This window comes from Lissotriton helveticus, chromosome 12 (assembly GCF_964261635.1).
Source record: "Lissotriton helveticus chromosome 12, aLisHel1.1, whole genome shotgun sequence".
In the NCBI taxonomy this organism is placed as follows: domain Eukaryota; kingdom Metazoa; phylum Chordata; class Amphibia; order Caudata; family Salamandridae; genus Lissotriton; species Lissotriton helveticus.
Window position 1 is genome coordinate 440,917,594 of NC_136073.1, and position 144,179 is coordinate 441,061,772.

Sequence of the window (144,179 nt, forward strand, 5' to 3'; positions counted from 1 at the left end):
TCTCTATGCCTTGCCATCCGAAAAACATGATTGCCAGGCATTCAGTAAGGGAAACAAGATCCCGAAAGCTCGAAGGGTCCAAATAAAAGTCCTCAAAAAATAGGTAAACAGTACTTTAGGATCCCTGAGAAGACAGCCAGGGGTCTCCAGTCTGCCTCCTCCTGCAACAACAAAAAAGCGCACTTAAAAAACTGAAATGGGCACTTAACAAAGAGCAAGTAGAATGATCTTGGGCAACACTCCTGCACGATATTAATCACAATGACAGTGCCCGCTTTTGGAAAATGGTGAACACCATAATTCACCCTCAACACGACGGCATCTCATCACACATTTCAGAAGTAAATGTGGGTAATATTTTTAACCAAGCATTTTAAGTATCAAATTGGGGGTGACCAAACAACTAATCTAAACAGCCTGTTATCAAGGGATCATCAAGGTGCAGCCCTAAAGGAGGCACCCAGGTTACCCACGCCTGCTACCAATCAGACACCTGAGCACGGGGCCTGTGCCTTGATGACACTCTGAATAAAGAAGCAGATTGCCAAAGGGAGAAGCGAAGAGGCACCGGGCCCGAACTGCGTTCCATCGACACTGTTCAAACAGAAGGCAGCTGATTGGGAAAGTCTCTTGCAACCCCTCTTCTCTGAAGTCACAATATTAAACAGAGTACAAGAGTCTTGGAAGGCCTCGATGATTGTACTGATCCATAAGAGTGGTGACAAGTCCTTGCCGGGCAATTACTGCCTAGGGGCACTGATCAACAATGAGGCAAAATACTTTGTGGGACCATACTATAGCACTCGACAGCCTGGGCAGACGCAAACAAGATAATGCCCTTAAATCAGACTGGTTTCTGCAAAACATCAAGCACAACAATGAATATCCTCGCAATTTCATTACTAATCGACGGAGCCAAACCTGCCGACTATCCATTACATTTATGCCTCAACAACTCCAGTGCCACCTTTGATAATGTTGAGAGGGGAAGATTGTGTGTGAAGCTGGCAAGCTGGGGAATCCCACAAAATGTCCTAAACATCTTGGCACTCCTCCACACAGACACCTGGGTCCAGGTGAAACTGGGCATGGGATCTCACCTCTCTAGAAGAGTGCTCACAACCAAAGGCCTGAAGCAGGGTTGCGTGCTCGTACCCACCCATTTCAACTTATTCATGCCGATCTCCCGCAAGCACTTAACACATGCAACTCACATGCAGCAAGGCTCTGAGGCAATACACTGACCAACCTTTTGTATGCCGATGACGTAGTCCTGCTCAGTCACACCTAGGTAGGTCTGCAACACCTTCTAGACAAACTGCAGAAGTATGCCATAGAGAACAATCTAAAAATGTACTTCAGGAAAACAAGGACCATGACAATCAGCAACAAAAGGAATCGGCAGAGGCAATGGCACCTGGGCAGAACACAAATAGAACCAATTGCCGACTATAAGTACCAAGGAGTCATCATTGACAAGGAAGGGCCGTTTGCACCCCAGAAAGAAGAAATCAGAAGGAAATGGGTGGTTATAGCAATAACAATGAAATATATTGCTTCAAAAGTGATGGGGCACACACTAAGCCTCCTCCTAAAAGTAGCACATTCCAAACTATTGCCCACGATAACCTATGGCAGTGAAGAATGCGGGCCGTGATGCCAAACTACTGGACAACACCCTAGTCAAAGCGTATGGAACTATGTTTGACCTCCCAAAATACACCTCACCAGCTTAAATAAGGCAGGAGTTGGGCTTATTAAAACAATCTCTGTCCAGACATGGTGCTTACATCACCTGCTAGAACAAGATCAGATCTTCAACTTCAAATACTTTAATTCAACTTTTATGGCTTGAACTCCAGTAGAGGGAGATCTCCCCTGCAAGAAGGTACTTGCATGAATCTCTGGAAACCGTTGTGCTCCCGACCTTTGGAATACACAGCTCCCTCACTCAACTTTAAAAAAACTGGTTTGGAAGTCCATAAAACAACTCTCACTGAGAGAGGACAAGGCCCACTTTTTCAGCCAGATCACATGCCTGGATGACCCTTAACACTTACAATAAGCTTGAACCTCAAAAATACTTTAACCAGGGCTTCCCAAAAACAATAAAAAATGAAATTCCTTAGGCATTGATTGGACCTCCTTCCATTCACTCAGAACCTGCCTTCTTGGCTGAGGGCGCCGACCCAAACTGCTTGCAGTCTGTGCAACACGGGAACAGGAGACATTCTGCACTGAATCTGTACCTGCAAGGAGCTACTGCAAGAAAAGGAGGCAGCTGTTAAAGGCACCCTTCAAGCAGAGAGGAATTCCCTCAAGGAGGCAAGCGGCACAGGCATGTTTCTATCCGGGGACACACAATTGAACTGCTGAGTGGCAAAATATCTCATGCTGTTCGAATAAAAAATGCCACAAACTCGTGACTATAGAAACGGTAAGGCTATCAGCTGAAGATGCTCGTGGAAGCTCACCACATTGTACGCACAAGCAAAGAACTTGGTACAAGGACCTCTTGCCTAGACCCTTACTTTTAAACAATACTGTCACATCTGCAACAGCATCAAAACAAGAACTGGCCTGATTGTCCCTACAGAACATCATGTCAGGGACGCAAACCTGGGAGACCTTCTACCTTTCTTCCCCCCTTTTTTGCTCTTCTTTCTCTGCTCCTACTCTCCTGAAGTGTGAGCACGTGGCAAATGTGCTGTTATCAGGCGGAAGACTCTGTTCCAGATTTAGATGTACATGTCCTTTCAAAACCACCTTGTTGTAATAATAAAATGCGCTACGATGTGCTATATCCCAGCAGCCCTATGCCTGCCAGGGTTTACTGTCAAAATATGAATTAACTGCCTTGCACCATACCGCAGGATTTAAGCTGACCGCAAAGAAACTATCTTATCATCTGACAAAGCTGCCATTTCTTCTTATTCCTGCAGCTCAAGGATGCACAAACTTTTACTTACTTGCCACCTGTTAGACCCTTTTACCAGATATGTATGTGTGGCACCGCACCACATGGTGTGTATTAATGGTTTTTAATGATTTGTACCAATGGTTTTACTGACTGTTTTAACTTATTGCAATGGTTTTTAGTACCTATGCAAAAAAAAAAGAAACTTGAACTCTTGGACCTTCAAATCCAACTCAAGTTGAGCCTGTGTGCAGCTTCTGCCTGCCACTAATGATGTAACATACTGTGCAAAGAATGAAAGACAAATTATTAATCTGCGAAGTAAAATTGCAATACAAGATAGCTATTTGGTGGCTGGCTTGCAGGGCTGGCTTTAGGGAGGTGTGACTGGTGTCAACACACCGGCACCTAGTTTGTGAGGTGCTGTGTCAAAAAATATCTTATAGGTCTAAAAGCACGTGCTGCAGGGTTACTGCACTGATATTGCCCATCTAAGCATCCTCAATCCCATCTTGTTGGAACAAGGTTTAGACATTTTTCGAGCTTCTGAGACATTTGGGATTGTTATCACAATATGGGTGTCAGCAGCTGTTCTTTGGGTAAGTATAATTAATGTGCTGCTTTGACAAGATTTGTTCCCCTCCTGACAAGTCAATACTGCACAGTTTCATCCTCTGATGTGTACATTTCACAGCAAAATTCTGGGTGTCAGGCACAGTGCTCAATTAATGTTTCTCCCGCACTTGAATCATGCTGAAGCACAAGTTACTACTTGTTTAACGATATATCTGTAAGAGACATTAGTTAGTGATAGATTCCTTACCTTAGAATATCCCCAGGCGATCCGGAAAGTTTTTCGTCATCAGTACACCTGCGCGTTGGTAGCTGACGTCGTGCGGCTCAGCGTCCGTCGCTGGTGTCGTAAGCGTCGAGATGACGGCACGGAGACTACTTAGGCGACACCCATCCGCACTGACGTCAGTTCTGTATACAACTTTCTGTGCCAGGAACCCAGAGCCATGCAAGAAACTGACCACTGGTGCCATGAAACTAGGGCCCTGAAAGGGATGACCTTAACCCTAGAAATCAGTTTGCAGAACAGGGAGGATGGGTGGGGCAGTAAGGAATCTATCACTAACTAATGTCTCTAACAGATATATCGTTACACAAATAGTAACTTGTGCATCTGAAAGAGGAAAATTAGTGATAGATTCCTAACCTTAGAATAGCGAAGCCCACGTAGCAGCCTGACAAATGTCCTGCAAGGGAACTCCGCGTCCTAAGGCAGTAGTGGCTGCCGTTGCCCTGGTAGAATGGGCACGCAGCCCCACAGGAGGCTCCTTCTTGGCCAACGTTTGTGCACGGCCCAACCTTCTTTGGCGCCCACGTAGCCAACCAAGAGTTGGTCATCCACCGGGAACTGTTGTGTGCGCTTCAGATAGAACAAGAGCTCCCGTTTTGGTTCCAGATGGTGGAGCATCTCTTCCTCTTTTGAAGGATGCGGAGGAGGAAAGAAGGTGGGCAAAGTGATGTTCTGCCCGATGTGGAAGGGCGTGACAACCTTGGGCAAGAAAGAAGGATGAGTCCTCAAAACCACCTTGTCCAGATGAACAGAAAGGAAAGGAGGTTTGAAAGAAAGAGCCTGGAGCTCACTCACTCTTCTGGCAGAGGTGATTGCTACCAGGAAAGCCATCTTGAGAGTGAGAAGACGCAAAGGACAGTTATGAAGGGGCTCGAAGGGAGCGCACATCAGATATGTCAAGGCAAGGTTGAAGTCCCATTGAGGCATTATGAACCACACGGGAGGAAATGTGTGCGTAATGCCTTTCAGGAAACGGTTAACAACCAGGGACTTAAAAAGAGAAGGCTGATCTGGAAGCCGTAGAAGGCGGAGATGGACGAAAGATAACCTTTGATAGTGCCCAGAGCAGAGCCCTGCTGGGCCAAGGATAGAAGGAAGAGAAGGACCTCAAAAAGAGGGGCAGAGAGGGGATCCACAGCCTTTGCTGTGCACCATGCCACAAATTTGTTCCACCTGCAGGCGTATACCGTCTCAGTGGAGGGACGCCTGGCTGCCAGAATGACATCACAGACTTCAGGAGGAAGATCGAAAGCTGTCAACTGTTGCCGCTCAATCTCCATGCATGGAGGTGGAGACTGGACAGGTTTGAGTGGAGGATCATCCCCTGCTGCTGCAACAGAAGATCCTCCCAAAGAGGCAGTCGGATCGGGGGATCAATCGCCATGCTGAGTAGCTCAGGATGCCAGTATCTTTGGACCCAATCCGGAGCTACAAGGATGACTTGGGCCCGGTCACACCGAATCTTCTTCAGCACTCTGCGCTGAAGTGGTATAGGAGGAAAGGCATACATTAGACTGCAACTCCACTCGCGATGAAAAGCATCGCTGAGCGAGTGCCGCCTTGGAAATTCCAATTCGCAGAACTGATGACATTGCACGTTCTCTTCAGTGGCAGATAGATCTAAACAAGGCTGTCCCCACTGCAGAAAGATACCTTGCGCCATGTCCGAGTTCAGACGCTATTTGTGATCCATCAAGCACCAGTGGCTGAGTTTGTCCACCCTGAGTTTCAGAGAACCTGCCATGTGTTGAATTTCCAAGGTAAAGCCTTGGTGTTCCAGCCATGTCCAGAGGTGCAGAGCCTCCCGACATAGGGTCCAGGACCCCACCCCGCCCTGTTTGTTGCAATCCCACATGGTGGTGGTGTTGTCTGTGAACACATGCACTACACTTCCCCGGACAGATGGAAGTAATGCCTTCAGTGCAAGTCAGATTGGCCGAAGCTCCAAAAGGTTGATATGGAGCCGGGACTCTGCCGGAGACCAGAGGCCTCTGATCTCTACCTCTCCCAAGAGGCCTCCCCATCCCAGGAGGGACGCATTCATCACCACTGTGTGCTCCAGATGGGGGTAGGGATCTGCCATTGACCCAATCGCTATTCGTGAGCCACCACTGCAATTGTCGTGCAGTGGCCTCCGAGATCTGGACATGATTGAACAGGTTGCCCTGATGCTGTGCCCACTGGAACGTCAGGTCCCACTGCAGAGCCCGCATATACCATCTGGCATGTTGCACTAACAGGATGCAGGAGGCCATCAGGCCCAGGAGCCAGAGGGTCCTACTGACTGAAACCAAGGATAGAGGCCGAAAGATCGGAATCGTAGCCTGAATATCCCGGATTCGCTTCTCGGGAGGATAAACCCGAAACTGCATCGAATCCAGAACCACTGCGATGAAGGGGAGCTTCTGAGAGGGACTCAGGTGCGACTTTGGCACGTTGATGGAGAACTCCAGCAAATGCAGGAGGTCGGCCGTAGTCTGAAGGTGGGTGACGATTGTCTGGGACGAGCCCGCAATCAACAGCCAGTCGTCAAGGTGGGGAAGACTGACACCCTTGACCTGCGCAGATGATCTGGGACCAATACCATCCCTGTGGTGAACACCCGAGGGGCACTGGTAAGGCCAAAGGGGAGAACAGCAAACTTAAAATGCTCTTGCCTACTGTGAACCGCAGGTAACGCGGGTGGGCCGGCATGATGGGGATGTAAAAATATGTGTCCTGCAAGTCCAATGCTACCATCCAGTCTCCAGGGTCGAGGGCAGCAAGACCAGAGCCAAAGTCAGCATCTTGAACTTCTCCTTCCAGAGGAATCGATTGAGGTTCCGCAGGCCCCCTTTGTCCTTCTTGGGGACCAGAAAGTAGTGGGAATAACAACCACGTCCTATTCTTGCCCAGTAACGCACTTGATGGCCCCCTTGGCCAGGAGGGCTGTGACTTCCTGCTGGAGAAGAGCAAATTGATCCCCTGACATGCGGTAAAACTTAGGTGGCATGGCAGGGGGAGCAGACTCGAAGGGGAGGGAGTAATCCCTTCGGACAATCTACAGCACCGATCTGTCTGAAGTGACAGAACGCCAGTGGGGGAGGTGATGTTGAATCCTGCCACCCACAGGCATGGGGTGCACCCCAAAGCTCAGACTAGGAAGGCTTTGAGGTGGATGCTGGGGAGGTGGAGGTGGACTGACCTGTCCGTTGGCCCCCTGTGCCACCACGGCGGCCTCCACACCCGTGGATGTGATGATTCTGCGCCGACTTCTGGCTGAACAAATGTGCAGGGGCACCCCTTCCGTTGCCACGAAAGGAAGAAAAGGTAAATGTTGATTGGCGTGTGGTGGAGAGGCCTAAGGACTTGGCTGTAGCCCGAGAGTCCTTGAAACGCTCCAGCGCATGGCCTGCCTTATCGCCAAACAGGTGAGTACCATCAAAAGGCATATCCATGAGGGAACTCTGGACATCCCCTGAAAACCCAGTGGACTAGAGCCAGGCATGGCGATGCAGGGCCACTGTTGTTGAGAGCGCTCTCCCTAAAGAGTCTGCGGTGTCCAAGCCACACCGAATGGCCAACTTTGCGGGATCCTTTCCCTCCACAACAGCCTAGGAAAGTACAGTCTGAACACAGCATGAGAGTAGCGGCCCACAAAGCATGCAGTGTTGACTGACCGCAGCCCCAAGTTGGCAGAGGAAAATAACCTCTTGCCAAACTGCTCCAGCTTTTTCGATTCCTTATCCGGCAGGCGGTAGGTAACGCACTTTGAGAAGTGGAAGCCTGAATGACCAGGCTCTCCGGAGTCGGATGATTTGTCAGAAAGGCAGGGTCACCCGGTGCCGGGCGATGACACCTGGCCACGTTCTTATCCACAGTAACCCCTGTGGCTGGCCTAGACCAGGTACCCATCAAAACATCCGTCAAGGCCTCATTAAACGGGAGCAGAGGTTCCATAGAACTTGCCGCCGGCTGAAGCACCTCAGTAAGGAGATTGGTCTTGGGAGCGACAGTAGGCAGATCAAGGTCAAGAGCCTCAGCTGCTTCACGGAGCACCATAGGCCACCTGCGTCTTACGAGTCCTCCACCCACTCATTTTCAGACTCGCACTGCCATGCAAGAGGGTCTTCCGACCTCTCCCAGTCATCCCCCTCCTCCACAGCCTGTGGTACAGGCCGGTAGAAGCGGCGGGGGAGGCACAGGGGAAAACTAATGCTGGTGCCAATCTGGCTCCATGTCCCAATTAGGGTCCCAAGCCGGACCAAGATTGCCCAGAAATTCGGAGGAACAAACAGAACCCATGGAGGTGCCGGGAACAGAGCCGCAGGGGGCGCTGGAGCCGCCGGCGGAGGACCCGGAGGCACCGGGGCTGGAGTCTCTGGCACAGGACCTTGCAATGCCAGAGCTGATGGCAGCACGCCCTCAAAAGGGACCGCGGGGCTCGAAGGCACGCCGCTAGAAGCCCTAGGCCTGAAAAGACGGTCCATGGTGGCAAGAAACTCTTGCACCTGGGCCGGAGTCGCTGATGGCCCCGGATAAGGTGGGTAGGCAGCGGGACACCTATGCTCCTAAGGAGCCGTGGGGGATATCCACCTGGTCCCCTCGTCTGCGTCCGGAGACCAATGGGAGGATGTCAGAGAGCGAAAACGCTTCTTCGACTTTTTCTTGTGACGCCGCTTACCCGAGGGTGAAGACTTCGACCCCGAGGAGCGATGGTGATGGCTCCGCGGTCGGTCCTTCGAGCGACCCCTGGACCTTCAAAGGCACGGAGACGACTGCCTGGCTTCCAGCAACTTTCGGGACTGCTCCCTCAAAGCCTTCGGAGCCATGGCCAGACAGTCGAAACATGACCAGGAGTAATGGTCGGGCTCCTGACAGTAGAGACATGGGGGTCGGCCACCGACATCGTATGGCGACAGGCCCGCAGGATTTAAACCCAGGCATCCTTAAGTGGCACCAGGAGTCAAAGACTCAAAGGAAATAAAGACAAAAGTCTCAAAAAAGTTAAACTGGGGTACGTGCTCTAACCGGATCTGCACTTGCTGGCGTGAAAAAAAAGAAAGAACTGACGTCAGCGCGCATGGGTGACAACTAAGTAGTCTCCGTGACTTTATCTTGGCGCTCACGATGCCAGCGACGGGCACGGGGCTGCACAATGCCACCTATCGACACGCAGGGGCACTGCTGATGAAAAACTTTGCAGAACCAGTCTGACGCCTGGGGATATTCTACGGTAAGGAATCTATCACTAAGGTGTCTCTTTCAGATAGTTGAGATTACCCGGAGCAGTATTAATCAGACAAAACAAATCGTACATTTTGGGCTTTTTCTTTTTTTCTTTTTTAAATAGAACATCTTAGGACTAAAGTAAATATATTGTAGGAAAGACTCAAAAATGACTTACCTGTTCCAATTTATTATTGCATGTGCTAAGAAGTAAATACTGAGTAAAGTCTTGAGCTTCTCCTGCACCCCTCAAATGTAATACATTTGAAACAGTCACAGCACCGAATTTGGCGCTCAGTTCTCAAAGTGAGCAAAGCAATGCATGCACCAGATGTCATCCCAAAATAAATAAGCTACACAAGTGTCAGATCTAACATGAGTCCAAGGGAAAGAAAAGTTAATTTTGTGAAGTGCCTTTTCATCCACCCCCGCCTCCCAAGGCACATAGACCAGTATTTGGTAACAGCTAAAAGGGAGACTGAACAGCAGGAAGACATTCAGCTGTGCTTGGCCAGTGACAGGTATTTCTAAATCGAAAAAGTAAAAGAAAATGTTTAGGCAAAGTTTGACCAAAGAGGTAGCACGCCTCCGGATTATAGACAAGTGGGATCCGATTTCTATCTGAGCCCATGTGACTCTCAACAAAATAAACATGTGCAAAGCAATGCCAAAGTCACACATGCACCGGGGTGTGCCTAGGGGGAGTCTTAAAGGCCTTCTTGGGTGTGTGCAGCAAATCATGAGCCTCAACTCCAAAGGGGTTGTGTGTTACAGGGTATGGTAGTATAGATGAGGCACAGCAAGCTTGCTTCCCCTCCCATTGTTACATTTCTTCAGACTTAAACTCGCATGAGCTACTAGCAGCCAACCCCGGTAACTAGCAACTCAACCACAGGCCTTAATGGTCCCCCAAACCCATGAATGGAAGGATATTAGAAACTGAGCTCTAACTGGAGTGCAGTGGGCCTCAGTGCCACTACACCTGCTGCACAATTGCCACCTGTGCCCCTGATTCTCATCATCATAATTACCTGGGCATCAAAGTAAAATTAAACCAGGGAGAGGTAGTAAACAGCTCACTGTCTGGGCGTACAGTCTAAATAAATCTACACTTGCAGCATTCAGTGAGTTAAACGTCACTCCTCAAAGCTGATGTTTCTCCCAGCAGGATTTGTTTGTTCATCCAAGAGACACTAAGAGCATTTATGAGGTGGGTACATGAAACCATGCAATGTGTGATGCATCCCAAACTAGAAACCAAGGACCCTACTAGGCAATTATAATATCCACATACAATACAACAGGGAATTACATTAAAAAGATGTTATTAAAAAAGAGCTAAAATAAAAGGCTAAATAATAATACAAGTGATAATGATCAATGAGAGACGGGTGTAAATAGTATAATTGACAGGCTTGAAAGGGTGCATATGTGGTGGGTGTTTATTACAGTGAGATGGTATGTATGTACCGGCCGTACATTCACCCCTGTGTATACGCCCTAATGTATTCACCTCCAAGCCTGTCATGACTCCTTTTTTAACAAAAAGAGGGAAAAAAACTGGTTTTGGTAAAAAAGATGGGTTTAAAGAAGTCTGGATATACTCTGATATACTTGAGTATTAGTCAGAATGATGTAGAATGGATAGTGTCCTTATGAAGCCACACACCCAAGGTGACTAAGCAAAAATAGAAATGTATCCCCAATTGAATAAATTTAATATATAAAAAGGTGTGAGTATCGTTAAAATTAAAGTAGGGCCCAATAATACTAATTGTGAATACAGTAATGAACAGTTAGTATTCTTTTATAACTTTAGTAGTATTTGTCAGAACGACAGTTCATGGTGGGGTCCAAAATGGATGCTGGAGAGGTTGGTGCCCTTTTATCTAATCTTAAAATATATGGCCTGAATCGGCCGACTGTTGCCACTTTATGGCACCCTCTAGGAAACCGGAAGTATTGACGTATTTACATCGATCGTACGTTAAGGGTCTACGCGTACGTAAACACAGGTGTTTCCAGTTCAGCACCATATTTAAAACAAGGGACGTGTGCGGTCTCCGGTTACATGAAAAATGATCGCATTCCGGAGGGACTGCACATGCGAGCAGAAATCAACAAGGTAAGCCCAGATGCGGTGGATAACGTATCAGATCGTTGTTCATGAAGGGGAGTATGGGTCTTATCTTGATGTTTGCTAGTAGTAACAATTCTAATAGAATTGGGTGAGCGAGTATAGTATTGGTTTACTCTACCCTGAAATGCAGTAGAAGCAGCTGAGTGAGGAGAGAAATGGGAGGTAGGCCCTAAATAAGTCGGGTTTACATTAGTGAAGGTGGTTATCTCCATAGCTCGAATATAGGACTCTTTCATTTTTATCCCGTTAAGCGATGTAAGGAGTGATATAAAGAGAAAATGGGAGACACATTTAAAAGATTTTGGGCTTCGCATTAGGAAAGATTATTATACTTACAGACAGTTATAAGAAGGACAGGGTCCGTTAGTGTACTTAAAATCCTGCGAAAACATCACGGTAGTGGTTAATCGATTGATCTGGTGGGATTTACCTTAGATTTCTATTAGGTCTAACTTGGGTAAAACATATAGATGGTCATATTGTTTATATCCACAGGTCCAGTAATAAGTGGAGAAAGATTGGGTCTCATATATCTGAAAAAATTAGTTTGTGGCCCTAATTCAACGCTGAAGTGCATCGAACTTAAAATTAACTCTGGTGAGTGCCCATGTTGAACAGAAAAATCTAAGAATTTTGAGAGTGGGGATATCAACTAACTACCCCTTATCTGTACAATAATTCCCATAGGATACTTGAAACAGATCAATTATAGGAGGGGTGACCGATTGGACCTCTATGATTTAAACACCTGAGGTGCAGGATTTTGCCCACCCGCTAGGTAGGTTGCCCTATGACCGAAGGGAAGCAACTACGGGAAAAGCGCTTATATCCTTTGAACAATTGGGTCCCATTTTGAAATTTGTCTTTTAACCAAAGAGATTGTATATATTTGCACTTGGACCCTTAAGGAGCCCCGCTTATAGAAACTGAAGAATATTAATTTCTGATTCATCCCTGGAATTTAAGAGGTGGGTGAGATGCCAATATTGGCACCATAAACGGGGTGAAAGAATGCTGGGGTTGTCATGAGTAGATATGTGTGGAAGAATGCGTATGGCTGTTTTAATTTGGACCCTATGGACAATTATATAGAGTAACAGTGTTTAGACACTTGTGTCAGTAATAGGACTACCAATAGTAAAATGTACTGCATTGAACTTGGCTAAACTTTTTAAGTTTCAATGTCGATATGTATTTTAAAGTGTTTTGAATAGTCTGATTGCAATGTACTGCATTTATGTTTGGATAACTCTCTAATCTGAATGTGGATATAGGTTGAGGCAACGTATTTGAATGCAGAGGGATTAGTTTGATAAGAATGATGATATGTATATTTATGTTTTTATGAGGTTTTCGTGATTTAACACAGGAGAGACTATTATGTTTTTGTCTTGAAGAAGGTGGTTAGCATCAAGAGAAACACCACTGGAACGTGTCAACGCCTTTGTGATTTTATATGTGGTTGCATTCAATGAACTTTTTTATGTCCAATAGAGGATAAGGTTTATGGACATTTGAACAGATAATAGAATGAATTCCATGTGGAGCAACCGAAACAAGATGTGATCAACAGTTTGCACTTTTATTTGTTTGTGTCTCTCATTATTATGTTTAAAACATTGTGTTTTTATGTATTGTGAAGTAGTGGATTATTCCATGATCTCTATGATATTTTAGCTCTTTTTAAATAAAATCTTTTTAATGTAATTCCCTGTAGTATTGTATGTGGCTATTATAATTGCCTAGTAGGGTCTTTGGTTTCTAATTGAGTGCGTATGGATTGTGTGTTGTGTTGAAAACAAGGGATTAGATTACATCAATAGGAGTTGTGAATTTTCCGGTTTTCCCAAGAGAATTCCGCATTTTTTGTTTACCAGTGGTACCCCCCTTCTCTTGTGCAGTGGGGCCGATCCCTTTTCTTCAAGCTATCAATCATTTGCGACTGGACCTATGGAAGGTGGCTGACCGAGTTACTACTACAGAGGGGGACCTGGACTCCTTACGGAATGAAGTCCAGCAATTACAGGTGACAGTGTCCACACTCAAGGATCACACCTCATGTTTTGAAGATAGGGCAGAAGATGCAGAGGGATGGTTGAGGAGGAACAACCTCTGTTTTGTGGGCTTCCCGGAAAAGGCGGAGGGTCAGGCGGTGGACCTATTTCTGGAGGAATGGATTGGCTCAGCCATTTCCTGCCTCAGGCTCTCTAAGATGTTCGCGGTGGAGAGGGCCCACCGCTCCCTCGGTCCTCCCCCGAAACCGGGGTTGCCACCTAGAGCTCTAATTGCTTGTCTGTTTAATTTTAGGGACCGGGACATGATCCTACAGTTTATTCGCACAAACGGTCCCCCTAGGTTTGAGAAACGAGATATCCACATTTAATGGAAGCGTAGGATGTTCGACTCATGCCAGGCGACAAACAGAATTATAAACTTATAACGTGGAATGTTAGGGGGCTCAATACCATGGTCATACGGATCCGGGTAGGAACGTATCTTAGAAGATACAAGATAAGCATTGCCCTTCTACAACAGATGCACCTCTGGGGAGACTGTCTGAAATATATCCAACATCTGTGGAGGGCCCAGTTTTTTGCGACTTCCTTTTCGGGGTACGCTAGAGGGGTGCTTATATGGGTGGCGCCAGGAGCCCCCTTTAAAGCTGTCAAATGTACTCCTGACCCAGACTGAAGATATGTGGTAGTGGAGGGGACACTTGAAGGGCGCCACATGTGGTTGGTCAACGTATATGCTCCGAACAATGATGATGGGGAATTTTTAGGTACGGTCCTGGGGCAGTTAGACCTGGCACCAGATGTAGAACGGATTATTGCAGGAGATTTCAATTGCGCCCTTGACAGAGAGCTTGATAGACACCCCTCGAAAGCGGAAGCTAGCCCAAAACACGAGAAGCTCTGCACCAGATGCTCCGCAACTATCATTTGCTGGATATATGGCGGCACCGCAATTCTGGTTGTCGAGTGTACTCGTGTCACACACCAGCAGCTAACACAAATAGCAGACTGAACAATTTCATTATACAGAAGGAGGCAGCCAATCGGATAGTAGAGACACAATACATGGCCCACTATCTGTCTGACCACTCACCCCTGCTGGTAGCATACACTCTAGGCCGACCAAGATCCAAGATACCGCTATGGAGACTTAAGTAAGTAAATTGGAATATGGCCAGCTCGAGGGCGCTTGAATGGGATGCGATGAAAGTGGTGTTGCGGGGGGGGTGTATGTCCACTAGGGTGGGGCTGAGAAGAGTGCTGGGGCGGGATTTACAATGCCAGGAGGAACGCTTAGCGGTCATAGAAACAGAGCTTCCCACAGACACAGAGGGGCCGCCAAATGGGCAGAACAGTGGGGACATATGGGATTCACTGGGCAAATACAATAGAACCATGAGTAGATGCTGATGGTACACGAGGGAGACAAGGCTGGACACCTAATGGTGCGCTTGTTTAGGATGGAGACACAGCCTCACCCGATACCGTCACTTAAAACCGAACAAGGACGAATGGTCCATACACAACACAAGATTAATAGGGCAATTACTGCACACTTACAAAAGATATATTCCAAGCCCCAGCTCCGTACTGCTCCCCAGGTTATGGAGGCCTACCTTGCCAAGGTGGACCTACCTTGCCTCGACCTGGAGAGTTAGGAGTCCCTGGGGACTCCTTTCAGAGGGGAGGAGGGGAGGGCGGCGATCTCTCACCTGAAAACAGCTAAATCCCCCGGGATGGATGGCCTGGCATCAGATCTATACAAACAATATGGGGGAGTCTTCACCCCTAAGCTCCTGGAAATCACTTTGGAGGTCAGGTAGGCTCGGCATATTGCCAAGCTCCATGCGAGAAGCATTGATTGTGATGATCCCCAAGCCGGGGAAGAGCCCCCTGCTCCCCAACTCATACAGGCCAATTTCTATGCTAAAAGTAGATCTTAAAATCATTAGTCAGATACTGGCAAGTAGGTTACTCCCATATCTCAGGCAGCTGGTGCATGATGACCAGTCAGGTTTTATATCAGGGAGGAATGTATTACGAAACATCCGCCGTCTTTCACACGTTATGCAATCACTGGGGGGCAGGGCCCAACAGAGTACCCTGCTATTCTTGGATATCGAACAAGCTTTCAACTGGATTAGATAGGAATATTTATGGCTGGTACTTCTAACAATGGGAATAGGTGAAGGGTTTGTGAATTGGGTGAGACTACTCTATACTCAGCCGGTGGCGAGGGTCGGTACGGGTCGATATGTTATGTTATGTTATGTTATACTGGGATTTTATATAGCGCACGGCTACTCAAAGAGTGTCCCGGCGCTTTGTTTTGCAAGCTATCTACAACACAACAAATAAAAACAGAAAGGAAACCGTCAGAGCTCAGAGAGAAAAACTAAGAGGTGAAAAGCCACGTTTTGAGCCCCTTCCTAAAGGCCAACAAGTTTGGAATACTGCGCAGGGCCATTGGCAGCTTATTCCACAATTGGGGCGCCAGTAGTCTAAAAGAACGGCCACCAATGCGTGCCCTCTTCACACGAGGCACTACCACAAGAAACAGAGATTCAGACCTCAGTGACCTGACTGGATGGTAGAAGGACAATCTTTTTTGAAGATATTTCGCACCGGAGGCGTGCAGGGCTTTGTGCGCCAGAGTCAGAATCTTAAAAATTATCCGTTTCTGGACAGGCAGCCAGTGCAGTGCCTCCAAGAGACCCGAGGCTCTAGCACGGCGAGATAGTCCAAAAATGGCCCGGGCTGCAGAATTCTGGACCACCTGTAACCGTTGAAGCAGATATTCCGGCAGGCCGAGATAGAGAGCGTTAGCATAATCAATTCTCGAGCCGACTATCGCCTGCACGGTGATCTTCCTGTGTTCCTGAGATAACAGAGGGAGGAACTTACGCAACATCCGGAGCAAACCAAAGCAGGTGCCCGTGAGACCGATTACCTGTGAGCGCAGAGTGAGGCCGTTATCAATCTTGATCCCAAGGTTTTTCGCCACCAGGGAAGAACTTGCTGGAGGGAACATGTTCTCAGGCCACCACACTTTCCAGTCCGGATCCGAGCTGCACCCAAAAAAGAGGACCTCAGATTTATCCGAGTTGCACTTGAGGCTATGATGTTGAAACCACTGAAAAACAGCCTCAAGGCAACCCTGGATCCTACCTCCATCGAAATCCGCACCTCTCTCACAGGTGAAGAGGAGCTGGGTGTCATCAGCGTAGGAAACGATCTGAGCCCCGAAAGACTCCGCCAGAGCCGCCAGAGGGGTCATGAAGATGTTAAATAGGGTAGGGCTCAGTACTGAGCCCTGGGGAACCCCGACACCCAGTGGCGACATCTCGGCGGAGCAGGCGGAGGCCCAGACCGTTTGTCGACGGCCTGCCAGGAATGATCGAAACCACTGGAGCACCGTCCCCCCGAGACCAATCTCAGAGAGTCTTGCAAGGAGGCCCTCATGGGGGACGGTGTCAAAGGCCGCCGACAGATCTAACAACACCAGCATCGCCCTGCCACCCGAGTCCAGCACCTCCTTGATTGCCTCCGACACTTCCAGGAGGGCAGTCTCGGTGCTAAGATTGGTGCGGAAACCCGATTGAGTGGGGTGCAGTAGACCATGGGACTCCAGATAGTCGGCCAACACCTTGTGCACATGCTTTTCAATGATCTTCGCGAAAGCAGGCAAGAGCGAAATAGGCCTGTAGTTTGCCAACACCTCCACATCCAGACCAGGTTTTTTGAGCAGCGGGATGATCATTGCCTGCTTCCAGGACTGGGGAACCACACCCTGTACAAGAGAACAATTCAACAGAGGGTTCACATATGGATTAATGATAGCTGCCATTTTTGCCAAAAACTTGGCAGGACAGGCGTCCCGGGGAGAACCTGATTTGAGACAAGCCATCAAATCAAGTGAAGCGGTCATAGAGAGAGGGGGAAAAGTTGACAGGGCCACACCAGCCCTAGGCAGGGTGGCAGCAGCATTCTCTACCCAGCAGGCCGCCTCAGGTCCCAGCACAGGGAAAGAGTCTTGGATCGATTGGATTTTAGAGGTGAAAAAATCCGCGATCGCTCTGACCCAAGGGGCAGGAAGGGGAGTCTGCGCCGAAGCACTGCGTGAGGTCGTAAACTCTCGCACAATAGCAAAAAGCTCCTTACAAGAATTGGAGGCAGCTTCGATTTTACTCGCGAAATAAACCTTCTTCGCAGAAAGGATATCACGCTGGTACAGTTTCACCAAGGACCTGTAAGCAAGCTTCGCTGACGGGTCGTATTTCGCGCGCCATGCTCTTTCCGCGACTTTACATTGTCGACGAGAAGCCGCCAGCGCTTCCGTAAACCATGGGGCGGATGCACCTTTATCAAGTTGGCGCGAAGGCCTCAGAGGGGCAAAATCATTTAACCTTTCTGCGAGCCAGGTCTGAAAGCGCCCCACATCCTCATCAAAATTCCCCATCGGGGCATAGGGATGGTCCGCGCATGACTGTGCCAATAGTTCCGGAGTGACCCGGTGAAAACCCCTAAATCCCTGGTAGGCTTGTCGAGGGGCACCGGGGGGCTTCTTGACTTCCCGAAGAAAGAATTTAACCAGCCTGTGGTCAGACCAAAGCACCTGAATGGGAGCAAGCATCTCTATAGGGGTCGTTGAGAATGTCAGGTCCAGGGTGTGTCCTTTCTCATGAGTCGGCCCAACGTAATAAGGCACCAGGCCCAGAGGGGCTGTCACATCCAGCATTTTAATAGCGTCGGCATCTGTTTCCACATCCATGTGGACGTTAAAGTCCCCGGCGACTATACAGTGCTCTGACGTAAGTAGCAACGATGAGGCTACCGACTGGAGCTCTTCAAAAAAGGAGCCCGTGGGCCCAGGGGGTCGATAAACCAAAAGTCCTTTCACGGATTGGTGTGGTCAAAGGACGATGGAAAAGGTGAGGGATTCACAATCCTTAATCGCATCAGAGGGAATGACGGTGCAAGTGGCACTTTTGTTTACTATCAATGCCACCCCACCTCCGCGCCCCTTCAGTCTATCCTGCCTGAAGATATTGTAATCAGGCGGGATAGCTGTGGCAATATCTGGGTTGGATGACTCGCCGAGCCATGTCTCGGTGAGCATCAGAAACAATGGTTTCTCAGACTCCAGCAGGTCAAAAATATCAAGTGCATGCCGACCGAGAGATCGCGTATTGAGCAGTAGGCAAGTATGATTAACACTAACTGCCTCCTTCTGCAGAGCGCCGACCAGATGTTTCTGAGGGCGCCAGCCACACTCCGGGCAGCACCTCTTGCCCCTGTGACGTGCGGGAAATACCGTACAACATGAGCCTGAGGTCTGTTGCCAGGAGCGAAGCTCCAGGCCCGAATAATGGAGCATAATGCACCGCTATACAAACACAGTGCACTCAGTAGGCCAGTCCTACCCGTCGCCTCGGAAGCCTCCAGAACGCTGACGGGCGCAGACGGGCAGGACTCTGGCACGACTCAGGCGCCGATCAGGCGCTACCGCTACGCGTCACCGCTGCGCGGTTCACGCGAGCATTAAGTAGGGCACAGCTGTAAATGAGACAAGCGCTAGAGCGCTCAATCCAATGGCACACTCGCCACCAGCCACCCCAAGATGGCCGCCGCGCGCCGAAAACGCTAGCCAGAAGCACACAGATCCGCTCAAAACGCGGTGGGGGGCACTATTATTGTGCAAGTGTGTGGGCGGTGTATCCAGATTTAAAACCAGGGCGAAATACAAAGAAAATGGAAAACAGAAAAAAAACGGTAAGTTTTAAAATTTAACAGCGCTGCAGCTTACATTACAGCAGCAGAGCGCGCATGCTGTTTCCTTGTCCAAGGACGAGCTACAAGAGGTGCTCTCCTTAAGTAGGGCACAGCTGTAAATGAGACAAGCGCTAGAGCGCTCAATCCAATGGCACACTCGCCACCAGCCACCCCAAGATGGCCGCCGCGCGCCGAAAACGCTAGCCAGAAGCACACAGATCCGCTCAAAACGCGGTGGGGGGCACTATTATTGTGCAAGTGTGTGGGCGGTGTATCCAGATTTAAAACCAGGGCGAAATACAAAGAAAATGGAAAACAGAAAAAAAACGGTAATATGTCTCAGATGCAATGCCAAGAGAAAGAGGGACGCAACAGGGGTGTCGGCTCTCCTCCTTGTTGTATGCCCTGGCAATGGAGCCCTTAGTGTGTCATCTCCATGGGGTTCTCCAGGGGTAGGGCATCCGAGTTGGGCCAGAGAACATATTGTATTGTTGTATGCTGATGATGCATTGGTGTACTTGGAGGAGCCGGCCCACCCGCTTCCGATATTGCTGGCGGCTTTAGATCAGTTTGCCAAGGCCTCCAGACTCTACATTAACAACACAAAAATACAATTATATATGGTTGGATCAGAGACTGAGAGGGGTGGAGTCCACCTCCCGGAAATGGGGCTCCCGTGGGTGCCAGATACGCTGCGCTATCTCTGGATCTGGATAAGCAGAGATAAGGACATCTTTTATCACCATAATATGGGGGAGGATACTCGGGGGTCTACAAGGCAGTATTGCCTTCTGGAACACACTTAAGCTCTCACTGATGGGGAAGATAGCCTTAATAAAAATGGTGGTTCTGCCTCAATGTCTCTTTACAATGCAGGGTTCCTTCTTTGAACTCCCGCATCAGGTATTCGACGCAATGCTTATACAATTGCTATGGAATGGGAAACACTGTTGATTGAATCAGCCTAAAAGTTATGAAACACACATGGGGTAAGGGGGGTTTGGAAATCCCCGACCTAGAGATGTATTATTTTGCATCACAATTACAGCACGCCATAGCCTGGTTAGATATCGACCCTTCCTGGGAAAGATCCCTGCTAGCAGACACATATGGAGATCAACAGTTGGGTGCGCTCCTCTGGCAAATGAGAGGGCGGCAGGAACAATGTCCCTCACTCTGTAGATTACTCGCTGCAATCTGGAACAGGGTGGTCAGGAGACTTATTCTGGAATGGCCGTTTGCTCCTGAGGCAGACTTCTGGCTTATGCCACCCTTCCAACTCATCGAGCGGGTCATGTCCACTGACAAAAGGAAGGCGGGGGCTGTCTCATGTTGTCGGACCTCTACCCGGAACAGAGTTTATTACATATCAGGAAGCAGTAGATACCTTTGAGTTGGGATTGGGGCAATTCTTGCAATATGCCAAAATAGCAGCAACAGCACGGCAACTATGGCCTAGGTTTCTGGATGACCCAAGACTATGATTGCCATGGCAGGAGGGAGGAAACTTGTCACCCACCTATACAGGGCACTAAGGAAGATAAAAATGTGGGCCTTTAAAAGTAGACGAGGAGTGGCAGGTGGTGAGTCCACAGGAGATTATGCCGCGAGATTGGGGAAAAATTCATGAATGTGTACGCAAGGTTACGGTGTACAATAGGTTTAAGAAGATATAATATAATCCAAGGTGCCCCAGATGTCAATATGCTCAGGCGGAATTTCGGCATATGGTATGGGCATGTACAACGATTCAGTCATACTGGATGGCGGTCCTAGCGGACCTAAGTAGAAAACCAGGGTGGACGATTGCCTTGGAGGTGCGTACATGTCTCCTTGGTTTGATTCCCCGAGACCCTAAACTCAATACAAGCAGGTGGTTCTTGGTTTTGGGGCTTGTAACAGCTGGGTGGCGCATAGCGATCCTCTGGCTATCTCAACTAGGGCCGCTGATAGAGAACTGGATAACATACATGAGGGAGTGGGCACTGGCTGAGGAGGGGCACATGCGTAGCACTAGGAGAGATGCTAAACTTCTGGAAGTATTGCTGGTGTGGGGGTTAATGATCCAGAAGGTAGAGGGATGTGCCCCAAATTCCACACAGGCATTGTAGGATGAGGATCATCACACGGGGTATGATCCCCACACACAGGAGGGGAGGCAAGAGGATAACCTCGGCTGATCTTATGATAGAAGGACCTCTAGGCGGTTGGGCCCGGTCGGGGGGCAGATTCGATCAAGACTTCTCCTTGAGTAGAAATTGAACTGGTCACTGTCAATGGTCGTTTATGGGATATAACTGTATATACACATGTATTGTACCTTTGAAGCCACAATAAAGAAATGTATTAAAACAAACTCTGCCTACCACTACAGGATCCCTCTTCTATTCACCCTTCTTACCCTAAAGTGTTTTTCCCCATTTCTGAGGGTATTTTTTCAGACCGATCCAGGAAACTATGGACCTCATGTATAACCTGTTTTATGGTCTGAAGCACTCATATTCAGGAAATCTGAGGATTTGTAACTGGTAAAACACTTTTTGGAATTATTCTAAACCCAATTAATGATTTGGAAAGATTTTTTGAATCATTAAATGAGTTTATGAAACTATAAATGTTATTTTTAGAAGGGTGTGTTTAAGGCACCCTTTACAAATACAGATTCTTTATGGCATGTATTAATGTTTGGTGACTGAAATCACGTTGCCACACTTTAATATTTTACCACCAACTCAATGGAGGTGGTAAGCCATTCACACATGGGTAGGGGTCCCCCAATATTGGGAATGTTGACAAAGACATCTTTTTAAGAGAAGGCAGTGATCCAATGGACTACTGCCTACTCCTAAAAAAGGTTTTTATAACTCTTCTTTTTGTTATAAACTATATCACGTCTTCCTTTAAGGAAAATGGGCTATATTTAAAAAAATGATTGCTTAATTCAAAAACATCATAGACATAGTGGTCTGCTTATTTTAATAAATTAATATGCTTGGGGCCTACTAGCTCAATGCTCATACCCTTGCCAGGTAGGTCTCTCCCCTACTGCACAGCTCTGCCTGTGTTCCTGCCCACCACTGCTGCTGGAAAGCTCACCCTCCACCTGCTCTCTCTGTGACCCGCTCTGCCTCTGTGCCCCGTTTTGCCTTCTGTGCCCCGTTCTGTCTCTGTGCCCAGCTTTTGCCTTCTGTGCCCTGATCAGTCATTCCCAAGTGTTGCCTTTGCATTGTGTACCCCCCGTGTGCCCCTGAATCTGTGACCTTGCTTTTGCCTTCTGTGCACTGATTCTTGCCAGGTCGCCCCCGGCAACCACGCCACTCCCAATTCCCGCAGCTGCTTCCCCTCCGGCCCCGCCCCCTCACTGACCAGTCGCTGCTGCCCCTGCCTCCCGCCCCCAGCTGCTCCTCCCTCCCACCTCCCCATATATGGCGGCAGCAGCGCTGCTGTGCAGTGGGCGCACCGCTGGCACGCCCAAGGCGTGCCTAAGCCATACCCATCTGTGCCTGAACCGCGCCCAGTGCCAGAACTCCTGGTCCTCACGCCCCCCACGCCCACCACGACAACCACCACCGCTACAATGCAAACACACTCCACGCACTCCACCCCGGACAGACGACCCACACCTGCTTCAAGGCTGCCCCGAAATGCACCCATGATGCTTTCACCTGCCGGAACCGCAACTACACCAGCCTTCGAGCCATCAAAGCACCCGCCAAGAAGGACCTCAACCACCTCAGATGCATCCTACTGAACACCCGCTCCGCACGCAAACAGGCTGTTGCGCTCTGGGGGACCTGCTCGACACACCATCACCGGACGTCGCCTTCCTGACAGAGACCTGGATGAACGACTCCTCTGCACCCGACATCGCCATAACCATCCCAGACGGCTATAAGATCACCCGCAGAGACCGCACCAATGGAGTAGGAGAAGGAATCGCCATTGTCCACAAGAACACCATCAGGGTCTCGACCATCACCGACGACACTCTCTGTACCGTCTAACACTTGCACATCCAGATCCACATGGACCCCTACACCACCCTTAGAGCCACCCTAGTCTACAGACCCCCCAGACCCTGACCCCAGTTCAGCGACTCCATCGCCAACTTTATCAGCATGCACGCCCTGACCTCCACCAACTACATCCTTCTCGAAGACCTGAATTTTCACCTGGAGAACAACAACGACAGCAACTCCACCACCCTAATCGACAACCTCGCCAACATCGGACTAAGACAGCTCGCCACAACGCCGACCCATTCCGCCGGCCACACGCTAGATCCCGTCTTCTCCTCAAGCTCCCACGTCTCCTTCAGCCACACCACCGAACTCCTCTGGACCGACCACCGCTGCATCTACTTCACCTTTCAGAAACCCACCACACACCACCACACCCAACAGATCCCACGCCACTGTTGGAATAAAGCCACCGAAGACCAACTGCAGGCAAACCTCACTCTCAGCGGGAGACAGCCATGACAACGCGGGCTTTACACCACGCTGCCATTACGACGCTGCCATTACAACGCAAGTCGTTACAACGACTTGCGCTGGATGGCGCTAGAGACTAAGGAATAGTAGGTTTACTATTCCAACACCTTCTCTACTGTTGCGTAGGCTGGAGTTGGAATAGTAAATCATACTATTCCAAAATCCAGTGCCTACAGCGCAAGTCGTTGTAACAACCGACCCCTCCAACACCGATGACGCTGCCTAGAACCTCGGACGATGGATAGACAACTGTGCCAACACCCTTGCCCCGCTGAAAAAACCCACCTACGGAGACACCAGCAAGAGAGCCAGCTGGTTCACCCCGGAACTCCTAGCTTCCAAGCGTACCTGCCAGAAAACAGAGAAAAAATGGCACAGCGAAAAGACACCGGACAGCCACGCAGCACACAAAGACGCCATCAGCAACCACCATCACCTCATCAGGTCCGCCAAGAGGATCTCCTTCAAAGACCGCCTTGACAACAACGCACACAACAGCAAGGAGCTCTTCAACATTGTGTAAGAACTCTCCAACCCCAGCTCCAACACCAATGACATCCCGCCATTGCAAGCCCTGTGCGACTCCCTCACCACCTTCTTCCACCGCAAGATCGCCAACATCCATAACAGCTTCAACACCGAAACAGTCCCAACAGACACCGACGCACCAGACTTGCCACCCACCATTGACCACGACCCCCTGACAGCATGGACAAAAGTGAACATCTATGACACCATCAAGACCATGAGCACAATCCACTTCGGCCCTTTGTCAGACCCTTTCCCGCACCACATCTTCAACAAAGCCAGCAGCTCCATCGCACCCCACCTGCACAACATCATCAATCTTTCCTTCGAGAATGCTACCTTCCCAGAAAACTGGAAGCATGCCAAAATCAATGCCCTACTCAAAAAACCCCAGGCAGACCAGAGGGACCTCAAGAACTTCAAGCCCATCTCCCTGCTCCCGTTCCCAGTCAAGGTCATCGAGAAGATCGTCGACAGACAGCTAACCTGATACCTCGAAGAAAATAGGTTCCTGAACCCATCCCAGTCTGGGTTCCGCAGCAACCACAGCACAGAGACTGCCCTCATCCCGGCCCCCGGCGACATCAGGACCCTGCAGGACAACGGCAAGAACGCAGCCATCATCCTGCTGGACCTCTCCGCCGTCTTCGACACGGTCTGCCACCGTACTCTACACGCACACCTCCATGATGCAGGGATCCAAGACAAGGCCCTGGAATGGACCACCTCCTCCCTCTCCGGCAGAACCCAGAGAGCCTGCCTCCCTATTCAGATCCAAAGCCTCCGAGATCATCCACGGCGTACCCCAGGGTTCTTCCCTCAGCCCGACAGTGTTCAAAATGTACGTGGCCCCGCTCACACGCATCGCCCAACAGCACAATCTCAACATAATCTCCTACACCGATGACACTCAACTGATCCTCTCCCTCACCTAGGACCCCCTCACTGCCAAACCAACCTCCATGAAGGAATGAATACCGTCGCTGACTGGATGAAGAGCAGCCGACTAAAGCTGAAAACGGACAAGATGGAGGTCCTCATCCTCGGCTCCAACCCATCAGCCTGGGACGACTCCTGGTGTTCAATGGCACTAGGGGCAGCCCCAACACCCACCGAACACGCACACAATCTGGGAGTCATCCTCGATTCAACGCTCTCCATGACCAAGCAAGTCAATGCCGTCACCTCCTCCCGCTTCAACACCCTCCGCATGCTCCGAAGAACAGTCACCCAGGCCCTCGTCAGCAGCAGACTCGACTATGGAAACGCCCTCTACGCGGGAGCCCCAGCCAAGCTCATCAAACAACTGCAACGCATTCAAAACGCCTCTGCATGCTTTATCCTCGAAGTACCACGCCACAGCCACATCACCCCCCACCTAAGAAGCCTGCACTGGCTCCCCATTGACAGGAGAATCTCCTTCAAACTCCTCATCCACGCACACAAGGCAAACCACAAGACTGGCTCAGCCTACCTCAACAGACGACTCCTCTTCTACGTCCCTAACCGCCAGCTCCGCTCTGCCAATGTCTCCCTTGCCATCGTCCCGCTCATCCGAAGAACAACCACCGGGGGGCAGATCCTTCTCCCACCTCGTCGCCAAGACCTGGAACACCCTCCCACTCAGCCTACGACAGACCCAAGACCTGCTGTCCTTCAAGAGGCTACTAAAGACCTGGCTGTTCGACCAGTAGCGGCACCCCCCCCTTTTTCTCCCAGCGCCTTGAGACCCTCATGGGTAATTAGTGCGCTCTACAAATTCTATGATTGTTTGATTGATTGATACTAAATGTTCTGTATGAACAGTGTTTTATATTATTATATACTTTTTTTTGCATTTTTCACCTGCACCACTCCTTGCCTCCCAAATCCCAATGGGTTTCTTATGGTAGTCCACTAGTACATCAGGAATTATATTTGTTTCATTTTAATTTTTTTGATAATTTTTTTTAAACATTTTCATTTAGTAATTCTTTACATTTTCTTGTTAAAGTTTTTTTACAAATGTTTTTAATTTTATCATTTTTTTACAAAAGTTGTAAAAAACCTTTTGCATTTTTTAAAATTTTCTTTTTCACATTTTCTTAACATCCATCAACTCCATGTCTGCCTTAGGTGCACAACAGCATTCATTTTATAAGACTTATTTCATTGTCACCTGCACCTCCCTGAGTGCCACATCCCAACATGAAGTGCATAAAGCAAACAGTAACATCTGTATGTTGATGCTCTTTCTTATCCGTCCTGAGTGTACATGAAAGTTTATGTTGGTGTGGTTTTATGAATGGATACACTGTATTGTTGTTAATTATTTATAACTTAAGTAACCACACTAAATGATATTGTTTGTACTACTAATTCAACTGCAATAATGCTGCGTTTTACTGATGTTCTTCTTGCTTGTTTTTAAGTGCACAAGATTAGAGACATTACCAACAGTACTGCCAGACAGATGTGTGATTACACAACACAGATGTCTCTTTAGGTTTTAAAGCTAAGTGCCACTGCCAACTGACAGCTTCAAGATGACCCCAAAGAAAGGTGCTACAATGAAAGTGGGCAGTGATATGAAGGAGCTTACCACCACTGGTTTGTCGCCCCAGACCTTTCTTGAGCAAAAACAAGTGCCTGCCACACCGGCCTCCTGGTATCAAGCTGGGAGCAGCACTCCTGCATCAGGAGCCCAATCCCATCCTAGGCCCAAGCCCATGTCTGGCACAGAAGCAGCCACTCTAATCACGGCAACACAAACGAGCAGTGAAGTTGAATTGGTGTTCTCTCTTTCGCAAAGTAATGCCCAATTGTTGCTGAAAACTCAGCTAAGTGGACAATAGCCAGCAATAGTAGTTCCCCCTGAGGGATATTGAGCTTCATGCTGAGGAAGTAGAAGCCCCTATTTCAGAACATCCATTGTCTTACAGATCTCCAGCAAGAAAAAGGAGTGGTACTCCACTGTCTTCTTCTCCAAGCCTCCCTTCTGATGATCAAGACTCCACTTGGATGCCGCCTCAGCCTGAGATACGCCAGGAGAGGCTAATGAAAAGAAAGGTCCCTGAAAAGCCTTAAAATTATGGATGGAAAAAAAGAGAATGACGATGACCCAATCATCATGGATGTTAGCTCAGCCTCAGTGGAGAATGACGGTACCCCTTCTCAATCTGCTCGGTGGAACGTGACACAGATACCATCACCAGCTTCCATATTTGCAAGGACCCAGCTGTGACCTACATCCACAGTCAATTCAGTATAAGAAGGCACTGCAGATAGGCAAACATCAAAACCCCCTTCTGCTGCCACTTCTTCCGACATTGGCAGTGGCACTAGTGTCAGAAAGTTGACCTCCCCAGTTTAGGACTTCTTTATGGTTAGCAATGAGGAGCCGAACATTGCCATGTGTTCTATTTGCAAAGCAAGTGTCAGTCGGGATAAGCTAGGTACAAACTATGGTACCGGAGTCCAAACAGCCCATTTGTGAAAACACCATGCAATGTGCTGGGAGGCACACCTTAGCCCAAAAACTGCAAGTGGTGTTGGTGAAGGTGGTGAGAGCAGGGAATCTGATCTGATCACAGTGGAAGGTGAACAAAAGGGTGACATTTTTGTTATGCAAATCAGTCCTGTCCCCAGCAGTGCAGGAGTATCGCCCACATCAGCAGCATCGCAATGACAAAAAAACTCAGAGTCAGGTTGAGACACCAAGGCAAGAGCATACAGTGACTGCCCCGCTGAGACGCCCATTAAACTTACCCCCTTATGTTCTCAAGAAGTGGTCTGCATCAGTGGCACTGGAAAAGAAGAAAATCCAGGCTACTATTTCTGGCAGGAAGGGCAGTACGAACACAACAATGTGACTACTTTATTAATATGTTCAGTGGTTTAGCGCTGTGGAATAAAACCATGTTGATTTAAAGGTACCAAAGAGGAGATAACTGAGGAGAGTCGATTGGCCAAGATTTTAGAATAGATTTTATTATCGCAATTTAATAAAAAAATTGGGCGATAGGATCCGACCAATTCCTGAGGTTTACTCTTTTTATAAAAGACCGCAAATGTAGCTTCTGACTAAGATTTAGGTGGTCAACCAGAATGTGCTGCCTGAAAAACCTTCAACATCTCGTCTTTAATTAAAGGAAAAAACAAACTATACACCTCCACGGGTATCCTATCCGGTCCCGCCGCCTTTCCTAAAGCTAAACTTTTTACGACCATTTCTAATTCTTTCATAGAAATCGGGGAGTCAAGTTGCTCTGCCAAAAGGGGATCTAATTGTGCCACTTCTTCACACACAAGTGCATTTGCACCCCATTCGAAACTCCCTGATGAGTATAAAGGGTAGAATAAAACTGCTGAAAAATAGAAAGTATCTGTTGAGGGTCAGAGTGTAGCACCCCATCCTGATCTTTAATTGCTTGAATAGTTCTAGCAGATCCCTTCATTCGGAGTTGCAAAGCCAAAGCTCTGCCAATAGTCTCACCAAATTCATGAAGTTGTTGTTTCGAGGTAAGATATTTCCTGGCATTTTCTTCACTCCAAAAACCCAAGACCCTTGCATGACATTTAGCCACTACATTCAGTAGCGCCGAGATATCCTGCTTACCTACCATGATCCCTGTAGTTAGAGCGCTTTCCGCCACTCTCAAAGCCTCATAATATCCAGCCAACTCCAGCTTTTCTTTTTTCTGCGGGTATAAAGTAAAAATAAGCACTTACCCCCGAAAACAGGCCTTAAAAGAGTCCCAAATAATATTGATGGGTGCTGACAAGCTATTATTGAAAAACAAATCCTTGATCCAATAACCCATGTGTTCCTTTAATTCATTATTTAAACAAAGTTTCCTATCAAATGAGAAAGAGTTACAGGGCCTCCTAGCCCTAGGTGCCATTCATTCTAAAACTACAGGGGCATGGGCAGAAGAGATCCTTGGAAATACATGAATAAATGCACCACTTAATAAAGAAGAAGATGCCAAAAAATAGTCCGGCCTTACTAATTTTTTATGTGGGTGTGAATAAAAAGTAAACCCCAAGTCATGTCCTTTTATTTTACCCCAAACATCCACTAAACCATGATCCCAGGTTAAATCATAAAGTGCTTTAAAAACGTTGGGTGTCCGTCCAACATATTTCTGAGGACCCTCCAGTAAGGCCTGATTTGTCAAATTGATATTGATATCCCCACATATTATCAAGGGGGATGGCCATATGGCTAGTTCTGTATTTAAATCATACAAAATCCCAGGATCATCCAAATTAGACCCATAAACAGTGCAAAGCGTAAAACAATAACCCTCAACCCCACACAATAGCCCACCGGCCAAACTTACCTGCCAACCTCCGCCCACAATTCACAGAACTACTAGTAGCTAAAATAGCTACCCCCCGAGTCGTACCCAGCTGACCCGAAGCAGATAATAATGAAAATCCCAAATCATTTAATAACCCTCGATTCGGCCAGGATATATGTGTCTCCTGTATGCAAAGTAAATCAGGCCGAATTTGTCGAATTTCCGCTGCCACTTTTTGTCGCTTTGCGTAATTATTAAGACCTGATACATTTAACATACACATTTTTATTCCTTTATGCAGCATTATTAATGTCATATGTTGATCCTCTCCCCACAAACACTACTAACATGAAAAAAAAAAAAAAACAAGGGAAAAAAAAAAAAACCTGCCATCTGACACCTGCTTTTTATAGCTACTTGGATATGAATCTTACAAACTGTACCCTTTCTTGCCGCTGTGAATTAACTTCCCTTTTTTACACCCCACCTAAGTGCAGCCCACACTCATTAGCCCCCTCACCCCTCCACCCTTTAACCTCCTCCCTCCACCCAGTTTCCACCCCCCCTTTAACAGGGCTTTAGGACTTATGGTCCTGTAGATGCGAGCTCACCCAAAACCCCCTGCCTTTGCTTGTGGGTCTCATACTACAGCCCTTACTTCAAATAGGCAAAGAAGAAAGAACTGGCGGCAGAGAAGCCCCTAACCCCAAAATCTCCAAACACAAAGTTCAGTATTAACTCAATAAATTTACTAAATAGAGCCCAGAAATTATTTCGCTGACCCAATATTAGTAAAAAAGCGTGTACGTTCTTTATATATCACTTTCATCTTAGCTGGAAACATTAGAAATGCCTGGGCCCCCTTAGATTGAAATTCCGGAATCATCTGCCGATACTGCCAATGTAACTCTACTGATTGTTTACATAAATCCGGGCGTACAAAAAAATCAAAATCACATCCACTTCTTTTCTTATCCGGCCGAGCCTTCAAGAATACCTCCTCACGGGCAAGAAAACTGTTGAAAGACACTAAGATAGCCCTAGGTTTTTGGTCTCGCTGATCAGGTCTCGGAGACCTAATAGTAAATGGGAAACGTAGCACCCGCCCAACCTCCCTGTCCCAGTCCCACTTCGTCACCTCAGGCAAGGCTTTTTTAAACAAATCAATAATAAACCTTCGAGGATCTGACCCCTCCTTCCCTTCCGGTTTCTGTAAAACCCTCAGGTTGTTTCTACGAGACCGATTTTTGATGTCCGCTATTTTCCAATTAATGTCTTCCTTAGTCGCCATATGCATATCAATGGCATTCTTATGTTGAGCTAGTTCATCCTCTAAACTGGAAATACGAGCCTCCGCTTCATTAAATCTTGATAAGAATTCAGCATGCAATTTTACCAAACGTCTAACCGAGTTCTGTAGCTTCCGACAAGAGTTCTGAGCTCTTTGACTCTCTTCTCGAGTCTCCTCCCGATGTTGCATAATCGATTGATAAATCAGAGCCAACAAGATTTCTTCCACCTCTGTCCCTGGATCAGCCGATCGATCCCCCTGCCCCAGAAAATTTTCAGAATTTCCAGAGGCCCCTCCTTCCCATTCAGATGGAGTTTCCTCATCGTTTGGGCGTTGCTTTCTCCTTGATCTTCCAGGTCCAGACTACTGTGCATACTTCCATCCCCCATACTCATATGAGTCGAGTATTGAAACGCAAGGTCCTCACAAGAGGACAACGACTATTCAGACAGGGAATAGAAATCCGCGGAGTCAGTTTCTGGGGCCAGTATCTGCTGTTCCTGGCCACCTCGATTATCCACCCCTGAGTTGGCATCAGAACTCAGCACCTCACCAGTTATGTTTACTTCAGGGAGTCCAGAGGCTGCATGAGCTACAACTAACGCCTTACCGCCTAAAGCACCGGCATCACTTGTCATTTCCTCCATCATTACTAATGTCTGAGAGTTTGCCATAGGATTAGCCAACGCATTTACAAGAACCCCCTCAGCTTCATCGCCAGGCTCACTTGCCACATCAGCCAAGGCGCCGGGAGTCATCACTGGATCCACAGTTTTACTCCCCCGTCGCAATCTTTCATTTTCTTTGTTTTTGGCTACCAAAAACAACTCCGGAAATTTTTTCCCCGTGATTAGTGCCGCTTTAGCTCTGGTTGCAGTTGCAACGGAACAAGAGTCCGCTAAACAGGCTGTATTTTCAACTTGTAATGTTCCTTGTAATGTTCCTCTCACCTGAGCGGGCCCTATTACACGATCCGCGGCGTCTGGAGCTTCCGCGGCTTCCACTGGCTCTCCTTCCTGTCCTCGATTCCTTCTGCGGTTTCCTTTCGGCGGCATCTCCTTTCGCTTTTTTTGCTGCATGCGGCCCGCTGCGGAGTCAGGAAACACTGAGCAGGTGAGCCGGTCCTCCAGTACCGCCCACCAAACTCGACTCCTCGGTAGCGACCACAATCTCGATGCTGAAAACAGCCGCAGCATCAGACTTGACTTCCAACAATATGCCCGGTATTGCAGGACCCACCGCACGCTGAACTACAACAAGGTTACCAGTAAGTTTAACACTAAAAAGCCGGAGCCCGTCGCTTTCTCCTTTGCTCCTTTACTCCATCACTCCAATATGCCCAGCAGGGTCCAGCAGGAGTGGCTTGCTCATGCGTCCATCGCGGACGCCATCTTGCCTCAGTGTGAGATTCATTTTCTTTAAAGTGTTAGCCTGTGGCCTTCACTAGTCCCACTAGGATCTTGAGATACCAAGAATGTATTGCAATGTCTCTTCTGGCCCATTGTGTGCCCAAACTGTATTGTCCCCATTGAGGGGAGTGATCAGAGATTCCCCTCACCTGATGTTGTACATCCCTGAAATTATGAAGATGAGAGGCCAATGATAGACTAAAATCAATATGCGAGAGGCTTCCATGGGCCCCTGAGAGAAATGTGTACTGTTGTGTGGTGGGGTTAAGGGCTCTCCAAACATCAACCAAACCAAAGGCAGGGTGGAAGTCCACCAACTGGGAGTGGGAGGTTGCCAATCATCGTTGGGGGAAGGCGGTCTCTGCTGTCACATAATGCCATATTAAAATCTCCTCCCGTCAGAAGCTTCCCAACAGGAGGTTCAAGCAGAAGGCCCCACCAAGTCAGAAAAGGTGACACCATGCATAGCTGGTGGGACATATACAGAGAGAATATTGACCGTCTCTCCTCCCATGTTCCTGAGAGGGCTGCATGTCTGCCAAATTTATCAGCCTAGAGTTTGTTGATGGCGAGGGGAAAATGTTTTTTAAAGGTGTATTCCTGTGCCCCTCGAACTACAAGTGAACCCAGTATGGACCACCATTTTGTATCCCCAAAATCCTGAGCCCTACAGGCATTACTCATGAGGTGTGTTTCCTGTAGCAGAATTGCATCGGGGGAGTGTCGCTTGATATTTTGGAGCACCACCCACATTTGATTTTGTCCCCCAAACCATTCATGTTCTAGGACAATAGCTGATTCTCAGGCACTGTCATTACAGTCATTATATCCTTCTACCACAGCGCAATGCTCCCCATTTTTCACATTGTTGGGTGCATCAAAAGTTCTGGGTCAGCTTTTACCACCCCTATTTAAAATTACCAGTTCCATCATGGTGGTGTGTAAAACCTGATGCCTACTAATCAGGCCAGATAAGATAAAGAAAAAAGATACTAAACTTCACACAGCCCAATCTCACCCACCCCCTTTGTATACCATTGTGAACCATATAAAAACTTCCATTAAGAAACCCTCCCTCCCACATCAAGCACCTAGAACTGCCCACTCCCCCAACTCTGCAGAATGCTTTCCACCCCAAACCTACATAGTGAACTCAGAAGACTGTGGCCCACCACACTTACCAACCCCATAAAGAGAAGAATACTGTTACCAATAGTCCATTGAGGATAGTAAGGCGGTCCAACAAGCCAGACAACTCCCAGCCAGACTCGTCTTTAATTTCAGAATAAAGGGAAACCTGCAACATCTCTAAGAGTGCACGGTCCCCTGTCCCAACACAAGGGCACCCAGAGGCACTACATGTGGATTATTTTATTGTATCTCTGGTGTTCATTGTATGCAACAGGGAGAATGCCCCCTCCTTACATCTTCGGGACCAGTACGAATGATCAAGTCTCTTGGCACCATGATGAGACCTTCTCTGCTTGGGCATCACACTCTGTCAGTCGTCTGCCAAACGCGTCTGATTGCCTTCTCTTTCCCCTCTGTCATGCTCTGAGACCAGAGCCCCCTCACAGTTCGCCAACCATTGAGACACTCCCAGGACCCCTAAGAAGTTGACAAGAACCATGCCTTACCCTCAGATTCAACTTGTAGCCTTGCTGAAAAGAGCATTGAGTACTTCACTCCGCTATCTCTCAAGGTTTCTTGACTGCAAGGAAACTATGTCTTTGCCTCTGAACCTTTAGTGTGTTATCAGGAAAGAAAGATACGGTTGCATTATCTAAAGTTACTGAAGGGACTATGTGGGATGTCTGGAGCACCACATCGCAGTCACGAAATTTAAAGATGTGGGCCAGGATGGATCGTGGCAGAGCACCCAGTCGAGGCCGTCCAGCTGAACTTGGTGGGCCTTTTCTACTAAAAAATATTTGGACAGACTGCGGGGCTGAAAATGTTTGAGGATACGATCTTCTACAAATAAGTCTGCCACCGGGCCCTCTGCCTATTCAGGGCCTCACAGAATGTGTTCATTATTTTGCCTGGACCGGCCTTTGAAATCTTCAAGCCTAGCTTATAGGATTTTATTTGTGGCATGCAGTTCACCAACCTGTACCTTAAGGACCTCTGTACCTTGGCAAAGAGTCACTGCTGAATCCTCCACCTCCTTCACTCTTGCCCCAGTGTTCCATAGGTCTGCTCGAATCAGTGAGACCACCGTCATAACTGAGTCTATGCACATCTCCAACCCATGTATGGCTGTCATTATGTCGTGGAGAGACAGGGTGGCACTCTTAGAGGTCAGCTGGGCAGGCAGAGGCTAAATGTTCCTGCAAGCCACCCTGAGCATCTGTCCCACTTGGGAGTATAAATTGACCCAGTTTAATTTGATGGGATCCACGCATATTCTTTCCACCTGTCATTTTGTAGGATGGGCTGCAATGGAGACAGGTGGGGGCAGAGTGGACACCCGGATACACGCTGCCGCTTGCCTGTTGGCGCTAACAGGCATCCCACGCAGCCTATTGGGTTTCTCACCATGTGCACCCCAACCCTTGTGCCTCCAAAGACACACACAGAGCCCCAACCAGTTGGCGTCGACCACATTTAGGAAGCAGAGTTCAGGTGATACAAGGCCCGATGTGACAGCGAGGGCCAACCCCCTCACTGCCTCTAAATCAGTATAGTGCTGCGGGGAACCACCCCGTCGCATAGGCCAGGTCTAGGACTCAGGCTGCAGTCAATAATTGTTCAACAAACTGTTCGATGTACCTCTGATGGCAGCACCCACAGATTATTTCAGGGCAGTTTTGTAGATATGGTGAAGGGCTTCTCACTCCTCCGATGCTCTGACGCAGTCTCATAGGGCACAGATCCACTCTGCACCAGTCGGAGATGTATGGGCCCACTGCCACATGTGCTGGAAATGCAGTGCCAGGCTGCCACCACACAGCCACCATCACTGTGCCTCCAGCGGCAGCAGGGGAGATCCCCGCATCAGGTCTCCCACCCACGCTACACTCAGCTGTGCTCAGATGCCCTCCCTTTTCCCAAGCTGGCTGACACTCACGGCTGCCACCCCTTGGGCGCTGCCATAAATGTTTCAATTGAGCCACCATTGAAGAGTGGATGGGGGAAAGGAGACCCTCCGTTCTCCAGGTGTAGGCAGTGCATGCCCAGGTCCAGTGACAACACCGATAGGCAGCGGGGGCCAGTGTCACTCATGCTCCTGACTGGCTAGTGCCCCCACGGTCTTCCTCGATCCAAAATTGAGGCCGGGGCTCTACCTTGCCACACAGGCCTCAGAGCCGTTTCATCACCATCTGGGGTCAGGGGTCAATATTAGGCTGTGTATTGGCATCCCTGATAGCCTGCAATCTCTGGCACAGCCTGATTGCGTCCAAGAGACAGATAATGTACCAGATATATGGGGATGAGGTGGCTGGGTCCCGGAGCTGCTCTAGGAATGATCCATCTTTCTCAATGGTCGGGCACGCCCCATGTGCCACAATTCTTGATCCACAGTACAAACAATCATTGTCCACTTTCATTCTATTTTCACACAGGGATGTTCCAAACTACAAGACATGGATTGCTGAGCAAGCCAGGGACTTAGAAAAAGAACAGCTGGGAATTAGAAACCCACTCCCAGGAAGAAGTTCCGGGGCACAGCATTTAACTTCCATAGAGCCTGAGGGCAGTGCTGTTGGCTCTCAGCAGACAAAACCAGCATCAAGAACGCCCCCAACAGGAGCATCTGCCCCAAAAATCTACATTTGATTGATTCTAAAGGTAAGGTTATAGTCCTGTGTAGAAGTGAAAGCAAAGAGATCAAGCAAGGTGGACCACCAATGACTATTGAGAGGCAGGGCCAGCCTATGTGGATGACCCAATAGAGGTCTATCTGGATCAAAATCCATTGGTGTATTGGTATTGGAATAGGTGCCAGTGCTCAGCAGGCTGGCAATAAAGTATATGGCTTGCACGGTATCCAGTGTGTCTGCTAAGCATGTGTTCAGTGCAGCTGGGGCAGTTGTCAATGAGAAGGAACACTTTCATGCCCCAAAAAGTGGAGAGATTAACCATGTTCATCATGAATCAGCAGTTTACAACAGATGGGTACATTGATTGCTCTACTCAGGTCTAAAGACAGGTGTCTGCCATGTATGAAGATATAGTACTCCTGGTCAGGCAAGTAAACAAATCAGGGGCTATCATTTCTTATCTTAGTTCGTTATGGCCATTACAACATAAAAGTAAAACCTTACGCATTCCTTACTGGGTTCAGTACAATAATCAGACATTTATGGAATGGTAAAGGCAGCAGATATATTTTAATATAATATGCTGTTCCTCACTACGGCAGTATCTCTGGCAAATCCTCTTGAGAGTCAGAGGAATGTGCGAGAAGATAGCTTTGCAGGGGACTCCATATATACGTAGGCCTTGAGACACGAGGCAGTGTTTCAGCATACAGGGTCAATTGATCTTGGCAGTATATTGAATCTGTCACGGTTTGCAAATTTGCGCCTACGGACTACATCTCCCAGAAGGCCCTGTAGAAGGGAGGAGCCTATGGCTTAAAGGCTTCTGCAGTGCAGGCGCGCGTTGTACGTGATTTGTTACACTGGAACTGTGTTTGCTCCTGTGTTTGGTGTTCCTGAGCTTTCCTGGTTAGCGTTCTCCGCTGAGACGCTGAATCTTTCCACTCGGAGTAGGCGGCTGCCTTTCTCTGAACCAGTACTGTACTTGATCGTGACCGTCTGCGGCTGCGGCGGTCATATTCTGATATTCCTGTCTGCGTTCTCGGCTGAGACGCGGAGACTGTGGAGGAGGCGGCTGCCTTCCTGGGTGCATTCCTGAAATTGCCAAGTTACCGTTCGCGGCTGCGGCGGTCGAGTCTGGAAACACTTGGCAGCGTTCTCGGCTGAGACGCGGAAACTTCCACTGGAGGGGGCGGCTGCCTCACTCGGTAAGGTGCTCGCTTCTACACCATCTGCGGCTGCGGCGGTTACAGTTACCGTTCTTCTGAGGCGGAGATTATTCCTGTCAAAGCTAGAGCCATCCGTTGCTGCGGCTGCAGCACTGTCCGAACTTTTGGCGTTTCATGCTACATGGATTCAACGCTAACCTAAGGATTGTACTACCGATCCAAGGAGGTTATAATGAATTGAGTCGCTGGTTCGGTAGCCAGATAAGTGACTTGGTTTTTCTTTGTGTTTTGTTCCTTGCTGGTAAATTCTGTGCAAACCTATAAACGCTGTTGCTGAACTTTTATGTTTAACGGTGAACCATTATTGACTTTCCGTTTGGAGTTCATTGGACCTTATCTGTTTTGGCCGGTTCTTTCTTTCCTTGGTTTGCATTTTTCCTTGAGGACTTTGGTGATTCCTCCTTTATTCTTCAACATTGCCGGTTGCTGGAGAGAGATATTTATATTTGTTTTTCTGGGGAAAAAGGACTGGTATGTATGTGGTATTACAGGGGATACATGAGTCTCTATAACGGTGTTCAAGGAATATAATTGTGTTTCATTCTTTCAGATTGATAGGTGTATGGTTAGAGACGTATCTACATACAATCCAGAGAAGGGTTGACATCCAGAAAGTTGACTGGGGTAGGTGTTCTACTAGTGAGAAATTAATGAGAGTAGTCAGAGATAATTGCTATAACCTTGTGCCTTGTTTTTTCTCGTTTCAGTGGTCCCTTCCGTTCCAGTCCCTTCCCTTACCTTTCCCTCGCTTGATTACCTAGAGGCTCTGTGTATGTTTATTCAGTCAGAGTTTCGGGAAATCAGGAGGTGGACCCCTTTGAGCATCGCCCTGATCCTGTGGAGGCCGATCGTGACAGAATCTGTCAGCCATTCCTTGAATTTGGGTGCCCTCACCCTACCCTACCTGCACGCAACCCTACGTTTAGCTAATAACAATGCTATTGCTAGATATTTGCGACATGACCTGGACATGAATTTAGTGTATCCTAACAACGCTATTAACGGTGTACGTTCTACAGTAATGGGCACCATCTGATCTAGTGCATCAAAAGCTTGAGCCCAATATTCACTCACTCGTGGGCACTCCCATGTCAATAGTAAGAAATCGGCACCCGGTCTCCCACATCTCTCACAGCAATCCGTATTTATCAATTTAAAGCAGAACAATTTGACAGGAGTATAATATAGACTTTGTAGGAATTTATAATGCGTGACCTTCAATCTACCACTAGCAGAGATTTGCTCTGTTTCCAGGCAACAGTACGTCCACTGATCATCCTATATTTCCTGCCCTAATTCCAAGCTCCACTTCGCACGGGAGGAGCTGGGAGGGGCCAGCCGTTGAGTGTGAATTGTATGGTAAAAGAGTGTGGCAACCAGATGCCCCGGCGATGCATTACAAAGCATTGTATGTAGGGGAGTGAGTGTAGGAGGCTCTTGGGGGAAATCTGTGATAATTGATTGTATGCCCTGGTGGTGTCAGATGTAAAGGAATATGTCCAATGAGGAGGGTTGCATTTCCCGGAAAAGGGACTCGGACGATCAAAATTCCCCATTTTGATAAAGGTCGCCATGTGGTAATGTGAGTGCGTTCACAGAGTCTGTGGAACCCTGTTTCTTGTAGCAATGTCATGCGAGGATGATATGTGAGCGGGAGTAACGGCGAGTATAGCAATGGGCATTGAAGAAGCTGTAGTATACGGTGCCAGGCATCTACTCTAAATGTGATTGTAGTAGGTGCATTGTCTCGTGTTTGGGGGGATGTGTGTAACATATCATTCAGTGGGATGGGATCCGCATGCCAATGTTTCGCTGCAAACTGTGGCATATACCTAGGAGGATGAATCCAGTAAAGAGCATAATGGGCCTGTGCGCACATATAATACAATTCAAAATATGGGATATCAAAGCCCCCCTGTGCATATGACTGTGTGAGTATTTGCCATTGTAAGCGTGGCTGCTTGCCTCCCCATATCAACCTTATCATTTCACATCGGAGTGTTTGAAAAAAGTGGCAACTAGGATAGTATGGTATATTTAAAAAAAGGTATAGTATTTAAGAAAGAACCACCATCTTGATCAGTGAAGCTCGTCCTGCCAGAGAAAGCAACAGCGATATCCATCTTGTGACACGGTCTGTAATGCAATCTATGGCTGTGCCATAATTAAGGCGCATTAGCTCCTCCCTATCCTTGGTTACCACAATCCCAAGGTATCTGGGATCAGAATCACACCATTCTAAGGGAAAGTCTAGGGGAAAGAGGGAAGTTGCTGTGTCAGGGGAAAAATGTGGGACTTTCCCCAATTGATTTGGATCCCAGAGAGTATTCCGAATATTATAAATTTGCGCAAGAGCGGAATTAAGTTATTCGCAGGGTCTCTCACATAGAGAGTAATATCATCCGCATATATTGATATGAGGATCTGCCGCAAATAGCATCTCATCGCCTTATCTTGGTGATGCTGCCTCAATTTAGATGCCAATAGTTCAATTGCAAGCGCAAAAAGTAAGGGTGAGAGTGGGCATCCCTGCCGCATACCCCTAGTTATGGGAAAGCATCAGATAGATATCCATTAATTAAGACTTTGGCCGTAGGCAACTGATGTAATAATTTTATCCAAGACAGAAATACAGGAGGAAATACAATACGTTGCAGCACCCCCAGCAAATAATCCCATTCGACTGAATCAAATGCCTTAGTGGCATCCAGAAACACTGCCGCCAGCGGTAGTTCAGGAGCGACGTTCTGTAGAATGGGAAACAGGGTACGTAGATTGTGTGTAGTTGCTCTGCCTGGAACAAATCCTGCCTGATCAGGGAGCACCAACTTCTCCATAAGGCGAGCCAAGCGATTCGCAAGTATTTTTGCAAGTATTTTTTTATCATAGTTAATGAGGGAGAGTGGCCTATGGGAATCGCAATGAATAGATGATTTGCCAGGCTTAAGGAGGGAAGTAATAAGAGCCTCTCTTATGGAAGGTGGTAGTAAACCAGTATCGAGTGACTCTTCATATACCTCCTTTAAAATCGGGGTCATCAGATCTACATAGGGTTTATAAAATTCAGCAGGTCCATCCAGGCCAGGTGCCTTCCCAGATTGCAGCTGCATGATCGCTTCTCGTATTTCATCAAGTTCAAATGGGGCACTGAGAAATTCCCTCTGTGTGTCGCCAAGCCATCCTATTGCCACATCCACAAGAAAGCTGTCTAATTCGAAAGAGTCTTTTCTCTGCGAAGTGTATTGTGCCGAATAGTGGGCGGTGATGATAGTAAGTATGTCGGTGGTGTAGTGCTGTGGTATCTCCCCTGGACCCAAAATTTCCAACACAGAGTTGGAGAAGCGAGGACGCCTTATGGTGTCAGCTAGGGCCTTACCTGGTCTCTCCCCTTCACCCTAATGTCGGGCTATCCAATATTTCCCTCTAAATTTCGTTTCACGATCGGCGGTTGAAGTATATTCCGATATCTTTTCCCTGATTGCATGCTGAATATCGCTACAGCCCCCCCCCTGGTTAGTTGTGCCTCTAGATTCTTAAGTTCTGCATCCAGGTTGTGGAGTATTCCTTGTATGTCTCGCAATACCCCATAGCTTTTAGAGATACAAAATCCCCAAATCTTAACCTTGAAGACTTCCCATATAATTTCTACAGTGTCAACAGAACCTCTGTTTCTCTGGAAAAAACTTATATTTCGTCCCTTAATTCACTGTGTTATACCGTGTCAAGGAGCGATAAGGGTTGTAGCCTCCAATTACTGCGTGGTTTGTCATGTCACGGTGGAGTGAGTGTGAGTTTCAACCGGGGAGGGAATAGAATAGATTCTGGGCAAATGTGTGACATTTTTGATTGAGGGACCCAGTCCTTGAGAAAGCAGCTAATAGTCAAGGTGTGCCCAGGAGTTGGAATGTGTCGTATCAATCAATCAATCATATCATTTGTAAAGCGCACTACTCACCCGTGCGGGTCTCAAGATGCTCGGGTGGGATATGTTGCCACTGCTCGAAAAGCCAGGTCTTGAGAAGTTTTCTGAAGGTCAGCAGGTCTTGGGTCTGCCGTAGGTGGATGGGGAGGGTGTTCCAGGTCTTAGTGGCGAGGTGGGAGAACGATCTGCTGTTGGAGGTCGCTCTTTGGAAGTGGAGGACTGTGGTTAGGGCAAGGTCGGCGGAGCGGAGCTGGCGGGTGGGGATGTAGAAGCTGAGTCGTCTGTTGAAGTACGTTGGTCCGGTGTTGTGGAGTGCCTTGTATGCGTGTGTGAGTAGCTTGAAGGTTATCCTCTTGTTGACCGGGAGCCAGTGCAGGTCTCTCAGGTGGGGTGTGATTTGGCTGCGGCGAGCGATGTCGAGGATCAGGCGTGTAGAGTTGTTCTGGATGCGTTGGAGCCATCTCAGGAGTTTGGCCGAGACTCCTGCTTAGAGGGCATTTCCATAGTCCAACCTGCTGCTGACAAGGGCCTGGGTGACCGTTCTTCTCGTTTCAGTGGGGATCCACTTGTAGATCCTGTGGAGCATGCGGAGGGTGTTGAAGCAGGAGGAGGAGACGGCATTGACCTGTTTATTCATGGAGAGGGTGTAGTCGAGGATGACCCCTAGGTTGCGTGTGTGGTCGGTGGGTGTTGGAGCAGTTCCCAGTGTGGTTGGCCACCAGGAGTCGTCCCAGGCCGAAGGGCTGGATCCGAGGATGAGGACCTCTGTCTTGTCCAAGTTCAGCTTCAATCGGCTGTTTCTCATCCATTCAGCGACGGCCTTCATTCCCTTGTGAAGGTTGGTTTTAGTGGTATGGGGGTCATTGGCGAGGGAAAGGATCAGCTGGGTGTCATCGGCGTAGGAGATGATGTTGAGGTTGTGCCGACGAGCGACGTGGGCGAGCGGTGCCATGTAGATGTTAAACAGAGTTGGGATGAGCCCTGGAATACGCTGCCGATGATATCGGTGGCTTCGGAGCAGAAGGGGGAAAGTGGACGCTCTGTGTTCTGCCAGAGAGGAAGGAGGTGGTCCAGTCCAGGGCCTTCTCTTGGATCCCGGCGCTGTGGAGGCGTGTTCGTAGTGTGTGGTGGCAGACCATGTCGAAGGCGGCTGACAGGTCCAGGAGGATGAGTGCCGCCGTTTCTCTGTTGTCCAGCAGGGACTTGATGTCATCGGTGGCGGCGATGAGGGCAGTCTCGGTGCTGTGGTTGCTGCGGAACCCGGACTGGGAAGGGTCCAAGATGTTGTTCTCCTCGAGGTAGCGGGTCATTTGATCGTTGACGGTCTTCTCGATGACCTTTGCCGGGAACGGGAGCAGGGAGATGGGCCGGAAGTTCTTGAGGTCCTTGGGGTTCGCCTTGGGTTTCTTGAGTAAGGCGTTGATCTCGGCGTGCTTCCAGCTCTCCGGGAAGGTTGCTGTCTCGAAGGAGGTGTTGATGACTTTCTGGAGATGGGGTGCAATGGATGTGCTGGCTTTGTTGAAGATGTGGTGTGAGCATGGGCCTGACGGAGATCCTGAGTGGATGGTGTTCATGATCTTGATGGGGTCACTGTCGTTGATGTTGGTTCAGGAGAGCAGGCGGTTGGTGCGGATGGTGGTTGTGGGGGCGGAGGTCTCAGTGGTTGTCGGGGCAATCGTGGTGTTGAAGCTGTCGTTGATGTCTGCGATCTTGTGGTGGAAGAAGGTGGCCAGCGAGTCGCACAGGTCTTGCTAGGGTGGGATGTGATTGATGTTGGAGCTGGGGTTGGGGAGTTCCTTCACGATGTTGCTGTTGTGCGTGTTGTTGTCTAGGCGGCTTTTTGAAGGAGGCCCTTTTGGCGGATCTGATGAGGTGATTGTGTCTGCGGGTGGCATTCTTGTGGGCTGCGTGGCTGTCCGTTGTTCATTCACAGAGCCAGATCTTCTCCAGCTTTCGACAGGTTTGCTTGGAGAACCGGAGGTCTTTAGTGAACCAGCTGGCTTTCTTGTTGGTGTGACTGTTGGAGGGTTTCTTGATCGGGGCGAGGGTGTTGGCGCAGTCATTGATCCACTGTCTGAGATTGCGAGCGGCGGTGTTGGGGTCAGTGGGGTCGGTGGGTGGGCTCTGGGCGAGTTAGCTGATCTTCGGTGACTTTGCTCCAGCTGCGGCGAGGCATCTGTTGGGTGCGGTGGTGCATGGTGGGTTTCGTGAAGGTGAAATGGATGCTGCGATGGTCGGTCCAGTGGAGTTTGGTGGTGTGGTTGAAGGAGACGTGGGGGCTTGCGGAGAAGATGGGGTCAAGCATGTGACCGGAGGAGTGGGTGGGTGTTGTGATGAGTTGTCTGAGTCAGAGGTTGGCTAAGTTGTCAATCAGGGTGGTGGAGTTGGTGTGTTTGTTGTTCTCGAGGTGGAAGTTCAGGTCCCCGAGGAGGATGTAGTCCGTGGAGGCAAGGGCGTGTGTGCTAATAAAGTCGGCGATGGAGTCGCTGAACTGTGGTAGGGGTCTGGGGGGTCTGTAGATGAGGGATTCTCTGAGGGTGGTGTTGGGGTCGGTGTGAATCTGGAAGCACAGGTGTTCGGCGGTGCTGAGGGTGTCGTCGGTGTTGGTCGATACTCTGAGAGTGTTCCTGTGGACAATGGTGATTCCTCCTCCTGCTCCGTTGGTGCGGTCCTTGCGGGTGATCTTGTAACCTTCCGGGATGGCTATATCAAAGTCGGGTGCCGAGGCGGGATTCAGCCAGGTCTCTGTCAGGAAGGCGACATCTGGGGAGGTTGAGTCGAGTAGGTACCAGAGTTCAACGGCGTGTTTGCGGGCGGAGCAGGTGTTGAGAGGAATGCATCTGAGGTGGTTGGGTTCCTGGTCGGCAGCATGGTGTGGCGGATGCTTGTGAAGCTGGTGTTCCGGCAGGTGAAAGCTCCATGGGTGCGCTTGGGGGCGGCCAGGAAGCAGGTGTGTGATCGTCTGGTGTTGAGTGTGTGGAGGGTTTTGGCATCGTAGCGGTGTCGGCGTCTTGGCGTTTGCGGGGTCCAGCGGTCTAATGCTACATTAAACCCCCCCCAAAAATTATATGAGTAGAGCCAATTTCCATAATCTTCCCCCATAGCAGTGTACAAAATCCGGGAGTGTCTACATTTGGGCCATAACAGCTCACTAGCATAACTGAGTCTGTGCCCAATCGACCCCAGGCAATGGCATATCTGCCATTTCGATCAAGTAGGGTATCACCCAGTGCGAAAGGGTACGCTTTTTAATAAGAATGGCTGTGGCCCTGCGTAAGAAAAGTATGATGAAAACAACTGATGATCTGCCCACTTGGTAGCAAAGGTAATGAGATGTAATGGATTAGTATACGTTTCTTGGAGGAGGGCTATGTGTATATGTCGCCTATCGAAGTACGCCAGTAACTGATGGCATTTTCGTGGGTCACCCAGTTCTCTCACATCCTAGGTGATAACATGCAAGCTCTGGAGCATCAACTGATCAGCCATTTGGGTCTACTGCATACAAGAAATAGTAATGTACCCTTTGCAGACGCCACGTCCTGTGTGTAGCATGTACTGAAACTTGATATTTTTGTCTGTCGTGATGTAACTTAGAAATGGCAGTGAACATTGAAATATCCCCTGCGCACCCCCTTCCCACTGAATTATCCCAATCATGCCAGACATAACAATCCCACCCCTCTCCCTTACCCATAAGAATTCAATAACCAAGTCGTACATAGCAGTGCAGACAAGAGTGATAGGGAAATACCCTTGTGGGGGAATCTCCTAGGGGCAGGCTCAGTTTCCCCACACTCATTTGGAGCCAGCTAGATGATATCAGCTGTCCCGGAGGGAACGAGGGTATTCAGTATACCAGCATACCAGCCTTGCAGTTCATAGGAAACGTAGGTCAACTGCTGGGAATGCACAAACCAGTTCCTTGAAGGCATCGTTTTATTGCATCATCATTAGCCTTTTAGGTAGAACATTCTTTTTCCACCTCTAAGCTTCATGGGTCATTCAGTAGTCGGTGAGGAAGCTCTGGAGGAGGTATCAGGCACTTTGGGATCATAGTTCTGCCATTTCAGATGATTCAGGAATTCCCCCACTTGCTGCGGTTTGGTGTAAAACCACTGCTTCCCTTGATGCGCAATTCTCAGTCGGGCTGGGTATTGAAGTGTGTAGTCCATTTGAGCTTTTCTCAACTTCTGTTTTACAGGTATGAATTTTCGCCTCTCTTCTTGTACAGTTGCTGTGAAGTCAGGATATATTGTAAATGAGTTCCCTTCATAGATGAGCTGTCGCTTGTCTCACGCTATTTTCAGGGCAACAACTCTATCCCTGTAATTCAAAAGCCGCGTGATGATGGATCTGGGCGCAACTCCTGGTGAAGGTTTGGGACCTAAAGACCAATGAGCCCGTTAAACTATGAAGTGTGTAGAGAGAGCATCAGCTCCGATTGACTCTAATAACATCTTCTCCACATTGTCTTCCATTTTGCCAGTGTTCGTACTTTCCGGAACGCCAATTATGCGCACATTATTGTGCCTGCTCCTCGCTTCAATATCTTCACTCTTGGCAGCAATGACTTTCAGTAATGTATCCATTTGTGCCACAATATCCTGTATATGAGAGGTCGCATATTCGGCATCTGAGATTCTGCGCTCTGTTTCTTTAATGCGTTCGTCATGGGTGTCTAACTTGTGTACTATGGCATCCTTGCCTGAGGTCATGGCGTTCACTTTATCAGCGACGGTGGTGAGATCCAGCTTGACTTCTTGCAGTAGTGCCTTCATGTCATCATTTGGAGACGGACCCTCCTGTACGGGTTGTTCCATACTCCTCTCGTCTTCCTCTTGTTGCAAACATGTATTTTTCTTAGCATCAAACATCAGCCGGGTCTGTTTCATGTCAGTATTCCCCATAGTTGTTATGTATCACCACCTGGAGCAGGAGTGGCAGAATTCACTAGTGGGTAATCTCCTTTGTTGAGTATCACCGGCCCGGGTATTTACTTCCACCCCTTAGCTTCACCCTTGCAGAGAGTAGTGCAGCAGTAATCTTGATATATCAATGAATCATAGTTCTGTGACCTTGAGAGCTGGGCGGTGTAATTTAAGTTTGTAGAGGTTTTCCTGTATAGCCCGCCGTTATACAAAACTGTGTCTTATTTGTACCCTCTGTGCACACTGCAGTATGACAACTTTCTAGAGTTTCCAGATCCGCCAACTGTTACATGTTTCTTTGGAAGGGTTGGGCGCAATGAAGTATTTTGAGGCCAGTTATAACCAATCAGTGCTCAACAGTGTCTCTATGTAATTGCTTCAGCAACAGTCTGCCTTATGTACATTTAAATCCTGATAGCAATAATCTCCTGGTTGGGCTATTGTAGTCACCCTGCTCTTTGAATCAAATCTGTGTAGGCTCGAGGTGTGCGCTCTTGTATCCTGTCATAGCGCTATTAGCAGCACTCCATTTACTCTTTAGCACGCCTCCTACTACCTCGCTATCCAAGCGCGTCACATTCAATATGATGGCTTGATGTTAAAGCGGCACTCGCCCAGTTTCTCGCTCGCAATGAAGGCAGTTGCTCCAACTATCTCCCGGGGTACTCTTTCACCTCCCCATTAGCGGGTAACAACAATCCCAAATCTTCTTTATCTAGTGTATAGCATATGACGTGCATTTTACCATGGAATCCATCTGCCATGGCACGCCAGGACGCCTGTGGCGGATTCGCCACCCGGGCAATGAGGGAGCGTAGCGTCTTTGGTCAATCTTCGAGCAGAGCGTGGGAATATGTGTTTCTTTGCTTACAATAAGGGCGATCACTGTATTATACCAGCGGGGGCTTACTCTCATCTCCTCATCCCCCCATCAGCAGGTGGTAGTTGCTGCGATCTCCTGGTGCGGCCTGCCCGCCTCGTGGTCAGCACAGCATTCCAGTAACTCGCTCAGCCTGGCGGCTGTTCCACACTTCAGCAGACCTTCTCTAGGTGCAGACAGTGTTCCTCACCAGCAGTTACGTATACCGCCGCAGCAGCGCAAAATTTACACCTCTGCCTCACCTGTCATGTATCTGCATACCACCTTGTCTTTTGTGCTTGGATATGAAGCAAGTCTGGATAAATAATCGGATTAAAATGCCGATCAGCAGGAGCCTCACATCAGTGTGACTATCTTGCCGGTGCGCCACCTAGCACCCCCCCTCATGCCCATTCTTTCTTTAATCCCCTAGCATGACTGTCACAGAATATTTAGTTTACAAGACTGGCCATTGTGTGCTTCATGAATCAAAAAGAATCAGCAATGTACCACTGTGCTTGAATTGGAGCAATGAACGATCTATGAGTGATTGTTGTTTGTAAGTTTTTAGAGGATTCATGTGGTGACAGACAGTGAGAGTGGGAGTTTAACTATAATTACTAAGCTTGAATCTGTGTGTGATGATTTACAATGTGGCCGACATAATGGGTGATCATTTTTTTCCTCAATGTGATTTTTTTTTCCTCTTTGACACTTAGCAAGTTTTGTTTGCCAGGTCACACTGGTTTGTTTTCCGGTTCACACACCTCAAAGACCTGACCAGACTGCTAACAAACACAAATCTAGTCTAAACAAAAACCAGCATTGCGCTACAGATTGATCTCTCTCATTTGAGTCGGGACTGAGGTTTGTATGGAGTTGGACATATTTGTTAATCTGAGTCAGGAGGAGGAAGGAAGGACTCAGGGTGTGACTACTTCGATAACTGCCAGAAGAAGAAAGTTATCAACATCATGGAGACCATAATCTCCAAGAGGCCTACTCAATACTTTGGACTGGCGGGAAGTGTGTTGATTACTTGATTTTGGAAATGCAATGCTGCTGAATGTGTGTGCTGGCTCGAATGTGAAACTATGTGGGGTGGGTGGGGGGCCTTTTGAAGGTAACTAGAGACAGCCCATCATATTATGCACACACTAGGCTAAATGTTATGACAATGATCATGACAGTTGCAAGTTGTATCAACTCAATACATGCAGTTACTTGTCTGTGATTGTTGGTTGTTGTAATTGCTCTTACTTAATTGATTGCAATCATTCATTGTATTACTGCTGTGCGAAGGACTATGCTCTTTATCTGCACGTGAGTCTTCTTGGTACACTCCTCAGTAAGCTTGCTTTCTATCCTTTTCCTTGATTCTATGATATCATTTCTGTTTTACAATCTGCAGGCTTTCTCTTCTCCTGCACAAAAGGCGAAAGCACCATAACACTCATGATTACCTTACCTGAACACGTCAGCCAGACAGGCACCCAAAATTGATGGACAATAAGAATGCAGATGCACCACCGAATGTGGTAATACAGTATAATTTTTCTTTTAATAATCATTGCTTGTTTGCTTCACTCCTACAGAGTTTGTATTCACTATTTTTCAAACGTAGGTGACCGCACATTTAGATATATAATACTATAATAACTCAGGTCTCTCTGTGGCTGACAGGCTGTTTGTAATGATTTAAAGAGGACTGTGTCATATTTGTTCCTTCGTTTCCTCCCACAAAGGATTGATGATGGTTGGCTGCTCATCGCCCAGATGAATATTGTCTTTGTGTAGTGTTTGTCTTTGTCACACCTTTCGCTAAATCTCCTACCCCATCCATTCATCAAACCCCTAACAATCTTCTCCCAGACTGTGTGATTTATTGAGATGTGACTTCATAATTTATAACATTAATTGATCACAAACTTGGTGGGGGCGGATATGGAGAAAGCGACATCAACTCAGGGCAGGATCTTCAGTTCTATTACCTAAACAATAGCCCACAATGGCCTTAATTTACCGACCCACCCATAAAAAGTGATCTATATTTTAGATTTAGAAGAACATAATTTGTCAGCATCATCATTCAGGCATTGTGCTGTGTAAACACTTAACCTTGTACATTCAAGACTTTTATTCCACTTCACGATTCTTGTATATCATAACTTTAGTTTTTATTAAAATACTAGCTCACCATTGCTCTGAATAATTTAGTATTGCTTGTTAAATTTTCACTGTCAGGTATACTTTGCTGTGTAGTAGTCTGGTCTCAATTGTTTGTAAAGCTATGATATATTAATATATAACCCACTAACTCAGTTTTTATTTCAATTTAGTTGCAAGTGATGAATAATCCTTCAGATTAATCCTACAGTTGGAGTTTACCTAGGTGGGTGTGGGACTTCAGTTCTGATTCCTTCACTGTTAGTGTGCTAGTCTGCTACTACCACCACCACCATGGCACATTAGGCAACCATGCAGGCCTAACATCATCTATTCAGGTAAGCAAACTATTGAGTGTTGTTGTACTTGTAGGCAAAGGCAGCCCGCCTTTAGTGGCCAATATAGTTGCGGATTGTGGAGATTAGGAGAGTAGTAGGTCAAGGGTACTGTATAACTAATTGTTATAAACCATCAGCTGATTTTAAAAGCATGGTCAGAGATCTGGTACAAATGATAGACTAACAAAGTTGATCACAAAATATATCCCTTGTTGGTACTATTCACTTACTTTAATTATCCAAGCTCACTAGGGTGTACTGGGTTGCCTATATTCAGATAAATATATTAAAGAAGGGTACTGTTTCCTTTTGGCTGCTCCTTCTTCCTTTTGTAAAAAGTACAGCAGCTTTTCGGATTCAGTATTAATGTGATTATTTATTTTAGTGTTATTAAAAATCACTAAACGCTGTTTTCTGTCACAAATGTTGGATGTTCCGGAGCACGAAACAATTGTCCACGCTTTCTTTGCTTTATGATTTATTTGGATAGCTCTCACAACTGAGGTCATCTTCTGCAACTACACTGGTCTTTTCAGTCCTCCCAAGTCTATGCAAAGAAAATGAAACAAGTGACTTTTCTAACAATTAAATATAAGGTGGTATCATCACAGGATCCTTCCCTTAGTAAAATATTTGAGGACATTCTTGGTGTGTGCCATAAAACTGACATTTATTTCAGATATTAAAAATATTCAAATAGATTTAGCTGGTCTTTCCGTGAAAGTTTCAGATAATGGAATAAAAATGTAAGATCCTAAATTTCGAATGTTCCAAATGGCTCCTACAGTTACTAAAGTTTGTCCTAAAATTAAATTGTATCCTGACCTGGAGAACCATAATAAGTAATACAATATTTTTATTGCACATTTTTAATTTGCAAGAGAAGTTAGAAATTGATTAACTTATTCGAGTCCCATCTCATAGTAAGGTAAATCAAACAAAAAAGCTATTTTCAAAAAAGTCCAACCTCACTATTAAGATATGATCAAGAAAGCAGACAGGAAGATTCCATCTTTAAAAGTAGAAGGACATAGGATCTAAATGTATCAAGATTTTTCAAAGAAACACACTATTCACAGAAACTTTCCACTTCTCTGAAGGAAACTTAAATATGGTTAATTTGATCCTTCCAGGGTTTGGAAGGATGGCGTTTAATAATCCTTCAGCGCCGGACGGGATAAAATTGGCTTTCTTGACCAACATCATCCTGTTTACATAGAAGACCAGGATTCTGAAGAGCTGAGAAATATTTAGAAACCGGTTTTACTTCACGGATTACTGTATTACACTTACTTAAGGGCAAGGAGCTGCTGTGTCATTATTCTATTTTAGTTTGTATCACTTAATTCCACTTCTCAGTTAATGCCTCTCTTACGTGTTAGTTTCATATACTGTTTGCCTCATATGTTGTATGCCTTCTTTGTTTTTTCTCTTGTGAGCTATCTAGCATTGCTGATTAGGATATTACTCCTTCCAATACAGTATGTCTTTGTGTAATCTACGTGTATTGAATATCAGGTTAAAATAGTTTTGTTAAATTTTAAGGGCTTAGATATCTAGTTAAAAGAAACAAATAAGTGACTCTTTTGACAAACACAAAGTTGATATATGCTTGATTCTGGAAACTCATATTGATGAGAACATCCTGTCCACTAAGGTTAAGTGATAGATTAGCAAGAGTCTTTCTCCTCCAGCTGCAGGTAGGGAGAATGGTAATGCGATTCCTTTATTGAAGAAAAATCAACTCAAAATCTTGAATAAACACTGTTATGCAAATAGTAGATTTGCTCATGTTACGATTATACTAGATGCATTTATTTTATACCTAGTTACATTATATTGTCCCACAGCAGAAGATCCAATATTGAAGGGACATCATGGAGATCATGAGGCTTGATAATGTTCCTCTCATAGTTGATGGGGGTGGCATTTAGTCGGATATGAAATACTCTTTTGGACAAACTTTCCACTGCTTAATTCAAACCTCCAAAATCCTTTCCTTCATGTTAATCCTTATAAACATAATTGTAAAACTAAATTCATTATGGGGACTTTATTATCCTACTCCCAAAGAATTTCAATTTTTTCTAATTCAGTTATTTCACATTCCATAATTGAATAATTTCTTATGCTCAATGAACGTATGTGATTTAATTTCCAATCCAAAGATTGAACAGATTGACATTTCTGAATGTGCCTCAATATCCCTATTGCTTTTATTCTGTTATTTCCTGATTTCTCAACCTAGGTGGATAATAAATGTTGAGACTAGTTTTAATGAGACTAATAAAGCTAAATTTGTGAACGCTACTTGAACAATATTTTTCTCTTAAATCACTTTTACTCATATGCCGGTTCTTTCTCAAAGTGATGAACATTGATTGATTAGCTACTCCTTCAAGCGTGGATGAAATAGATGCTTTGGTTTTATTTATTCAATCAGGAAACACAATGATCTTATGGTATTCAAGCTCAATTTTAGGATACCTTTTTTTCTCAACTAGCTCATTATCATTTATCACTGGTTAGAGAATTTGATCATAACATTTTAGCTGTGGAATATTTTTATGCTGCATTAATTGTAGTATTACTCAAAATAGAGAAGGATCAAACTATTGCACCTAAATATAAGCCAATTAATCTAAATAAACCTGGAATGTAAAGTCTACACAAAAATGTTGGCCGAAACATTATCTAAAATGTTATATTTAATTCAACCTAATCAGACTCATTTGCCCTATTCTGTCTTCTACATCTAATTCACACTCACCTTCAGACTTATTAGCTTTTGCCTTTTTCTGTTTAATATATTATATTCTTGTACTTTAGTTTACATTTTATTGTTTTGATCAAAATTATTTACATTCAGCCTTGTTCTGTTATGTTTAGAGAAATTTATAAAGCGCATGTACACCAACAGGTCTCTTGGTGCTTAAAGTAAGAGGTTTGTTAATAGAATAATTCCAATATTAACATTGTACCCCTGATTCGCTTAAGAATTTTAATATAATAATGTGCCAAAATAAAATCAAATATCTTGTAATACATTTTGCTAATATTGTTCATTTTATTATTAAATATAATAGCAAATATATTACCCATTAGATTAAAGAGAAAATCAAGAAATGGTTTTCACTTCATTTAGGTTTTCAGGGGACAACTAAAGCAGTAAATATGAGTATTGATCCACAGATAGTGTAGGTATTTTGATATTGGTTTTGTATTTTTCAATGCCATGCTAAAGAAATATTGGATACAATTATTTCTAATTGTATGTGGTTTAAAAAAGCAAGTAGAATACGTTATAAAAACCTATAAAACAACAAAGCTTATGCTGGTTTGGTATTGCCAAATGTTTTATGAATATCATAATGCCTTTATTATTAGCCATACTTTCAAGTAGTTCCAATCAAAGCAGAACTGAAGAAAATGTAACTAATGTTTTCTCATTGGCTATGATTTTCATCATCTTTAATAACAAAAGAAGGATTTAAACATTTCTGTTATTAAAGCTACTAAAAGATGTTCTTCTATTTAGGTTACTTCATCTGGGTAACATATATTCCAAAAAACCTTCATTATGGTTTATCAAAATATTAAATTAAAATTAAAAATTATTAACTGGTGGAAGACTTGAATTGACAAATGAATTTAAAATATAGCTGATATTTGTCAACAAGATATATTTTTATCATTTATAGAACTAAAAAAGAAGTTTGGATTGCCTTTTTTTGAAGATGGTAAATATGAAACTCTCTTTAATGCAATACTTAACGCATTTCCTAATGCTACACACGTTGTCGAAATTTGAGAAGTACGGCTATAATTAAAGTTTATTTAATAGAGAACGTCACATTGCATTTAAAGTACATTTATAGACTATCAAACAATTTTTGGAATGCTGAATTTCCTCTTCCATTTCATTTAAAGTCTGGCAGGAAATGTGGTTAATTAATGTTTCTGGTTGGCTACCTGGGTATCTCTATCAATCAAAATGTTGGTATTATTCAACTTCCTTTGGTCCCCCACCAACATTTATGAAGCTAAATCATCGGATGACTGTACTCTTTCCATTGCCATATTGTTACAGCCTCTTTAAGACACCTCTCATTTGGCTCTCTAATACACTGCAATTTTGGTTGGAAGCATGGGATGCAATTCTTAATAATCATATTTCTGATATTTTATGGTTTACTAATATTTGTAAATCATTCACCCTATCTCTTTTACCAATTGTGCACCAGAGTCTATTTGACATTCTGATTTTATTAACTAACAAATCTATTACATTTAAAGATATGCTAAATTATTATCCGTACATACATGGTGCTCTGGGATCACTTGTACTAGACTAGAAGATAACGTTAAATTTGTCAGGCACCCCGGGATATCACCAGCCATAAAATTGTTTTTAAAACAATGTGTGCAATATGATGATCAGCATTAGCTTAATAAAAAGACGTTCTTTTTTTAAGTTTGTTCATTAATATGAGCATTTTCCTATCAAAACTATTAATATATTTTATTCTCTAAAACATTGTATATACTTTTATCGATATTTCGCTAAGTTATTGTATGTAATATTTTTTGCATGTATTATTTTTAGGGAAAAAGTATGAATAATATATTTCAGCTTTACTTAAGACAAGATTTAAATAAACATACTTAATTCAGATGTCTGCAGTTTCTTAAGCTTCACTTCAACTAATGTTATTTATTGACAATTTAGACACAAGAGAAAATGTTTTAACTTAAGGGCACGTTTTTCACAAACATACATACTTTAGAGAATCTTAATCCTTTCACCAAAGACAGGAAATCGGGTAATGAAGGGAGAGGTTCTCAACATTTGTGAAAGACAAAATAATATGCATCCATTACCACACATTCTCATAAAGTGGTCCAGATCTACTGGCTTTGAAAGTATTTTTTATACAATTTTCTCTGAAGTTTAAGTCAGTGAAATCTATTGACAACAAAGTCCAGTAGTGAATGGCATTTCAAAGTGCATCAAAGCTCTGTGGTTGATAATAAATTGAAGGGTACCTCTCAGATTGTTAACAGAGATTTTATACCAAAAGTACAAATTGCAATCATGCTTACCAATAGTCTTAATGCAGCGACTGTCCTACAAAGTCACGGTGTTGCCAACTGTTACCGTGCCATTGTTTGTATTTCTGGCACTAATTGATTTTCATATTAAGTTATGTGTGTGTGTGTATTTCTTCTCTTCTGCCAAAATATCATGTTTACTGCCATCTTTCATCTCATGTGAAATAATGTTGATATTCCTATGATGACTCTGCAGCTAGAAATAAAGACTATACAGTCATAGGGAAGAGTATGTATTTGGAAAATGGTCATATCTTGGGCTGGGTAGTATTTACACATTCTGTCAATTAGAAATTCTGAAGCAATTGAGTAGTGCAAGAAACATTTTCTACACAGCTGACATATGGCTTCAAAGAGCATACTTCCTAACCAAAGCTGCAATAGCAAAATATTCAGAGTGACCTTCTTCAGGGTGAAGCCAGCATTACACTACTAGTCCTACAAGGATTCTTGGAAAGGTATCTGTCGATCCAAGGAGGTACTCAAACTTTAAAAGCCTTTGGATTATGGATCATACTGCCACACCCTGGAACACATGTGGGGTGTCTGGGGTCTGTACTTGGCCTAGTGGCATCTTCATTCTGCTAACGCAGCCAACTCCACCAAAAAGCATGAAGGAAATCTTACATAAATGGTAAATAAAATGAGTTTATTTCAAATTCATGCCAAGATCAGGAACTTGGCTCCAGATTTTACAACATAGTGTTTGGGGATTTTATTTCAGCTGGCCAAACGAAGACGGTGCCTTCCCTTAAACTGCTCTCAGCAGATGTTTTTCTAAATCAATCAACCCTAAAATACCTCCCGCCGAACAAATAAATAGAATTACTCCCAATCAGATCATAATGACTATAGAAACAGCTTTGTAATCCTTGGTTACAACACTCAAGCCCATCATTTACAAATTGAAGGGCATCTTTTTCTTACTGTGCTGGAGCTGCTAATTCTCCTATCCCTCACTGCCTTGCTTAGGAGGGCCTTCCAAATCCATGTATTACCACCATCTTGATGGGGGTCATTTTATTGAGAGTACTTCAGCAGATTCAGAGTGACCAATTTCAGAAAATCTGTAACATCATTCAGATACAATGTAATGGCAGCTGTTCACCATCATTGGTATTTTTGAAACACACAAAGCAGGGCTAATTTCCAAAGTACATAATGGTGATGTCTTGATGTGCACAAGCTTTCCTCCCTGTGCATGGGGGACATTGCTAATTTTTCTGGATGTGCACTTGAAGCTCCACTATACAAGAACGAGATCTTTCTGACACGATAACCTGTCAGCTCTGTTGCAGACTGTCTCACATATTTCATCTAGCCCAGGATGCCTCAAAATCACCGAAAATAGTCTGTTGCCCGACTTTTAGAGAATACACCAATTTTCCCACCCTTTAAAGGGCATATTTGCTTATTTCTTTGCTATCCACAATTGCTGAAAAATATAGAACGTCATGCTGCCTGGTTAACACTGACATATAAGCAACCTTTAAACTGATGCCACACTAGGAGGAAGATTGTGATTTCAGATTTGTTTTTCCCACTACCTGGGCATACATATAGTCCACATAGATAACAGTTGATACAACCTCAATAAAATATGTAATTTAAAATAATGTAATAATTTGTAGAATTCCCTATCAGTTTTTTGGCAACGCAGCATGTTAGAGCGGAAGCTTATTCAGGTGGTTTATTTTACTACTGGAACCATAAAGTAACCGTTTTATTATTCAGTTCTCAACTACACCCTCAGAGGTGATGGTTTTTAGATGGCTTATCTTCATCGTAGTGAGAAATCACGATGTACAGCTTTTGGCCAACCACTGAGAACCAATAATTGGCAGCCAACTCACAAACTAGAGATGTGGTTTAAATATATTACTCTCAGAACCATGCTATAAAAATAGAGGATTGCAACTGGAAGAACAAACCTTCTAAAGAAGTTCAGCCTGAAAAGAAACACACAAACCAATAGCTCTGTTGTGGCTACATGAAACCCGAGCAAAAGAACCTGATGGTCAAAAAATTATCTAGGACTTTATTTATCGTTCATTTTAGGAATCGGATGATAAGCACAGTTTCTGCAGACAGAACATTCAGAAAATAAAAGACTCGGGTAAATTTAGATATTTGGTTATTGTATTCAAAATCCAAAATCAATAGATATAAGTAACATTTTAAGAAGCTCTGTCATAAACCTAACTGTTTGAAATATAAAACTACACATCTAGTCAAAGTAAATCTATTTTTAAAAAAGAATCCACAAAGAGGATGGTTTAGAATGAATAATTCTAACCACAAAAAAAGGCATAATGATGGTTCACAAGGATTCTTTTTAGCAGGACTATAGGCTCATGTTAGAGTCAACTAGGGAAAAGTCAATGGGCATGGGTAAAGGGCAATAGAGCATAAATCAGGAAAATTCAAGTCTGGTCTCTTACCAGACAGCTCCATATTATCCAGCAGGTAGGTTCATGAGCATGGGTAAAAAAACAAGGGGCATGAAAGTGAAAGTCCAGCAGGCAGTCGACAATCGAGAAGAGGTGGAATGAAGAAGTTTTCCCTCCGCCTAGGAAAGTCACTTTTTATACTCCATATTGTTCATTGTGACATCAGTAGTAACCATAAAGAGGTCTGATCATCAAGTGACCATTCTTTTGTTTCCCAGGAACAAATTGATACTCAACCATACTTTTCTATGCTCATCATGAGACTGTCACTTCCGTCCTCACAGGTTAGTTGACAAAGAGCTTATTTACTTTGTTGCTTTCCACAGATATAGTCCAAAGGTCAGGTTCCCACCATTTATGCAGTAAAAAGTACTGAAAATGTTTCTTGTCACTTAAAGAATGTCCACTGAATAGAGAAAATGAAGCAACATTTGAGGAAATGTATCAGAAGTCCATCACACCAGGCTATAAAATAATCTAGCCTAAAGCGAAAAGACAACTTAATGTATTTTAAAATTAGCATTTCTTATTTAGTAAAAGAGATTCATCATTAAGTTCAAGCATAACGAAATAAATCAAACATATCATATATGCGCATTTTGTAGTGTTGCCAGTAATTGAGAGAAATGTTCAAATCCAACTATGGCCTATTAACAAAAAAATCAAAAGTAGCAAAATGTAAACAATTTCCATAAATTATTAAAATAAAATAGTTTCTTTGGTTATAAGACTTTCATAATGTGAGGCACTTATACTGAAAATTGCAGCCATATAGCACAATGCATGCATTAATTGGACCATTGTTGAGTTTGATATGACACTCTACAATGAAGTTAGCAGAAATGCTGAGTTTCATTATTAATTGTTCATGACGATTTTGATAAGATTATAAGATAATCACTTAATAAACATTTTATATTCACTTTTTGATTATTACCTACTGTTTCTACCTAGTCAAGCACCTTTTACCGGTGCTGGTAAATAAACTTTTCTCAGTTTCAGTGTCATTTTTCTATATGTGCAAGGCTCATGCTTGTATTTTCATTGTCAAGATTGGTTTCTGTGTCGTGTAAAACATGATCAGCTTTTACGCTGTATCAAGGTCCCTCTGATGGCGAAATAAACCGTCACAAAGTTCTACATCAAAACATCACCAATTTGTTTTGTTGTCTTAAGCCTTTTTCTTCAAGACTCTTCCAGAAATTGAATTTAGTCAAAATATTTACATTGTTTATCTACTAGTTAAAGATCGGATATTGTTCTTTTTACTCCTTGTATATTCTTTTTATATTTACAGAATATGATCGATAATATCATCAGCGCTATGCACGATAAGATCGCCATTGATGGTCTCAAGATTGAAATCACTAGTCTATTACCTACGTTACCAAACCAGTTGCTAACAGTTGGCAATCCCGTACCTATTATTTCCCTGCACCAACAGATTTTAATCCTTTCCGGTCTTCTTTGCTTCAGTCTGTAAACATTGCAGGACCTTTAACAACCGACAGACTCCTCCATCCTTTGCGAGAAGATGTCAAGGGCAAATAGATTTTGCATCACCATCATTTTTATTGAAATCATTTCAAGTTCTACAACAGAAAATACCCCAGCCGTACTGGTGGCTAATTTGTGAACTATAGTAAAATGTTTTCTAATTTTATGTGGGTTTAATGCTACTCCTATTGATGGCATTAAATCTCCAAAAATAGCACCTATTTCATTTTCACTCACACCTCTCTTCCTTCTTCTGTTCTGCTATTTTAATTCTCCTTCAATTTGTTTCACATGATACATTTTAGGAAAGACAATTCCCACTTTACAACTTCCATAAAATCCTTCCAGCAATTTATAAAAGGTATTCTTTCCGCAAATATAGTGCACTCCAGGAAAGATAGAATTAACTCCGTCTTCCCCAGTTTTCATAAACATCAAAGGTATGTTCACATTCACTAAAACCTTCAAATAGTATGTAAATATTTGATTTTTTTGTCAATCCAAAGTCTTCCTTTATGTTGCCAGTTTAAAGGTAATATAACCATTCCTTCTAGTATTTTATGTTCTACTTCTGGTAAATTCCAAAGAGTTAGTTTAGGAGATATAGTAGTTTTAACTGTCACATTCCCTCCTCTACTTTCTTCTAAATCTATACATTTCTTTTCATCGCTCTCTAATTTACATGTTTGTTATTTCTATGTGCATACGCCATCTCCAAAGATTGAAATGGTCTAAATTGATAGTCCATAGTTTCAGTGAGTGAAGCTTCAAGATGTGGATTTAAGTTTTTTAGTATTGGAAGTTCAGAAAAGATCAGATCTTGATTTAAATAATATTGTAAGCAATAAGTTCCATAAAGCAAGTCAGTCAATACTCTGCAAAAAATTCCATATGTTAATGGTAAACTATGAAAGGTATCACCTTTGGTAACTGATGCAGGCAATTGCATACATATGCAGCAATCACTAGCCTCCATTGTGCCAGTTTATTCTTTTAGTAACCTGGTATAGAAATTTAGTGAATGATCCGTTTTTGAGAAATAAAGATGTAAAGTGTTATCATGCAAAGCATTAAAATCAGTGCTATTAATCATGGCAGTTTTGAAAGACGTAAACTCAGGCTCTTCAATAGGTACATAATGTGGCAAATATAAAATAATAAGCAATTCAGCTAATATTAGGACAATAACAGAAAAGATTCCCGTAAATACACGTTTGCATCTAAGAGAGATTTCAGTGTTAGGCCTAATGACTTCTCATGATTCAGACCGTTTAACTAAAAGTATTTCAAAATAGCAGCAAATGGTTTGAGCAATTCAGCAGAATTCAGCACAAAAATCCCTAGGCACAGTTTAATGGTTTTGTTCAAAAGGAGAAATATGCAGATCAGCTTCGTTGATTAGCATATTTAGCATACATTGTGTCAGTCCTTCAAGTGGTACACCAAGATTTAAATTCAAATCCACAACAAAGTTTGTTTCAAGGAGGTTCAGGTGGACTCGTGTTGTTAAGGAATAAGGCAGCAAAATCCAGCTCTCATTCATTTGCAGCCAGTACTTGTGACTGGGTACTCTCACTCTTTTCGATCTCCTGACACCTGTTTGCTCTACATAACTTTCACCAGATCACTATGCGTTCACAATGCCCAAAACTTACACAAGCAGATATAATCACTTTCAAACATCCAGGCAATGCTGCAGCTACAGGATACTTTACGCCTACTTTCAGAAGAGTAATGGTATCAGTCTTGCAAGCTTCCTTAGTTTTTGACGCCACCAGCAGGTTGTCAATATACTGTACCAGCACTGAGTGATTTGGCATTACCAGAGACTTTTCTTAAGAATCTGATTGAAGCTAAAGGGGCTTTTCATATACCCTTGTGGGACTCTGCATCATGCTAAGACATATTGCCAAAACGGAAAGCAAAGAGGAACAGACTATCCTCAAGCAAAGGGATAGAAAAGAAAGCTTGACATAAATCAATAACTGAAAACCATTTGACCTCACATGCAATGTGACATACAGAATCTATGATAAAATTACTGGCTCTTGCCTTTCCGGGGGCCAGCCCTGGGTGCTATCTCAGGAAACTAGGGTAGCTAACTCCACTATTCTCACCAACTTTCCGGCTGTTTCCCTGGATGAGATAAAGGACCTTATTGGCCAAATTAAGAGTGGGTCACCGTTAGACCTTATCCCGGCTAGAACCCTGACATTGCTTGGAAAGGCACTCAGTCCTACGATCCAGTCTCTTCTCAACATCTCTCTGTCCGAGTGCCGGGTCCCACAAGAGTGGAAGACGGCAATGGTGAGACCCATCCGGAAGAACTCTTCCATTCCATGGTCACAGTTGTCCAACCTCAGGCCCATATCGCTCCTCCCATATCTGAGCAAATTAACAGAAAAACAAGTTAATATCCATCTGTCAAGATTTATCGAACGAACAGGAAGCCTGGACCATTCTCAGTCCGGCTTCAGGCCACGCCATTGAACCGGATCAGCTCTCTTGTCAGTGGTATATGACATTCGTATGTCACAGGACAAAAGGGCACTCAGTGATTCTGGTGCTATTGGATCTATCGGCAGCGTTCGATACTATATCTCATGACATCTTGCTCAGGCGGCTTACAGAGGTTGGGCTTGGGGGTTTGGCACTGGAATGGCTGAGGAGCTTCCTAACTGGCTGCACACAGTGTGTCACTATGGGCACATTTCAATCTACCCCCACAAAAATCACAAAGGGAATGCCACAGGGGTCTTGTTTAAGCTCTACTCTTTTCAACATCTATGTGGGAGCCCTGGCCAGTATCATGAGATCGTATGGATTTACCCCAGTGTCATACGCGGATGACACTCAGCACCTCTTCCCATTTATGTCATCAAGCGCCATAGTCCAACAGTCCTTTTCAGAAGGCGGTCTCTCAGTGGATGGCCCAGAACTTCCTACAGTGTAATGTAGGCAAAACGGAGGTCATGCTCTTCGGGGAAGCCACAATGCTGTGGGCCCCAGATTGGTGGCCCCCAGAGTTAGGCCCCGTCCCTAGCCCTAAACAGGTGGTAAAGAACTTGGGTGTGCGGCTGGACCGTGACCTATCTTTAAAAGACCACATAAATCAGACAGTTGGGTCCAGCTTTCATGTAATTGGGCTTCTACGTAAAGTGTTCCCTCTTCTTCCAGATACAACTAGGAAAACGCTGGTCCAGGCTTTGGTGCTGAGTCGTTTGGACTATTGCAATGGGCTGCTGATATCAGCAAATGATGGTGCACTGAGCAGGCTCTAGGTGGTGCAAAATACTGCTGCTAGGTTGGTCCTGAATGCCCCACCCAGATCTCCATCCCGCCCTCTGCTGGACAAACTACACTGGTTACCGATTCGCCAACGTATTAAGTTCAAGACCTGCTGTACAGTTCATAAGGGTATCCATGTCCTGGGTCCCTTATATTTAGCGAAGAAGTTTATCCTTTATTAACCAGCACGCATCCTACGCTCTAGTAATCAATCTCTGCTCCAAGTCCCTATTGTCAAAAAGGCTAGACAGGGCGGTAAAGCGCTATCCTACCTTGGACCTTGCCTCTGGAATAAACTTCCTGACTCTCTTAGGCTATGTATGGACCATATGATGTTCAGGAAACGGTTAAAAACCTTTCTGTTCCAGACTCGGTAACTACATTGATCCCAGCTCTTCCATCCGGTATACTCACTTGCGTTGGGCGCAGAGATACTCCTTCGGGAGTCGATTCTAGCGCGGTACAAACCCACAAATAAAATAAATCAGAAATAAGATCACAGCTGGATTCAGTACCACAAGACAACATTTGCATTCACCTTCTTCTAATTCTGCACAATACACTACTTGCCATTCATGCACAGAAAGTCACATCCAAGTTGATTTACTGGACTTGAATCACACAACACAAATCGATGTTGATCCTTAAAGGACCCTATTTTAATAGGAACTGTATTATAAATAAGATAGTCCTTAGAGACCGGATGATGAGTAGATATATTCATTAGATTTATTGATAAGATAATAACATCAATATCCATAGGAAGATGGTAAGTCCATATGACGCCCCACCAGGAGCAGCCTCTGTCCTGCTCAGCCTGCCACCAACTGACACTCCACAGCTCCCCAAGCACCAAACATTCCACGACCTCATCATACTACCAACATTCTAGACATCTTCAGGCACATCCATACTCACACTGGCTGAGCAGTAGATAAGGGAACCATAGAGAAGGGAAATGCAGTAGTAGATTATAACAAACTGCTTCAGAAATTGGTGTGGCAACTTTTTATTTGAAACTACTCCAACTTGTATACTTTCTCCGGAGAGGGGTAGGTTAGGTACCTCTGCTGTTTATACCGTAGAGCAGGTAGCTCCAGTGTCGACAAGGAATGAGCCATGATTCCTATTTACTTCTCCCTCTTCATATGACCAATTCTGGTCTACCTCTAAGGCTGCACCAAGCATGCATTCCTCCTCCTCCCTCAATCACCATAGGTTTGATGGATCCTGGTCAAAATTGTCTGTCTGAATCAAATACTGCTGTGATGCATTTTGGTTTAAGAAAGTTTCTATTCATCTGTTGACTCCGACTCATATTGTACTTTGGCACCTGAACATTCTGTTGAGACATTGGCGCTTGAGGTATCTACCTTGATTAGGATGTATTAGGATTCTGAACTCTCCATCTTTGCGTCTGTTGAGTCTAGACCATGCTATTCCCCTGAGACTGTTAATACCCTCCATTCTGTATCTGATTACCAGAATGATTTAAGTTATACCTACACCTGCGTTTCCAATGCCCATATTTTCTGCACATATGACATGGATTTGTTTTCTATAAACCTGACACATCAACAAACTCTTTAGAGTCTACTGGAATACCACAACATCTACCTTGTTACTAACATTTCTGCTGCTGGAAACCATTAGCATCCTTCATTACAGGAACCAAATTAAATTTTCCTTGTGCTGGAACTGTGTTGTCAAAACCCAAAGGATTCAGACCTCTTTGTACTGCTTTCATTTGGGCTATCCTTAGTTTCTCCTTTAATTTATTGTGCTTCATCTCTAATTTATCTATAGTACTTGGTGTAATGTAAAATCTCATCAATCTGTCTGTTCTGCCAACACAGTAAATGTTGTTGAATCATGGAAGAAATCTCAGGTCTCAAACCATTCACAAATCTGTAAACAAAATGTTACATATCTTTATCTGCCATATTTTCAATTCCACTGTACTGTCTAAAATCCTGTATCCATCTCTCAAAAAAAGATTTGAACTCAGTCTTTAAGCTCTTGGGTCTAGCAATTCTTAGCCAATCAATTTCTTTAGGAGAAATCTCGGTTTTCAGGAAAGTAATCACTTGTTGATATTTCTTCAATACCAATGGAGACGGGGCACCCATTCTAGGATCCCTCTCTGGTTCCGTTTCAGGAAATCTACAGAAATTTTACACTCGATCCACAAATCTCCAGGAACCACAATAGCAGCTCTAGTCCATGGCACATGCATGTGCCATCCACCAGGTACTTACCTCATAGAAAGCATCTGTACTTTTCCTTCATTGATTACAACTGAAGGTGTTTGCATCCTAACTCTGATTCCTTCTTTTTTGACCATGTACCTTCCCATTTCTCGATCAGTTTCATTAGTCCTTTAATCTGTAATTTAATTCCAGCTGGCCTTGTATTTGCAAAATCTTTGCCACCAAAGTCTAATCTGTATGACTTTTCCAAACCATTGCTCTCCAAACATCAATTTAACTTTTCTGAGCCAATTCAACCAGCTACTCATGTCGGTCTAGCTCGTATGGTAATAGCTTTACAGAGAAACAATAGGTTCTCCTCCTGCTAAGTATCTTATCAAGATGGATTAAGAGGTCCCAAAATCATTTATTCTAACTCTACTATTAGCTTGGCCACTTCTAATGTTTTCCCTTGTCTGGGACTGGAACAGTTTCAGAACTTTGATTAATAATTGGGGGATGAAACCCTCTGAGCCCATCATCTAATTGTTGAGGAGTAAATTCCGAAGTTTTCCTTCAAATATTATAATGTTCCAGAATGTTCCAAGTTGCATATTTAATGCAGATGTATCAGGAGCCAAAAGTCCCTTTGGCGCAGTCATTTCAGAAGTCAGCAGCATGGTATCTTATTTCATGAGGCTCACTTGTTCTTGGGCCATAAAAAGGTGATAACCTCTGAACCATTCTGCTTCTAGGATCAAAATGTGTCTGATCTAAAATAGAATCTGTACTCTTAGTACCTATAGTATTGCTTTGAGTCAGAACCATGGGCGTCTGATGCAAATATCTTGTTGTCAAATCTAATGGATTACCATGTGAAAAATATACTACTGCCGATATAGTCAAAGTATGGACAGTATAAACCTGTGACCCAGATTTATAAAGATGTACAACAGGATCTAAAGTAACAGGAATAGTTAAAGCATCTGGAGTATTCAATTCAAATAGGTTCAATGGAACTGGTATTCCCGTTCTTCCCCTTACTGGAGAAACCAGTGCAGCTTCTTTTGGTGCTTCAGGCAAAAACAGGGGCACTTGGAATCTCAGCTATATTTCTGTTCTCACTGAGTTTCATTGTTTGTTGGTGGATTCATCATATTTCATTAAAAATATCATCATCCACCTCACTACTTTCTCCTACTGCATCACTCTTTTCTGTCTCCATATATTTTATTTCCTCTGTGTGTCAAATCACCAGTGTATTGTGCTCAATGGTGTAGTACATGCTTTTCTGTAGTGAGTCTCAGAGATTCTTAATTGGAAACTCCTCCTCATCATCTTTAAATCATCTACATTGCCACCTATTGGTGTAGAGAGAACCTTTCTATCCTAGCATTCACCCTTCATAAACTGAAAATCACTCATGGAGCTTACCAACTGTCAAAACAGACTGTCTCAAAACTGCAATGCGAGTGAGATGGAAAAATTCTCCCTTCTCCAAAAATTACCAGATAATTAAGAGTAAATTTACAGTAATTCTACTAGAACAAATTATGCCAGATATGCCCACCCCTTCCGAAGACATGCTTTCAAGAGCTACTTAACTGGATGGGACAATGAGTGCTGCAGGCCCACTAGTAGCATTTCATTTACAGTCCCTGGGTATCTGTAATACCACCTTACTCAGTGGCAGCTCCTCCAAAATGGCGGAGCGGCATCCCCCATGACAGGGGCCTAAAAATTTGAAACATTAAAAGGAGTTTATTATCATTTTATTTTTCCTTTCCTGCTGCGTCTTGTGGGTGGGTCATCACGGGGGTCAGTCACAGGAGGAGGGGCGGCACTGCACTGAGTACGCATGATGGTTTGGCCAGCTGTCTAAGGACGGCCAAACTGTCATGCGCACTGACATCTCCTCAAACTGAGCTGCATTGCCAGGTGAGGAAAATAGCAGGTGTGTATTTCCAGTCCCCTTTGGAGTGGAAAACAAGCCTGTTCAGGCCATAAATCAGAGAAGCGCTGGGATTGACCACAGGGTTGTCTGGGCAGCAATCACCGAGAAGAACATAAGTTTGTTTTTTCTTTATTTTTGCATCTGTCCATTCCCCCCACCTCACACCACTCTGACATGAGAGCAGCCGCTACTGACTTTACTAGGTGCTTATAAGTAAATTAAATGTGCCAATTGTGTGTAAGCATATTTTACCATTTTAAAAGCAGAGTACAACCACTTTACCACTGCTAGCAGTGGTGAAGTGCGCAGATTCCTAAAGGCCAACATAAATGGGTTTAGAAAGCCGGAGGGGCAAAGGCAAAAATATTAGGAGTGACCCAGCAGAAAGAGCTGTGTCCACCAGCACCCCTCAAAGACATCTTACACTCTGCAGCATGGCTCATTCAGAGACTGAGAAAATATAATATCACCCCAACCTGATGGAACTCTACGGGGTCCCTTTGCAGGCCAGCACAGTCTTTAAAACCAACTGCATCATACCATCAGCCAGGCCACCGTCAGACTGTAGACTAAAAAGCTTTAAAAAAAAATTAAAAAGGACTGCAGGCATTTTACATCAATGTACCCAGGATCCAGCATGACATCCTCCTATCCATTATGACCACTGCAACGCTGCATCAGTTTAGGAAAGAGTTAAAGGTACACCTCTTTAGAGAACACTACATCACAAACCAATAATCATCCACAAATCACCTACCTCTCCTATCACGTACTGGTTAACCGTGTGCAGCTTTCCATGCCTTTTAATATTACATACATACATTCTCATCCTTCTGAACCTGGGCAGCCATCTCTCTTTTTGTTTTGGGATTAAAATTAAAAATTCGTCTTTTTTAGTAGAGGTCTATTTTAGTACTGTTCTAAATGCTCACATGCCCTTTTATGGTATGCTTTTGTGCTACTTTACAGCCATGATAATCAGTGCAATGTCATTCTGGGTTTTGCAGGGGTACACAAATATTTGAAAGTTTATAAAGGATAGATATGAAGAGCAAATAGTGCCAAAAAGTGTGAGTAGTGGAAGTAAGACTGGATGAAAAAGTGGGCAACAAATAAGTAAAAGATGTGAATGCTGCAGAGTGGCAGCCAAAAATGTAAGAAAAGCCAAGGTCATCTGTCTGAGAGAAAAGGTATTAAAGTCAGTGACCATTTAATTCATTTAATATGAAAGTATGGAGAAAGGATAATACAATATTAAAGGAAAAGCAGGAACAAAAATGTATAGGGATAAATATTTATGCAGAGTAGCCAATATACTGAAAAAGAAATTATGCAGTAAACCAGGGAAAACATATTCATGGTTTGGACGATTCATACAGTGGATTTGCCATTCTTAATCCCTTAACTTCTAGTGTCCCCACCCCCCTCCATTCACCTCCCTCGTGCTGATTCCTTGTTTGGTTATTTGGGGTAGCTCCAGCTTAGGGCTCCATAACTTTTTTCCACATAAGGCATCCATGCCAAATGTGTGTCCCTCTTTCCAAACATCCTAGGAATGCTAAATGTACCTAGGGTTTGTGCTTTCTCCTGGAGGGGATCGAGAAAATAAGCAAACTACAGCTAAATTTAGAGTTTTGGGGGAAAAATAGTGCTCAGCGTAAAAGCAAACGTTTTTTTTTTCCCCTCAAATTAGCATCAATGAATAGTTTGTCGGGTTAAAGTCACCATCTCCTCAGTTTTCAGGAACATAAAGAGCTTAATTAAAATAATAATAATAATGTTTTACCAGTTTTGGCATTTTTCAAAGAGGTAGCCCCTTTTTCCTATTATTTTGGCTCTCAACCTACTTTAAATTTCTGGTGAAAACCAATAGGGCACTCATGGGTAATCCTGGAATGCTGGGGTCATATGTGTAGATTCCTCAGGGTTTTCCTAAAGTAATGAACTTTTGAAATACAGAAATATTGAAAATGAGTAAACGTTTGTATCTGTAACGTTATGTCATGATGGCAGATTTTCAAAAGCAATATACCATTATGTCCGCTAGACCCTTCTGGTTGTGGGGATATATAAGGTTTGTTGGTTCTTTTAGAACCCTGGTACAAAGAGCCAAGAACTGAGCTGCACCGTACAATGGTTTTTCATTGTGAACCAAGTGTTGACCAACTCCAGTGGTGGAATATGTAAAGTAAAAAATGGGTATCAAGGAAACCTACATATTTCTGAATTGGGCACAAGATAATGAGTTTAGGAGCAGTAATTATTTGTACATCTCTAAATTTGTGTGCGCAGGTACTGCCAGTTGATTCAGAGAGTATTTTTCAAAATGTCTTCTTCCTTACACACTGGCTTCCATTTTTAAGGCATTAATGCAGAGAAATTTAAATTGGTAATAACAAATGTTCCACGAATCTATGCTTCCACAAGTCTCCGGTTAAATTGGTACCTCTCTAATGTGGGCAGGCCTACTGCTGGCAACAGGAAACGGCCTAAAACGCAATGTGCTCACATCACATTTTTCCACTCAAAACTGACCCTTTTTTTGCAAAGTGGGTAACTGTGGATTTTGAGCCCTAGCACAGCTAAAATATAGGGCAATCTAGCAAACCGAAACATTTATGAAAATGAGACACCTTTGGGAATACAGGGTGGGGTAACTTGCGTGGCTCACCAGTTTTTCCTTTTTTTACTCAGAATACCTTGGAAACCCAAAACTTTGATGAAAGAAAAAAAAACACAACAACATTTTCCTCACATTTCTGAAATGAAATGTTCTGGAATCTGCAAGGAGCCACAAACTACCCAAAACTCAACATGGACACATCACATTTCTCTAAGGAAAACTGACCCTTTTTTTGCAAAGTGGGTAGCTCTGGATTTTGGGGCCAGACTAGGCCGTCACCTAGAGAAACCTAGCAAACCTGTACATTTATTGAATACTATACAACTGGGGAAATCCAGAGAGGGGTGACTTGCGTGGGTGTCACTAGTTTTTTTAACCTAGAATCCCTTGCAAGCCTCAAACTTTGACTAACAAAAACAGATATTCCTCACATTTCTGTGATGGAAAGTTCTGGAATCTGTGGGCAGCCACAAACTTCCGTCCACCTGGAATTCCCACACGTTCCCCAATAAGAACAGTACCCCACTTGTTTTGGTGGGACAAAACACCACAACACAAAAGTCCATAAATGCTACATTGATAGATAAGCAATAGGATTAGCTGCTGTATTTGGGGCTGAGTTGTGGTGTCACCCACGAAACCTATGAACCACAGACATTTTTTAAAACAAGACAACCAGGGGATTCCAGGGTGGTGTGCCTTGCATAGATCCACAAGATTTTCCTACCCATATTGCCATGAAACCTCAAACATTTCCTGAAATCATTAATTTCCCTTACAATTCCATGATGGAAACTTCTGGAATCTGCAAGAATCCCCAAGATTCCTATCACTCAGCCTTACCCTACCTTTGTCAATAAAAACGCTGCCCCATTTGTGTGGCTGGGCTTACTGCATAAGACAGGAATGGATGAAACCAAGGTCAATAGGAGTCCCCTTGCGAGTGCTCCCACTGACCTTGGGTTGATTCGTTTGTGTTGTGGGCACTAGGTCCAGGCACACAAGTAGAGAAAATTGTGGCCCCAGAGAAGGTAGGTATCCATGCACAGCCATTTAAAAGTCCTCACACCGGTGCAACATCTAAACAGAGTTCTTAGTTAATCAAGATGAAGCAGGAATACATTTGGGAAAAATGATCAATTGAGAGAAAAGAAGTAACATTATATTGGTACGTAATGGACTATGATATGGAAGTAGTATACACCAATCACCATATGCAGAGTACTCACCAATTACCGCCAGTGTCAGAAATGGGGGTCTCTTATTGGCAATGGCTTGCACCCTGTCCAAGTAGGGACCCTTATTCTAGTCAGGGTAAGGGAGTTACACACCCAAGATAAACCCTGCTCACCCCCTTGGTAGCTTGGCACGAGCAGTCAGGCTTATCTCAGAGGCAATGCGTTAAGTAATTGTACATACACACATTAACACAGTGACAACAATACAAAATGACACCCTACCAGTTTAAAATACTAACCAATATGTATCTGAATAAAACAAGACCAAAACAACAAAAATCCAACATACATGTGTAATTATATCACTTTAAAAAGGTTCCAAATACTTAAGTTCATAGAAAACTATGGATGGTTCACTTTCATCACAAAGTACCTGGGATGCATCTAAATCAAAGAAGGAAAACAGGTGCAGGAAAGATGAGGTGCTGGAAAAGCACAACGATGCATTGCTTCCTTACTCCCAGGGGCGGTGATGTGTCAGTTCCTTACTGTCAGGAGAGGTAACACATTTACTGCAGCACAGGGAAGGAGATGCATCCATTCCTTACTGTCAGGGGAGGTAATGCATCAGTTTCTTACTGTGAGTGGAGGTGATGTGTGGATCTCTGGACATGCAGCCTTGGTTCCTTACTGCTGAGCAATGTCAAAGAACTTGGCGAACAGGTGCGATGCATCGACGGCGTAACAGGCCCTGCATCGATTTACCAGCCATGAAGCTGGTGATGCATCAATTTCTTCAGCCACAGCAGGGCCTGCATCAAAGTCAGAGTGAGTGCCTCGGGGGGGGGGGCGTGGCTTGGATGGCGAGGAGTAAGCACTCGTAGGTCCAGAGCTCCCGACCCCCAAGTCGAACAAGCGGCGAGCATAACGGCGGGAGAACCCGGTGTGAGGCAAACTGCGCAAAAGCAGGCGTATGAAGGCGGACTGCCCACTTAGATGAAACCGGCAGCACCCGAAGGGAAACAGAAGAGGAGGAAAACCGGAAAAGAATGAGCGAGCAGAAAAGAGCGAAGCAGCACAAGATGGCGGCGGAAGGCAAGCAAGCAGGCAAGCAGTAACAGGGCGATCGGAGAGATCGAAACAAGGCAGAAGGAGAAACACCGGAACACCGGAACCCTGCCAAGGAGCTGACGACCCAAGCAGTCCAGCAGGGGCAGTAAAAAGAATCGGGAGCAAGCGCTCGGGGACGCTGTGTAAAAAACGAAACCGAAACTGAAGCCAAGGGAGGCCATCTTGCCAAGCCACAATCACAACCAGACGGCGCCAGTCACACCGGTGGCTCAGGCGGTAGAACCCGCGGGCTGAAGCCAAGGCCACGAGGGGGGCCAACAACCCAACAGCCCACACACGCCGGAGCCCACTAACACGAAGCAGGTGAGCTGGCTAGAGGGCATAAGCGACGGCAGGCGGGGAGCGGGTAAAAGCTCCACCGGATCGAAACGGAGAAGCGCAGCCAGACAAACCCAGAGCAAGCCCAGAGCAAGCGCTGCAAGGGAGATACAGCCTTGGGGGAGTTAGCGGCAGCTTTAAGGCGCAGAAAGGAAGTACCACCTCAGCGGCCATTCTGAATTGGGCTCGGAACCATACGATGAAAACAAGTGGTGGCCATTTTGGGAGAGGCACCATAGCATCAAGCTACCCATCACAAGGCGGCCATTTTAAGCGGGAGCAAAACCCCTGAAGGGAGCAAACGAACGGGCCAAAGCCCGAGCAAGCCCAGAGCAGGCGCGCAAAGTAGATCTCGCCTTGGGGAGGCCAGCGGCAGTCTCAAAGCGCAGGAAGCAAGCACCATCGCCATTCTGAAGTGGGGGCAAACGAACCAGCTGAGCCCAGAGGGAAGCCCGGAGCAAACACCACAAAAGACCTCTCGCCTGGTGAGGCTAGCGGTGGCGTGTAGCTTGTAAGCGCAGAAGGCAAACACCATCGCAGAGGCAACGGAGATACAGCCTTGAGGGATCTAGCGGTAGCTTAAAGGCTAAACAAGCAGCGGCCATTTTGAGAGGGGCATCATAACAAGCTACCCATAACAAGGCGGCCATTTTGAAGTGGAAGCAACCCTGAAAGTAAGCAAACAAACAAAACCAGCCATAGCGGCACACAGATAAGCAGCAGGCAGGCGACGGAGATGAACTGCCGCCGCGACATCCCGAAGCAAGTACACGACCTGGTAATAGGAACAAGAGCCCGCTAACGAAACGGTGGCCATTCTGTAAGGGGCAAGCAAACAGTGGGAAGCTAGCTACGAGTAACAAATAACAAGTAACAGCAAACCAAGCCAACAGAACGAAACCAGCACACACTCCAAGCGCTAGCACTGGCCAATCACCTCAGGATGTGTACAATACCCAGAAGCTGATGAAAGTAGCGCGGTGTGCGCAGCGTGCAGACAGACAACTAGCCACAACAAAGAAGAGCCTACAGATCTACAGCCAAAGGGGAGCACTCCAAAGAACTGGCGGAGACAAAGACCAGAACAAGAACAGTCAGGGGACCAAGTCGGTTTCAAGAACCAAGCATACAAACACTGAATAACGCTAACACAAAGGTAAACGGGAGTCCCAAGAAGGACCCCAACAGGCAGCAAAAGGCAAGGAGGCTCCTATCGCACCAAACCAGGAGAGGGTTCGAAACAATGGCGGGCAAGGACGATAAAAAGATCGCCAACTACCCCAAAAAAAGTAGGAACGAATACCCAGAGTCCCCGGGCAAGCTCAAGAATGGCCAAAGCAATGAAGCAATCACACCTGACACACTCCTGAAGAAAATCACAGAGGGCAACGACCTTGCAAAAGCTACAAAAAAAATAGTGGACAACATCCAGATGGAGCTAATAGCCATAAGAGCAGCACAGAGCAGAGCTGATGGCAGAATAGATGAGGCTGAGAAAAGAGTCGGAGACCTGGAAGACCTCACAAGAATAACCCACAAGGATCTGGGCATTGTCATTAGGAAAACGAACACCCTGGAAAGGATCCAGGCGGAGTACGATGACAAGAGCAGAAAGGGGAACATAAGGCTACTGGGAGTGCCAGAAGGAGAGGAGGACACCCCAGGTTCGTGTGCGGCCATGCTGGAAAACCTCTTACCAAAAATCACGGGTCTGAGATTCGAAAGACGATTCGAAATAGAAAAAGCATACTGAATCCCGCAAAGGAAGCTCCAAAACAGCAACAGCCCGAGACCGATCATATGCAAACCACTGAGAGGCAACCAAACAGATGCAATCTTTGCATTTGCCAGGAAGGGCCAACCGCTGATCATGAACGGCCAAAAAATAACAATCACGCAGGACTACTCTAAACTCACAGTAGAAACCAGGAAGGGCTTCCTTGCCTTACGGAACAAAATGCGTAGAGACAATCTCACTTTCAGCTTCGCCGGGCCGGCCAGAATGAAAATAACTGACAGGAACAACACACACGTATTCGATGACCCCAATGAGCTGAAAAGATACTTGAGGGGGCCGGAACCAGAGAACATGGCGGCACAGAGCCCAGGAGCAAAAAGAAGGGCCTCATCAGACGCGGCGGATGGAGGAGAGGAAGAACGTATACATAAGCGACGAGAGAGCAGATGCTTATGCATAGACCCAGCAACACCGTCTTTTTTTGTTTTTCCTTTCAACTTTATCGACATACCTACCTCAACGTTAGAAAGATGTTAAACCCTAAGCACGGTCGCAGGAAGCGCAAGCACAAGGGGAGAATGCAACCCCAATCTACCTCAGTCTCCTCGGACTAGCACAAGCGTGACAACCTTACCTGACTGAACCAAACCCCCCCAAGTGAGGGGCAAGAAGAAGAAGAATATGGACATAACAACTACCTCAGGACGCAGCAGCACAACCATATCCTTTTATCACAGACGCTATCGAGTAAGGGGGGAAATACTATGCAAGGACAAGTGTGATAGGGGTCTTCTGTCCCTTCCCAGCAACTATGCAGACTTGGAGGGAGAGAAAGGGACTCTTGCTGTCACACGCTCACATTTCAAAAAGCGGGGGGAGGGGGAGGGAGGGGAGGAGGGAGGACGGAGGGGAGGAGGGATAAAGGGGAGTTGGTGAGCGAATACCACAGTACAGAAGCATGTTTTACTTTTTCTATAAATCTTTACTATCTCTACACTCCTACCTTTACTTACCTCAATTACCCACAGCCCAGGGGGCCATTGAGCCATTGAGCCATTGAGCTTCGTCGCTCACTTGGAGACGTCCCGTCTCCAAGGAGCGACGAAGCTCAATGGCGCCCACGGCAGGCCTAAGCAGGCCGTCTGACGAGCCACCCATAAGCAACGACACAAAGAAACCACCATGACCGCACCAACACAAGCCAAGATAGCCACAAACCTCAATGTAGTGTCCCTGAACATCAAAGGCCTAAACCATCCAGTCAAACGTAGGAAAACGCACGACTACCTGGCAAAACTGAAAGGGGACGTCTATGTACTACAAGAAACAAGACTCTCACAAGAAGAGGCTTCACAGCTGAAAGCGAGGTGGATAGGGGAGGTCTTCTGCTCTCCCACCAACCACAAGAAACGGGGAGTAGTCACAATAGTAAGCAAGAAAGCCAATATGACAGCTGGGGAAACACACACAGACGAGGAAGGCAGACTACTAATGACGAGTCTGAAAAGGGGAGACGAGACAATACATATAGCCAACATATACGGACCAAATTCGGATGACAAAGAATTCTGGGAGAGGGTCAGCACAAAACTATCAGGTATCCCACAAGAAGACCTCCTCGTGGCAGGAGATATGAACCAGGTCCTAGACCAAGCAACAGACAGACACCCCCACAGAGCAAGCCATGTCACCCACAACCCAAACATTCTGAAAGACTTCTGCACCAAGCTCCAACTTACGGACCCTTGGAGGCTGCAGCACCCGGATGCGCGCGAATACAGCTTCTACTCTCACCCACACAACTCCTACAGCAGGATTGACTACATCCTAATGTCCAAAACACTATCACATCTGATCGATCACACTGAAATAGCACCAATAACCATTTCGGACCACGCACACATCACACTCTCAATGAGCAGGAAGCACAATGACAAACCAACCAGCAGATGGAGACTAAACGGGGATATCCTGCAGAACCCAAGCAACATAAAGGAAATTGATGATGCCATAAAAGAATATCTAGAGGTCAACAATAATGGCGAAGTGGAGAAAAACTACATCTGGGATGCACTAAAAGCAACCATCAGGGGGAAGCTTATCAACATCAAGTCCAGAATGAACAAAGGCAGGAACAAGAAAATAAAGGAACTGGAAGAACAGATAGGCCTCTTGGAGAAAGGTCACTGTGCGAACCTTACAGACAAAAACACCTTAACAACCCTACCAAAGAAAAAATACGAGCTGAACAAGATCCTGAGTGACAGAGCAGGCACCTGGATAAATAAATACAAAGCCATAAACCTATGCTCAGCCAACAAAGCAGGGAAACAACTAGCATCGTACCTGAAAGCAAAGCAGAGGCAGCACGCAATCGCAGCCATAACGGACAAAACAAACAAATCACAAACATCGAACAATGGGATCCTAGAGGTCTTCAGACAATTCTACCAAGAACTATACAGTGCAGATGAGAAACTGAACGACGACGGAGGGAAAAGCCTGCTCAGCAGAATCAACCTACCAACGCTAACGACCGAACAAAGAGAGACACTCGAAGAGAACATAACAGATGCAGCAATGCAGCTATTAGGGTTTGGAGAAATTTCAGATATTGGCGCTCTACCTGTAGTATACGTTACACCTGTAGGAAGACAAATTCTAAAAGTGGTGCGTCTAGAGCGAACGGAATCACCCTAAAACCGTCCCAAGACAATCAAAGATTACCGTAGACAGTACACAGCAAAGCTCTCGCAACCACAAAACAGTGTAAAAGAAGACAATGTCACAGTAAGGTAACAGAAAGCAGCAGATCTCAGAGTTCGTGTTCTTTTTCAAACGAAAGGTTTAATTTGATCCAAAATCAGCCGACACGTGTTTCATCGCGTTGAAGTGGAGTCAACACGACTCTTCAGGGCTGGATACCCCAGGTTTGTAAGGGTAGATATGTAGAAACGTACGAAGAGGTTGGTGTATAAAACCTAAGAAGATATTGACGGATATATCAATATGTATGGAGTACAAAGAACCCTGGTAACGGGTTAGGCAGAAAAACGTTAACAATGATGTGGCGCTGTGTTGAGCAATGTTGCTCGTTATTTCCAAAAGAGACTAAACACGTGTAAGTGTTTAGCAATACCGGGAGGGGATTCGACTGGTCAAGTGCTTAGAAGTCGAGTTCCGAGTAAAAATCTCTTCAGCCGATATCCCTCCTCAGTTGGTTCCCGGTCGCCGTGTTCCCTGGACGGACAACACAGCGCCACATCATTGTTAACGTTTTTCTGCCTAACCCGTTACCAGGGTTCTTTGTACTCCATACATATTGATATATCCGTCAATATCTTCTTAGGTTTTATACACCAACCTCTTCGTACGTTTCTACATATCTACCCTTACAAACCTGGGGTATCCAGCCCTGAAGAGTCGTGTTGACTCCACTTCAACGCGATGAAACACGTGTCGGCTGATTTTGGATCAAATTAAACCTTTCGTTTGAAAAAGAACACGAACTCTGAGATCTGCTGCTTTCTGTTACCTTACTGTGACATTGTCTTCTTTTACACTGTTTTGTGGTTGCGAGAGCTTTGCTGTGTACTAACAGATGCAGCAGTCAACCAACTGAAAACGAACAAGGCACCGGGACCTGATGGGTACACCGCAGCCTTCTATAAAACATTCCTCGGCCAACTGAGACCAACCATGGCAGAAACATACACGCACGGTATCCGAAGCGGCAGAATGATGGAGTCAATGGCGGAGGCCAACATCATCGTAATCCCTAAAGAAGGGAAAGACCCGCAATTCCCACAAAGCTACAGACCCATATCACTCATCAATCTAGATTGCAAAATATACGCAAAATTACTGGCAAACAAACAGGGTCCTACCACTACTCTTCCACAATTCGCAGGTAGGCTACATCAAAAATAGGCTATCCCAAGACAACACACGACTGCTCTGCCACCTCATCAATCAAACAACACACAGTGCAGAACAGGCGGTGATGATAGCACTAGACGCTGAGAAAGCCTTTGATAGAGTATCCTGGCCCTTCCTGGACACATGCATGGAGAAATTTGGCCTGGGCACTAAATACAGAACAATGGTTATAGCCCTGTACAACAAACCAAGAGCCAGAGTCGTGGTGAATGGAGGTACATCAGAAGCCCTAACGTTAGAAAGGGGCACAAGGCAAGGCTGCCCCCTATCACCCGGACTGTTCCTGCTAGCACTCGAACCATTACTAGCCATGATAAGGGACAACAAAGACATAACCGGCGTCACAATCAAAAGCAAAACGGTGAAACTGGCAGCATACGCGGACGACATCCTCATCACCACCACAAAACCACAACATCAATCACCGCCTTAATGGACACCATAGGAGAATACGCAGCCGCCTCAGGGTACAAGCTCAACAAAGATAAATCTGAGTGCAAACCAATGAATGTACACACAACAAGAACTGTACTGGGCCAATCAGGGCTTGCCTGGCAAACAAAACCACTCAAGTATCAGGGACTACTGTTTGGGAGAGACCTAAGTGCCACCCTAGAGCACAATGAAGAAGCAACATTGAAGAAGATAAAAGAGAGACTAGACATATGGTCGCCCAAACACATCAGCTGGTGGGGTAGGGTCGAAACCATAAAGATGATGGTAACGCCGGTCGTAAACTACACACTCAGCATGCTACCCCTGGCCATGACAGAAAACTTCCACAAGAAGCTCGACAAATTATTTAAAAAATTCTTATGGAGGGACAAGAGACCGAGAATCAGCCTGCAGAAACTGAGACTAACGAAAAACCTGGGCGGGCTGAACATAATTAACTTCAAACACTTCCAAACAGCCTGCCTAGCCAAACAAGGCCTATTCTGGGTCACAAACACACAAAACTACGAATCAGAATGGCTGAAAGTAGAAAGGAACATTTTAGGTGGGCTAAACCCGATAGCACTGCTCACTGCAAACAAACACCCCCTCAGACTGAACCCTTTCATCAAACACACCAAAGAGGCCCTGGTAAAGGTAGACAAAGTTATGGAACAACGCATCGGGGGAGCTAAATGGGACTCAATTTGGTACAACTCAAGGATACTCTACCAGGGCAATGTACTGGACAACGAACTATGGATGAAGAGTGGAGTCACCACGCCAAACCAGCTAGAAACGAAAAACTCCCCACTCACCTTCCAGAATCTGCAACAGATCCACGGTCTCCCAGACATAGAACTATACACATTTCTAAAAATAAAGACGGCCACAACAAAGGCGAACCTAAGAAAGACACCACCAACGATCATCAAATACATGGACACCCTCAACACCACAGGCCATCACACAGCAAAAATATACAAACTACTATGCCCCCAAACATCCACGCTGAACAGGAAAGTGATGAACACATGGGAGGCACTAACAACGAGACACCTCAATGAAGAGGAAAAAGGCAAATTGTGGAAGTCAGCAACTAGCAACAAAGTCACGCCGCAACTGGCGCAAACGAAATTCTGGCTCCTTCACAGAGCCTACTGGACCCCGGCGAGGCTCCACAAAACAGGCATAAGAGACACTGGAACATGCTGGAACTGTGAAAGAGAGAATGGAAGCCTGGAACACCTCATTTTCGAATGCCAAAAAGTCAGGAACTCCTGGAAGAAAGTAAACAACTTTATCAACGACGTGACAGGCAAGGACATACCAATTACCTTCGTAGATCTAGCCACAGGGTTCATGACACACAGCCTAGGAAACAAAGAGGAAAGAGACCTAGTGGACATCCTACTGACAGCGGCAGTTAAAATCATATTAACAAACTGGAAAAACACTGCCAAAGCCACCTTCAAAAATTGGATAAACTGGGTCACCTTCTTCAGAGGCGCAGACAACATCACAGGAAATTTCTCGAAGGAGCACAACGCAAAAACTGACATGTGGGAGGCCCTTGACGCACATTTGGAACAAACCTGAGAACGCCCCCCTCCCCCTCACCTCTGTCTTCCTCTTTCTCTTCCCTAGGGGGGGCACTGCCGCACACGGAATGTCAAGCCGAGAAGATATCTCATCATGTACAGCGCACAACCTGGTGGCACGACTATGCCCAATCCCGAAGGTACCCCCCCCCCCTCTGCATACTCTGTACTGTTTGTATCTTCTGATATGTATATCTATATTTTAATTTACAAAAATTGAAATAAAAAAAAAAAAGAGTGAGTGCCTCGGACGACAGAGACACGGTGCTCAGGATTCGGCTGCAGTGATCTTTCAGCGCATGGCAGGTGCTGCATCGATTCTTTGGCCACTGTGACGAGTGGATTTTCGAGATTCTTTGCAGCAACAACCACCTCCAAGGGCCCAAAACTGGAAATGGCACAACTTGGCATGAAGAGTTCAGGGCATGCACAGAGCACATACAATAGCAAAAAATATACAACAATAGAACACAGAGCAATGAACATAAAAAAACACAGCAAAATGAAAATAGCTATTCAAAAAGAAAACTGTATAATTTGCAGATACAACACGAAATACCAACACACCACCACACAATAATACAGCAGGAGAAAAATTAACTGGCACATATTTGCACACTGTTGTGTTGTAGTACTAGCAGGTTATTGTTCTGTATTTTGTTGATGAATATGATATTTTGCTGCATGCTGTGCATGTGTTTGTCAGTTTCATTTTCATTTATGCCTTTTTGTCATGTGGGCATTTTTGTGTTGTGTTTTAGCATAGTTTTGTTGTGTGCTGTGGTGGTTTGCTGTTTTGTGCTATCTTATTGCATTTTGTGTGGTGGTATGCTTTTTTTAATTGTGTTTGGTGCTGCATTGTGTTGTGTTGTGACGTTTTCTTGTGTTTAAGTTATTTGTTTTGCACTCAATAGTTAGTTTAGAAATGTGAGCAAATGCTGCTAGCTTCCAGCCCCAAAAAAATGATCCTTTAAAGGAACCAATCAGTAATAACGTGTCAGAAATTTAGGATTACCGGTGCTCTTTTGTTATCGGTCTGAAATGCAGTTCTTCTATCAGCAAATGCGACTGAAAACATACTCCTTGAATGAAGAAAAAAAAGTGCATATCAGTCGGGTCAATCATTTTTACTAGATAAAAAAAAACGAGTCATTATTCTGACGGGTGAGATTATAACAGAGTAAAATGTTACGTTCAATCTCAACCAATTAAATTGTCAACCCCTATTAAAATGCTGTTATCAATTCAGTTTACAATTTTCTGTAACTTACATTGCATCCAACTGGGCATTTCGAACTTCTTATTTTCATCAGGATACAAAATCTATTAATTAACTTTTAATATTTTCTTTTTATGTTATAATGTCGTTGATGACATTATTCACAGAGATGTAAAAGATGGCAACCAGCTACTTTCCAGTAAACTTCGCTGTGCTTCTGTTTGTCAAAGCAATTAGTGTTCATTTTGGTTTTATTTGGTTAGATAGGCAGTGACTGATCAGTATAAATTATGTACAAAGCTGCTCTGCTGTACTTGCGCATTCATGCATTAAGTTCACAAATGTGTGCTCTCTCAGCAAAGAAAAACGAGCAGCAACCAAAGGCGGATCTTCGCCTGTACAGATATATGCGGAAAGTCCAAGTATAATTATATATTTGATTATTAAACACAGCGCTCTCTTATGAGTTCAAGCTTTCATATTTAGATTTGATTGAAGATCAGTCAGTTTCAGTCTGAATTCTGCTTTAACTTGCAGACTAATGTAAACCCACGCTGGCTTTCATTCCAAAAGCCCTTATAATACGGCATAGCTGTCTTTTTTCTACTTCCACAGATTTACAGCAAGCAAGAAATGATCTTACATTTAAATGTGAGAGGCTGTGCCTTTGCAGAATAGGACTTGGTGAGAGACTATGGGTCAAAACTTAATTTGTAAAAAAAAAAAAATAATAATAATAATAATTATAATAATAATAATAAACACGAATGCTTAGTTCTTGATAATAATGATAATAATAAAGTGCAGGTGCCCAATTTATTTTAGAAATCCGCCGCTCATTTCTCCCATCGGCACTAGTCACTTCTCCCACAAGAAAACCCCAATTTACACTTTAATTTTGCTTTCTAACTATAGGCTCTAAAAGGCTACACCTGATATATTTAATGTCTTTCATGCTTTAGTTTGGATGTATTTTAAAGGGGGGTTCATGTGAATAGGGGCTTTGCCCTTTGTTCCACTAGTCCAAATGCAAGATTAAATTTGCAAGCATGTTATTCGACAGTACAAATGAAGACTCTGTAAAAAACACATTCACTCGGAACAATTACATTTTGTGAAATCATAGTCCGCTACAATCAAACACATGTCAATGGTGGGAGCGGGGTTAAGTTGATGATGGGCTGAGCATTCTCTCACAAGAACAAATTTTAGAAAAACAAGTTTAAAGAATGAAGGTTGTTTTAGAGTGGGCACTGGTGTGAATACCTCTACTCACGAAGGAGCAAGTTATGTGCTTTTTTTAAATTCAGGAACCCACAGACAACCATGCAAAGGATGATTATTGTGGTAGACTGTTGACATGGTGTAAGGGGAGACAACAAGAGAGAGAAACAGACTCTGGATCATCTTGACTCTGCCTGTTATAACAGCTGGGCTCATCATGCACTGCATAGCCATTGATATACAAGAAACTTTTTTTTTTGTATTTCTTCATTTACATTTCTTTACACTTATCGGAATAAGACATATAATGTACGTTGTGATAATCTCTCCATACCCCACTCTCTGCTGTTAGTTAAAACTCTATCACTTCCCAGAGGTGAAACATAAAGGAAGCCTTTATAACAGATGTAAGGAATAACCAAAACTTTAATATCTATTATTATAGAGACTACTAATTTCAGTAAATTAGAAATCGCTGTTCTAACTGATGCTCAATGGAATAAGGTAATTATCTGTAACACAATACATACATATTAGGGCTGTTTTTCCTCCTAATTATATACATTCACTTCCTCGTCACTAGCAATACCTTAATACCATTAGCGTTCATTAGATATCAATATCTGCACAAGTTGAGGATCTCTCTAGGTCCTCTGGTGAAGTAATGTGCAATCTTGTTCACAATCCATGCAAAGGATAACTCCAGTATTAACGTGCGAAAAGGATAACCAATACTAGTGTGCAAATCTAAGCCTAAATCCTTGACTTCTAGAGTGAGACCAAAATATTTTTTTGTATCTTGAAAGACTGAGGAGTTCCAGTTCAGCAATTAAATATTCTGATTGCCTAGCAAGCAATGCTGTGAGACATAAGGTTCTTAACTCCACCAGTGCAAGCCATATACGAGTCTAATGGTTCACTAGTCCGTTGTTAGACCTGACATCCTTAGGGTGGTCTTCCCCCAAACATTTTGTCTGCTTACCTCCTTTTTAGGTTTTGCCTGGCGAAAAGATGCGCTCTGCGCATCTTTTTCGCGCAGGCGAAAACCTGATGAGAACTGTAGTGTGGCTTTGGGTCGGCCCTCGTCATTCATTGGCTGGCTCCATAAATGGAGCCTAGCCATTGGACGAGGGGCCTGTCCGTCAATGCCGGACCAGATTCGGGGGCGTTCCCGAGATTCTTTGGCTTTTGCCGACGTCACGCGACGTCAGCCGAAAGCCGGGAACGCCCCCGAATCTGGTCCGGCATTGCCGGCACTTCTGCGTCTCTCCACCTCCCTTTCCCGCCCCCTCCCGCTTGTTGCCTGATGATGGCGCTGCGTCTCTCCTCCCCCTTTCCCGCCCCCTCCCGCTTGTTTCCTGATGCCCGCCTTCCTTCTCCGGCCGTCGTGTGCACAGCCGTTTTGCCCGTGAAGGTCGAGCACGAGCAGGTCAGGCGCTAAGTCTTGGGGAGGGCCCCCCCCCCAGGAGGACGGAGTTGAAAGGTAGGAGGCTGGCTTGCAGGTTACGGAGATGGGGGCTGGGTAGTTGATGCCCCTTGGTGTCAGGGGGTTGAGGATCGGAGAGTGGCGTAACAAGATGGGAGGGGCTGGTTCTTGGTATTGGGGGCTCTGTTTTCGAAGGAAGGCACAGCCTTCATGCATCAAGCGTGCGAGTAGCAATAGCAAATGGAACGGTAAAGTCACATACGTACCAACGCATAAAAATACAGCCCCAAAGGTAACTCACATACAGGGATTTCACAGGCCATAAAATGGCCCATAAGCTACATCACTCTTTGAGCTCCTCGAGGCTGACAGAGCAAGTCGCAGTTCATTGATTTGCCTTAATTTACAGCGCGTAGAAATTTGCTGTGAAGCGCTATACATTGTGGCCACCTCGCGCAGTTTGCAGCACTTGTCCCTTAGCACGCAAGTAGGTTGCATTCAGAAAGAACAAATGCACCTGTATAAATAACTGGTTCGGTACTAGGCCCTTAGCGTTCTCGTCTAAATAGTTTAAAATTTAGCACAGGATAGACAGAGCGGTGGAGGAAAGAAGGGGGCATGTGGGGCCTCAGGACGGACATGTGGCAATGAAGAACGAACAGGATACAGGAGGCAGCGAACGGTACATGATGGGGGAGGCGGCAGGTGTGTAAGTGGCAAAGGAGCGAAAGTATAATAACGGCGGCAGAGGATGTGAGGATGGAGGGAGGCTGGGGGGTAGGGCTCTGGGCGGGCAGATACAAGGCTCTTGGCAGTGGGGATACGGTGGGGTCTGAGGGGCTAGTTCCGCGCGCAGGCGAGGACATTGCAGAGTTTTCAAGTATGGTGACAAAGGCATCGCGCCCAAGAGAGGGTCGGCTCGATGTCAGGTGGGCAGTTGCGCACGTCGGAATTGTGCAGGGTTACCATGGTGCTCGGGTAACAAGAATAACAGCAGAGGGGCGAGGCCGAGCACATGAGAGTAGGTGTGAAGGATGGGAGAAGTGGGCCTCGGGAAAGGTGCGCAGGGAAGGGTGCCGGGGAAAGGGTGCCTGCTTGTGAAGAGTTGGGGCGCGCAGGGGAGGTTCGGGAATGCGTGGTTCTGGTCGGGAGCAAGAGGGGGCACCAACGCAGGCAGCTAAGGAAGATACAGCGGAGGGGGTAGGGACAGGAAAGGGGGAGTCATCACAGGAAAGGAATTTGTAAGGCGAGGACAACAGGGAGGGCCGCTTATGGTACTAAGGGCGGGCGAATTAGTGGGGAGGCGGGGCGGAGCCGGCTCAACAAGGCATGGCAGTGAGCGGTAGATAAGGGTGGCGGGGGTTGGGGAGGGGGGGCAGGGGTGCAGGGAGCTCGAGAAGTGCCGGCAAGGAGTTCGGGAGCCATTGGGAGCCGGATCTGTCCGTCAAAGGCCGGACCAGATTCGGGGGCGTTCCCGACATTTTTTCCCTCTCCGCCTCTGCGATGTCGTCATCGCGGTGGTGGGCAGAGTTTTTTTTTTTTTTAAATTTGGTTGTTTTTCCCATTACGCGGCTGACCGCCGCTGGAGGAAGTCGAGGTGAGTGTTTGTTAATGAATGTGCATCTTCGTCCAGGTCCCGGTCCCGCTCCCCCCCTCCCCTCCACCCGCAGCTCCTTCCGTCCTGCTCTTCCCCCCCCCCCTCCGCCCGCAGTCCTTCTTCGTCCCGGTCCCGCTCCCCCCCCTCCCCTCCGCCCGCAGCTCCTTCCGTCCTGCTCTTCCCCCCTCCCTCCGCCCGCAGTCCTTCTTCGTCCCGGTCCCGCTCCATACACCCTGATTGGCAGACAGATGAACTGGGCTCACTGGCCCAAAAACTGGGCTACCCCTGCTGCACCATAATGACCATCATAATTTGTTTGCCTTGCCGCCAACTCGCCAGCTACCACCACTAGGGAGACTGAATGAGGCACTCGACTACTGTACTTACTGCCTGTCTTCTCCAGCTGGACGCTGAATACTAGTTTAAAAATAAGCACTGTCAAAGCCAACTGTTCTAATCTTTGGAACCTACTGGATTTGCCCCAATGCTTTTTGACGATTCTGAACAGCCTCGATATGGCAAAGCTTTTGCCAATGCTCTTTGTATCTGCCAAAAAAAGAGAGAAAAGAAGGTGCAATGCAACAACTAAGACGCTGCTGGTGCTAGCTTCATTCTGTCGGCATGTGCATGAGTCACAGTGCATGCATGTGGCTACAGAATGATAGAGGCAACATTTTGTTTGTGTGAATGATCTACTTTGACACTATAAGTGTGCAAATGCGCTTTTTGTGGAGGACCTGCAGCAATTTGCCTGGCTCTTCCAAAAATGTGAATTTAAAAAAAAAGTGCAGCAGGGAGTGGGTTGAGGTGAAGTATCAGGGTGTGACTAGGGAGCATAAGAGGGAGAGAGCGCAACATGAGCTGTAGGTGGAGAAGCACATGCGGGAGACAAGGGAAGGAGGGACAAATTCAAAACACACGGGTGACTGCAGCATCAACCATGGGGGCAGGGAGAGGTACATTTGCGTGCGGGAGCCAGCAGCAAAGAGGGTGAGAGCAAACAGAGAGTGGCGGCAGGTATTTGGCAGGGAGAGGGGAGGGAAAGACTACAGAGAGAGCTGGAAAACACATGCACTCTGATGGAGTGTTAAACCAAAAATAACAAGCATTTACAATGCAACGGTTTCGCCTTTGCAAAAGTTAGAGCTATTGGCATTGTAAATGACAAAATTTTTATTTATGTGTTGGTTTTGAAAACAGATAAATAAATGGCATTGTCATTTACATTGCCAATAGCTTAATATCTTGCAAACCCAAACCTACCCATTATCTACACACTCCCTCTCAGACTTCTTGCTGTGTACAACCCTTTTCACACTCCTCTTTTATCTGCAAAATCCCTCTCTCTCTCACTCCTACATCATCATCTCTCTCCCCAGTCGGTCACCTTTGAAGTCCTTTTTACACCTGTTGGTTACCTATGCGGTCGGTTCATCTCTAACAACAGTGTATAACTTGCACAGGGGGCTCGTAGTGTGTGGGGGGCTCTGTGTGGGGGGCTCTGTGTGGGTGGCTCTGTGTGGGTGTGTGGAGGGCTCTGTGTGGGTGTGTGAAGGGCTCTATGTGGGTGTGTGGGGGGCTCTGTGTGGGTGTGTGGGGGGCTCTGTGTGGGTGTGTGGAGGGCTCTGTGTGGGTGTGTGGGGGGACTCTGTGTGGGGGGGCTCTGTGTGGGTGTGTGGGGGGGGCTCTGTGTGGGTGTGTGGAGGGCTCTGTCTGGGTGTGTGGGGAGGCTCGCAGTGTGTGTGAGGGCTCTGTGTGGGGGGGGCTCTGTGGGTGTGGGTGTGTGTGGCATTTGCGAGAGATTAAGCTATTGGCATTGTAAATGACAATGCAATTTATTTATCGTTTTCAAAAAGAAAACATAAATAAAAAAATTGTCATTTACAATGCCAATAGCTCTAACTTTTCCAAAGGCAAAACCGTTGCATTGTAAATGCTTGTTTGCTGATTGTTTTTGTTGGCCTTAGGACTCTGAGCACTTTACGACTGCTGACCAGTGCTATTGTGCTTGTCCCCTAAACATGTTGACATTGGTGTTTACACATTTGGCATATTTAGTTTACTTGCAAGTCCCTTGTAAGTGGAATACGTATACCATATACCCAGGTTCAGTAACCAAAATGCTACTTGTGGGGCTGCAGCACTGATTGTGCCACAGAGACACGTAGCTTTTCACACCTGTCTCAGGCCTGCCATTGCAGGGCCTGTGTGAGCAGTTTACTGCCACTTCGACTTGGCATTTAAAACTACTTGCTGAGCCTCAAGCATCCCTTTTGTTACCCATATGTCACCCCCAAAGTAGACCCTAGGTACCCCATAGAGCAAAGTGCTGTGTAAGTAAAAGGTAGAAGATGTATTGTTAAGTCTTGCATGTCTTGGTAGTGACTTTTTTCTTGTTTTATCATAAAAATATAATCTATTTTTCTAATCTTGTGCAGAGTATTTGTGTGGTGTTTTCATTGTATTACTGGGTGTCTGTTGCACAAATGCTTTACACATTGCCTCTGCAGATACTTCTGACTGCTCTGTGCCAAGCTACCAGAGAGTGAGCATAGGTTATCTTTTAGTGTGTATCTAGTTTATCCTGACAAGAGTGGTGGTTCCTGCTTGGTCAATGTGCATACTTCTGACAATCAGTAACCCCATTTCGAACAGCTACATAGTCTGGGATGACCTCACTTGTGTGTTTCACTTAGTGCAAGTGTTGCAGCAACACAGCTTCTAACCAAGCAATGAATTATCTGCATTGTTCTATTGGTTTTTCTGAGCTGCTGCCACTCTGAACTGTACGATTGCTTCCACCATCTCATTGCTTTAGCTGGAGACGTGCTGATGGGGTGAGTTTTGTCAGTTGATAAAAAATAGATATTTATGTTTGAATCATTATGTGCTGGGTTGACCAGAAGCATAGCTTGTTTAATGCTGTTTCAGAATTCTGGATATGTCAGCTGTTCCTGATGAGGCAAGTCCTGCTTGTGTCAGTGGGTTTGCCCACCAAGAGCTTTTCAGGTAGTCACCAATGGTTTTCCATACAGCCAACTCTATGTGGAGGCTACCGAACATCACCACAAACTTGTCTTCTGTGTGTTTTCTGGGTCATTTCTACTGTATGGACTTTCTCAATGCAAACAGAGGAGCATCCATTGCTACTACTGTGATGTGCATGGGATTGAGGAACTCTGTTGACTGACTAACATCCATGTCATGCATCATCATGACAGCTGAAACTGCCTTCTCATAGAAGAGAGGCAGAAGCTGTAAAAGAGCATGCCCATGTCAGACTGTCTCCCTTTTCTAGCCTCTCCTTCTCAATCAGTTGGAGAGGATTCAGTTAACAGCTTTTCATGCTTCGTTGCTTCCACCATATCTCCCAGAACTACCTTTGTCGTGTTGATTTTTGACACCTCATCTGTAGCAGTAGCTTCTTTCAGAGCTACTGCTGGTAAAGTGGTGAAGCTGTCAGACAAAGATAAGTTCTTTCTCTAAGCCTCTGCAGGTAGAGTGATTGCTTCTCTCGTCTGTCCTGGGTTTGAGATTGGTGGTGTCTGAAAGATGCTGATCCCTTTGCCATGGAAAGAACCATTGGCAATAGTGTTTGAAGGGTTGTGATCAAGATTGTCTTTTGTACCAACTGTGAAAAGTTCAATTCAAAGCCAAGATGGCCACATGGCTCTTTCTTTCTGGGAAACAGCAGTTACTATCGGATTATCTGCCTGAAAGACGCGGTGGCAACTTCATACTAATTCCCAATAGGTGTAGTTATCAATTTTCTTGACGTGTAAGAGTGCGCACATTCAGCCCCATCTACAAAAGAAGTGTTTGTTCAAATGTCAAAGAATGGTGAGATAATAGCACAGATTGTGTTGTCTTCTTGCAGTTGAACACAATTGTTTGTGAAATAAAAGAGTTTCCTGGGATTTGTATGAGTCTTGGCTCTTGCTGCCAGACCAATTCAACAACATTGAAACAAGCATTTTCAATATTGTTGATACTGAATTGGTTTGACAGTTTGGTGTGAAGGTGGCATCGAAGTGAAATCCATCAGATCCCAATAGGTCTTCTCGAATGATATTGGCATCTGTTGCCAATATGGCTGCATCTCCTTCATAATCTGTAAAAGCATGTTTCAGCATTACTTCATGTATTGATCAAAAATAAGCACAAAATGCCTTTCATCAGTTTTCACTTGGCCCTGTGGAAAGTAGCCAAGAACCATTTTCTTGAAATGATCTTTGTTGACCTCCCTCTGAACTCCAAGTGCCAAAAGACGATCTGCATACCTTGAAGCAGAAATAATCTTGAGTTTTCTATGAAGTTTATCATTTCAATTAAAGCCCTTGCCTCTATCTCCTTTTCTTTGATCTGACCTCCATCAACGTTTTTTCTTTTTCTCAAGAGTGATCAATGACGATTCTGGAATATAGTGAGGCAATTCAGGTGGTACATGCCATCTATTGCTACAACACCTCCAGCAGCTATTCTCGCTACCGTAGCAGTATCCTGCAGGTCAATGGCCATGTGTCTGATATTCTCATCAGCGTCAAGCATCATGAACTCATGAAGGTCACCCTCACGTACTGTGCAGAAGATGCAGATCTTCTTTGTCTGTAACATGAGATCTCTTTGTCACTTTCCTTCTGCACTTTCAATGGATGGTCCTGCTTCTTCCAAGTCTCTATTTTTCTGAGCTCTTACCAACTTGCACTTGCTGGATTCTGTGACAGAATTTATGCCAACTAACTTAATGCTGGATTAAATCCTCAAAAGTTGTGGCTTCTTCGAACTAGAGTCTGACAGGGAGGCTCTTGAATATACAAAATTCACTGACTTTGTCCAAAAAGTTCTTATATGGCGGAGATTTATCTCCAGGTTCAACTGCATTCAAGGGACACTTCAGCCCTTGAGTAGCTCTTTGCTGACAAAGAATGCTGGCTTGCCAGTCCATGTCTTCATCCATAGAAGGTGAAACCTAAACATACAGACTGCAAAGGTAATATTCAGACTGCACAGGTAATGCTAATTTTCTAGTAAGCAACTGAAATTAAATATGAAGCAGAAGCAACAGTGACACATATATACACACATACTTGCATATCATATATAAATTTTGTTATTTTGTAATACGGCACTATCCAACAGCTGTGCGCTTGGTCGGTGACACTTTCATGTGGAATATATCTCATAACGTGTGATTCATTGTCTTGATCACATGGATTCTACCAAAAATCTAAAATGTAAGCAATACAGATCACATGAACAAAATATGGTACTTTTGTCCAGCCTAATAAATTATAGGTCTAACAGACTGTACTATCAGCATGGTGCATAGCTTAACTATTCACATTAAATACTTTTATATACATCAAAGCTGTAGACTGCATTACCAAAATGCCTTGCATAATTTCGGACACTATGATTGACAGAAGGGCCGTGCAGTAGCTGCCTGTGTTTGAACTAACATTTGTGTGGGTGAGTTTCTTAGAAATTAAAAAAACATTTAACTGTTCTTTCTCCAGTGTGTATCGTTACTGGTGTAGAAGGTACAATGTCATTGCTACTCCTGAACTTCCAATTTGCTTCCTCGGTAAAGAAACAGCACCAGTCAACCATGTTCACATGGTGTACACTGCAGAAGCCCCATTTGAGCAATTGTCCACCTAAATGAGAAACCACTTGAGAAGGTAGTTACAGGTGCATCTCCACACGCTATCACCACCTTTCTGTCCCAAAGTTACGAGTATTAAGCAAATGCACTGAGGGTAGGGAATTGGGTGAGGCACTTTATACTGACTATTGCAAAAGGTTTTGTTGGACTTTTACTGAAGAGATGATCAGTGGCACCAAAGGCTTGTGTGTAGAGCCTATATCAAATAAGCAGATAACTATCAACCATATGCATCTCCAAATTTCTGGGATACAAATACAACTAAAATGTCAGAACCAAAACCCTACGATGGCGGGAGCTTTTGAGTGACAGGGTTCATGTCGTTGATCTTCGCCGATTTATTGGGCTCAATTGGGGGCACAATTATATGCCATCCACTCGACTCATATTCCCTGGAGTTACCCGAGAGGACTATTGAGAGGCCCTATGATGATTTATTGGATTGCAGTTAGCAATCATTCCCTCCAAGCTCCGAACTTTCGCCTAACCACAAGATCATTTATGCCTGATTTGTCTTAGACAAAGTAATTTCACGCTCAAGCAACCTTTTGGTCCTGATGATGACCGCCCATTAATCCAGCGGTTGAAACGCCGTCGACGCCTCTGTGGCCCTAAATTCATAAAGGACGCATTATTTTGTTTTTGTTGTTCCTTTTTGTACATATAATGTTTTCTTGTTAGCCACTTGTTTGGTCTGTTAATTGTTTGCTCTTGTCTTTGCCAACGTTTTCCTTGAGTGGTACTGTTTTTAAGAAATGATAACTAATAAATTCTAACTGTTTTTTCAAAATTGTTTTTGTATATGTATAGGCTTCTCTTTCTCCTTCTTAATTAATTTTTCATTCAATGTATGTGATTTTTTATGGTTTCACCTGAATCAATTGTTAGATGCTATAGTAAAATAAAAGACACAAATTAAACCACTTGGCATGTATACACACTCTTTTCAATGGTGCATGCTTGATTTGCACAGGAATTAAGACAACTCAAAATAACATTGTAACAAAGGAATGACATTTATAACGTCCTTCTCCTATTGCTGTATTTACTTTTCAAGGTTTAGCAGAAGTGGGAAAGATTTCTAAGCAGACAGAAAATCAAGTCCTCTAGAAGAAAGACAACCACAATGTGTTCACTACATTTGTTAACACAATTCAGATGAACAGTTGACTATTGAGAGGTGGCGTTTGAGGCACACGAAAAAACGAGGTTAAAAAAAATATGAATGCTGCGTTAGCAAACTAAACATCAAAAGGAAACATCAAAAGGAATGCAGCAGATTTTAAAACTAATAAGCTTGTAGACTGGTAAGTAGGCACTAGCTTATAGACAGTAAGACATCTGTAAAGGGCAGGACTGCAGATGATAGCAAGACAATGTAATGTCGTCCAAAGCTTGTAGTCATCTAACTGACTGTAGGCTGAAGTTTGTCAGGACCTCTACCCAAGGGATGGAAAAAGCATCCAGTTCCTGTGTCTGTCAGTGGTGCCCACTGGCACAACATAACTACGACTATAGGTTCAACTCAACTGTTCAGGATCTGAAATGCAGGGAGTGTAAAAGAAAATATATGTAACCTTTAGATCAACCATATACAACCCTGCTGAATGCAAGGCCAAACACTCCCAGGCCTTGTGAGGGGAAATGCATCTAATCAATAAAAGTACAAGGACATTTTGGGCCTGATTCACTAAGGTAACTTTTGCATCTGTTTATTACTTTTAGCTAACTACTTTTTGAATAGTCATAAAATAAGTGTCCACATTTATTCCAAAGGTGTAACATGTCTGCACTAAATGGAAGGGCCTGGGGCTATTTACAAACTGCCAGGGCCATTCCCTTAACTTACTCCTATTTTTAAGTGACTTTACTACTTTTATCTATTCACAAAAGTCTTGTGGTCCACAATTTCCAATTTTCCAATGGGCTGGTTGTGAGAGGTTGATAAAACAGACTGAGAAGAAAAAGAAACTTTGTGTGTGAGAAAGCACCTCTTAATCGCAAATCATAACACACAGACACAGGATTCAGGTGTTGTTTTTGCCTGAAGGTTCAGCAGATGGACTTTGCGCACAGTGCAGAACTAGTCAGTGGGTGCAACACATAGGATATATTTGAATGCAGCTTCCTGCCTCTGGCCTAAATTGCGTGACCAATCCTTCAGCATTAAAAAGGCTTGCAGTTGTAGGAGACACTGCTGCTGGCTAGTGAGGGTGCCTCCACGGGAATACATGCATTACTGTGTCTCGATCTGTACAGTGATTAATTTGAAGACTTAGGTTTCAACTGACTGGGCAGAAAATGGATAAAACCCTTATAATTTTTGTCAATTTTCTAGCATGCTTGGGCAAAGTTCAGTTACTGCTGTGTTTGGTTCTTCATGACAGTAATGCTGTTTTCTGGAAAGGTCATCCTGGGCTGTACACCACAGCTACCGGCGGTCTTGATATAATCAAAATAGTCATTTGTCTTTTTCCATGGACAAAAGCCCATACAGTTCTCGGAAACGAGCAATGTTGGGGTGTTATCACAACACCATTCCTCAGACCAACAATGAAATAAACCGTTATGATAAGCCATTCATTTGTTAAGGATGGAAGGACCCTCAGGTTCAATTGCAGTGGATCACATTCAGGCATTAAACAGAAAAAGACTGCTCGTTTCTTGCTGAAGCTTTGTTTTTGTATACGTTGATTAAGTATGGGCTTTCATCAGGTTGGAATTCAACAGCATTGTTCAGTCGATTACACTTACTGCTTGACATCCCAATTCTCAAATACCATACTATTTACACTCCAACACATAGGTGCCAGAAGCATGTGTGCAGGTTGCTGGAGCTACCACATAAATAACCATTCTGGAGGTCACATGGCAAAAAGCAACAAATGTGCCTTTAAATTTTGGTTTTATCTTCTTACATTTGGTGTGTGTTCAAAGACAGAGGCCAAATGTCAGAATATGTATTCTGACAAATTGATGCTTATTGTTTTAACATGGAGATTGGTGTTTACTTTTCTCTCTTGGACTGCAAAGTTAAAGGATTTTGATAAGTGAACGATCTGACAATATTGTTCAGGTACAGGGAGAGAACAGAAAAGCTTTAGGATGTCAGCTTTTTCTAACACACAACATTTAAATACCTACAAATAAACTATACAAATTTCAAAATATATATGGGAACCGTGAAGTTTGATAGAAACAAAGATTTTAGTACACAGATTTTAGTAGGATCAAAACAAATCAACACACTTTATTTGATGAGGTGCAAACGATAAATATTTTATAAAACAAGATTTCCACGCATTATTTGTGCACTCAACAGTTTAACACATTTAGTGGTCATTTCAATTGACAATGTGTGGTCTGTAATTACAGTGTGCTACCACACCATGATTCAGTATTATATTGATAACAGTGTGCTTTAAAACTCATCACGCGCTACATACCACACCCTTATTACACTCCTGCTAAATGCGCATATCCCATTTGCAATACTTGTCTTTGTGGGCAGTTTGGATTTTTCACAATCGTATGACTTCAGTAATGTAACATTGATGGCAGCACACCCACTCTGAGAATTGTCCAGCTGCACTGCTCCAATGTGACCCTACACAGGACTTGTGCTGGTGATGTCTAGTGCAACAAACATTTGTGGTGCCCCCCCCCCATGACCTCCTTCTCCAGAGATTCTATCACTGCCACCCTCCAAAGGTGTCACTAATCTCTCCATAGCCCCTCTCTCATATGCTTTTCATTTGTTTTATAGCGCTACTAATAGAAGTGTAGGGTGCCAGAGGACTTTACATCACACAATCAATCAATCAATCAATCAAGAAATTTGTATAGCGCGCTACTCACCCAGAGGGTCTCAAGGCGCTTGGGGGAGGGGGGTCCGCTACTGCTCGAACAGCCAGGTCTTGAGTTGCTTCCTGAAGGAGAGGTGGTCTTGGGTACGACGGAGGTGGATGGGGAGGGAGTTCCAAGTCTTGGCTGCCAGGTAGGAGAAGGATCTTCCTCCCATGGTGGCTCTTTGGATGCGTGGAACCGCGGCGAGGGCGAGGTTGGTCGATCGCAGTTGGCGGGTGGGACTGTAGAAGGTCGGCGGTTGTTGAGGTACCTGGGGCCCAGGTCGTGGAGGGCCTTGTGTGCATGGGTGAGGAGACGGAACGTGAATCTCTTGCTGACGGGGAGCCAGTGCAGGTCTCTCAGGTGTCCGGAGATGTGGCTGTGTCAGGGGATGTCCAGGATGAGTCGTGCGGGGGCGTTCTGGATGCGTTGGAGTCTTTTCTGCAGTTTGGTTGTGGTTCCGGTGTAGAGGGTGTTTCCGTAGTCCAGTCGACTGGTGACGAGTGCTTGGGTGACCGTCTTCCTGGTTTCGGTGGGGATCCATCGGAAAATCTTTCGGAGCATGCGTAGGATGTTGAAACACGATGATGAGACGACGTTGACTTGTCTGGTCATCAAGAGGGAGGAGTCCAGGATGAAGCCCAGGTTGCGTGCATGGTCCGTTGTTTTGGGTGCGCTACCTAGGGCTGGGGGCCACCAGGAGTCGTCCCAGGCAGAGGGTGATGATCCAAGGATGAGGACTTCCGTCTTGTCTGAGTTCAGTTTCAGGCGGTTGTTTTTCATCCACTCGGCTACTTCTTTCATCCCTTCATGTAGGTTGGTTCTGGCGGTGGCAGGGTCGTTGGTGAGGGGGAGGATCAGCTGGGTGTCGTCGGCGTAGGAGATGATGTTGAGATTGTGTTGGCGTGCGATGGCTGCGAGGGGGCTCATGTAGACGTTGAAGAGGGTGGGGCTGAGTGATGATCCTTGTGGTACGCCGCAGATGACTTCGGTGGCCTTGGATCTGAACGGGGGGAGGCGGACTCTCTGGGTTCTTCCGGCGAGGAACGAGATGATCCACTCCAGTGCCTTCTCTTGGATTCCGATGTTGCTGAGGCGTTGTACTAGGGTGCGGTGGCAGACAGTATCGAACGCTGCGGAGAGGTCCAGGAGGATGAGGGCCGCTGTTTCCCTGTTGTCGAGCAGGGTTTGGATGTCGTCAGTGGCTGCGATGAGGGCGGTCTCGGTGCTGTGGTTGGCTCGGAAGCCGGACTGTGAGTGGTCGAGGGATCCGTTCGTCTCGAGGAAGGCAGCAAGCTGACTGTTGACGGTCTTCTCGATGACTTTGGCGGGAAACGGGAGGAGCGAGATGGGGCGGTAGTTATTGAGGTCGGTGGGGTCTGCTGAAGGTTTTTTCAAAAGGGCGCTGAGTTCAGCATGCTTCCAGCTTTCCGGGAAGGTGGCGGTGTTGAAGGAGCAGTTGATGATGTCCCGGAGTTGGGGTGCGATGACGGAGTCGGCCTTGTTGAAGACGTAGTGGGGGCATGGGTCGGTTGGCGATCCGGAGTGGATGGTGTTCATCGTGCGGATGGTGTCTTCGGTGTTGACAGGGGTCCAGGCGCGGAGGGTGGTGGTGGGGGGCGTTGGTTCTGTGGTTGGGTGCGTGGTCTGTTCACCGAAGCTGTTGTGTATGTCGGCGATCTTGCTGTGGAAGAACGAGGCGAGAGAGTCGCAGAGGTCTTGTGAGGGAGTGATGTCGTGGTTACCGGCGCTGGGGTTGGAGAGCTCTTTGACGATGCTGAAGAGTTCCTTGCTGTTGTGTGCGTTGTTGTCTAGTCGGTCCTTGAATGCTGACTTCTTGGTGGTGTGGATCAGCTGGTGGTGTTTGCGGGTGGCGTGCTTGAGGGCGGTCATGTTGTCTGTGGTCAGGTTTTTTCGCCAGGCTTTCTCGAGGGTACGGCAGTTCTTCTTGGAGTTCTTGAGGTCGTCGTTGAACCAGGAGGCTTTCTTGCTTCCGGGCCTGCTGGGATGGTTTTTCAGGGGTGCGAGGTCGTCAGCGCAGTTGGTGATCCACTGTGTGAGGTTGTTGGCTGCTTGGTTGTGGTCCGTTGATCTGGTGGGAGGGTTCTGGTTCAGTGATGTGGTGAGCTGGTCGGTGGTGATCTTGTTCCAGCTCCTGCGGGGAACCTGTTGTGGGCGGTGGTGAGTCGTGGTCTTTCTGAAGCTGAAGTGGACGCTGCTGTGGTCTGTCCAGTGTAGTCTGGTGGAGGGGCTGAAGGAGATGTACTTGCTGGAGGAGAAGATTGGGTCAAGCGTGTGTCCGGCGTAGTGGGTGGGGGTGTTCACCAGTTGCTTGGGTCCAAGGTTGGCGAGGTTGTCCAGCAGGGTAGTGGTGTTGTTGTCGTTGTTGTTCTCCAGGTGGAAGTTGAGGTCCCCTAGGAGAATGTAGTCAGCGGAGGGAAGGGCGTGTGGGCTGATGAAGTCTGCGATGTCTTCGCTGAATTGTGTGCGGGGTCCTGGGGGTCGGTAGTTGAGGGTGCCTCTGAGTGTGGTCTTGGGGTCGGTGTGTATTTGGAAGTGAAGGTGTTCGGCGGTTGTGAGGGTGTCGTCGGAGCTGGTCGTGATGTGGATGGTGTTCTTGTGGACGATGGCGATGCCTCCTCCTGTCTGGTTGACGCGGTCCCTTCGGGTGATCTTGTATCCGTCGAGGATGGCTATGGCGATGTCGGGCGCTGAGGAGGCGTTCATACAGGTTTCCGTGAGGAAGGCGACGTCCGGAGATGTGGTGTCGAGCAGGTTCCATAGTTCCACGGCGTGTCTGTGGACAGAGCGAGTGTTGAGCAGGATGCACTTCAGGTGGTTGTTGTTGGTGCTCGGCTTGGTGGGGGCAGGAGCAGTGCAGGTCCGGATGCAGGAGAACTTGCAGGATCGGCAGGTGAAGGGTCCGTGGGTGCGTCCTGGGGCGGTTCGGTGGCAGCCGGGGAGTCGGCCGGTGTTGAGTGCACTGAGGGTGGCGGCGTCATACGTCCGGCTGGTGGGATGGCATCTGCGGGGGCCAGGGGTCTGGCGCTGGGCGCGGTCCGGGCGTGGTCCAGGCGCAGACGGGCGTAGACGGGCTTGCCTTTGGCACGCCCGCTGCGCGTACGTGCGGACTCTGCCATAAATGGAGAATGGGGGGGCGGAGCGAGGGAGGAGCAGCAGGGAGGCGGGAGCGGGGTGGCGAGTGGGGAGGGGAGCGGTGATGCTGGAGGGAGCGGGGGTGGGGCCACGGGGGAGCAGAGCGAGGGAGGAGCAGCAGGGAGGCGGGAGCGGGGTGGCGAGTGGGGAGGGGAGCGGTGATGCTGGAGGGAGCAGGGGTGGGGCCGCGGGGAGCAGCGGCAGAAAACGGCGGTGGAGGCACAGAACGATCAGGGGCACAACGATGCAAACGATAACAAAACAAATACAGGTGCAATACTGAGGTCAGGGGGCAGAAACAATACTGGTGCAACACTGGGAGCGAGAGCAGGGGCACAGGGGAACAGGGGTACAACAGTTGACGATGAAAATGAACAATTACAGGCACAATTCAGGGTGCAGATACAAACTTGGCAGCGGCAGCAGCGGCAGCGGCGGCGGCAAGCGGGTCCCGGGCACACTCGGGGTGGGCCACGCGGCGGGAGTAGCGACCGGCTCTGACCAGGTCAGGTCAGGTCACAGCTCCCCGCCTCGCGGACACCACCTTTTGTGTTCAGTGGGAGGGAGGAGCAGCTGGGAGGCGGGAGCGGGGTGGCGAGTGGGGAGGGGAGCGGTGATGCTGGAGGGAGCGGGGTGGGGCCACGGGGTGCAGCGGCAGTAAACGGCGGTGGAGGCACAGAACGATCAGGGGCACAATGATGCAAACGATAACAAAACAAATACAAGCACAATACTGAGGTCAGGGGGCAGGGGGCAGAAACAATACTGGCGCAACACTGGGAGCGAGAGCAGGGGCACAGGGGAACAGGGGTACAACAGTTGACGATGAAAATGAACAATTACAGGCACAATTCAGAGGGCGATGTAAATGAACAATTACAGGCACAATTCAGGGGGCAGATACAAACTTGGCAGCAGCAGCGGCGGCGGCAAGCGGGTCTCGGGCACACTCGGGTGGCCATGCGGCGGGAGGAGCGACCGGCTCTGACCAGGTCAGGTCAGGTCACAGCTCCCCGCCTCGTGGACACCACCTTTTGTGTTCAGTGGGAGGGAGGAGCAGCTGGGAGGCGGGAGCGGGGTGGCGAGTGGGGAGGGGAGCGGTGATGCTGGAGGGAGCGGGGGTGGGGCAGCGGGGGAGCAGCGGCAGAAAACGGCGGTGGAGGCACAGAACGATCAGGGGCACAATGATGCAAACGATAACAAAACAAATACAGGCACAATACTGAGGTCAGGGGGCAGGGGGCAGAAACAATACTGGTGCAACACTGGGAGCGAGAGCAGGGGCACAGGGGAACAGGGGTACAACAGTTGATGATGAAAATGAACAATTACAGGCACAATTCAGGGGGCGATGTAAATGAACAATTACAGGCACAATTCAGGGGGCAGATACAAACTTGGCAGCGGCGGCGGCAAGCGGGTCCCGGGCACACTCGGGGTGGGACACGCGGCGGGAGGAGCGACCGGCTCTGACCAGGTCACACACATTTTACAGAGACACTGATCATAAGTGTTTAAATCAGTCTAAAGGAAATGTTACATAAAATTATGAGGATTGCAAGGTGTAAGAATCACCTTTCATCCCTACTAGTAGGCACGGTTTCATCTAGAGAAGCACAACCTCAGGATTTTAGACACAACACAGTGACTGGGGTTGGCTTTACTAAAAAGCATGTATTTCTACCTAAACAAACCTTTTTTAGCAACATTAGGATAATGAGAATCTAGGGAAAAACAAATGTTGTAACATATACCTTGCAGTTTGCATGCTGCCCTTTGATGACTGTTCATAGGTCACTTTGTTATATTGAGATTCTAACTTATGAACTGCAAGTAACAAACTCATCTCTATGACAAAAGCAGTAAACCATTGAGCTAACCACATTAAATACTTTCTGTAATTTGTATGGTACATGTTTTCTGCAGCAGGCATATTAACTTTCTGCGCTACTTTAGGAGTCAAAACTGCCACTAGTCAGAACTCTGATCTCTCTCCAGTAGGAACATTAATCTCCAAAGTTATCTTCACATTTGTAATGTTCTTTGAAAACTACTGGATAGCAAGGACGTCTGCAGCAGGTGTTATAATACCCATAAGTTATTTCTAAACACAGAACCTACCCGCAACCCCCTCCTACCCCCCACCCACACCCCCTGGGCTCAATGCCAGATGCAGCTGCACTGCCCTAAAGCCGGGCCTGACCCTGCTGATGTGACCTATGAATTTTCTCCTGTTCCCAGTGGCAGCACGACCAAGAAATTTGACACTTGAATTTGTGCAGGCATTTCACCTGAGTATGTTTGCCAGAAGAACAGTTTTTCCCCCCACCTCCACATCTATCCATCCTTAAATGTGTTGAAATGACTGTCAAGTTGCAATGAATGCTAAATGAAGGTCTTAGAGTAAATAAAACAGTATCTGTTCCACTCTGACAGAGAACACTTGCAACAGCAGACCCGGAACAGATCGAATGGATTCTGAAGTGAAAGCTACACTCTGCAGAGTGATCCAGAAGACTAGACATTGCATTCAGATGGGAATTTCCAACCACTAGTACATGAAAGTAAATTGGAAAAGAAACATATTAAATCTTCAAAATTCCTTTCACATAAATGATTTTGCAACTCAAATGTAACTAGAATGTTCTCTGTGTGTTTGGCCTAGTAGAATTCATTTGTGGTCAAATTTCAGCATTGTCAGTAGGCCCCATTATGAAAGCATACGGCGAGTCAATGGTTTATGCCACTTTCTCATGTACACTTTAATCAATCACAATATACAATTGAACATATCTATAGTCCGTGCTTCATCATTGGCCATTCCACTCTTATCGCTGGTTATCTTGATGTAGGACTTACTATCACTCAATGGACAAAGTTTTTTGCAGACGATCACAAGCAGGCTCTGACACTGCCCCATATTTGTTCTGATCCTAGGGTTCCTCAGAGTTCAAGATTGGCAATGCTGTTGTTTAATACCTTGATAAAGTTACATTTAGAGGGTATGATTCTGCATGTATGCATGTGGCACTCAGCTTGTCAGCCTATCGGACCCTTTTTCACTCACTTTGTAGCAGTCTACTAGCTTTAAGGAACATAACCCAGCAAGAACCAAACTCCTCGCTTTTTAGGAAATTTAATTAGAGGTCTACATTCTGGCATCAGGTAATGGGCCCATTACCAGTGCATGATATCTTCAATACATAACTTGGGCAATTACATGGACTTCAAATTGTTCATGGACACACAGGAATCCAGAAGAGTGAACGCCTGTTTTTTTCATTTGAAGCACTTTTGAAGAGTGCTTCCCTTCAGGTTACTCAGACATGAGTCCCTTGCTCACTGCTCCATCAGGATTCAAGCAAGCCGGGCCGACGAGGCTGGAATGCCAGAAACCGGTCCCCGGTAGCTTGTCTCCTTTCTGGTGAAGAATTGGCTTGGTAGTTTGGTCTGCCCTGTTCCCATGATGCACTGGGCCAGGGACAGACTAATTTGCATATAGCCAGGTTCTGAGCTGGGATGGGGCAGTGAGCTAAATAACGGTGATGGATCATGCCCTGATCTTTGGACTGGGTAAGAGTGGTCTGCTTAATTCAGACACTCTGTTCATCACCACCCCCTTTTCTGAATCGTTTTTGGCCACTATAGGTGTGGCAGGGTATACTCAGACATGAGTCCCTTGCTCACTGCTCCATCAGGATTCAAGCAAGCCGGGCCGACGAGGCTGGAATGCCAGAAACCGGTCCCCGGTAGCTTGTCTCCTTTCTGGTGAAGAATTGGCTTGGTAGTTTGGTCTGCCCTGTTCCCATGATACACTGGGCCAGGGACAGACTAATTTGCATATAGCCAGGTTCTGAGCTGGGATGGGGCAGTGAGCTAAATAACGGTGATGGATCAAGCCCTGATCTTTGGACTGGGTAAGAGTGGTCTGCTTAATTCAGACACTCTGTTCATCACCACCCCCTTTTCTGAATCGTTTTTGGCCACTATAGGTGTGGCAGGGTATACTCAGACATGAGTCCCTTGCTCACTGCTCCATCAGGATTCAAGCAAGCCGGGCCGACGAGGCTGGAATGCCAGAAACCGGTCCCCGGTAGCTTGTCTCCTTTCTGGTGAAGAATTGGCTTGGTAGTTTGGTCTGCCCTGTTCCCATGATGCACTGGGCCAGGGACAGACTAATTTGCTTATAGCCAGGTTCTGAGCTGGGATGGGGCAGTGAGCTAAATAACGGTGATGGATCAAGCCCTGATCTTTGGACTGGGTAAGAGTGGTCTGCTTAATTCAGACACTGTGTTCATCACCACCCCCTTTTCTGAATCGTTTTTGGCCACTATAGGTGTGGCAGGGTATACTCAGACATGAGTCCCTTGCTCACTGCTCCATCAGGATTCAAGCAAGCCGGGCCGACGAGGCTGGAATGCCAGAAACCGGTCCCCGGTAGCTTGTCTCCTTTCTGGTGAAGAATTGGCTTGGTAGTTTGGTCTGCCCTGTTCCCATGATGCACTGGGCCAGGGACAGACTAATTTGCATATAGCCAGGTTCTGAGCTGGGATGGGGCAGTGAGCTAAATAACGGTGATGGATCAAGCCCTGATCTTTGGACTGGGTAAGAGTGGTCTGCTTAATTCAGACACTCTGTTCATCACCACCCCCTTTTCTGAATCGTTTTTGGCCACTATAGGTGTGGCAGGGTATACTCAGACATGAGTCCCTTGCTCACTGCTCCATCAGGATTCAAGCAAGCCGGGCCGACGAGGCTGGAATGCCAGAAACCGGGGTCCGGTAGCTTGTCTCCTTTCTGGTGAAGAATTGGCTTGGTAGTTTGGTCTGCCCTGTTCCCATGATACACTGGGCCAGGGACAGACCAATTTGCATATAGCCAGGTTCGGAGCTGGGATGGGGCAGTGAGCTAAATAACGGTGATGGATCAAGCCCTGATCTTTGGACTGGGTAAGAGTGGTCTGCTTAATTCAGACACTCTGTTCATCACCACCCCCTTTTCTGAATCGTTTTTGGCCACTATAGGTGTGGCAGGGTATACTCAGACATGAGTCCCTTGCTCACTGCTCCCTCAGGATTCAAGCAAGCCGGGCCGACGAGGCTAGAATGCCAGAAACCGGTCCCCGGTAGCTTGTCTCCTTTCTGGTGAAGAATTGGCTTGCTAGATTGGTCTGCCCTGTTCCCATGATGCACTGGGCCAGGGACAGACTAATTTGCATATAGCCAGGTTCTGAGCTGGGATGGGGCAGTGAGCTAAATAACGGTGATGGATCAAGCCCTGATCTTTGGACTGGGTAAGAGTGGTCTGCTTAATTCAGACACTCTGTTCATCACCACCCCCTTTTCTGAATCGTTTTTGGCCACTATAGGTGTGGCAGGGTATACTCAGACATGAGTCCCTTGCTCACTGCTCCATCAGGATTCAAGCAAGCCGGGCCGACGAGGCTGGAATGCCAGAAACCGGTCCCCGGTAGCTTGTCTCCTTTCTGGTGAAGAATTGGCTTGGTAGTTTGGTCTGCCCTGTTCCCGTGATGCACTGGGCCAGGGACAGACTAATTTGCATATAGCCAGGTTCTGAGCTGGGATGGGGCAGTGAGCTAAATAACGGTGATGGATCAAGCCCTGATCTTTGGACTGGGTAAGAGTGGTCTGCTTAATTCAGACACTGTGTTCATCACCACCCCCTTTTCTGAATCGTTTTTGGCCACTATAGGTGTGGCAGGGTATACTCAGACATGAGTCCCTTGCTCACTGCTCCATCAGGATTCAAGCAAGCCGGGCCGACGAGGCTGGAATGCCAGAAACCGGTCCCCGGTAGCTTGTCTCCTTTCTGGTGAAGAATTGGCTTGGTAGCTTGGTCTGCCCTGTTCCCATGATGCACTGGGCCAGGGACAGACTAATTTGCATATAGCCAGGTTCTGAGCTGGGATGGGGCAGTGAGCTAAATAACGGTGATGGATCAAGCCCTGATCTTTGGACTGGGTAAGAGTGGTCTGCTTAATTCAGACACTCTGTTCATCACCACCCCCTTTTCTGAATCGTTTTTGGCCACTATAGGTGTGGCAGGGTATACTCAGACATGAGTCCCTTGCTCACTGCTCCATCAGGATTCAAGCAAGCCGGGCCGACGAGGCTGGAATGCCAGAAACCGGGGTCCGGTAGCTTGTCTCCTTTCTGGTGAAGAATTGGCTTGGTAGTTTGGTCTGCCCTGTTCCCATGATACACTGGGCCAGGGACAGACTAATTTGCATATAGCCAGGTTCTGAGCTGGGATGGGGCAGTGAGCTAAATAACGGTGATGGATCAAGGCCTGATCTTTGGACTGGGTAAGAGTGGTCTGCTTAATTCAGACACTCTGTTCATCACCACCCCCTTTTCTGAATCGTTTTTGGCCACTATAGGTGTGGCAGGGTATACTCAGACATGAGTCCCTTGCTCACTGCTCCATCAGGATTCAAGCAAGCCGGGCCGACGAGGCTAGAATGCCAGAAACCGGTCCCCGGTAGCTTGTCTCCTTTCTGGTGAAGAATTGGCTTGCTAGTTTGGTCTGCCCTGTTCCCATGATGCACTGGGCCAGGGACAGACTAATTTGCATATAGCCAGGTTCTGAGCTGGGATGGGGCAGTGAGCTAAATAACGGTGGTGGATCAAGCCCTGATCTTTGGACTGGGTAAGAGTGGTCTGCTTAATTCAGACACTCTGTTCATCACCACCCCCTTTTCTGAATCGTTTTTGGCCACTATAGGTGTGGCAGGGTATACTCAGACATGAGTCCCTTGCTCACTGCTCCATCAGGATTCAAGCAAGCCGGGCCGACGAGGCTGGAATGCCAGAAACCGGTCCCCGGTAGCTTGTCTCCTTTCTGGTGAAGAATTGGCTTGGTAGTTTGGTCTGCCCTGTTCCCATGATGCACTGGGCCAGGGACAGACTAATTTGCATATAGCCAGGTTCTGAGCTGGGATGGGGCAGTGAGCTAAATAACAGTGATGGATCAAGCCCTGATCTTTGGACTGGGTAAGAGTGGTCTCCCGAATTCAGACACTCTGTTCATCACCACCCCCTTTTCTGAATCGTTTTTGGCCACTATAGGTGTGGCAGGGTATACTCAGACATGAGTCCCTTGCTCACTGCTCCATCAGGATTCAAGCAAGCCGGGCCGACGAGGCTGGAATGCCAGAAACCGGTCCCCGGTAGCTTGTCTCCTTTCTGGTGAAGAATTGGCTTGGTAGTTTGGTCTGCCCTGTTCCCATGATGCACTGGGCCAGGGACAGACTAATTTGCATATAGCCAGGTTCTGAGCTGGGATGGGGCAGTGAGCTAAATAACGGTGATGGATCAAGCCCTGATCTTTGGACTGGGTAAGAGTGGTCTCCCGAATTCAGACACTCTGTTCATCACCACCCCCTTTTCTGAATCGTTTTTGGCCACTATAGGTGTGGCAGGGTATACTCAGACATGAGTCCCTTGCTCACTGCTCCATCAGGATTCAAGCAAGCCGGGCCGACGAGGCTGGAATGCCAGAAACCGGTCCCCGGTAGCTTGTCTCCTTTCTGGTGAAGAATTGTCTTGGTAGTTTGGTCTGCCCTGTTCCCATGATGCACTGGGCCAGGGACAGACTAATTTGCATATAGCCAGGTTCTGAGCTGGGATGGGGCAGTGAGCTAAATAACGGTGATGGATCAAGCCCTGATCTTTGGACTGGGTAAGAGTGGTCTGCTTAATTCAGACACTCTGTTCATCACCACCCCCTTTTCTGAATCGTTTTTGGCCACTATAGGTGTGGCAGGGTATACTCAGACATGAGTCCCTTGCTCACTGCTCCATCAGGATTCAAGCAAGCCGGGCCGACGAGGCTGGAATGCCAGAAACCGGTCCCCGGTAGCTTGTCTCCTTTCTGGTGAAGAATTGGCTTGGTAGTTTGGTCTGCCCTGTTCCCATGATGCACTGGGCCAGGGACAGACTAATTTGCATATAGCCAGGTTCTGAGCTGGGATGGGGCAGTGAGCTAAATAACGGTGATGGATCAAGCCCTGATCTTTGGACTGGGTAAGAGTGGTCTGCTTAATTCAGACACTCTGTTCATCACCACCCCCTTTTCTGAATCGTTTTTGGCCACTATAGGTGTGGCAGGGTATACTCAGACATGAGTCCCTTGCTCACTGCTCCATCAGGATTCAAGCAAGCCGGGCCAACGAGGCTGGAATGCCAGAAACCGGTCCCCGGTAGCTTGTATCCTTTCTGGTGAAGAATTGGCTTGGTAGTTTGGTCTGCCCTGTTCCCATGATGCACTGGGCCAGGGACAGACTAATTTGCATATAGCCAGGTTCTGAGCTGGGATGGGGCAGTGAGCTAAATAACGGTGATGGATCAAGCCCTGATCTTTGGACTGGGTAAGAGTGGTCTGCTTAATTCAGACACTCTGTTCATCACCACCCCCTTTTCTGAATCGTTTTTGGCCACTATAGGTGTGGCAGGGTATACTCAGACATGAGTCCCTTGCTCACTGCTCCATCAGGATTCAAGCAAGCCGGGCCGACGAGGCTGGAATGCCAGAAACCGGTCCCCGGTAGCTTGTCTCCTTTCTGGTGAAGAATTGGCTTGGTAGTTTGGTCTGCCCTGTTCCCATGATGCACTGGGCCAGGGACAGACTAATTTGCATATAGCCAGGTTCTGAGCTGGGATGGGGCAGTGAGCTAAATAACGGTGATGGATCAAGCCCTGATCTTTGGACTGGGTAAGAGTGGTCTGCTTAATTCAGACACTCTGTTCATCACCACCCCCTTTTCTGAATCCCTTCAGTAAATGCCATTAATAAGTGTCAATGATTAACAGTATCATTCAGGACTGTATTTGCTGTAATTAAATTTCCCCTCAGGCCCTGGAATAATATCTACTCCGTCTGCATATGGTGTAAAATGTTACCACCCATCGGATCGTAGATTCGTCAAGCACAAACATTACGCCCATATTAAAATGATTACGTCAGACTTTATGTTTACAGGCTCCCTTACCAGGGGCAGAACTAGACCCAAACTTTGGGAGGGGTTTACAGGTCAGCCAATGGAGGTAGGGCTAATACTTCAAGAGCTATCCTGCAAGCAAATACAAATAGAGCGATAAATTGTGCTTTTTGGACATTGGTCAAATCCTGTATGATTGCAACAAACCTGTTTCAGTGGATTTGACAATGTTTATAGGTTACTGACAGATCTTTAAAAAGGGGAGTTAGTGATTTGACAGATAAAAAGCAGCTTCAACAGATTTCAGTACAAAGTACTTTAGAACCAGTTTTCCCAAGTCATTTCAATATGAGGACCCTGTTTGCCAATATTACTACAATTCCTTCTGTAAAATGACAATGAGTTGACAGAATATTTTTAAGTTCATCTTCCGAATGATGCTACTGTCCGATTGTTCAACAAAGAGATGTTTTCAGTCTGCTCATCGGGTCCTTGCAACATGAGCTTGTTTGAGGCCAAACACATGTGCAGGTCTCAGATTATCAAACCTAGTGGGTTAATGCACCAGATGGTGGGATGTGTGACTGGCAAGTCCCAGGTTTGATTTATAATGCATCTGCTGCTCCTCGTGAAATTGAATAAGTGCATGACAAATCAGTTAGTCATATTACCACCTTTTAATTACTGTGCCGGAACGTGTGCTATTCTAAATCAAAATAAAATGTTTGTTGTTAGCACCCCACACTAAGCAGTTGTCACATGGGATGATAGAAATTCTATGCAGGTAGCCACCAGAATGGGCAAAAAGTTGTCTTGACCTAACTTTTCAACAAGCGGTGTTCTTGGAAGCACAAGGATCTAGTTAGTCCTTTATGCTCCAGAACACGTAGAATGTCCCGCAAAGAAAGGATGCCATTTAATACCCTACATTATAGTAACAAGAACCCTGCTATTAATTCTGTTCTGAAGCTCCTAGCACAAATTGTGAAATCCACTAAAATATAAATAAGGTTTTTGCAAATCCTGCAGGGACAGCGTGCATTACAAAATGCGTTACAAATTTCTCCAAAAGTCATTTGAGAAGAATGACCATAGACTCTATAATGGTTAGTCACAAATGTCTATATTAATTATTTCAACTGGGCCGTCTTGGGGAGAGAAAGGTACAACGTTGTATGGGGCATAAGAAAGACACTAGGCAGACATCATGGTTCCCCCTTTGTCATTGTAACACTGGAACAAGTAAGTAGTGTTTTCATTGTGCTAATATTTGGCATCAGAACCTATTATACACTATATCAGAATAATTCTACTTTTGACAGACCCATCCTAAGTTTGACAGCAGAATAAAGTGTTTTGCTGCCAAACTACACTAATTTGAAGACGCAGGACTCAATGATGCAATTTCAACACAACAGGAGTGGGTGTGTAGCATATCTGCACAGACACTATTCTGGTGAAAAACCACACAAGCCATACTATAAAGAAATTTCTAAATCTATCTTATAATGCACTCTGAGAACCTAATGATAGAGGTGTTGGCTTTAGATGGAAAAGGTAGGTCTCTGGTTAGACATCAATTATATGTTCAGGCTTCACATAATTTAGCTATTTCTCAGTATACCCACAATTCCGATGGTAGACACCTTTGCTATGACTCAGTTGAAAATGCTCTGTCACCAAAGGACAAGAGCCTCAATCCACTGTTTCTGCCCAATTTCACCTAATGTTTCCACCGGCCCAGTGTTTAGGGCCTAATGGCACCCATCAAATATTTTGAAAGCCCGCGCATGCAAATTGTGAGTTGCGGTGTTAATTACAAAGTGCAACAGATGCCTTAAGGTACCTTGGCACTGAACTGACTATCAGAAAAGATCAAGATAATCAATAGAAGAGACTAATTTTAAGAGCCTTCCTAAATATAGAATGGGCCACTATTTTGTGCATGCCAAGATGAAGAACTTTCTAAGCATAGGAACCATCAAAAAAAAAAAATAAGGGGAGGGATAGTAGGAGGAAAGTGCCACAACGAAGAGATAAGGGGACAGATTTACCAATTTCTCGTGCAGTGCTGTGCATAAGCTGCAAATGATGCACTGCACGAGGAGAGCACCAAATTTACAAAAATATGGTATGCTCTTTCCCTCTCCCTAGTACCGGCTCTTAAATCAGTTGCCGTGCACCATGGAGCCAACTTTGCCCTGAAGTGTAACTGTCTCCATAAGTCAAGCATAGGTTTTGTCCTGGAAGGATACCCTTCCAGTACAAAATACTAAGCTTTGACTAATTTTTTACATTTTCCCAATTTGCATGTGTGCTGGTCTGTACAGCACACATGCAAAGTTGGAAAACCCCCCAGAAAAAAAGCATTTATCCTTCATAGTGCCTGGCTGAAGGGTGCACTATTTTCTGACGCTGAACCTGGTCTATTTTATTTACTCAAGTGGGCTTAGCGTTAGAAACCTTGGATGGTTGCATGGTAATGCCCATGCACCACCCATGGTACGCCCCCTCAGCCCTGCTTCATATTACTTTCACGTTATTCCCAGCACTAAGCAAGATTATCACTAGAAAGAAAAGGGGGACAAGAAGAAGATTTTGCGCCAAATTGTGTCACTTTTGTGATGTAAACACAGATTAAATTGTTGTAAGTCCGCCCCTTAACCTTGGTAGTAAGCACATTAGCAGCATGGAGAATGTTTAATAATAGGCTATGTGGGAAAAGCAGAGTGACTTATAATCATGATAGAAGCACAAAGACAGATTTGAAGGCTAAGGCCACAATTTCAAATTATGTACTATTTGGGCTATAATGAGTAAGCCCTGGCGGTAACTATGCTCCACCAGCGTAGTTTATGTAGTTTTGCCTGCTGCGCGTTCCGTTGCGAACGCAGAGTTTAGGCAAAACTACGACTCCATGGCGGAGCGTAGTTGGCCGCCCCTCCACCCTCCCAAAGTAATTTTAAAGTCATTAAAAAGGCACTTATCTGCCGTGGTTACCTCTTCCTCACCATTGCTGCTCTCCTTCCTCCTCCTCGCCATCCTTCTTCACTGATAGCCCCTACATTGTACGTCTTGCTCATGTGCACGCACAAGACGTACACTGTAGGGGTAATCTAAGAAGAAGGACAGTGAGGACGAGGAAGGAGAGGGGCCTTGGCGAGGAGGAGGCAGCTATGGCAGGTAAGTGCCTTTTTCATTACTTTATAATTACTTTGGGAGGGAGAGAGCGCATAGCAGAGCGAAGTTCCACAGATCTGTTTTTCAACTCTGTGGAACTTTGCGTACAGGCACTACGCCTGCTCCACCCAGGGTTAATAATGAGTACACATTTAATTACCACTAACCCAGTGTGGGATACTCAATGGGTAACATGATTAAGTTCTCCTGAGTTCCGCAAATTACAATGAAGCCTAACAACTGGAATAAGCGCATATCACACTAATTTCTGTCTGCATGTTTTGCATTTATGACTTAACATTTTATCGTATTTCCCTAGCATTTTTCTGTAGAAATCTGTCAGGTGAAAATTGAAAAATGTGGTCACTGATGTACGATTCAGAATTCCGCCCTTTGTGCAAATATTCATTTTTGTCTGGGGAGTTTTTTGATGCTATGCATGAGGAGCAGAGGTATGCTCTTAAGTTTTGCTTCTATGCCTCTGCCTGAATTTGTAGATAAAACAAGTGAGAAATAGATTGAAGCGATCTTACATGCTGGGTTTATCAGCCGGTAAAATCTCATTTGTTGTTCCTGACACCAATAACTCTCAAAGAAGGAGCATTGGACACAAGAATTCCTCTCTGCACAGTTCTCAATTAGGGTCATGGACACCTTGCAAGTGGGCCGATTAGGCAAAGAGAGTGAGACACCATGAGGGTCCAGAAGCAATGAAAAAAATTAAAAGGACAAGCAAGCAATGGAAGAAAAATATAAAAAGCCTCCTCTACTTGTAGAAAGCTTTTCGATGGCCTCAGTAGTTGAAGTGAGAAGGATCCATTAAGAACACATTCATAATCTTTTTTTTTAAGTTCAAGAGAATTTTATTATAAGAAAGAAGAAAAGGGTGTCAATACATAATACACAATGTCAAAATCATGTCATTACAATACAATTGAACAATAATAAAGAATCATGCACAATTCGGACTTAGTAATCCAAGGAGCAGAGACAAAACCAAATATGTGGAACATGAACAACATTATAGTGAATAATGATTGGGAACAGTTAGGGCATTCAAGGGGGCTTAAGAACTTCTTGCTGAGCAGGTTGGATTTGAGAACTTCGTTTGGCACTGGTTTCAATATACATTGTTACAGGTGACCATAAATCTAAGCGTTTTGTTGCCAGTTGTTTAGGGAATACAAAAGAAGTGTCTAGCCAGTGATTATGGCATACCATGTACCACCAAGCCTTGAAAGAAATTGTTGTGAAGTCTTTCCAATTTGTGGTAATTTGCTAGAATGCAACTGCTATGAGCAAATCAATAATTCTAGTATTCAGTGTAACGGTATCCCAAATGGATGATAAGCTTCCCAGAAAAACATGAACAAAGGAGAAAGGAAACTTAGTTGCAAAAATTAGATTCATTTGCGTCCAGACTTGTTCCCATCAAATGTGGACACGTGTGCATGAAAGTAACATATGAAACAAGTCAGCGTCTGGAGCAGAGCATGTCCAAAAATTATCCGGAACTGTAGTGAACTTTTTACTTAAAACTTTCGGTGTGAACAAAAGTCGGTTATAAACAAAAAACAATGTTTGCGCTGTATTGGCTGCCCTTGAGGATTTGCGGAATTTGGTCCCGTGATTCATCCATAATGACGGTAACCATGAAGTTCCAAAATCGTGTTCCCAAGCTAACTCAATTTTCGATTTCTGTTTAACTGTGTTGATATCATATAGATGGCGATATAGAGTAGATGCTCTGGGAAAACTTTGTAAAAGAGTAGGAGTCTGTGAGGAAGTATCCAACCCTGTGGGGGGAATCTGGGAAGAGATAGTTGGGAGTAAGTATCCATTACTGCCTTCTTGAGGAGAGTATATTTATTGTTAAATGAATTAGGCAAAGGTATAATTGACTGAGCAATGTGAAAGGTAGGAAGTTTGATTGTGAAAACAATTGATGTATCCAGAAAAAGAAAAGGGGAACAAGAACAGACGCTCCACTGAAGTCCACAGAGGTTCATTATGTGTAGAATCAAGCAACCAATGAGAGGCTTGGTGCAAGAGGAAGGCCTTATGGTAAATAAAGAAATTGGGGAAAGTTGACTCCACTCTCTGTTTTAGGACTTAATAATCTTAATATGGACATTCAGGGTTTCTTGTGTTGCCATAAGAAGGAGGAGAGAATGAAGTTAATCTTCTTGAACTATGTATTGAATATAGGTACTGGTATATTAGAAATAGTATACATAATTATAGGTGATAACATCATTTTTATGGTATCTAAACGACCCCACCAAGATAGGTAGAGAGGGTGCCATTTAGAAGTTAATTCTGAATTTTTTTGTATACATTTATTCATACATGAGGAGACTGTGTCCGGGATGGAAGACGTAAAATATAGGCCTAAATATTTAATGTGTTGGGGACTCCAAGCGAAATCAGAAGAGCTAAAGTCCGATTTAAAAGTATATTTTGTTAAGGGCAGAATCTCACATTTGTCATTAGTCAGTTTATAACCAGAAATGAGAGAGTACGTACATACTTCTGCTAAGAAGGCAGGAATAGAGTCAACTGGTCTTGACATGAAGAGCAAAATATTGTCTGCATACGCTGCAAGTTTAATGTGAATATGTGGGGTTTGAAAGCCATGTAAGCGTGGATTTTGGTGCAATTTGGAGAGAAAAGGTTCCAATGCCAGATTGAATAAGAAAGGAGAAAGAGGACCACCTTGACAAACTCCTCTGCCCAAATCAAAAAAAGAGATCAAACCATTAGCGCAAACTGCTGCACATGGGTTGGAATAAAGTAGAGAAATCCGTGAAATAAATTTGGGGCCAAAACCAAACCATCTGAGGGCATAAAAAAAGTAAGTCCATTCCACTCTATCTAATGCTTTTTCAGCATCTAAGGCAATTGCCACAAGGGGATGTTTCAGATGTGTAGATTTAGATAAGACATTAAATAAAAGTTGCGTGTTATCTGTTATAAAGCGCCCCTTAACAAATCCAGATTGTTCTTTGTCCAGCAAATATGGTAGAAAGAAATCTAAACATATGGCCAATGCTTTGGAAAAGATTTTATAATCAATATTGACTAAAGATATAGGCCTATAATTTTTACAATGTGTGGGGTCTTTGCTTTCTTTGGGGATAAGGCAGATATGTGCTTCTGAGAAAGAGCCAGATGATCTGTCCAGGGAGCAAAAGTGGTTTATTAGAGAATGTAATTTAGGAATCAAGAGTTTGGAGAAGTGAGTGCAACACTCAACAGTAAAACCATCTGGGCCTGGTGCTTTGTCCTTTCTGAGACTGTGAAGAGCCTTCAAAAGTTCTTGCTGTGATATGTCTGACTCTAAAGGGGTCAGATCAGGAATATTGTGTTGGGATTTCTGAATGGTGGAGAAGAAGGAAGATGGGGATTGTTCCATGGGTTGCATTTCCGATGTGTATAGTAATTTATAAAAAAAGAGAAAATTTGTCTAAAATTTCAGTGTCCTTAAATTTTAAAACAGAGTTTCCATCCAGAATAGAATCAATGTTCAACTTATTCTGTCGGACTTTTACATAATTGGCTAGTATTTTCCCAGCTTTATTTTTCCCTCCATAGAATTTGGCGCTAGATTTTTGTAAGTATAATGAGGCATCATCTGTCGATTTTTTTTTTAATTGCAACTTTGCATTTATAAGCGCATTAAGAGATTCCTTTGAATGGGAGGTATAATAAGAATGCTCCAGTTTCTTAATGCTTTCTAATAATTTAGTAGTGTGACTACGCGCAATTTTTCATTTTTTGGCTACAAAGTTAATAACAAAATCTCTCGCTGAGACTTTAAAAGCATCCCAAATAATTGAAAATTCTAAAGACTCTGTATTATTTATCATGAAATATTCATCAGAAAAGGTAGTGAAGGAAGCAGTAAACTCTGGATTTAAAAGGAGAGCGTTATTGAACCCCCATCTTCGAGGACCAGTGAGTTTAGGCAGTATATCAAGACAAACTGAAACAGGTGCATGATCTGACAACAAAATGGGGCCAATTTCTGCATTAGTGAGAGATTGCGAGATATTGTGAGAAACAAAAATTTTATCAATTATTGACTGAGACTTATGTGTTGGAGAGTAAAATGAATATTCTCTAGTAGTAGGGTTGCATAATCACCACGCATCAATAAGTTTATGTTGAGCGATGGCGTGAGTAAACGCTTTGTGTGGTTTATTAGGGACAAAAGAGGATTTAGAATTTCTCTCCTTGAACGGATCAAAAAGTTGGTTACAGTCTCCTGCTAATATAAAATTGTCTTCTATACAATGGGAAATTTGCTTTGCAAATGTGGACCAGAATGTAGTATAGCCAGAGGTGGGAGCATAAACATTGAGAAGAGAAACAGGAACATTCTTTAGTAACAACTTAACATTCATCCACCTGCCCTCGGTGTCTGACTCTTGTGATAGAAATGTAATCGGAAGTGATTTACAACATAATATTATCACCCCATTGCATTTGACATCTCCTTGAGAGAAGAAAACATTTCCTACCCAACCCCTCCTTAATTTAGCGGATTCAGAATCCGTGAGGTGCGTTTCCTGCAAGAATACAATGTCAGCAATGAGTTTCGCCAGATGGGATAAAACTCTCTGCCTTTTGATGAGTGAATTTAAACCCCTAACATTCCATGTAATCAAGCTTAACACCATTTGTTATAAGTAAATGTTGAGCATAAAATATGAAACCTAAGTCCAAATCATTAAAATGACAGCAAAGAGAGTACATGAAGAAAGAAGGAAGATGAATATATCTTTGCATTACACAGTAGGAAAAGTTATCAGAAGTGAGCAATTGGATAGTAGAGTAAAAGTCAAACATGCATAGAAAAGGAGAAATGAGTGAATCAAATAGATGATAAAGAAGTACAGAGAGGTAAAGAGTGAAGTGAGTAATGACAAAGGAAGATATGCCCAAAATAAAGAACAATGAAGCAGAAATATGTGAGACACCAATACAAAAGGTGAGAAAAAGCTTTGGAACAGAACAAAAAAGTAAAGACAAAACAGATAACGTACCTACAAAAGGAAAACATAAATGCGAGGGTGGGTGAAACCACATGGAACAGACGAAACAACCAGCGAGGATCAAACCATGGAAGGAATACGCCATGTCGTGATCATAACTATGGGAGTGAGGAGAAAAGAAAAGATGAGCGAACACTTTAAACATGTGAAATATTCATTGAGACATGAAGAATGCAAATACTGAATAGCAGTGACCAGAACTTCAAAACCAGTAAATAATTATTACATATGGAAATGTGGTACAAACTGAGATTATGGAGAAGAGAAAAAAATGGCAGTCAATTGAAAATCAGAGGAGAGTCAAGTGATATGCGAGGAGGGGGTTCTTGAAGAGTCCATTAGAGTAACTTTATTCGAATTGATAAAACTTTGTAAACGTATTGTGTCATCATAAGACATTGTTTTTTTGTTGTATGTTACCTTGAAAAAGCATGGGTGGAACAGACCATACCTGGCTCCCATGGTACGGAGGTCAGGTCTCATATCTAGGAAGGCTTTGTGTCTGGCTGCCATAGCTTTAAATAGTTTTGCGCAAAAAATAATGTAGACCCAGACCAAGTTATCCGTTATATGGCTTTGGCAGCTGTCAACACTTTCAGTAAATCCGTTTACTACATAAAATAGAGAAAAACTCCTCTGGGTTTCTCGGAGGATGAAGAAGTGGTAGGAGCGCGTCCCAGCCTATGAGCACGCTGGATGTTTAGGGAAATGTCTTCTGGCAAGTTGAGAATCTTTGGAAGGAAGGATTTGAAGAAAGTAATAGGGTCCGTGCCTTCGACCCCTTCATTCAATCCATATATGTGTAAATTGTTCCTCCTATTACAATTTTCCAAGTCTTCGACCTCCTTCTGAAGTGTTGAGACCTGCGTATGCATGAAGGAAACATCCTTAGTGGTTTCTTTAAAAGCAGATACACTCTGCTCCACCACAGTGAGTCTAGAATCCATTTGTAGCCAGTTATCCGATAAAGCTTGTAGCTTGGAGTTAGTTTCTTCCATGAAGGGCCTGAGCGCTCCGATTTCCTGTAATAACATTTCCATTGAAACTGGAGAAGTTGGTTTAGGTGGTGAAGGAGGATCATGTTTTAGGCGCTTCACATTGGATTTTCCTGATGTAGTGCGTACAAGGTCCATTGTTGCGGTACTACTTTCCGTCATAGGAGATTCAATGCTTTCCAGTTTCGAAAATTCTGAAAAAAGTTTTGAATTTTTAATGAAGATACTTTTTGGTTGTGGGGCAGCAAAAAGAGACCCCTTTGTTCTGCCCATCAGAGTGTAAAATTAGCAAAAATAGAAATTCTGGGCGAAAATAGAAAATATGAAATAGGAATGTCAAGACATGAAGAGGTCGAGCAAGACCTATTGAATGAATCATCCAGAGAGGCATGATAAGTGGAGCTAAGGAGATTAGCCATATATAATGACCCAAACGAAGATTAGTAGTGAGATAAATCAAGGTTTGTTGCAAACTGCTTGCAAATAAAACACCTTAAGCTGGTATGTGACGTCTCCTTATTTAATGCAGGTTCATTAGGTGTAGCACATCAGCCTAGAATTGCACAAAAGTATGTGGGAGAAGCCATATATATAATAGGCATATAGAAAAAGAAAAAACACCTAAAAAAATTATGTTGCTCTTGTTTCTCCTCAGAGAGAATTATTGTGAAGATAAAAACCAGTTCCTAAGATGGCCGCCTCATCCACAAATTGAAGAAAGATCAGTAAAATATGTGTTGCAAAATGGACAAACTGCAGTTATTTAATAAGGCTGGCAATGGGCACTGAGGTTGTACTGAATAGTTGTAAGAGAAGTGCCATAAAAAGAATGAACATTTTTGCCGCTATAGGCTTGCTGAATTTGCTCTCAGCTGATTTTGCACACAAAATGGCGGTCTCGAGATCGCGGGTCCGCTTCCCAGCTTGTACCTTAAAATAGCATCATTTGCGGTGTCAGGAGCAGACGGAAAAAAACACAGCAGCTTCAGGCAAACTTCAGACAGAGGCTCCATGATGCATCTCCGCGCAAATGTTCGTAGTGGCGCGTTCTCACTTCCACGGAGCGAGTTACTCACAAGAGCCGCCATGCCCATTGGCGTCAAGCCACGCCCCTCCCACAATCTTTTTTTAATGTTTACAATTACATACGTTTTGGTCAAAAACACATTCCAGAAAGGATAATCCTGACCTTTAGGTTCTTCTGGTTGAAAAGAAAGGGAGGTGGTCTTCTGGTCTGTAAAGCCAAGGTAGAGTAACAAGACTTCTTGCCAGGGTGCCTGAAATAAATATAAAAGTGTTGAATCGGTTAATCAAGAAATCTAAAGGCTGCTTGGGAGACAGTATATAGATTTAATTGATGGACTCATTTGAGGCTTTAAGGAGAAAAAGGGTTATTCTTTTTGAACGGTTATGTAAGGGTGTTATCACTTGCATTCTGAATTGCTCCCTTTTAATGTAAACTCATTAAAATGATTGTGCTTTGTATAGTTTGATTGGGTATTGTTACAAATATATATTTTAACACACCTTTTTCTTAAACTCTAGGGGCCTCATGTCCAAATAGCCATTGACAAAAAGTGGTTGTTAATTGCGTACCAACTTTTTGTGAAAGGCAAATAATTCTGAGAACCGACCAATGTACTAATAGGTTGGTTAACAAATCATAGTTGTCACAATTTGTCCGAATGCATCGATATTCATGAAGAAGGGTGGTAGTTGTAACTTATTATGATTGAATGTCCTCACATTTGTAAGTGTTTTTTTTGTGTTAGCAGGGGTCTTCTGGCCACTGCCTGCTCCTCAATAACCTTTTTTTTTTTACATTTACCTTTGTTAAAGTGTTACCGTCCAACTCAGAAGTTAGAAACTTTCCAATGTTTTGCGACTGGAATGCAGTTGCAAATTATTAATACATACCATATAAAACCGCTATTTACAAGGGACACCCTAAACACACAGCTTCCAAATAGTGATTCATTTTGCCTCGCTAAACCCATTTAGTGACCTGGTAACCTGCTCCTAAAAATGTGTTTAGTTTATTTAAAAAGGCTATTTAGAGGTCATAAACCATGTGATTTTGAAAATCTCAGGCTTTAGGACCACAAAAGCTTGTAAAATAGACTGAAAAGTCTCTCTGCAATTTTTTCTGATACCTATCTTATACTGTATGCAATACAATTTTAAAATAATGGTTTCCATATTTACAGTGCTTTAATTTTCAGGCTGAGAACTTGTGGCACTATAAATACACTTTGTTGTTACATGGTGCACAGAGTGGGATTGAGTTGGGTAACTGGTTACACATATAGATATCTGCATTGATCACATTGACCAACTGAGCTTTCGTAACATAAAACAATGCCTTTCACACTGGATACTTTAATTTGCATTTATTTTTTCATTTAAGGTGTGTGTTTTATTTATTTAAATTAAGGTAAATGGCCACCAAAATAGTTGTCAAATATTTTGTTCTTTTTTGGGAAATATCTCTGGCTCGTTCAGGATCACAATTCTCCTACTTTTTTATGCACTTAAGCCCCTTGGTGACCTTTGCAATAGCTTGCAGCAGGCTGACTGAGGCCTCACCTATAGGGCAGCTCAGGACACATCAGTGGAAGAATTGTGTGAGTCCTGGAAGCTGCAGAAGCCCGACCTAAAGCACATGACTGGCAGGGTTGGGGTTAAAACAAATTTACCCCAATGGATGCTGCGTGCCTGTCCCTCACACTACTACCGTATCCTTACCTACTGGGCAAATATCCCACAGCAAGCATGCCCTTAGATCCAGGCTCCTATTCAATATCTCTAAATCGTCTTGACATTCTAGCATCCATTGTACAAATGCCAACAATGAAACATTCCTTACAGAAACCATGCATCAAATACATCCAAGTTTAAGTACTATGAACAACTCCTCTTTACCAAAACAAACTCATGGTCCTGTGGGTCACACTATGGACCAAGATCTATCATACTCATAGTATAAATTCCCCTGTATGTATGATAGTGTGTCAAATCAATTAAATGAAAACAGCAAGCGCTCAAAATGATGTGCAATATTACAGCATTCATGCAACAACATAAGACAATCAATGTAAACAGTTCATGGTGCAAAAAGGTGTTCGGTAAGAAAATCAGAAATATAAAAATAAATAATCATTATAGGTTTATTTATGATAATGATACATATGGGAGGTATTGCATATTTGTCACAGTCTAAGTCAAGTCTAAATGAGTAAATAAGGCATTGCTCTAAACATGAAGGAGGAAGAGAACCACTATATGTATACGTATTTTTTAAAATTGAAAAATACAATAAAAGTCAGAGAACCTTACCATATAAGATACCATGATTCCTTAAACCAGGGACACCAAGACATTGACAGAGATACCAGAAGACTTTGGTAATTATCCATATGTCGCCAGGTATATTGAGGAAAAGCACATATCAGTGACAGGAATTACAGGAGGTGTTGTACATGTAAGGATCCGAAAGCCATCGAAAATAGCTAGTTGGTGACCTATCAAACAGTGTGGCTCAAAGGAATTATCTGAAAACAGGACATAAAATCGATTCTAATAGGAGCAAAGTCTAAAGGCAGGTGTACTGCACTGGCCATACTACTCCATTAAATTTTCATAGTCCAGACCCCCCCAGTGAGGAAATCTTATTTGAACCTTTGGCATGTTTGATTTTTCCTCTTGTATATAGTTGATATAGGACTTCTTACTTCAATTCAAAAGTGGTTTGCCTTATGTTGCATCTTCTAATGATCTGGTTTGATAGTTTGAGTTGTGCATTGAGAATGTCAAGTTTCTCAGGTACATGAATGATGTACTTGTCCAGTCAGGTTTTTTTTCTTTGAATTCTGGGACTTGCATTTAATAGTGAGTCATGGACATGTTTCAGTGTCCGAATGTTGGGCTTTGCTGGCACATTGTGGAGTTGAGCACCTGTTTTATGTGCTTGCAGTGTGTAAAGTGAATTCACTTAACCTGATATTTCTTCACATTGGCGCTTTGGTTTGCAGATCGTACAGCTTGGAAACAGTGAGCAGGGTATGTCTCTTTTCATCCACTTGAGATTTAGTTCCTCCAGTGAACCACTTGGAACAGACAGGCTCATACAAACATACCTGAATGAATGCAATCCATAGGGACTTATATGTGTGTTATGAGAACAATCAAAATGCTTAGCAGTCCTTTAAATTCACCTTTGTTCTTAGGCCCAATACCTGTTGGTGGTATAGCACTGATGGAGCATGATTTTTGTGAAAAGATCTTGCTTGATCAAATCTGCTCATAAGTGTTTTATTAACAAAACAAATGGCTGACAGTGTGAACATTATTAACATGGGTACTTTGAAAGAATAATGTGAAAAATGTGCAAGAAAGATGATTAAAAGCTGCAATGACTACTGTACAGAAAACAAATAAAGACATGGGTTATTTAGAAAGACACATAGTATGAGAGAGAAACTTAATAATTTTGTTAAGTAATTTACAAGTAGAATTCTGAAATAATAAGAGAAACACTTATGGAAAAAATTTTGTGAATGTTTATTTTTTCCTCAAAGGAAACATTGATTATTAATAGTTTGCATTTAGATATATGATTACACAGGCCAAGATCACCAAGTTCCAAAAATACTTTAAACATTTCTGTTACACTAAAGTATATCCATACACATATGATAATTGCATAGCTCCACAGAAGCAGGATAGATCTTCTGACACCTCTGGAGACAACACCTCTATCTCCAGTGACTCAAGCATGGGCTCCTAAAAACAAAGAGAAAGAGGATGCACTCCACGATGATATCAACCTTGGGGCGCTCTACAACATCAAGGCCAGAACTGTGGAATACCAACCTTTGCACATCCACCACAAAATCCGTACTTTGGATGGCCTCCCCTATATCACCAAGTACCTCAAGCCTATTTTCCGCACAACCAAAGGCTGCCATTTTTACCGAAAGGCTGGAGATCAAGAGGCTGCAGAAGGAACCAGCAACAAGATCACTAGGCAGAAGTTGACAGACCAGTCAGTGCCAACACCAGGAACAAGATGAAGGAACCACAACCGTGACCAAGCAGACATCGCTAACAACGCAACACCCACAACCAGAATCCCTGGTTTTTAACCTATCTTCCATTCCACTGACACTGACTGAAGAAGGTGTATTGAATAAAGGTCTCTCTTTTGTCCCCACCATGCGAGTGGACAAAGTCAACCGCCACATGGAGTTAGCAGACTTCTTCCGCAAACTCAAATTAAAAGCCTTTTGAGACAAACAACCACCAACAGATACCACTACAAGCTTGAATGAAACGGGCCCGAGACTGAAATCAACATTCATTCCCCATCATCAAACATCCTGGTTGAAATATCTGCCTTTGAACAGGCAGTTCACAATGAGGTTGGGAACATGAAGCAACCGAATACATACATCAACCTCTCACAGAAAGAAAAGAAGGCGGTACGAAGACTACAAAAGAACTCTAATATAACTATAAAGCCTGCGGATAAAGGGGGTGGAATAGTGATCCAGAACAAACAGGATTATACCGCTGAAGGCCACAAATTACTCGGCGATGAACGCAACTATAGACGCCTGAGAGATGATCCAACAAACATATCACAGACTATCATCACCTCAATGGTAAAATCAGCAGAGAACAACCAACACATACCAAAACAGGAGGCAGACTACCCATGCACGAAAAACCCTAGAGTCCCCTACTTCTACCCAGTGCCAAAAATCCACAAAGAGAGAAGACCACCACCCGGATGACCCATCGTCTCTGGCATTAACTCTCTTCTAGAAGCTTTGTCTAGATATTGTGAATTCTTCCTAAACCCACTGATCCAGAAGGCTTCCACCTACATCAGAGACACGAAACACCTACTGTGCCTGATCAAGGACATAGGTTTTGACCTCACAACACAACTTCTCGTGGGTCTAGACATTGAAAGTCTATACACGAGCCTTCCCCAAGACGCCACTTTGAAAGTTCTCAGTGATATGCTAAAGGAGACTACCTGGGAATACTCTACTCCCAGAGAATTCATTCTGCAGTGCGCCACGCTTGCCCTGAAGGAGAACTATTTTGAATTTGAAGGGAGATTCTATCTCCAATCGAATGGCACTTCGATGGGCAGCGTCCTTGCCCTCACCGTGGCCGGATTATATGTATATCAATTCGAACAAATGCATATCATACCAGCCACCAACCCATACACTAATAGCATATGGTTTTGGCATTGAAATATCAACGACATTCTCATGATCCGGCACAGAATAATCGTTGACCACCTTCCTCACCTGGTTCAACGAGTGTGACCCATATCTACGATTCACCAGCACAGCCAATGCATGAAGCATAGCCTTTCTTGACCTCTACATGGAGGCAGAAGAGGGAACACTCAAAACCTCCACATAGTATAAACCTACAGCCAGAAACTCTCTGCTCCAATTCAAAAGCTTCCACCCATGCCCCCTCAGAGAGAACTTACTGTTTGGACAGTTTTTGCGCATTCAACGCAATTGCAGTTCAGTTACAGACTATCAAAGACAATCAGCAGACCTCACATTGAAACTCCAGTAACCTGGCTACCCAAACAAAATCATTAAGACCACCAAAAAACGCACCTGTAATCAGAATAGAGAAGCACTTCTGGAGGACAATGTACGGATTGACACACCTGCACCACTGACCTGTGTCACAACCTACAACGGAATGTCAAACCAGGTGGCGAAAATCATTAGAAAAAACTGGCGGATTTTCAATACAGGAACTAGAAACTGGGAACAACCATTGTTTGCATACAAGAAAGCAAGCAGCCTGAACGACCAACTGGTCTCCGGCAGTCCATAGACAACCGAAAAACCCACTGCTAACACAGTCCTAAACGCATGGGGTCTACCGAATGTGGCCAGCCATTACCCGTGTGGCAACTGCAGTGTCTGTCTGTGTCACCTGACACAGCCCAGCAAGACACTAAACCTAGAACCAGGCAAAACATGGCATCAACTCAAACATACAAACTGTAATTCGACCAACATATTATACCTCATCGAATGCCCATGTAAACTCCGTTACGTCGGCATGACAACCCGGAAAGTGAGGATGAGAATTGTAGAGTACCGCAGTACCATCCGGTGCAAAAAGACCAACAGTAAACTAATGGACCTCTACCTACAGGAAGGACACACCCCTAATGATATGTCCTGGGCAGTAATTGAACACATATCACATCAACAACAAAATGCTACTCGCTAAAGAACAGCGCTGGATATATCGCCTCTCGACTCACTCCCAAGGATTAAATGACAATATCCCTCGGAATAGTCTCAGTCACTGAATCCCATAACCTGCCATACATGTATTTGCACATACTTATCATGTGGGCTTATGACATAACCATACAGGTCATACACCAAACGTTGTATCTCACTGGGAATCATGATTACACCCTCGCTGGCACCTGAGAAATGACACTGCCCCACCCAACAGCTGAACCAGCCTCTGGTTCGCACAATATATTACAACATGGGACATACCATTTTTTACCTACTTTCCTGTGAATTATAAATCACACCCATGTCTGTGGCTTTCGAATGCTACAAATAGCTGCTCTGATACACTATCTGTTATCCTGCTCCCGGTCAAGACTTACACTTCCCAAACCTACTGGTCGGGAAACTATGGCTCTAATTGGTCCAATTTTAGTGATAACATCATCCTAAAAACCCAATGTTTACCCAATTGCCTTCTTTACATTATCGTAAAAAACTCTGATTATTATTCACTGTGAATACCTCTTCTATACATAGAATTGAAACACTGATGACACAACACAGTTGTGCAGTCTGTCGTCTGTTTTGACTCTTTTGTTTTACAGATGCTACTCGCGCTTTAGAGTTGCTATATGCACTAAACGAGGAACTTGCAACAGCTGTGGTGTCAGGATGATACATAAACGGCCACCGAAAGGCTTGCACACACCAACGGAGTTCCTGTTTGTTTGCATTAGGTTGAGACGTGAGTCCTGAGCAGTCACCAAGTAAGTGAGGCACGTGGGGATTTCTAGACGATTATCGTGGCCTTGTGACCCACCCCTATTACTCAATCCAGGCCACTTTCCACTACTCTGGGTGTGACTGGCACCAATGATCATGACAGGGTGACGCCTTACTGTCTTCTCTCAAATTTTCTTTAAATCACCATCAGAGTGCTACTCGTAATCTCGACCTCCTCCAGGGACTCATGGAGTTTGTCCCCTTGAACAAGAGAGTAAGCACGCCATCTATTAACATCTCGCTCAGCACCTTGGTCACAACAAGTGTACTACCAAGCTGCCTTTTTAACTTTTAGCACAGTAACGCATAATCGCTCATTTCGGCATTTTAAATCACAAGCAGACACGTACTGCCAAATACTTTCGTTTTTTTCCGATAAATCACTAAGGCACAATGCAATGAAATCACTGAAATAATTGTGCCTGCCCTGATTCTCATCTATGTGTGGGTGTCTTTCTGTTGTGTTGTCCTTTTCTTCACAGGTACAAACTTAAAGCAAAAACCCTCTTACAATTACTGCACCTTAGGGAGTGTATCACTTAGGAGCGTATAAACGATTTGTAAACCCCCTTCATAACTCACCTTCACACATAGGTCCTGATTAAAGCCAGAATTAACACGAAGCCTGGCTGAAACTGGTTGACCACACCGGATGTGGGAGCCCATGAATGTCTGACTAAATATCGACATTCACAATATCGACGTACAAAATTATCGGAGCAAAAATATCGAAATCAAAAATATCGGCTTCCCATACTTAACTAGATATATACACAAATATCGATTTTTTAATACCGATATACTAAAACATCGTTTACTTTTATATCGACTACATTAACATCGGAAAACAAAAATATCGCTATCTACACAAAATAATGACATTAACTATAATATCGACATCAAAAATATCGTGCACTTAAATATTGGATTATCAGCTATATCGACTTTTTATATGCTTCTGTTTGCATAATTAATTAACGTTTTATATGTTTTCACATCTAAATAAACACACAATACTTAAATTAATACTATAGACACACTATTAATCGGTCAAAAATATGCTATTGGTATAATTATATCACCTACACATATAAAAATATTCTATACTACTTTGTATAATTTTATAATATTTTTTTGAATTTTCACTTCTATTACAAAGTAATCACAACTTAAATTCAAATATACTAACTAACCAATCACAAACCTAATTTTTAAAATGAACCAATAGCAAAGTAATTACTACTGACACTCCTCTATATAAACAATTAAAATCTAAGCACAAACTACTTGCCAAAAGTCACTGAAGGAGATTCATCTCTATCCGATTTGCTGCACAACAACTAGAAGAACGAGACTATCAACCTACTATCACATCTTCTAAGTAAGTAAATAAAATAGAAACTGCATTATTTGCTACTACTACTTACTTACCTGCTAAATACCCAGTGCCCCTTTGCTATTCATACTACTTAACATGCTAAATAATTATATGAAACAATTTTTTGTAGATACAACGACTACTGAATATTCTACTCAAAATAACTGTGAACAAACCCTAGGAATACAGCTTCTAATAACTATGTAAGTAATTTCAAATTGTTTCATTATGTGCACATAAATCTAAACACACAGAAATAATGACTTTTGGCCCACATATTTCTTTTTTTCTGTAGATTCTACTACTGAAAACTGCACTACTAATGAACTAAGGACATCAGTACTATTTCTCCAATACATTTTACTAAGTAAGTATTATGCAACTGAAATAAATGTGCAAAAACAATACAAACATTTAGAACTGTTCTAATTATTTTCTATTATATATGTTTTATTTACAGAGCTAACACAACGAATAGATATACAGACATAATACAGAACTCCACATTCTGAATAATACAGATACTAATCACAAAGTAAGTATATTAAAGAACATAATTACCAGATAATCTATTAAAAAACATACCAACATGGTGATTATTCTAACACATATGTTCCTTTTTTATTTAAGATAACACTACAAACTACTCTCCAGAAGCAGAAGAAACAACTATACTGGCAAAGACCAACCTAAACAAATATGTAAGTATCTTCACAATGTGAATCATGAAGATACACTTTTGTAGTACAAATGAGCTCTAACATTGCAAATGTACTGAAACATTAATTAATAATATACTACTTTCATGTTTATCATAACAGCTACAACAACATCACAAACAATTATCCCCAACTAAAGAAGCAAGCAACTCGTAATTTTGCTGTAAATTCTAAAACACGTAAGTATAAACATTCCTACTTATCACTAACATAGATTTATCACATTTAATTTGACATTAACTATTATATATATATTTTATAGATATACAAAGTACAAAATGACCGAAGGAGCCAAATTTGTGACCAGCCAGAAAGGAAAACTATTACTATGCTACATGGGTTACACTTATACACAAGAAAAGCAATATGGCAGGAAAGTTAATTGGAAATGTTGTAAATATTATTCTAACAAGTGCTATGGCAGAGCAACAACTAGAGAAGCTACAGTACTGTATACTAGGGAACACAATCATCCACCTAATGTTACAGAAATAGAAGTTAGAACAGCTTTGGAAAATATAAAAGAAGCTAGTACAGGTTCCCAAAAGCAAACAAATGTCATTTTAAAAGAAGCCATTCCGAAAATCCCAAAAACTGCCACAACTCAAATGCCAAATATCCTCTCCTTAAAAAGAACTATAGCACGAACTAAAAAAGCTACTACTGCTACAACACCATCTCCCAGAACATATCAGGATATAAATTTAACTGCTAACCAAATAATAACTTTAAATAAACAACCATTTATAGTTTACGACAACGAAAACAATGACAAAAGGCTTATAATTTTTGGTACCAATATGAATTTAGTTAAACTGCAGCAAAGCCAATATTGGATGATGGATGGAACATTTAACATCTGTCCCAAACCATTTTTCCAATTATACACAATACATGGCCTGTACCACAACTGCAACATACCTTTGCTATATGCACTATTACCAAACAAAAATAATTCCACATATATGGAATTAATAAATATAATTAAACAAAAAACTAATGATTTTTCTCCTGAAAGTATCATTCTTGATTTTGAGCAAGCAATGCTCTCAACTATCCTAAAAATCCACCCCCATACCTGCATTCAAGGCTGCTATTATCATTTCAACCAGTGTTTATGGAGACACCTTCAAAAAACTACCCTAAGTGTCGAATATGCTACAAACTCATCTTTTGCTTTCCAAATTAAAAAACTCATTGCACTTGCTTATGTCCCTGAAACAGACGTAGCTGAACACTACAACATTGTTATAGACAGCCCCTTCTACAAACAAAATGAAGCTAAATTAAGTCAATTTCTCGACTACTTTGAAGACACCTGGGTAGGCACACTCCACAGATCTGGCCACAGACGAAATCCCAAATTCCTCATACCCTGGTGGAACGTTTACAGAAGTACCCTTAACGGAGAATCAAAAACTAACAATGCAGTGGAAGGTTGGCACAATGCATTTGTACAATCAACTGGCAGAACCAAACCTACTCTAGAACATTTCATTAAATGCCTACAGAAAGAACAGAGCTACCAGGAATTTAGAATGGACCAATCTGTAACTGAACTTGTCCCTAAAACATCAAAGCAAAATAAACAAATGCACAAGTACCTGGAAGAACAAGTTAAACTTTACCCTAGTACAAAAGGCATAGAATACCTAAACATCATTGCCAAAACACTACTCTAATTAATTCCCAAAAAGGTAAACAACACTAAAAGTATCACCTAAGTATGCAAAAATATGTAACGTGACCTTCTAAAGTATTTAATGTATGCAATATATAGAGATATTATTATAATATATGCACACATTAAAACAAAATAACAAGTAAAAAACAATTCCATAATAAAAATAACATTACCCACCCACACAAAATAAGAAAGCAAGGACTTACCAATCATGTTGTCAATCCAATAACGTCCTCCTCCCCCAAAGTAATCCAGGTAGTGCAAAATTAACCCCAAAAAAAATGTAAAAATACAACTGTTCCAAAAATAAGACATCCACGTTGTCCAGAGCCATCGAATAACCATAAAAAACCCGAAAAATGGGAAAAATAGAAAGAATCGCTCCAGCAAAACCGAAAAATATAAAGAAGTGTTTGTAAAGCAGTGTTGAATTAAACAAACAAACACTTCCTTTAAAAAAAAAACGGAACTTCCGATGTAGCGTACACCTATGACAAAAACATAGAAAACAGACATTCCGACCCACATTAATTAGCTAGTAATTAGGTACAAACATATTAAAATTGATGATTTCACTTGTAGATATACCGTAAAAGACTAAAATTCACTCTATATATAATGAGTTAACTAACTAACACTACGTGTATATACCATAAGTAATTATTTGTTTTCGAAATCTGAAACATAACTCCCTCACATTGAACAACACAAAATATAAGGTCACTAGTCTCAAAACATCATTAAAATACACATAAAACATATAAAATAAACCTTACCTGAAGCGACGTGAAGTGTCTCCCAACCGCGATCAACACTTCTTCCAAATAACCCAAAACGACCTAACCCGGTTACAAAATAAAGCACCCAAATGCAATAAAATAGTCCCAAGTATAAAATATAATATCTATACTTAACTAAATAGGCAAAAATAAACCTTAAGTTTCTATTATTGTAAAGAAATATTTACTTTAATCCTACAATGATTTGATTAACAAATATGTAAATGAATGTAATAAATACATATTATGAAAAGAATAATATTTATGTTAACAATGTCTAGACATATAAATACATTGTCACAAATTATAATAATAGAAAAATGTGTAAAAAATTTTTGTAAAAAAGTATGAAAATAATAATGCTTCTGTATAGTTGCTTATCATTGTGTTTATAAAATATGCTTATAAAACCAAATATAATAAAAAGATTTTTGTTATGAAATAACATTTTATTTGTGAAACATAAATAAAAATAATGTTTCTACAATCATATTGACCTATTTGTCTCATTATCTTACTATAATGTAACAATCTTATTAGAAAATTTGCACTGTATATTAAATTTGAGTATATGTTGGACTCTAATAATTTAATTATTACTATACCAAATCCAGCTTACATTAAATTAAAACTGACACTGAACCCAAAAAATACCCCTTTACCCAAAAACTGAAAACTGACCCTGGACCCTAAAAATACCCCTTTACCCAAAAACCCAAAACTGACCCTGAACCCTAAAAATACCCCTTTACCCAAAAACTCAAAACTGACCCAAAACCCAAAAAATACCCCTTTACCCAAAAACTGAAAACTGACCCTGAACCCAAAAAATACCCCTTTACCCAAAAACTGAAAACTGACCCTGAACCCTAAAAATACCCCTTTACCCAAAAACCCAAAACTGACCCTGAACCCTAAACATACCCCTTTATCCAAAAACCCAAAACTGACCCTGAACCCTAAAAATACCCCTTTACCCAAAAACTGAAAACTGACCCTGAACCCAAAAAATACCCCTTTACCCAAAAACTGAAAGCTGACCCTGAACCCTAAAAATACCCCTTTACCCAAAAACTGAAAACTGACCCTGAACCCAAAAAATACCCCTTTACCCAAAAACTGAAAACTGACCCTGAACCCTAAAAATACCCCTTTACCCAAAAACCAAAAACTGACCCTGAACTCTAAAAATACCCCTTTACCCAAAAACTGAAAACTGACCCTGAACCCAAAAAATACCCCTTTACCCAAAAACTGAAAACTGACCCTGAACCCAAAAAATACCCCTTTACCCAAAAACTGAAAACTGACCCTGAACCCAAAAAATACCCCTTTACCCAAAAACTGAAAACTGACCCTGAACCCAAAAAATACCCCTTTACCCAAAAACTGAAAACTGACCCTGAACCCTAAAAATACACCTTTAACCAAGAACTGAAAACTGACCCTGAACTCTAACAATACTCCTTTACCCAAAATAAACTATTATTATGTAATTTAAAATTAATGATTAATTAACAATAACAATAAATTAAATATATTAGCACATTAGCTGTAAATAATTAAAAATAATAATTAATATTATTTTTTCCAAATTAATTTACAAGTAAAAAAATTATATTCAACTAAATGAAGCTAATTAATATAATTAACTAATTAATATTAATTATTTACCAATTATTTATTAGCTAACATTATGTAAATAACTTATATTATTAACTAATTAATAATTATTAATTACCAATTAATTATTATTTAAAATTATGTAAAAAATTATATTAATTAATTAACTTATTAATATTAATTAATCAGCAATTAATTATTAATATTTAATTACTAATTATTTATTTTTTTAATTTATGTCCAAAAAAATATTAATGAATTAATTAACTAATTAATAATCATTAAATACCAATGACTTATTTTCTAAAAATATGTACGAAATTATATGAATTAATTAACTAATTATTAATTACCAATTAATTATTATATAAAATAATGTACATAATTTATATTAATTAATTAACTAATTAATATTAATTATTTACCAATTAATTAATTAAAAATATTTTTTAAAAACATATATTAATTGATTAATTATTTTAAAATTACTTCCCACCCTTATCCCCTATAAACCCAATAACCCACTCCTAAAAATTGATATCTATTCTTATTTTTTAATATTATTAATTTAAATGTTTTTTTAAAATTTATCTTTTTTTTAATATTTCTTATTATTTTATGTATTTTTACATACATTTTAATACACTCCACACCCTTATCCCCTATAAACCCAATTACCCGCTCCTAAAACTAGATATGTTTTAAAAAAATATATATTTTTAAATATATAGTAATTTTTTAATATAGACCTTTTTATCAAATTTTTATATACAATTATTATATTTTTTCCTATACTATTTATTTTTTCCATTACTACACGATATTTTGTATTGTCGATATTTCGTCATACGATATTATTATTTTCGATATTTATACTTACTTACCTATTACGATATTTTGGTATCCGATATTTTTGCTTCCCAATATTTTTTACCTTCGATATTTTTACTTCGATATTTTGTCTTTACGAGAATTTTTTTTCTCGATATTTTGTCTGTGTACTGGGAGCCCATAGGTCTCTCCAACCACATCCACTAGCCTTGCTTTTAAACACTGTCAAGGGCCTACAAATAAATCATCCTGTGGATCTTGGGACCCTTAGGACAGTTTTTGAACTTACACCCTTAACACCATCACTGCACACTTATTTAACACTATCCGCTCTGCTGTAAACAGACATTGCAGCACACAGAGGCACACTCTGTGCCTTGGGTGGGGCCCGATGATGAAGTATGCCACCAACTAGGTTGGTGGGTGAGGGCCTTCAAAAAAATTAATGTGCTTTTCTGACACACACTACATGAGCTTTACTAGTACAGCTAGCTCTTTTTGATTATCATCATCAATAAAGGATTGACATTGGATCATGAAGTACAAGGAAATGACAATCAGTCAATTATGCGTAAATTAGAAAAACTCAGATGAACTGCAAAATCCAAATGGTGGGAAATCTGATTTCTGGATAAATATCTCAAGGTTGGAAGAGTCCCTCATGGTTTGAGGATATTATTTGCCCTACCTTTTGAAAACTTGGATCTAGAGATGTTACAAGAATGGGTCAACAATAGCGCTGGGTCCTCAAACAACATGATGCGGATCCAAGTAAAGTATGCAAAACATGACAGAGAGAAGATCCTAGAAGAAATTAAAGATTGCAAAAAGAGTTAAACAACTTGATTAACCCTGAGGCGGTTGGGAAATTTGAAAAAGACCTAGAGATTAAATTAAATAAATATGAAAAAACAATCAAGGAAAGAAAGGCGACCACATTCACTAGGGATCGGATGATTATCATAGGGGCCAAATCTTTACCTTTGCAAGACGCTTTGATACTTTGCGCCATCAAAAACTCTCCAGCAATACAACTCCAGCTAACAAAAGTAAAGAGAAAAGGAGGATGGCAGACACAAGCTCTGATTTGAGCTCTGACATCGATACAGACCTTGAAGGCGCAAGAGCAATAAGTAATTCGAACAAAGCATCTACTGTAATTGAAGAGATGCGTTTTTTAGGTATAGATCGGACCATCAACGTCAGACAAAGACACCTCAGAAGGGGAAGAGACCAAGGATTCAAAGGAAACACAAAAGAAGACGGAGAAGGCATGGAGCTGCAGTTAGGTGCCAAAACGAAAGACAAGTAGGACAAATAACAGCATCTATCACTGTCATAAATCTATCCGATCTGGCCCTATCCGAACCCGAGACGAATACCCTATCTCTAGGCCAGTCCTACTGCAGACGAACAAACTTTAACTATGCCCAAACTCGAATAGATTTTTTTCAAATATGTGAGAAAATTAAAACTAAGAAAATATTTTAGTAACCAACCGAGTAGAAAATAGAGAGTTTGGAGTAAGAGACACAGAGCAATGTAGTAGTAGACGATCTGAACCTACTTAGGGACTTGGATGAATTGGAGAGGAATGATGAAGATCCTGGCATTGAAATATCGTGCAAGGACGCTGTGATTAGACTAGGTATAGACATCTATGGAACCACTATGACTGAATTCAAAAAGAAATCAAACTTTGTACCAACTCTCCCTAAGGATTCGATAGACCCATTTACGGATTGAGTAATTAAGGAGCTCAAGGAACTTTCCAAAGAATCCACTAAGAACTACAATAAAGACACTAAAGATAAGGAAAGGAACCATGCATGGATCATGGACAAAATAAGATCGAGGACTGATATTGTGATTAGACAATCTGACAAAGGGGGCAATTTGGTCCTATGGCCCCTGGTTAAATACAATGAAAAGGCGAGGCTAAAACTAAGAGACACTGAATGCTACCTACGAGTCCCACAAAGCAACCTGCTTGAGGTCAAAAACAAGTATCACAAAGAACTAGTGAGATGGAGGGCAATAAAGACTCATAACAGAGGGAGAGTACCAATATTTAAAAGTGAATAACCCAGTATAACCTATATTGTACTTAATACCAGAAGTCCATAAAGATATGCGATCCCCTTCTGGTAGGCCAATAATATCGGCCATTGGGAGCCTGTTCGAGAACTCATCTAGGTTTTTAGATCACTTCCTACAAGTCATAGTGAAAACCCTGCCGTCCTATATAAAAGACACCAGGGATTTTCTGAGAAAATTACACAATGTACAGTGGGAAGAAGGTGACCTCCTAATAACCTTAGATGTAGCCTTGCAATACACATGCATTGCACATAAAGATGGCCTATGGGCTCTTAAGCTTTTTCTGGGTACCAGACCTATTCATGTATACCAACACTCGGATATTTTTATCAAAATGACTGAACTGTGTTTGGGAAACAACTTCTTCCTGTTTGGGAATGATACGTACAGGCAACTCAGAGGTACAGCCATGGGCACCTGCTTTTCCACCAGCTTTTTGCGAATCTTCACATGGGCTGGTGGGTGGAGCAGGCGCTCAGGGTCATACATGAGACTGAGTGGAATGAGAAAATAAAGGTCTGGTGCGGATACATAGATGACTTTTTCATCATTTGGAGAGGTTCAGTGGAGAGAGCAAAAACGTTTTTGACGGCGCTCAAGAACAACACAACTAACCTGACCTTCACCAGTACTAACAGTGACTCATTTGTGCACTTTTTAGACTTGGAAATTTTTATCAAGGATGGCAGTTTGCAATCACGCACTTTTAGAAAACCTACTGCAGGAAACTCTATATTGCATTCAAGCAGTTTCCACCCTCAAAAGTTAAAATACAGTATACCCTATGCGGAACAGCTCTGCATGAAGTGAAATTGTAGTGAGACAAGCTCACTCAAGCAAGCACAAACTGACTTGACTGAAAGATTCAGGGAGAGGGGTACAGTCAGTAAGTTTTAAATCAAGCAGTAGAGAAAGTAGATGGTCTGTCCAGAGAAGATGTCTTATTCAAAACAAGAGAGAAGGAACAAACTGGAGATTCAAATCAGGAAATCAGAATGATAACTGGGTATAATGCCTATCACGCAAGGGTTATAGACTGCATGAATAGGCATTGGCACCCGGTTAAAGGGGTCCCATATTGGGTCACACGCAAATCTCTTGTTGCTTACAGAAGAGCCAAGTCGATAAGACAACAATTGGTAAACAGCAGCCCTGAGGTAATTGAAACTAGGAGCTGGCTGAAGGCTAATCCGGGTTTTAACAAGTGCCGCAAGTGTAAGGCTTGTAAGCATGGAATAAACAAGAAGGAGAAACAGCTGCCCCTAATTAACAAACCTTGGAAAATTCCACTTTTTTTTAACTATAAAAGTGATTTTGTAGTGTACGTGCTCCAATGCACTTGCTGATGGTATATGTGGGCAGTACAATTCATATGGCCCATGTCAGGATCCTTCAGCACCTCAGGACAGTGACAAATGAGGACCAATCTTACCCAGTTGCCTGACACATAAATGATGTCCATGCAGGCAAGGTTGGGGAGTTAACTTATTTTGTAGTGGACTCAGTTCCTAAAAAGAGACTAAGGGGGAATCGTGAACGAAAGATGAGGCAACTTGAGTCCTGATACATACTAATGGTTGACTGTAAGACACCTAGAGGTCTGAATTCTGATGAAGACTTGCATGTCCATCTTGAATGAAAGATGAAAGCGTAGAACGAACCGATACACATCCAGAAGAATGTGAAATTAAATTGTATTAGGATAGTCATGTCTGTACTCCATTTTTGATGGTTTTTAAAATATATATATATATATGCTATGGATAGACACTTTCCACATGATCAACTTAGTTTTAAGACCTTTCCCCGGAGTGGTGAACCTTTTTGATATAGAGTGTTCTAGGAATCTAATGTAGAGTTTTTGACCAATTTGATTGTATACATTGTGCTGCTAGTGAATATTACTGATGGATGAGTTTGTATCGTGACACTATCAACCGTCTCTACAGAAGCACCTGCACTTTATGCTACTTTAATAGTGCTTTCTTAATATTGTATCTGTATTTTATATAAATATGCACTGAGGTACGTGCACTTTACACATAACCGGAGGAATCCTTTCCCGATTACCAAAAGGGAACTTTTCAAGGAGGCTGATGCTGCTATCTTAAGACGATCTTTGAGTGATGCATTTGCACTTCATAACAGCAATATGCACTGATGCACCAGCACTTTTTGATAATTTTAACATTAGATAAAAGCACGTACAGGTATGGGAGATAATTAGTGGTCCAATGACTATATAGGGTGCAGTGACAACACTCACTAATGTATAGATGGCTCTGAACAAGACCTCGGTGTGGGCTATGGAACTTTGCAACCTTGCATATGAATATCATAGTGGTATATCCCAATGAGGGTATGAAAAGGTTGAGCCTCATCAGCAGACATTAACAAACAATCCAATTATCCTTTCTACAGACCTTTAAATCCGCTATCAGCGTTTTTACATTAATGATAATTAGCACTTGCACTTTGTACGATTAATCTGTAATATTAGCACTTGCACTTTAATGTTATAAGGCAGTGTTTCCCAAACTGTGGTCCGCGGACCCCCGGGGGTCCGTGACACATTCCCAGGGGGTCCGTAGGCAGCAGTTTTAAAAGCACAGAAAAGTTTCTTGTGTAATTAGCAGCTTTCCAGCAACAATAAAAGTGTCAAGATAATGCCAGTGATGAATGTACCTGCTGGAGAGCGAGGCGAGTTTTGTTCAGTGGCAGCTTTGACTTAACTAATGTAGCGCAGAGGGTTAATGTGCCTACTGCAAAGAACGTGTAACATGCATTTTAGAAAAGCAGTATTTTATGTGCATAGGTTCGTGGTTACTGCTTTTGTCACAGAGATTATTTTGTTACTGTGCACTTCATAAGTGGCAATCGTAATCTAGCAGAGGGGCCTATAAACTGTCATCAAAGAGCTGCTTGCAAACTGCATGGTACCAGTTAGTAACTTATGTTTTTCCCAGTTATTCATTATCCTGATGCTGCTAAAAATATTTATTTGGGCGGAAATGCATTTTTAATGTTACTAGCCACTGTGCTATGTTCTGAATCCTGAGTTTGTGCTTTACCAGACCAAGCACTATTTAAAAATGCCTACCAGTGTGAATGACATGTAATCCTTGTAGTCCCCTTTACCTTATGTAACATTTTATATACATACTGATTTACATGTATGATTCAATGTCTCTACATGTGTGTGATGTAAAGTGCTCTGACATCCTACAATGGTATGAGAGATGCTATAAAACAAATGGAATCCATGTGAAAGACGGGCTGTTCCTTCAATATAAAATACTAAGTGCCAGATGTACGATCCGTTTTTATATGCGCGAATGGGTTCGTGAACCCATTCGCGTATGCAAAAACCTATTGGGCCATGTACATAGCCTATTTCGCGAGTCGCAATTTGTTTGTGACTCGCTAAATAGGTTTTGCAACTTGCTATTTGGAAGGGCCATTCCCTTCCAAATAGCGAGTCTCAAAACCATGTACAAATGTTTTTCGGTTGCAAAACACTTGCCATTACCACCTACTTCAAGTAGATGATAATGCATTTGCAAATGGGAAGGGGTCCCCAGGGGACCCCTTCCCCTTTGCAAATGCATGCAAAATTATTTTTTAAGGGCAGGCAGAGGTCCCAGGGACCTCTGCGTGCCCTTAAAAAATTAAACTAAAACGTTTCATTTTCTATTTTTTTTAAATGCATGGTAAACGGGCTACATTTTAGGCCATTTGAGCCCAGCAGGCCTCCAGGCATTTCCAATGGGCTCGCAAATTGCGAGAGGCTCATTAATTTTTTATGAGCCCCGCAATGTGCGACCCCATTGGCAATCCCAAACAGTGTTAAACACACTGTTGTACATTTCATTTAGCGACTCGTAATTTGCCACTTGCATTGTGTCGCCAATTGTGAGGCGCTAAATGAAATGGTCGTACATCTGGCCCTAAAATCCTTAGTACTTTCAGTATTTGTTTTTTGTGAACACGTGTGGTTTTAATTACTGTTTTAATATTTGAAATTTAACTCATACAAATTGCTTGGGGGTCCCCGGCTTCCAGTGGTGACTCAATGGGGGTCCTCAGCAGTCAAAAGTTTGGGAACCACTGTTATAAGGTATACGTTTCACTTATTGATTCCTTAATGAAATATCCAGTACTTGCCGCCTTGGATCCTGTTCCTGATCTGAATTCAAATGACTGATTGGTGTTGTAAAATCGAGGCATATTTTCCTCCCCAAAAAATATACACACCAACCAATGCGCGCAAAAGCGAATTTAATAGAATTATGCACTCTAAGGGGCTTTAAGTAGATGTGTAGTAAAGAATATTCAAGCATACATGGGTCCCAACGTAGGGAGTTGCAAAAAAACTGGTAACTCTCTGATTTACACAAATGAGCAGGTAATTAAAACTTATAAACAAAAAAGAAAAAAAACAAGAAAATATGAGTGAAAGGATTTTTTTTAAATTGCAAAATTTTATACAAATATAAAAATTGTGAATTCAACAATTGTGAAACCCCTTTATTTGAATTACGAAAACGAAACCTATGTATCTTGAAGTATGTTGTTTATGTCTGTCACCATATGATCAGGAAAGTAGGTGTAAAAACAAAGAATGCATTGAGCTCGGTGTGTGAACAAGGCAGGGGATCCTGCCAAAATGCGTCAAACCCTGGAAATTAATTGAATAAAAGTTACTTGACAGCTTGGAACTGTGGTGTGGTTTATGGCTAGTAGATTTTGCATGCCGGTATTGGTATTGAATATATATATATGTATAACAGACCAGAACACGGTATAGTTTAAAAATAGAGGTACAATAAAATAAACCCAAAAATATGAAAAACAAAATTTCAAACATATTTTTAACAAATGGCCTTTTTTCCAAAGAGGCAAAATCATTGCACCTGTCCTTCAATGTTTCCTACAATGTTTCAACAAAAGTTAAGAGTTCAACAAGGGTCTTTACAAAATAAAACATCAAATCTATAAGCATAAAATCTAAATATTAATTTAAGGATTGTTGAGATATTATTGCTTCTTAAACATATAGTTAGTACAGACATATCATTAATCTACAATTATAAACCCCCCAGATATAATGTCTCAAACAGTCACTTACTACAAATCTCAAAAAGAAAGACTTATTAATTCATATGGGATGAACTTACAGACAAAAGTGTACAAGCACAGAAAATATATTAGAAATGTGCAAAGTATTATTCAGATGCATATTATGTAAGAGCTATGACTAAAAACAAAATTGTAAAGAATCAATGTAGACTGGCCCACTGTGTTTAGTCACTTGGTCACTTATGGCTAATGGCCTGGTGGCTGGACTCAATTAGTCTTGTTTATAAACCCCTCACACACCAACCTGGTTGGTGTCATGCTTCATCATCGGGGTCCAACCAGGCAGCCGAGTGCCGCCTTGTTGTGCTTCCACGCCTGACTACAGCGGAGCGGGTGTCGTGCAACAGTGTGATGTGGATGAAGGTGAATGTTAAAATATACCTCTGGGGATCCTTACCTACTAGTTTATTCTTGGCGGCCCAGGGTATTTTGATTAAAATATATGTGATGCAACTATTAATAGCCAGGTTTTTGCTATGACTTGCCTATGTGTTGGCGGTCTACATGTTCCAGTCCCATTAAGGATTGTGCGGGACTTTCGTCAGGACCAGAAGGTGAAGTGAGTGGCAAAAAGGTGTGCCACCGGTGATAGTCTCCTACACACGCGCTAAGGTGTGTGGAAAAGTGAAGGTAAAAAGGTGTCTGTATACTTACAGACACTAACTGCTTTGCGAGAAAAAATCCTGTGGGAGAAAGCAAAACATGACATACATTTTATGAGCATACTGCGATTGGCAAATGGTGAAGTGCCATGCGTCATGCATGCCAGTGCCTGGTGGCCAAGGTAAGTGCACATCAACACAAACATTTGTTTCTGGCATGCCAGTGTCGGGAGCGCTGACATTTCTTGGATTTTAGAAATGTCTATGAGCTCTGTGAGTCTGCTCTGGAGCGGGGTGGTGACTCAGTAATGATGTATATACAGGATGGTGAAACAACGGGGATTGCCCATAATATGGTGAGACAATACACACATGTAAAAGTTACGGGGATTGCTCATAGTATGGTGAGACAATACACACATTTAAAAGTTACGTTTTCTAATTGAAATGATTGTGCCTGCTCTGGTAAAGATGCTTCCCCCACAGCTGATCACCGGCTCCCATGAGCACCAGGCTACAAGTATACCTAACTCTTCTCTCCTAAAATCTCCACAGATTGATAACGAGAGCTCTTTCCCCCCACGCCCCGATTTTCTGGAACCGAATGTTATAGCGAAGTAACTATTGGTGCTCCCCATGTAATTCTTATATGTCTGTTTGTCTCACGTTGCATCTTTACCAGAGCGGGCACAATCGTTTCAATTAGAAAACGTAACTTTTAAATGTGTGTATTGTCTCACCACCCCGCTCCAGAGCAGACTCACAGAGCTCATAGACAGTTCTATAATCCAAGAAATGTCAGCGCTCCCTACACTGGCATGCCAGAAACAAATGTTTGTGTTGATGTGCATGCAGCGCTCATTCGAGCAATTACCACTTACCTTGGCCAACAGGCACTGGCATGCATGACGCATGGCACTTCACCATTTGCCAATCGCAGTATGCTCATAAAATGTATGTCATGTTTTGCTTTCTCCCACAGGATTTTTTCTCACAAAGCAGTCAGTGTCTGTAATTATACAGACACCCTTTTACCTTCACTTTTCCACACACCTTGGAGCGTGTGTAGGAGACTATCACCCGTGGCACACCTTTTTGCCACTCACTTCACCTTCTGGTCCTGACGAAAGTCCAGCACAATCCTTAATGGGACTGAAACATGTAGACCGCCAACACATAGGCAACTCATAGCAAAAGCGTGGCTATTAATAGTTGCATCACATATTTTAATCAAAATACCCTGGGCCGCCAAGAATAAACTAGTAGGTAAGGATCCCCAGAGGTATATTTTAACATTCACCTTCATCCACATCACACTGTTGCACGACACCCGCTCCGCTGAAGACAGGCGTGGAAGCACAACCAGGCGGCACTCGGCTGCCTGGTTGGACCCCGATGATGAAGCATGACACCAACCAGGTTGGTGTGTGAGGGGTTTATTAACAAGACTAATTGAGTCCAGCCACCAGGCCATTAGCCATAAGTGACCAAGTGACTAAACACAGTGGGCCAGTACACATTGATTCTTTACATTACATTTGGGGACAGGGCGCGCCCCTAAAAACCCTAGCTCTCCCTCGTGATTAGCCTTAAAAACAAAATTGTAGAGGGAGGAGCTACGCTAGCAACCAAGATGGCTGCATAAGCTCCCGGCTCCGCCGACCTCCGCCAGTTGCTCATAAATCCTGCTGATTATCCTGATTTCTCACTGGACTCCCGTGCAGCTGAGGTGTTCCTGACTCTAAAGGTGACATCCCGGAATTTCTAGCTGCTTTAATGACGAAGATACGCCGTGTTCCATTCTCGGCCTAACCCAGAGTTGAAGCCGGGGCCTCGATTTCTCACCCAGCCGGGTTGGAGTTGAATAACATCGGCCGCGGGACGTGGGTAGCGTCCGGTCTCCCGAATTGGAGTGTTTCTTGTCAGTTTTGGATGGTGGACTGGTGGCAGTTTTATCTCGCAGCTGCGGCAGCGTGACGCATCGGTTGCTGTGGTCGGGGATCCGCTGCCCGGAGGCCCCGTTGGGCTCCCGGGGTCGATGGGCTTGGTTCCTCGCTGGCGGCGACGGTGTTGAGATCGCGCTTTTGAGAGTGCCCATAGTTGTCGCCGGATTTGCCTGGGCCTGGTGCCCCGGAGTAGTCGACCTCCGGGGTTCAGAGACCTGCTCGGTCGCTTCGTGAGGGGCGATGGACCGGTTGGAATGTATACCGTCGCTGCATACGGTAATGGCCGCCATTGGGGAGCTCCATTCACAGGCCACCGCCATCATCCAGAGGATGGTCGTAACGGTTGATATCATCTGCTGGAGACCGGACTGCGACCCTTTGTTGGTTCTGGAACAAGCTGTTTTACCCGCGGAGCAAGAAGTGTCTGAGACGGAGGGCCCCGCGCTGAAGCCAGACTTGGTATTTTTTGTTGCCCCCCGAACGACTGCTAGCAAGCCCGGGATTATCGAATGTACATCCTGCCCTATGCTGATGCCGCCCCAGATGGACATGGATGATCTTATGTGTCGGAGCGAATTCTCCAGTGACTGTAGGATTGTTACCTCTCCCTTTTTCTCCTGGATGGTTCAAATACGCTCTAGAGACCTATCTTTGGTGGACAGCAAACATCGCTTGACTCTTAGACTTTGTGTACTATTATCCTGGCTTCAATCCTTCCGTACTGACTTTGAACTTTTCCAACATTTTGATACTCTCATTGGAATGGCGGATCGAGCAGATTGTCTTGCATGAAGAATCACAGCGGCCAGGGTTGACTTTGACTGGATGGGTTTGAACTATGACTTAATTTGATACGGGATTTGTAACCTATAATGGCGCGGGAGTTGGGTGGTTTTTACAAGCTCCCCCCCCCGTCTGATTTTAATTGTTGCATTGTATTATTCTGGATACGTGTAGGGGTGGTTTGCTACTGGTGGGGGGTAAGGGAGACCGGGGGTCTGTTTGATATTTCCTCCTCCACTTTCTCTTTTTCCTTCTTTTAGGTCTAGTTCCGGGGCGACAGGCACACTGCCAGTGGGGTTGGGCTGTAGACATTGCAGGGGTGCAGGGTGGGGGGATTGGGGAGGGGTTTGTTATTTTGCCTTGGTTTAGTTCTATGGCCTTTTTTTCTTTCCTTTCTTCTTTTACGAGAGATGGGTTGATTATCCTGTATCAATTTTCTTATGTATCGGGGTGTCTAATTTGGTCTTTATTATCCTGAAATATGGGTGGGTGAGCCCTGCTGGCTGCTACTTCGCTGGATTGTTGATCGTACTTTTCATCCTTAACGTACCTAACTAGGTTGAGTTGCATACTCCTGTGAATCGTATTTCCCGCATTGATTTGGTCGCTCACCTATCGCTATTTCGTATTTGATGTATGACACCCGATATATGTAAATTTCTCTTGTTTTCTTCAATAAAACCATTAAAAAAAAAAAATTGTACAAACTTTTAGAGCATAATCACACACCAAATGTTACAGAAATCGAAGTTAGAAATGTGTTACAAGACAGTAAGGAAGCCTGCGCTAATTCACATGAACCATTGGAACTTGGAACTTTCCAAAGATTCCTGATTATTACAAGGGAAACTACAAAGGAACTCCTGAGCTTCCCAGAAAAGCCACAACAAAAAACTCTAAAGAAACTCAAAGACATACATATACCTGAAAATATGACTATAGTACATAATGAGGAACCCTTCCTTATGCATAACAGCTCTAACAAAGACAGAAGAAGAATGTATGCAATAGAAAACCTGGTAAGATTAACACAAAACAACCTGTGCATTAAGGACTACACTTTTGCAGTTTTTTATGCAGTGAAGACTCGGCCAAAAGGAATTGGAATGCTTTACATGAGCATCATATTACATTACATAGGTTCAGATTCATGTTCTTTTAGGCATGAGGAGATAATGGGGCCTATTACGATGTTGGTCATAAGGCCTCCAACCTCAGGCCAGAGGCCTTATGACCGACATAGACTATTTCAATTCTGAACGGCTAATTTTGGTTCAGCTAGTTGGAACTGAAACCAGCCGGTCATTCCGCTGGCTTTTGATGGGCTCAAGGAGCCAGTCAGCCAGTCTGAACCGGCCCGTAATCCAAATGAATGATGGTTTACACCATCCAGATTAAGATGCAAGATTTCCAGCAGGGTTTCCATGCCGGCCTACCAGACATGGAAACCCTGTCGGAAAGTGTGTTTGGGGGCCCCTAGCAGTGCCCCCTTTCCTTTGCGGCCTCTGGTTGGTGACCGAGGAGGCAACTATGGTGCTCTCCTTTTAATCCCTGCACCCCATGGCAGCCACCATGAGGTGCCTGCCATGGGGTGCAGGGATTAACACCACCTCATATTTCCCTGTGGGAACATGTACTACGGCAGTTTACAGCTGTAAAACGCCCCCATAGGGAAATGTTGTAATGCAACCGCATCTGTGCAGTCGCATCATTATGAGGCGGACGGGACCATCGACCGGAGGTCAGTCGGTCCCGTTTCGAAGACCATGTCGGGCAGATGCAAGTTTGCCTGACATCGTAATAGGCCCCCAAGTGATCTGTCCAGAATCTAAGGATGCTGAACCGACACCACAAATTAAACCTAGTCCCAGTTACAAAGTCAGCAACTCTGCCCATTGGGCCACATCTCCTTTTAAACCATGCCCTCCACCATTCATGCAAATCTATACAATCCACAATGAATACAACAACACAGACATAAACTTTAGTGTACACACTTTTACTTAAAGTGCAAAACACCATGAACAACTAACTAAAAATCCAAAACGAATTACTATAACCAGTGATTATTTTTGGACTTTGAACAAGCAATAATTGCCTCCATATTAAAAATATACCCACATACAATTCTACAGGTTTGTTGCCATAATATTAACCTGAGTATAGAGAGACACTTCCAGGAACCTGTAATAAATGTGGAGTACTTAACAAATGCACAATTTGCCTATGAAATAAAGAAATGTATTGTTCTGGCATATGCTTCAGGAACAGAAGCAGCAAACCACTACAACCTCTTAATAGATTCACAGTAGGACCAAACACATGAAGACAAACTAAGTCACCTAATGGCCTATTTTAAAGTTACTTTGGTTGGCAGACTGCCCCATTCCAGTCACAGATGCCAACCTAAGTATCACATACCATGGTGTAAAGTATGTGTAACAGTACCATGCCAAAGCAAGTAAAAACAAATATTGTAGTTTGAGGGTAGCACAAATCCTCTGAAAAGCAGATTAGCTTGAAGCCACCCTACATTCTACCGATTTGGTACAATGCAACTAAAACCAAGAGTATTCAAACAGACCAAAGAAATTTATTAAATGCTATAATGCAAAGTGCAAACATTTACTAACAACAAGATCTATGATGTTTAGAATATATAGTAGGAACACTATTCTAAAATATCCAAATATTTCAACTAAAAGTAGAATACAACTGTAAATAATAAAAATAAACTAAAGTCATTTATGTATATCACTTGAAAAATGTTTACTAACCAGTCTTTTTTGTAGATTGTATTAAGAACAGTAAGTAAAACTTGCTAAATATTAATATATAAATTAAACTCAATACCACCTTTTAACACCACAACCCCTACAGTCAAAAGTGCAGGAAAATACATACATGCAGAACACATAACAAATCATGGCAATAAAAAACAACTTCAACAGCAATAAACATTTCTCACCAAAAATAAAATATATCTTACAATTTTGCTGACTACGTTTATGATCTCAATGTAATCCACCAAAAAATAAATCTGCAAAATAGAGAAAAGGAAAGCCAAAAAATTTAGTAATTCCAAGCGTAAAATAAACACACATCCACAGGTAAATTTAGTACTCCATTCAAACCAAATAGATGCAATTAGAGGGGCCCCACAGTCCAAACAGACAGTGCTCCAAGAAGAACTTATAAGTTGCAAACAACTCCCTTTGGAAGGCACTACAGATCCATTATTCCAAATTCAAACACCCAATCAAAAGACATTCATATTAATAGTCTCAAGTAAATTTAGAGGCTGCGAAAACAAATCAATTTTTTAAATACATTATATTTAATAATACAAATACAAACAAAAAAATATATCAATGAATCATACATATATAAAGATCATACAGAAGAAAATCCAAATAATCTAAAACAACATAAATACAGTGTTAAAAAGAGAACACAAACAAGACAATAACATTTGTCATTGATCCAGATTAATTTGTAAGAATCAATAGGAACAACGCATAGAGACCATTTCCTTAGCTTACGTGATCCTGTTCCCCAATTTAGTGCAACAATTGCACCAAACAATTGTATCAAACCACCCAAAC